This window comes from Dama dama, chromosome 23 (genome assembly GCF_033118175.1).
Source record: "Dama dama isolate Ldn47 chromosome 23, ASM3311817v1, whole genome shotgun sequence".
Classification (NCBI taxonomy): Eukaryota; Metazoa; Chordata; class Mammalia; order Artiodactyla; family Cervidae; genus Dama; species Dama dama.
The window spans coordinates 37368396-37512574 of record NC_083703.1 but is presented as its reverse complement, the minus strand read 5'-3'; the positions used below and the strand labels follow the sequence as shown (position 1 = coordinate 37512574).

At 42.3% G+C, this 144179-nt stretch overlaps 1 protein-coding gene across 2 annotated transcripts; it reads right to left on the bottom strand.

The window, feature by feature from the left end:
- Positions 1-70857: 70857 nt before the first annotated feature.
- Positions 70858-137423, bottom strand: MKX (mohawk homeobox). Of its 2 annotated transcripts, none has more exons than XM_061126386.1 (6): positions 137194-137411; positions 135390-135549; positions 126629-126782; positions 125863-126198; positions 73016-73049; positions 70858-72910 (listed from the first exon to the last, which is right to left on the bottom strand). In XM_061126386.1, exons 1-6 carry the CDS (start codon positions 137379-137381, stop codon positions 72724-72726), a joined length of 1059 nt encoding a protein of 352 aa, XP_060982369.1. In that variant the 5' UTR covers positions 137382-137411; the 3' UTR covers positions 70858-72723. The 2 variants fall into 2 exon arrangements, with proteins under 2 accessions (XP_060982369.1, XP_060982370.1); XM_061126387.1 differs by having other exon boundaries at positions 72812-72905; positions 137194-137423.
- Between the last annotated feature and the right edge of the window lie 6756 nt (positions 137424-144179).

Below are 144179 nucleotides of genomic sequence, written 5' to 3'. Positions count from 1 at the left end.
CTGGTTGGATCTCCTTGCAGTCCAAGGAACTCTCAAGAGTCTTCTCCAACACCACAGTTCAAAAGCATCAATTCAGGAGTTGCTTGTATATTTTTGAGATTAATCCTTTGTCTGTTTCTTCATTTGCTATTATTTTCTCCCAATCTGAGGGCTGTCTTTTCACCTTACTTATAGTTTCCTTTGTAGTGCAAAAGCTTTTAAGTTTCATTAGGTCCCATTTGTTTAGTTTTGCTTTTATTTCCAATATTCTGGGAGGTGGGTCATAGAGGATCTTGCTGTGATTTATGTCGGAGAGGGTTTTGCCTATGTTCTCCTCTAGGAGTTTTATAGTTTCTGGTCTTACATTTAGATCTTTAATCCATTTTGAGTTTATTTTTGTGTATGGTGTTAGAAAGTGTTCTAGTTTCATTCTTTTACAAGTGGTTGACCAGTTTTCCCAGCACCACTTGTTAAAGAGGTTGTCTTTTTTCTATTGTATATCCTTGCCTCCTTTGTCAAAGATAAGGTGTCCATAGGTTTGTGGATTTATCTCTGGGTTTTCTATTCTGAAGCTCAATTCCAGAAAAATAAATGACCCAATCAAAAAATGGGCCAAGGAACTAAACAGACATTTCTCCAAAGAAGACATACAGATGGCTAACAAACACATGAAAAGATGCTCAACATCACTCATTATTAGAGAAATGCAAATCAAAACCACAATGAGGTACCATTACACGCCAGTCAGGATGGCTGCTATCCAAAAGTCTACAAGCAATAAATGCTAGAGAGGGTGTGGAGAAAAGGGAACACTCTTACACTGTTGGTGGGAATGCAAACTAGTACAGCCGCTATGGAGAACAGTGTGGAGATTTCTTAAAAAACTGGAAATAGAACTGCCATATGACCCAGCAATCCCACTTCTGGGCATACACACTGAGGAAACCAGATCTGAAAGAGACACATGCACCCCAATGTTCATCGCAGCACTGTTTATAATAGCCAGGACATGGAAGCAACCTAGATGCCCATCAGCAGATGAATGGATAAGGAAGCTGTGGTACATATACACCATGGAATATTACTCAGCCATTAAAAAGAATTCATTTGAATCAGTCCTAATGAGATGGATGAAACTGGAGCCCATTATACAGAGTGAAGTAAGCCAGAAAGATAAAGAACATTACAGCATACTAACACATATATATGGAATTTAGAAAGATGGTAACGATAACCCTATATGCAAAATAGAAAAAGAGACACAGAAATACAGAACAGACTTTTGAACTCTGTGGGAGAAGGTGAGGGTGGGATGTTTCAAAAGAACAGCATGTATACTATCTATGGTGAAACAGATCGCCAGCCCAGGTGGGATGCATGAGACAAGTGCTCGGACCTGGTGCACTGGGAAGACCCAGAGGAATCGGGTGGAGAGGGAGGTGGGAGGGGGGATCGGGATGGGGAATACGTGTAAATCTATGGCTGATTCTTATCAATGTATGACAAAACCCACTGAAATGTTGTGAAGTAATTAGCCTCCAACTAATAAAAAAATTAAAAAAATAAAATAAAAACAAAAGCATCAATTCTTCGGCACTCAGCTTTCTTCACAGTCCAACTCTCACATCCATACATGACCACTGGAAAAACCATAGCCTTGACTAGACAGACCTTTGTTGGCAAAGTAATGTCTCTGCTTTTTAATATGCTGTCTAGATTGGTCATAACTTTCCTTCCAAGGAGTAAGCATCTTTTAATTTCATGGCTGCAATCACCATCTGCAGTGATTTTGGAGCCCAAAAATATACAGCACAAATGTATTCTTTTATTGTTCTGGTGCTAGAAGTCTGAAATGGATTCATTTCCTAATCTCCATTTGTGGTGTCAGAGCTTAACGAAACAATCTCAGACATACAAGGCTTCAAAAAGGTCATTACACAAAGATCCACAAACAATCTTCAAGAAAGTCTTCAAATATGAAGAGGAATGAATCTAGGAGATGCTACAAATAATATGGAAAGTTAGAAGGATCGAATAACTATGCAGATAACACAATATGTTAAAACAGAATAAAAGTGGACATAAATGAAATGAGGGAGAAATTTTGTATATCACAACTGAGAATTTAAATTTAAGGAAATATCACAAGACCCAAATGACAGGGCATGTAGGGAAAGGAAGGAACTTGAAAATGTGTGTATTTATTATTCTTTTAGTTTCTAAACTTTGTGTTTTATATTGGGGTATAGTCAATTAACAATGCTGAGATCATTTGAGGTGAACAGTGAAGGGATTCAGCCATACATCTACAAAGTTCTAACCTTGAAAGGAGAATGTCGTGGGCTGAGTTTGTCCCCAGAAATGTGGTTCAAGTCCTCACTCACAGTACCTGTGAATGTGATCTTATTCAGAAATAGGGTCTTTGCAGGTGTACCCCAGTTAAGATGAGAATCACACTAGATTAGGATGGGCCCCAGACAGTATCTGGTGTCCTTATTATGAAGAAAACATTTGGGGAATTTCCTGGTGGTCCAGTGGTTAGGATGCTGCACTTTCTTGGCCAAAGGCCCACGTTCAATGCCTGGTCCAGGAAGTAACATCCCCCAAGCCCCTCAGTATGGCCAAATCAGAAAACAACAACAAAAGTAAAATAAACAGAGAGAAAGGAGACATTTGGATGCAGAGAGACGCAAACATGCAGTGGGGAAGGCCAGGTGAAAACGAGGCGCAGATTGGGGCGTTGTAGCTGCAAACAGGAACTTCAAGGCTTATTGGCAACCGCCAGTGGCAGGAGAGAGGCAACTGGTTTTCTCCCACAGAGTCCCAGGAGAGAGCAGGGCCCTGCCAGCACCTTGCTTTCAGACTTCTAGCCTCTGGAGGGGCTTCCCTGGTGGCTCAAATGGTAAGGAATCACAAAGAGTTGGACATGACTGAAGTGGCTGAGAGTGCACACACGTACGTCATATATCCCATTTTGCTGGTTCATTCCCACCAGTGGACACTTGGACTGCTTTCACCTCTTGGCTCACAACTCTCAAGTTGTACATCTTTTTTTAGTCGACAGTTATGGTGACCAACGAAGCGACCCAGAGTGGACTTCCTTCCTTCAACTGGACTCCACAAGGAACTGGAGCTTTGGTACCAGCAGTGGCCCCTTGAGCCCATCTGCCTCCTCGGGGAGTACAGACAAATTTGGGTAAGTCTCTCCTGGTTCTTGGGCTTCCTTGGTGGCTCAGCTGGTTAAGAATCTGCCTGCAGTGTGGGAGACCTGGGTTTGATCACTGGATTGGGAAGATCTCCTGGAGAAGGGAAAGGTTGCCCACTCCAGTATTCTGGCCTGGAGAATTCCATGGACTGTATAGTCCATGGGGTCACAAAGAGTTGAACATGACTGAATGACTTTCTCTTCACTTCACTTCACCTCTTGGCTATTGTGAATAGTACTGCTATAAACATAATATTCTTTCTTTTTTGAAGTTCAAAACACACTTAGAATAAACATCTTTTTTTTAAAGTCATGTTGGATAAAATTATCCTAAGATATGAAGAGGATGCTAAGTAGAAAGTTCAGAGTGGTTGGTAATTTGAGGCAGGGTTGAAAGGCCAGGGGAAGAAATGGGTAGAAAGATGATGAGAGTTATAGTCCTGCAGCTGACCAGACACTTGTGACTCCTCATAACATTCTGATAAATGCATAAGCAAATATATAAAAGACAATGCATGGATCTTTTTATTTATTCAATTGTATTCACCTGAGTTTCACTAGCAAAACAATTGAGACAACTCCCCTCTGTGGCGTGCATCCATTTGCAGGTGCTGAGGCAGCTGGTAAATAATTTGATATGTTTTAATTCATAAAATTCAGAGTAAATTGCTTTCTATTATTTTTTGAATCACTTTAATAAGGTATAATTGTTATACAATATTTGGAAGCAATGCACTAAGGTATAGTGGTTATACAATTAACTGCACATGTATAAAATAAACAATTTGATGTGTTTTAATATGTTTATACACCCATGAAACCATCACCACAATCAAGCTAACTAATACAGCTGTAATCTGTAAAAGTTTTCTCCTGCTTCATTGTGACCCTTCCCTTCTGATTCTAACCATCGCCTTAAGCAACCATTCTGCTTCCTATTCCAAGAGATTTGTTTCTGTTTTCTAGAGTTCTCTATGCATGGAATCATACCACAGACTTTTGTTGGCTGGCTTCTTTCATTTAGAATCATTGTTTAGAGAATCATGCATGATTTCTTTTTATTGGCAGATAGCATTCAACTGTATAGTTCTACCACAGTTTCTTTACCCATTCATCGTTTTAATTTTAGTCATTTTTGTAGGTGAATAACGTTGTATTGTAGTTTTAATTGGCATTTCCCTAATAACTAATGAGAGTGAGCATCTTTTCATGTATCTTTGCCATCTATATATTGTCTTTGTTGAAGGGTCTGTTGAAATCTTATGTCATGTTTTTCAGTCAAGGTTTTTTTAATTATTGAGTTTTGATAGTTCTTTAAGTATTCTAGGTACAAGTCTTTCATCAGATATATAATCTGCAAATATTTTCTCCCAGTCTGTAGTATGTGTTTTTTTGCTAAGGGTATATTTTGAAGAGCAGATATTTTCAATTTTTATGAAGTCCCATTTATCATTTTGTACATATGCAGACTGTGTTTTGGGTATCATATTTAAGAAATGTCTGTCTATCCTAAGGCCACATGCATTTCCTCATGTAGTTTTTCTAAAAGTTTGATCATTTTAGGCCTTAAATTTAGATCTTTGATCCACTTTGAGTTAACTTTTGTATATTGTTCAAGGTATAGGTGAAAGTTGATTTTATTTTTTGCATTTATTTTATTTTTGCATTGTATCCAATTGTTGTAGCACCATTTGTTGAAAACTGTCTTTTACCACTTAATTGCATCTGTATCTTTTTTTTTTTTTTTGGCCATACTGCATGGCATATGGGATCTTAGCTCCTTAGTGAGGGATTGAACCCAGATCCCTTGCAGCGGAAGCACAGAGTCTCAATGTCTGGACTACCAGGGAAGTCTCTGTGTCTGCATCTTGATTGAAAATTGGTTGTTGGTATTTCTGTGGATTTATTTCTGGACACTTTAATCTGTTCTAGTGATTTGTTTATTTTATTCCAGTACCACTGTCTTGGACAATATAAACAGACAGAAATAACATACTAAACACCAATAAATGCAACTTAACTGCCAGTTGACTTCCTACTTCCTAATAGTTACATTGAAAGCCAAAGGTAGTGGTAAGATATATTTAATGCAATAAGGAAAAAAACAAACTAAGAGTTGTATACCTACAAAAATTATCTTTGAAGAAAAAGGGTCAAAAAAGCATTTTCAATCAAACCAACATAAAACTGTTGGGTAACAGTAGAGGGGCCCCCACTAGAGGAAATTCTAATGCCTGTTTTTCAGGAAAAAGGAAAATGATCCAAGGTGGGTGACCTAAAATATAAGAATAAATAAAGAGAAAAAACAGTGGTAAAGAAGCAAACATTAGTCAATGTGAACATTAATAATGTCTAATTTGAGTATTAAAAATAAAGTAATATCAAAATTGAAAGAAAAAGATGATCAAAGTAATGTTTCAGTGTTCTTATATTACTCAGGAAGAGAGGAAAGATATTAATTAGTTGTTAAATATGCTTATTAAAATATCTAGAGAAACCTATAAAGATTGATTAAAAAAAGAGACATTAACTGGAGTGGAGAGGAGAACTGTTTCATTCCAAAAGACAAGACTAGAGGTAGCAAATCATTGAAAAGGCTGGAGAAGAGAATGTATAAAATAATACAGGAGGAATAACTATAAATGCTATATATTTAAAAAATAAATATAAAGATACTATATACTATCTAGAAAAAGGAAAGATTAGACTTTTTAAAAAAATTCAGCTGTATTCAGTTTTTAAAGATACACCTAAAGCATAAGAACTCAGAAAAACTAGAAGTTCAAGATAAAAAGTGGTATACTCACTAAGATAAAGCTGGTGTTGCTATATTTATACCAGCTACAAAATATTTTAATGCAAAACTCATTACTGATAATAAAGAGGGTTCCTGCATAACATTAAAAGATTCAGTTAACTAAGAAATAGAACACTCTCTATGCTTCTAGGAACTTAATACCATAGCCTCAAAATAAGTGAAGAATATATTGAGAAGTATGAAGAAAAATTAACAACCTAGCATGATAGTGGGAGATTATAACACTCATTTCTCAATATTTCACAATAAATGTCTTTATTCCTTCAGCAAATATTTATTGAGCACCTACTACGTTCCAGCCCTGGAGGAAGAAATGGCAACCCACTCCAGTATTCTGGCCTGAAAAATCCCACGGGCAGAGGAGCCTGGCAGGCTGCAGTCCATGGGGTTGCAGAGCGTCGGACACAACTGAGCGACTGAACACGCACTGTGTTCTAGCACTGAGAATACAACAGTGGATAAAATAGGCAAAAATCCTCACCTTCAAGAAACTTTGATTCTAAGGTTAGTTAGAGCAACAAAAAAATCAGTACGGCCAAAGAACATGTGAACAGCACAATAAAAAATCTTTATCTGATGGACCTGTGTGGAACATGCAAAACACTTAATGAATACTGATTGTTTGCCAGGTTATAAACTCAACACACACACAAAATCTAAGAATATTTACAGACCATGTTTTCTGACCACTATATATTAAGCTAGAAATCAAAACTAAAACTTGCAGTAAAGATTTTTCTGTCATTCTGTAAAGCTAAAGATATGCATATTCATTGACCCCATAATTACACTCTTAGGTTTCTACCTTTGAGAAAATCTGACACGTGAGCCAGGACGTATGCACAAAAATGCCCAAGAAGCTTTTATTGTTGCTGTTTAGTCACTAAGTCATGTCTGACTCTTTTGTGACCCCATGGACAGTAACCTGCCACGGGATGTCCCAAGCAAGAATTTGGAGTGGGTTGCATTTCTTTCTCCAGGGGATCTTCCCAACCCAGGGACTGAACCTGCATCTCCTGCATTGACAGGCAGATTCTTTTTACCTCTGAGCCACCAGAGAAGCCCCCCATAGATACTATACCTGTTTTTAAACTAGACATTGGCAATAGTTTGTCCAGAAACAAATGTTTACCTGCAAAAGATAGATTAAAAATAACTGTGGTCTATTCTTATAATCAGTAATAGACATTTATGAATGACAGCTGCTTGAATCCATATAGATGCAAAACTCAAAAGGTTATTTTCATGTTATTTCAGCTAGACTAGTTTGAAGTTATGTACTTACTATAGAATGGCATGACTTCATGCTGTGTGCAAATGTGATGAGGGGGAAAGAAAAGTAAGGGCAGGTAAAACCCAGAATTCAAGATTGTAGGAAGGGGTAAGATCAAGGAGGTACTCACAGATGATGAGCATCTTTCCATCTTTCTACCTAGGTACTGGCTACAAAGTGTGGCATGAATGATGGCCTCAATGATCTCTGTCCCCTGGTGTTACACCTGTGATTATGTCACTTAATATTGCAAAAGGATTTTATAGTTGTAATTAAGGTGACTAGTCAGTTGATTCTGAGTTAATCAAAAGGGAGATTGTCTGGGTGGTCTAACCTGATCACTTAAACTCTTTACAAGCAAAGCATTTTCCCCAGCTAGTTGCGGGGAACAGGAAGTCAGAGATTCAACACATGAGAAGAGTTTGATTGACATGTCATTGCTTTTTTGATGACAGAGGGGGCCACATGTCAAAGAAGTGAGGACTTAAATCCTACAGTTGCAAGGAACTGAATTCTGCCAAGAATAAGCTTGGAAAACGACTCTTCCCCAGAGCCTCCAATGAGAATTAAGCTTGGCCATAACCCTGATTGCATCCTTGTGGCAACTTCAGCAGAGAGCCCTGTCCAGCCATGCTGGACCTCCATACAGAACTGTGAGCTGATAAAAGGGTGCTGCTTGTGATAATGAGCAGTAGGAGACCAATATACATAGGCATTTATATTGTTGGACTTGTACCTTTTACTTATGCTATAAATTATCTTTTATTTATAGCATAAAAGTGTGATTTCATTCTTTAATAATGTTTTTAATTTACAGAATTAAAATTTTTTATTTTTATAGAGATAATTGAAAGATAGCACTGTGTGAGTGTAAGGTGTTCAAAGTGTTGATCTGATACATTTATATATTAAAGAGAAAGCTAACAATTGACTTCATATATTATACAATATTTTATACATTATTTGTATATAATTATTTTAAATATAAGATAATACATATTATATCATATATATTATATAATAATTTATATATTAAACAGAAAACTGCCTCTTGACTTTACAGGACCTTCTGAACAATGCAGGTGATGGGGCTAGTTGTGTGTGAAAAGAATTTAAAGTTTTGACCTACCCAATAATGACAAAGTGTCTTCAAGACAAATCATGAATCATGAGCCATGCCCAAGACCATTTTTATGATAAGTCTTTTATTAGATTTCATAGTTACAATACAAAGATTATAACACTAAGCTGAAAATGCAGACTGCTATTTATGGAGGCCCAGAATTTGGGAAATGGTTCAGTCCTGTTTATTCTATGTAATGATGTTATTGTTGCACTAAACATAGGGGTTGTAAAGCGATTCTGTATGTTAGTTCAAGTGTGTAAATATTTCTGTTATGGCATCCTTATGTACACTGACCATGAATATTTTATTTTATAGTGTGCTTGAATTAAATCCGTTTTAACCAAAGAAGGCATTTGAACATGGAGTAAAATTGGCATGACTGACTGTATCCTGACCCTATCAAGCATGGAATCACAACTAACAACATACATGAAACATGATCAAAAACCCTGGAGGCTTAAGACAGCAACTCCTTTGACTCCAACAGGCACTTCAACAGATTTTAACAGATGTGAGATGAATGACACAAAATAAATAAAACTTAATGTGAATAATCAGCCACAAGATGGCATTTGAATACTAATATATTTAAAGTTTGGGGCAGTAACTTAAACACATGGTTATTTTAATCTTTTCCTTTCCCTGGTCACTGTTTCTCAAATTGCCATGTAAGAAGATCACAACTTTATTTTCTCTATAGCCTAAGTCATAAACATTTATTTATCAGCTTACTTTTTATCTCTTGTGATGGTTGATTTTATGTGTCAATTTCACTGGGTCATGAGGTGCTCAAATGTTTGGTCATTTTCTGTGTGTTTCTGTGGGGGTATTTTTAGATGAGATTAACATTAAATTGGTAGACTTAATAAAGCAGATTGCTCTTTATAACATGGGTGGGCCTCATCCAATCAGTTGAAGACCCTAACAAGGTTGATCCTTCATTACTTTTTTTTTTCCCCCTTCATTACTTAAGAGAGAATTCTCCTCTTTGATGACCTCAAAACTGGAACAGAAGTTCTTCCTGGTTCTAGAGCTGCCTATTGGTCTTCAGACTCAAACCAGGACATTGGCTCTGCAGATTTTGGACTTGCAGTCTCCATAATTCCATAGGCCAATACTTAATTATCTATCTATCAGCTACCATATTGGTTCTGCTTTTCTGAAGAGTACTACTATATCTCTCAATTTATTGTTAATTAACTGCCCACTAGAGTAGAAGTTCCATAAAGGCAATAACTTTGTCTTGTGCTATTATATTTCTAACGTCCAGACCAGGTCATAAAAATTATGCAGACAACCATTTGTTGAGTGAAAGCATCGTGGCAGGGGAGCAATGATGCATGTAGATGCTTTGAGGGTGGCACTGAAGGGGTACAAATACGTCAGCTTTAGAAAATGGTATCTTTGGGTGGATGCTGAAATCATGCCACAGTGATATGAAACATAAAATGGAGGAAAATTTTAAGAGAGTCAAGGCATGTTGCTATTAAATGGGGAAGTTTATGTAAACACTGCTCAAAGGAAGGGATAATCTATTTCTGAGTTTTAAACATTGTTTATAGGCATCTGGAAATTATATACGTTGGTAACAAAATTTGAGACTGTTCTACTGAAATTTTGGCCAGCACCAAAGTCTGCAATCACACGTTTCTGTTGCCCTAGAGACCCTCCGTCTCACCCACGTAATTCAACTGAAAGCAAATCATAGAGAAATCAGTGTCAATTATGATTACAAATTTTGGTTGCCGTTCTTCAGAAAAGATGGAGGGGATGGGAATCAAGGGAGTGAATGAAAGGGAACTTTGTAAATGTTTTGTTCATGGTGATCAAGACCACGAATGTGAGTTGAGGGGATCACGTGTCATGCTTGGGAGTTGCAAATTCTATTGCAAACCACCATGCCTTAGTGCAGTGTTACCATGATAATGTAGGTAAATTCTCCATCATCACCAGTCTTACAAAGATATTTTTTTAATTGAATGAGAACTCTATCCTGTGTAACTGACTGCCTTAGTGGGCTGAACAAAGTGAGGGTACAGTCAGGCAACAGCACTATTTCTTTTCCCACCACTGCCTTTTAACCAAGTCTCCATCACCTCCCTTTTCTCTGCTCATTGATGACAACTCAGTCCCATGCTTTTCAGTTCACTTGCAGCTGTGAGAACTGCCACATTTCCAGACACTAGAAGTCCAGTCCAGTATAACACAAAACTCAACCTCGCCTCCAGGTCCGGCCCCCTCTCTCCTTGATCTCCAGCCCCCCAGGCCTGGTTCAGGAATGCACAGCAGGGAGGGGGTGGAGGGCTGTGCTTTCACTAACACTCCACCTTGATCTGGCACTCTCCTCCCCTCACTAACGTTTTCCTAAGTGGAGGTGGGGCAAGGGAGGAGGAGAAGGAGTTAGAGGAAAAGGGGCAGAGTTCTCTTCACATAGAGGGTACTCTTTATAGCTACAGTTCTCTGCAGTGTCCAGTTGCCCTCTGTCACATGCTTAGTTGTGTCTGACTCTTTGTGACCCCGCGGACTGTAGCCCACCAGGCTCCTCTGTCCATGGGATTCTCCAGGCAAGAACACTGGAGTGGGTTGCATGCTGTCCTCAGGGGATCTGCCCAACCCAGGGATCAAATCTGTGTCTCCTGCGTTGGCAGGTGAATTCTTTACCACTGAGCCACCCAGGAAGGCCATAAATCTTTTAATTTTTGCCAAGTATATAGGCCTCAAACTGTATCTCCTTCCTCTAGTTTGAAAAAATTATAAATGAAATTGAGCATTTTTTATGGCTAGCTCAGTCAGTAGAGCATAAGACTCTTAATCTCAGCTTCGTGGGTTTTAGCCTCACACTGGGTGATGTTTTTGGCCTCCCTCGTGGCTCAGATGGTAAAGAATCTGCATGCAATGCAGGAAACCTGGGTTTGATCCCTGTGTTGGGAAGATCCCCCAGAGAAGGGCATGGCTACCCACTCCAGTATTCTTGCCTGGAGAATTCCATGGAGAGAGGAGCCTGGCGGGCTACAGTCCATGGGGTTGCAAAAAGTTGGACACAAGTGAGCAAATTTCACTTTCTCTATTGCATTCGAACTTCTATTTCTTCTAGACTGAAGGGGTACTTTTTCCTTTCTTACCTTTCTGTTCTGACTCTGGAAGTCCCGTTAGGTCAGGGTTAGTACAGACTGACTGAGATGTTTAACACTCAAGTTTTTCAAGAGCCTGTCAAGTGGCATTACCTCGTGGCAAGTTACTGCACTTAGCGTGGTTTTATCCACACACAGGGGACGCTTTTTGTGCAGACAAGCAGTTGTACACTGTCAGTCAGGCTAAGATTACCTAGTGCAGTTGGTGTGTGGGCTGGTGGGCCTGAGCCAGGCAGAGGTGTGGAGGCTGCTGTGTGGGGAGGGGTTTCAGGCTGAGGCTGGTGCAGCATATCCTTGGTTCTCACTGGAAGAGTCTTCAGGAAAGACTGAGGTGAGGTTAGACCTCCTCAAGCATTGGCAATGAAAACAATGTTTGCATGGATGCCTACTGTTGCTTGTTATGTCTGACTCTTTTGCGACCCTGTGGAGAGTTGCCTGCCAGGCTCCTCTGTCCATGGGATTCTCCAGGCAAGAAAACTGGAGTGCGTTGTCATGCCTTCCTCCAGGGGATCTTCTCAATCCAGGGATCAAACCTGCATCTCATTGTGTTTCCTGCATTGGCAGGCGGATTTTTTACCATTAGCACCACCTGGGAACAATGTTCAGTGCTATTAAACTGCAAAGGAGCTGCATTCTACCTGTGCCACAGGGCACTAGGCAGACTCCAGGCTGACGTGGTTACTGGGCCCAGGTGAGCAGCACCGGACCAGTTTGCTCCAAAAGGCACTTCCCATTAAGGCCAAGGGAGGGAGTGTCTGTCCTCAGACTGAAGAGTCACCCCCACCACGTGGTGTCCATTTAGCTCTAGATTGGAGTTGCCAGATTGAGCAAATGGAGATACAGAATGCCCAATTAAATCTGAATTTCAAATAAACAAAAACAAAAATTGAGTTTCTAAGTATATCCCACACAGCATTTGGCATATGCTAGAAAGTATCTCTTGTTTATCTGAAATTCATATTTAACTGAGGATACTATCGTATTCGGTTACTCTATACTAGATCTATCAATTATACATGCTTTTAACATAGCTGTAGATGCCCAGGACTGAAACTGTACAGCTTATTGTATGAAGGAGCGGACTAAATAGAAGCATGATTTTCACCAGGGCTCTAGGAATCCAAACACAGTTAGCAACAGCAATCTTGATCTTCTAGCTGAAACAGAAATGGGGAATGAAACCCATTTCATTCCAACCAATGGAGAAACCACCCCTGGAGGTGAGTTTCAAGGGCGTCCACACAAGAGTCCCTGTAACACAGCATTGAAGATGCCCCTTCGTGCCGACAGAGAGACAAATGAAATGTTTCTTGTACTTATTCTCCAACGCATTCTTCTTTTCTCAGAGCAAATTCTAGGAAATGGGTTTATGTAAATGTTGTACAAGTCTTCCTAGCAAAATTCTTGTTAGCTTACCTTCCAGTTACCTTCCAGAAAGAATAAATTATGGAGCCTGGATAAGAGAAAGAAAGGAAGGAAGGACGAGAGGAAGAAAGGAGAAAGAAAAGATGCTCAATATCAGTAGTTATTAGAGGAATGCAAATCAAAACTACAATAAGGCATTATCTCAAGTCAGTCAGAATGACCATCAACAAAATATCTACAAACAATAAATGCTAAAGAAGTTGTGGAGAAAAGGAAACCCTCTTTACACTGTTGGTGGGAATGCAAATTGGCACAGCCACTATGGAGAACAGTATGGAGGTTTCTCAAAAACATAAAAATAGAGCTACCATATGATCCAGAAATCCCACTCCTAGGCATATATCCAGAGAAAACCAGAATTCAAAAGGAGGCATGCACCCTATGTTCACTGCAGCACTATTAACAATATCCAGGGCATGGAAGCAACCTAAATGTCCATCGACAGAGGAATAGATAAAGAAGATGTGATACATGTATACAACTACTCCTCAGCCATGAAAAGGAATGAAACAGTGCCATTCACAGAGACGTGGATGGACCTAGATATTGTTATACAGAGTGAAGTATGTCAGAAAGAGAAAAACAAACATTGTATAAAATCTCTTATATATGGAATATAGAAAAATGGTCCAAATGAACTTATTTGCAAGGCAAAAATAGAGTTACAGATATAAAGAACAAACTTATGATTACCAAGGCTGGAAGGGTGGGGTAGGGTCAGTTGGGAGGTGGGGGTTGACATATATACATTACTATGTATAAAGTAGATAACTAACGAGAACCTACTATATAGCTCAAAGAATTCTGCTCAGTGCTCTGTGGTGATCTAAATGGGAAGGAAATCTGAAGAAGAGGGGATACATGTGTAGGCACAGCTGATTCACTTCGCTGTGCAGTAGAAATTAACACAACATTGTAAAGCAACTATACTGGAATAAAAATTAATTAAGAAAATAAAACCAATGTTGAGATAGTTTTACCTTTCTTTGAACACACTGGACTTTTTAAAGAGAGGTTAGTTCAACCTGTGGTTCAAGGTGAACCACATCTTTCAGAGGACCCCCAGGCTGCAGGTGCTGACCAATGCTCACTCTACGCAAGCACTGAGGACCGTCTAGTGATGGCAAAACCAGACATTAGGGAGAAAGAAGAATTTGTTTGGATATTTAATACAAAAGGACAAATGCTTTTGGATATTATCTTTTTGGACTGTAACTTAAGAATTTTGGATTTTGATCTCTTTAGGATTTAATCTTCAAATTTTAACTTCTCAGGATGAAATTCATAATGGGATAAGGTTCCTAGTCAAACTTGAAGTAGCACTATATTATTGGGAATTTACCATTTAACTTAAATAATAAGGGATTTAATACAAACACATAATGGATTATCTCCATTTCATTGAAGAACCTCTAACAGCATGGGTGGATATAATTGGGTTGGAAAATATAGAAGAGGAAGTGAGTATTCATTTTTGAATACAGATTGCCATAAAGAAAATAATTTATATATTTAAACTATTCTAGACTGTATTAAGGGCTTCCATGGTGGCTCAGTAGTAAAGAATCCGCCTGCAATGCAGGAACCTCAGGAGAAGCAGATTCAATCCCTGGGTCAGAAAGATCCCCTGGAGGAGGACATGGTAATCCGCACCAGGATTCTTGCCTGGAGAATCCCATGGACAGAGGAGCCTGGCGGGTTACAGTCCACAGGGTCGCAAAGAGTCAAACATGGCTGAAGCAACCGAGCACACACACAGACCACATTAAAGGTGCAAAGCTTGCTAATTAATTTTATGATGCTGGCATAATCTTAATGTCAAACTCTGATATAAAAATAACAGATAAAGGTATACAGCCAGTTCTTGTTATTTGCAGTAATTATGTTCTATAAAGTTGTCATTAACACAGGGAGAAATATCTGGTTAGGCTCCTGCGAGCCTCTGGTCATAAAATTTTCTCAACTTATAGGTGCATAACCTTGTTTTATGTATGTTTATGTTTAGAGAAACCTTGTTTAATATATACTGTTGGCTCACTGGGCTCCCCAGGTGGTTCAATGGTAAAGAAACTGCCTGCAATGCAAGAATTGTAGGAGACTTGGGTTCGGTCCCTGGGTCAGGAAGATCCGCTGGAAGAGGAAATGGCAACCCACTCCCGTATTCTTGCCTGGGAAATCTCATAGACAGAGGAACCTGGCAGGTTACCATCCCCGGGATCGCAAAGAGTCAGACACAACTGAGCAACTGAGCATGCACACACGTTAGTTCATTAACACTGAACTCACAGCCAACTCAGACCTATAACTCATGCCTGCAGAAAGCTTTTTTAATATACAAATTTTCTCTTCAAGGCACGTCACAGCTTTTTTGCACCTTGGCACATTGGATGACACTTCAACACTATGCTCAGGTACCATTTTAAATAGCAAAATCACCAACAAAAAGAACAAAAATGCAAAAGTAATGCACTAAATACACCATGAGAAGGATACGTTTATGAATAAGCTGACATAGAAAGGCTGAATGTTGCCTTGTTCAGCCTCAGCTGGTTGAACAAGTTCCCAGTTCTCAGCTGGGAACTTGCATATCAAGTGATTCAAATTTTTTGCCACTTTGCACATGACTATGAATGACGGAAAAGCACAGCCATACTGATTTGAGATTACAAATATATTCTAGTAAGTAGGTGAGTTTACAAATATGAGATTTGTGAATAATGAAGATTGTTATTAACTACATGGCAAAGTTTCATTCATATTAGCAACAAAGTTCTCTTTGTGGACTAATAACCCAAGTGAAGATAACCATAAAATAATATTCAGTTCAGTTCAGTTCAGTCGCTCAGTCGTGTCCGACTCTTTGCAACCCCATGAATCGCAGCACGCCAGGCCTCCCTGTCCATCACATATTAGAGGGCATTAGACAAGATCTGGATACATGGAAAGGTCTTAATCTCAGATATTTCTTGATGGGAAGACTTAATCACACAAGATGTAATTCCAACCAGAATTTCAGTGGGCAGTTTTTTAGTGCACAAAGTATTTTAAAGTTTTTATGTAAAAATCCATATGTTAGAGTTGCCCCCAAATATTTAGAAAAAAATAGACTATTAAATTTTACTATGAAAGTATTGTAAACAAAACAGTGTAGCATAGGCACAGGAATTTAATAAAAGTTTAGAAACAGATCCTTGGGACTTAATATATGACCCCATGGTATCCCAGCTCACTGGAGACCAATGTGTCATGTTGTAGATGGCATTGTCCTGATGGACTTCACAGATAAGAAGAAATAAACAAGACCCGAACCTCACATAATACACACAACAATAGATTTAAGATGGATGGGTTAAAGTTCTTGATCTTTTTAACTAAGTATTTTTAAAGAAAATTTAAGATACATACTTTATAAACTTGAGTGGCGAAAGCCAGAATGCATTAAGAATTGACTCCCTAAAAATTAAAAAAATCTCTCTGTGTCAAAGGACAAGATTAAGAGCAAAAGTAAAAGACAAACAAGTCTGTGGGGAAGAAAAATTATTAACACATGTGAGAGACCAAGTGCTAATGTTATTCAGCTTTTGCAGATTCGTAAGAAAAAGAACGTAATATGGGTGAGAATAGGCATTCACGAAACCAGAAGACACATGAAGATATGGTCAACCTGACATACAAAAGTACAGATAAAAAGAATAAGATCATTTTATAAAGGGCACATGTATATGCATGGCTGAGTTCTTTCTCTGTCTACCTGAAACTATCACAACGTTGTTAACCGGCTGCACCCTGATACAAAATAAAAAGGCTTTTTTTTTTTTAAATAAATAAAATTTTTAAAAAGATCATTTCATGCTCATCAGAGTGGGGAAGGGGAGGAGAACTAACCTGTGCTCACAGAAATGTGGGAAGACAGATACTTGTATCTACTCCTGGTGGAAGGAAGACTTGTTATTGTAAGTTTTGAAAATAACATGACAATATTTACTGAAATATCAAATGTCCATGCTTGTTAACACTCTTAACCCATTCTCAGTGACTGGAGGAATCCACCCCCTGGAAATTGAAGCAGCATTTTAATTTATATTAACAGGTATTTACTTATCCCTTGCTACATTGTTTATAACAGGAAAAGACTGGAAACACTGCCCACGGTAAACAGTGTAGTGGAACCATGGAATAGTCTGCATCTGTGAAAAAGAATGTCTGTAGGCTTTTTCTGTTAATGGAGGGGCTCTTTCCCAAGATTATGCCTTTAAGACCTTGTGAGATCTTGCTCTAAATTTCTCTAGAAATTCCCTTTGCTTTGCACTGCTGGCTGAGCCCCAGACAGGATAGTATTATGGAAAAATTGTGTTTGTGATCCTGCATTTAGTAGCAAAACAGGTGTCCCTCTCTGGGGCCACCCACACGATCCTGCTTATGTACTTAATGGGTTCACGGCTTCCCCCCCAGACCCCAGGAGGCAGAGGAAATAGCGTCATCCTTCTACCAAACCATTTGGGTCTCACTGGCCCTGGTGTACGCTGTTCCATATCCTTAGCAACATGACCACTTGGGTGGAACCATGTTAAAAAGTTTTTCTCTTTTTCTCAAATGATTTAAGAAAACTCTGGGGGAGAGAGTAGGTGGGGATAAAAAAACACAATATGGGTTTTTCAATAACATCTTGAACTTATAACTCTGTGAAATGTTGTCTTTGAGCCAGTAATGAAACCCACATTGCACCAGTGGCCTTGATGTTGAACAAAGAGGGGAGGACCACGCATTACTGTCCCTCGGAGCTCTGGGCTCCTCGTTGTGCTCTTTGAACCTGAAGATGCTTTCTGGAGCTCCCATTGCTTTTGTGACATTTCTCCTGCAAAGACCTGGTTTAGAAGTTCAAATAGTGCTTGACTCTATGTCCCATGCCTGCCATCCATGCCGCGTGAATAACTTTTGGGGACGCATGTCCCTGGCCTGCACTCCCCAGTTTGGGTTGATGAGAATTCTCCCAGAGCCTAAACCTTTACGATCAGCCCAGTACAATAGCAGTCTTAAAAATAGTAGGGGTCACAGGCCCTAAAGGAAATTGGAAATCTTAGAAATCACAGATTTTTAGGCTGATAGAGACTTTAGAGGTTTTGTTGTTTTTTTTTAATCTGTCCCCATTTACAGACTGAAAATTCAAGAAAGGAAGACCTACTTTAAACGTCAGATGGTTACTCTGGACCTGGCTGCCCATTATGCTGTGCCTCTCCGGTGTGGTCTGTGGACCAGTTGCTACAAATCGCGCGAGCTTGTTAAAAATGCAGATTTCACAGGGACTCCAATTTGGTAGGTCTGGAATGGGACCCAGAAATCTGGATTTTAAAGTCTGCCAGGTGATTTGTACATTCTCCAGACTGCAAGGACCACTGCACTAGTGGTACCTAGAGATGCTTCTTTTCCACTCAGCTGCATCTGAGATTGTTAGACAGCTGAGATTTAGAAGTTGAGCCCATAAGCCACCCAAGATACGTTCACTGAAAGGCAGAGCTGTTCTTCTTGATAATTGAAAAGATTGTGACTTCTGGTATAACTAAAATGAAAGCTGACACTTCGTCTTAGTTCTGTGCCTGTACAAGCAAATCAGTGATGCTGCCCATTTAGGGAGGTTGCCGTTATCCTTGGGCTGAGGTGATTTGATGCCTTGTCCACCTGGGTTTCCTTCTGCCTGTAGAGGGTGCGCGAGATGCTGGCATCTGGCAAGGGTGGATGAAAACAGGCAAGAATGGCTGATGCTTTTTCTTGCAGAAACATAGATCTTTTGAATCTGATGGAAACCAGGGACATCCTCCCGGAAACATGTATATACACAAACTTGTGCATAAATTTCTGAAGGCCCCTGAATTCAAATTTAAGGCCCTAAGAGGTCCTAAGAAAGGATCTTTCCTACTTTAACTGAGTCTAGGGACTCACCCAAGGTATACTGTAGCGGATTTGGAATTTAAAAGAGATAATTTTCAAGAAAACAATGAGTTGGGGAACAGCAACAAACCTTGTAAAATGCTGATCATTGTTGAAGCTGGGTGATGGATATATGACGGCTTATTGCTCTCTTTGGGATATGGTCATTTTTTTGTAGCAAAAATGGGGGAAAATGAAATAACTAATCTTCTTCTATCCAATTTATCTATTTGAAATCTCAGCTGCCGAGGGAATCTTGGGTGTCAACTGAATGTCTGTGAGGACCAATCACCCACATTGATAAGATACAATTCCCAACTTTTGTTGCTGTAAATATCCTATATTACACACCAAATGTCAGGCTTCCACTTGTAATTTATAACGTGTTCTACTTTCCATGAGGAGTGATATCAGTCAGCTATTGCCAAATACTGCTACATAGTACACCATTCCAAAATGTGGTTGCCTAAAAAAATAAACTAGTATTCTAGATTATGTATCTGCTGGTCAGTTGGTGCAGGTTGGCTTCAAATTTAGGCCAACTGGAGCAGCTTGGATTTCAGTAGCTCGAGCATCTTCTAGGTGTTCTTGTTTTTCTGGGATTCTTCAGTTACCCAAGGCATGTTCTTCTCATGATGGAGGCTGCCCCTGCTTGCATCATGTTGCTAATATTCTGTGGACAACACAAGTCATGTGGCAGAGCCCAAAGTCAAGGGAAGAAGAACATTTCACCTAGAAGGAAGAGTGAAAATCATATGGCAAAGGGACTAGGTACAGAGGTACCAATAATTTCTTTACTGTAGGGCCAGACTATTGCAATAAAAGGAAATGGGAAGTGACCTCAACCTCTTTTTCAGGAAAGAGGGACCACAGGAAACTCTCTCCCCAGACCAGATTTCCCTAGACTTTGGCAAGACCATTTTCAATCCTGACTCTCCGATCTCCTAAAATTATTAAATCGCTGAGTAGATGGTTATACTAAGCAAAATCCAAAGGCTTTCGAATTGGATCTAGCCACCTAAGGGATGGGGGTTTCCCGGCTAGCTCAATGGTAAAGAATCTGCCTGCAATGTGAGAGACCTGAGTTCAATTCCTGGGTCAGGAAGATCCCCTGGAGGAGGGCATGGCAACTCTCTCCACTATTCTTACTTGGAGAATCCCATGGATAGAGGAGCCTGATGGGCTACAGTACATGGGGTCGCAAAGAGTTGGATATGACTGAGCAACTAACACTTTCATTTTCACCTAAGGGATAAATAAGCACATTAACAGAGTGGGTACATATATGAACCCACCAGGGTGCCAAAGTGATGTCTCTGCTTTGTAATACACTGTCTGGGTTTGCAGTAGCTTTTCTTCCAAGAAGCAAGCATCTTTTAATTTTGCTGCTTAATTCGCTGTCCTCAGTGATTCTGGAGCCCAAGAAAATAAAAGCTGCCACTGTTTCCATTTCTTTCCCCAGGCGAAATCAGCCATTCCTGCCCAGATCAGCAAAGCTGCCCGGTGGACCCAGAGAACTTGAGCAAAAGATAAATGTCTATTGTTCAATGCCCCCTAAGGTTTAGTGGTAAGCAATAAAGGGTATGGGAGGAGTGAGGGAGGCCAGTAAGAAAGGAACCTGTTGAACAGAGGGGAATGGAAGTAAAAGACTGTGGGGACCAGCCCAAAGGGGAGGATATCAGCAGAAAGAAGTGAATTTATTGAAGAAGTTAATGTTATTATGCCCCTGGATTGGTTAATGATTGCCGGAATAGCAGATTTTTATTCCACAATATCTTCCAAACATTGAAGAGTTGGATTCTCAAATGAAATAAGACTTTTAAGCAGAAGGATGCTTAACTGCTAGTTTAGGGAGAGACTGAATGTAGGGGAAGGGTGGTGAAACAGGGAAGACCGGCAAAACCTCAGCCCATATTGCTTGCAGATGCCCACTTCCTTCGCCACGAGATGTGTCAGGAGAGTTCAAGAGAGTCCTTTCAACTGACTTTTGGTTCTTGAGAGACTCTTCATGAGAGCCACGACTTAGCATGGCCAAGGAATGTTACAAGTGCCCTGTTCTCTATGGCACTGGCACTCTCTAGGTAGATCTTAGATAAACTGGTGGGCTTTGTCTCCTGAAATGATGAAATCTAGTGTAAGATCAGGTATTTTCCTCCCCAAAGAATAATTCCCAAAGCTGGTTAACTCCTTAGTTCTTCTTGACGATGGAAGACAGATGCATCAAAAAAGTGAGGCTGTGATTTTAGCAAGTCAGGCTTCCTCTGTGTCTCCTACATGGAAGAGGCAGGGTCTCTCAAGCAAGCCCACGGCTGCCCGAGAGCTCCCATCGTTCCAACCCAGCTGCCTGCATGCAAGTCTAGTGCAGAGTCACCATGGAACTACCTTCCACCCCACGCTGGCCACCATGAGAGACTAGAGACGCCTTCTCACCCACATGGTACTATACGGTACTCTGCCCTGTACTTTCAATCTGGGAGCAATACATTTCTTGTATATTTAAGGCACTTCGTACTTTAAAAGTGCTTTCAGTCTCTTAACTCATTTTATCATAAACATTAAAATGATTCACTAGGACAGAAGGGTCTCCTTATTTCATAGATAAGTGAGGACTGAGACACAAAAACTCAGGGGTGACCCAGGAGCCTGGCAGCTTCCTGTGTAGTATTGACTCAGCTCATACACTTGTTAGCATAGCTCTCATTTCGGAAGGACGCTGCAGGAGACCTCTTCCCAGAGAACTTCTAGAATCTTCTGGAATGGCTCTTTTACTTTGCTCACCTGAAGTTTTCTGTTTTGATGCCTTCAAGTGAGTGACAGCAGAAGGGAGGGAATGAGTGTGTTTTCATGCTGCTGAGTCTGATGACAAGTAATTAGTTCCACAGGTACTGTTTTCCTAGACCTTTCTTCACGTGGAGTCTCGGGAAATTCCATTACTATCGATCCCTTCCAATTTTAATGCTGTAATGACATCGTTTCCCCTCACAAGGGAAATGATTATATGCACTCTGCATTGTGTAAATACATATGTACATATTTATGTACAGATCTCTGTTGTCTTGGCAGAGCTCTCAATGCTGTTAAAATGGTCTGTGAATGTCTTTCCAAAGCCCCCTCCAGGTACGTCCAACAGCATACTTTAAATCAGACTTTCCTTTTTTTGTTTGTTGGTTGGTATCTGGTTTTAACGTGCCGAGCATTTTAAATTATACAAAAGAGATTCCTAGAAAAAAGGTTTCTTCTCTTTTTCAATTTCTCTCCTCCAACCCCCCACCTCCCAAAGAGCTCTTTTTCAATGTAAGAAGTCAAAAGCTTCCTGTGTTATTCTTTGCATGTCTCCCCACAACATTCAAACCTTTGTCTGGGCCAGAAGAAGAGTTTGAGGAGGCTCCGTTCAGACTGGCAGCCAGCTTTCAAAGTCTCCCCTTTCCAAGTAGAGAAATAAATTAAAGCTGACACTGGGAGTGTGTGGACGCCCGCTGCCTTTCGATCTGTGCTCTCGCGTGCTTATTTATTTTTGTTCCATTGCAAAAAGATTTATGACCCCTAATTATGAATTCTGACACTCCTGTGCTACATGGATGCACTTAGATTAATTTTCACTTTCTGATGGCTTTGAAAAGCTTTCCTTTTCAGTTCTAAACCCTCAAGGGCAACAAGGGTCCCTTTTGAAAGAGGGTCTGGCTGGTGCCACTGCTTCAAATGCTGTGTTTTTCTGGCTTGGGCTTAATCTGGGCTCAGGGATTGACGGACGGGTAGTAACCTCAGCCTCTGCTTTATTTACTCTCCTGGCCTTTTTCTCTTTCAGAGAATCGAATATATTAAAAATGTGCTTCTAAATAAAAGCTGGTGAGCAGAGTGTCAGCATGGAAATAACTTCTTCAAGACATTTCAGGAAAACAAGAATACTTAATTTGAAATTTTAAAAAGACAACCACTGATGGCTGGTTTGGCTGGGAGTGTGATGGTTTTGCAAAACAGAAAGACGCGTGCAGACTTCATGAACAATGCTTCTAAGCCAACATAGGATGAGGCAGGCCTGTTTGTTTTTCTTCTCTGAATGCACAGCTCATGGCATTTCTTCAAAAGTTAGCAAGAAGAGAGGTTGGTCTGAAGGCTGGAGCAATAGCTATAGGACTTGGAGTCAGCCCAGGTCTCAAGGATTGCAGGAAAAATAGGGGTTCACCCTGGAGGAGAGAGTGCAGTGAAGCCGCAGTGCCCAACCAGGCACCTCACAAGAGGTGAGTGGCGGGCAAGCGAGTGAAGCTTCGTCTGTATTTACAGCCGCTCCCCGTCACTCGCATTACCACCTGAGCTCTGGCTCCTGTCAGATCAGCGCTGGCATGAGATTCTCACAGGGTCTGGAACCCTACTGTGTTTGACTCATCCTGAAACCATCCCTACCCCATCCACGGAAAAATTGTTTTCCACAAAATCAGTTCCTGGTGCCAAAAATGTTGGGGACTGCTGCAGTAAAGGACTTGCGTGCAAGCATGCTAAGTCGCTTCTGTCGTGTCTCTCTGAGACCACAGGGACTGCAGCCAGCCCGGCTCCTCTGTCCATGGGATTCTTTCTCTAGGCAAGAACACTGGAGTGGGTTGCCATGCCCTCCTCCAGGGGATCTTCCTAACCCAGGGGTTGATCCCGCATCTTTTATGTCTCCTGCTTTGGCAGGTAGGTTCTTTACCATTAGTGTCACCTGGGAAGCCCAAAGGACTTGAGCACCATCTAAAAATCCAGGCATATCGTGGAACCCGGGCAGGGTTCTCAGCCGCTCCTTTCCTACCTTCCTCCCTGAGGCAGTGTGTTGACCTGATTCTTGGGGCATGGGGTGGGGGGAGGGTGGCACTAATGGCCCTAGAATGTCACATCTCACACCCTGCAGCACCCTGCGGGGATATCAGGGGATTGGATTTTTTTTATCAGAACATTTTGAGGGCAAAACCGAATAGCTCAATTGATAAAATATTTCAAAACATTATAATCTTTAAATTTCACTTTAATTAATTAAACAACAGAATTTTATTTCTGGAGACTAGAAGAAATTTCAGTTCTGGAAGCTGGAAGGCTGAGGTCAGGGCACCTGTGCTATTGCAGACTTGTGTCCTCACGTGATGGAACAGGCTGGCGATCTCCCTGGAGCTCCCCTTTATAAAAGCACTGATCCCACTCATAAGGGCTCCACCCTCATGATTTAAGCATCTCGCAAAGCTCCGCCCAGTAATGCCAGTCCCTTAAGGGGTCAGCATTATAACACAGCATTATAACAAGCAGTTCCAACCACAGCACCCACCTGAATTGCACTCATTCTTCAAGCCCTCCTCCATGACGTCCTTGCAAACTGACTCTGGTCACCAAGGGCTCCCTCCACTGAGCTGTAAGCACATGGAATTCCATCAGAAGAGCAGGATGTTAGTGGGAGCTGTGAAGACGTTTCTTTTCAAATATTCCATATTTCTCCTCTTAAAAGCTCCATAGGCAGCCAATCCTGAGAACCTTCCAGGCAGCACCCCTCCCACCAGGAGGGACAGAGGGCATGGCCCAAGGATGTGGGACATCTACCTCTGGTTGGCTCCACTGTTCCCACAAACCAAAGGGTTATGGCAGACGGCACGGCACATAACACAGTCTCAGCCTCCAGTGAACAGGCTGCTTTCCTGGGGCCACCCTCCCTCACTCCTAGGTGTTTGAGTGCTTTTATTTTCTGAAAAGTGATCATCTGTGACTCTTGCTATGGCTGCCCCCAACCCTACAGGGTTGAAATAAATTTCCTTGCTGAAGAAGATAGCTAAATTTCATGGGTAAATCCAGCCTTATGGGAACGAGAGAAGCCACCCTGGCCTCCTCTTTCTCCCCCACATCCTCTGTCCGAAGTTTTACTGTTAAGCCTCAGAGGAGATGGCGTGTGCCAGAGCCACCAAGTTTGGGTGTCTGGGTTCCTAAAAGGTTGCTCTAACCACAGGGAACAACATAAAAATCACTGCAGATGGTGACTGTAGCCATGAAATTAAAAGACACTTGCTCCTTGGAAGAAAAGCTATGACAAACCCAGACAGCATATTAAAAAACAGAGACATTACTTTGCCAACAAAGGTCTGTCTAGTCAAAGCTACGACTTTTGCAGTAGTCATGTATGGATGTGAGAGTTGGACTATAAAGAAAGCTGAGCACTGAAGAACTGATGCTTTTGAACTGCGGTATTGGAGAAGACTCTTGAGAGTCCCTTGGGCTGCAAGGAGATCAAACAAGCCAATCCTAAAGGAAATCAGTCCTGAATATTCATTGGAAGGACTGATGCTGAAGCTGAAGCTCCAATAGTTTGGCCACCTAATACGAAGAGCCAACTAATTAGGAAAGACCCTGATGTTGGGAAAGACTGAAGTGAGGAGGAGAAGGGGATGACAGAGGATGAGATGGTTGGATGGCATCACTGACTGGACATGAGTTTGAGCCTGTTCCAGGAGATGGTGAATGACAGGGAAGCCTGGTGTGCTACAGTCCATAGGGTCACATAGAGTCAGACACAAATGAGTGACTGAGCAACAACAACACTGGCCTCGCTTCTGCCACCTGCATCCCTAGTGCCTGCCCATGTCCTGTAAGGAGAAGGAGCACAGGAAACATCTGTTGACGAATGACTGAGCATGCACGAATGAGTGGATGTGTCAGGTACTTGCTGGTGGCTGAGGATCAACAGCAAGAACCAACACCTACCAACCTCCACGGAGAGGAGACAAACCATCAGAGGCTCACGCCCCCACCTTGGTTCTGTGGCCGGGCTGTGAAGGGAAATATCGGGGTGCAGGATGGATTGTGACAGGAGGCTGTTCTCATGGAGGGGCCCAGGGAGTGCTTCCCTGGAAGAGCGATATGATCTGAAGCACCAGGGGATTTTTCCGCTTGATAACCTGGTGTTAACTTGGTCATTCGCTTGACTGTAAGCAGATTACACGTGAGAGAAGGAAATCATGTGTGTGTGTGTGTGTGTGTGTGTGTGTGTGTGTGTGTGGTGGGGGGCAGTGGCCACTCTGCAGAGACCAGTGGAGCTCAACTGCACAAGGCTTTTTACACTTGAATTCACTGACTTTCCCCCTTTCCTTTCCTTCTTTTCTGTTTTTGATTTTTTGAAAAGCGTTAAGAAATTCTCCTCACCAAATACACAGATTTTTTTCAACCCACATTTACATTCCCCTAGTTGTTTATATTTCCAACACAGGTATTTCAAACGTCTATTCCTACATGTTTTTATCTTTTCTACTTGTCAGATGGTGACGATTTCATGTGTGTGTGATTGGAGCGAAGCTGCTCCTCCTTCTTCCAAAGTCAGCTCAGCACTGCATGGTGGCTTTCCCATGCGTGTCACACACACACACACACACACACGCATGCACACACACACACACACACACAAAGTCACAATGCTGCAGCACAGGGGCCCCGGCATCTGTCATGGGCAGGTAGACTGTGTGCCTGAGTCACTCGCTCTTCAAAAGGATGATATAAGCAAATAAGACATCAGCTGGGCTCTGCCAAGTATGTTTTTGTTTCTCCTTAAACTCTGTGCAGGTCAAAGGAGATTTCTTCTGTGCATTTCCTACTTCATTTAAACCAGCTTCTGAAGACGGTGGCGGGAAGAGCCATCAGGAGTGTGATAAGTTTCTCTGTCCCTTTTCACCTTTCCCAAAGCACTGAAAGCCAAATTAAGTACAGGCTAGGGACTTAAGAGCTGCCTGAGGTTTTAGATGCTCTCAGCTGGGAAAATCAGTTGTTCCACTGCTCGTGGTTAGGGCTCTGCTTTTGTAGGGTGGTTCTTCTTTTCAGCTGTCTCAAGCTCAAGGTGAATGAAGCACTAAAGTGACCCAATCCTGCCCTCTGCAGAAAAACAGAACTCAGCAGAGTAAATTTTCAAGATCTCCTTGCCTTTGTTCAATGATTCAGTGAATCAGGCAGTATCCATCTAGCAGATGATATGAGAGACTTTTTTTAAAAAAAACTGAAGTATAGTTGATTTTCAGGGCTTTCCAGGTAGCTCAGTGGTAAAGAACCTGCTTGCCAATTGCCAACGCAGGAGACGTAAGAGATGTGGGTTCAATCTCTGGGTTGGGAAGATCCCTTGGAGGAGGACATAGAAACCCACTCCAGTATTCATGCCTAGAGAATCCCATGGACAGAGGAGCCTGGCGGGCTACAGTCCATAGGGTCACAAAGAGTCGGACATGACTGAAGCAACTTAGCACACATGCATACAGTTGATTTTCAATATTGTGTTAGTTTTAGGTACACAGCATCGTGATTCAATATTTTTGCAGATTATATTCCGTGGTAGGTTACTACAAGATAACGGGTATGCTTCCATATAGATCCAGTACGTATTCTAGTTGCTTATCTATTTTATACCTAGCAGTTTGTGTCTCTTAATCCCATACCACTAATTTGTCCCTCCCCACTTCCCTTTCTCCTTTGGCAACCACGAGTTCATTTTCTATGTCTGTCTGTTTCTGTTTTGCATGTGCATTCAAAGTGAAAGACTCTTATAGGCAGAAGGGAGTGGGAACAGAGAGGCAAAACAGCCGGTTGATTTTGAAAAGGTCACATTCCTTTAGGGGAAGGCTGGGGGCTACCAGGCCTTGTGCTGATCAGGTGATTCCTGATTGGACTAGTTTAAGATTCCATTTCTTGGGGAGGTCAAAATTGTAAACAAGTCTGAGTGCAGTGATGTGGAGTTTAGCATAAAGGGCTCCATTTGGGGCTGCTGTCTTTAACACCTCCATGCCTTGACTACTTGTACACTTTGAGAAAAGGACTTCCTGTCCCAAATCAGAGAAAGACTTCAGTTATGCCCAGTTAGAAAACACTATTTTTCTGGACCAAGAATTCAAGTTCCAGCCACTAGACCGATGCATGAGTTCCTCCTTAGCCAACTGCCACCCTGCAGTTGGACAGAGGAAAGTGTGTTGGAGTCCAGCATCTGGAATGTGCTGTATGCCATGAACAGATGGTTCTAAACTCTCAGGACACTAAGTTCTCCACGTGCCTCCTAAATACAAGGAGCACATGTCCCTATTAGGCGACCTGAGGTCTCCTGTTGTGTGCATACACCTCTGTGGCTACAATGGAAAGATGAAGACGACTGTTGAAAGCCTGTGAACTTTGAACAACTGATTGAATGCAAAGTTGATGTTAATTCAAAAAACACATTTTCACATAAAAGGATCAGATCTTTTCAGGCAGTAGTGATCACAAACAACAACAAAAAAAGAGGTCCTTCTTTGAGGTAGGGATGCTTAGAAATCAAGAAGAGAAGTATTCTCATGAAAAAATTTTCTGAGATATTCCTATAAGTCAATCTTGGTTCTCGCTTTAGGTAAAAGTTAAGATGGGAAGAAAAACATATTCAGGGGAACAAAAAAGCTTACAACAGGGTTTTGGAAACGGTCTTTTTAGACAGATGGATGTAGTTTCAGAATTGTTTTTTGGAAATTGTTTCTTAACTCTTTGACCTGAAACTGTGCTTAACATTTTGCAGAATAAAGAATGCTTTCGGTGTTGGTTGTATAATGTCATGTTAAGAATTCAGCATTTATTTTTATCAGGAGACATTTTTATCTAATAAGATATGAATATATTTTTTCTCTGCCAGTTTCTTCAGACTGAGGGAATGAATGAAAACTATGGAGTTCATCTTTTAGGGGCTGGCTGGCTAGTTAACAATGGGATCTCAATTCAAGAACCTAGGAAGCAGGAAGATAGGAGGAAAGGAATGGCCCAAGCTCTCTACACTTCTGGCTCATTCAAGGTGAAGTCATAGTCATTGAATTGCATGTCTTCCAGAATGTACTGTTGTTGTTCTTTAGTTGCTAAGCCATGTCCAACTCTTAGGGACCCCACAGACTACAGCCCACCAGGCTCCTCTATCCATGGGATTTCCCAGGCAAGAATACTGGAGTGGGTTGCCATATCCTTCTCCAGGAGATCTTCCCAACCCAGAGATAGAACCCACATCTCCTGCATTGGCAGGCAGATTCTTTACTGCTGAAGCACCAAGGAAATCCATCCAGAACATACAAGACACTGGTAATCAGGTACTTCTGAGTGTTCAGTTCCCATTTTTGCTGACTTTTCAAAATTCTGCTGAAGTTCTCCCACATGCTAGATTTCTCAATATATGTTTCTTGTTAGATGGACTCATGGTTTAGCTTTTGCTTGTTAAAGTTATTTACATGGCCTGAGGTCAGATGGTATTTTTTTCACATTTTACTTGATGGAAACCTTACTGGACCCCATTGTTTTTATAGCAAAAGATCGGTTTCAATGAAGTGGTAGAGAACTTCAGTTCTAATGTGTCTGTTTAGCAATACATTTACCAGGCACTCAAATCTCCTGGAGAAGATATAAAATCTTGAGGTCTGTATCTGGAGTTTTGATGTGGTGGTTCCTGATCTGAGCCGGGTGGATTCGCACATTGTCAGCCTCGCACACCAGCAAGGGAGAAGGTCAAGCATCACATTCTTTCCAACAGAGGCAATGGCGAGGTGGCTTTGCTTTCTGGAGGATTATGTAAGAAATTGAGATGTCTGGAGGTCATCGGTGGTAACTGGAGGAGAAAATTGAACTGAACAGGCTGCTTCCACTTAGCCAGGCTTCTCTAGAAGATTATTTACAAGTCTGGGTCCAGTTCTGGTGGAGCTAAGTTTCATGGAGTCAGAGAAAGACTGTAAAATAATCCTAAATCAGGCCATCCAATATTCTGAAAAAAAAAGCAAGAAGGGAGGGGGGACAGTGAGGAAGGGAAGCAAGAGGACTCATTCCCAAATCCACCCAAATTTATTCCTTTCCTCTTTGTCTTCGTCTCCTTGGCTCTCATCTCTTTCAAGAAGTCTGCAAGCAGAGCAAACAGAGGTGAATAGCCAAAATGGTAGCCCACTCTGCTGCTCTGGTAGGAAAGCCTCCGGACTTAGGCAGCCATTTTCCCTTGGATCATGGATGTCCAAAGTCACATTCTATTAGCTCAGCAGCACATGCAAAATAATAACCATAAACCCAGAAATGTGCTGTGGAATTTTCTCCAGCTCTCTTAACGAGCTCTGCAAAGCTCCTCTGTCAAGGAGAGTGGGGAATGTGTAATTTCAAACACATTTTTAATAGTTTCTCTTGGCTCCCTCCGAAGAAGAGGGAGGCATGCTGACGCGGCTCTAGGAGAGGCAGCAACTTTACAAGAGTAATGTGAAACAAATCACCCAGGTGCTAGTAGCACTTGGAAAGCATGGGGAGCTGCCTGGGGAGCGGGGGCTCATCAGGCAAAGAGCGATGCTGGAGTCGAATGTGTGGCTCTGGAAGTCAAACCAGTGTGGCATATGGTGAGTGCAGAGGAAGCAAGGCACCCTCAAAGCTCTGACCAAATCAAGACCCTTTCCCTTTATAACCAAGCAGGATTTTGTAAAAACAGAGAAGAGAGGTAACTAGAGTGGAAATGGTAGCAGGTGCCAGACCACCAAGGAGCATCCGTTAGGATGCCCGGAGCTCTTGGCTGTAGCAACGGATGGACACCTCGTGTAGCTCAGTGTCTTAGACACATTGAAGAGGACTCACAGCTCGAGACCAGGAAGGAGGAGGAGGAGGTGTGCCACTCCTTGGCTTCTCTGGCTCAAGAATCCAAAAAACAATGTATTGGAAAGGATATGGGGTCTTCCCTGGTGGCTCAGTGGTAAAGAGTCTGCCTGCCAATACAGGAGACCCGGGTTCGACCACTGGTCCTGGAAGATCCCACATGCCACGGAGCAACTGAGCCTGTGTCCCACAGCTGTTAAGCCTGTGCTCTAGAGCCCAGGAACCATAACTCCCGAGCCTGTGGCCCCCAGCTATTGAAGTCCAGGCATCCTAGAACCTGTGTTCTGAACAGGAGAAGCCACTGCAATGAGAAGGCCGCACATGGCAACTAGTTTCACTTGCCAAAACTAGAAAAAAAGCCCTCACAGCAATGAAGACCAAGACCCAGCATAGTCAAAAATAAATAAATCAGTAGATTATTTAAAACAGTCACATGAAACATGAACTCTAGGCTCTTCTGTCTTTCTCCATTTTTCCCACCAATATTGTTAAGTACCTGACCATGGTTCCTTAACTGAAAATCAGAACCCATGGTGAGAGAGCAGGTCAGAATATTTGAAATCCTGACAATTTTGAAAAACCTATGACTGTATGGTGTGGTCACCATACTATAGGCTTGATTCATGAATGTACTGAAGTGATTTGCTCTTCAAATTAGGAAACGCAGCTTTTGTTGAAATAAAAGCTTTTCTTTTATCTGATAACTAGTCATGGAGAAGTTATTTCCTCATGATCAATTTCAACGTATCACTTGTTGTGAAGGAAGAGAGGAAATGGACATTTTCTGAATTAAGGGAGCAGAAAGTTATCTGTTCCCAGCCCCTCCTTGTTTCATAGAAAACGAACCTGGGGCTCCAGGGAACAACCAAAACAGTGGCTGACTACCCAGACCCCTGCTTTTAAGTTCAGTGTTATTTCTCTGCATTCTGCAGCCCACTGTGTATCTGACTCATGTGGGCTGATTCTGCCTTGAGAGGTCTGCTCCCAGCCACCTCCCCGCCCACTCTCCATGTCTGCAGTGGAAGATGGTGGGCTGAGTCTTCAGCTCCTAACCTCAAGCTGGGCAGCTCTGCAGCCCCAGTGGGAAGGGAAATGCTGAGTGGGGTCTGGCTTTGGTACAAGTAGGCTAATCATGGTGAGTGGCTGGTAGGAGCTGTGAGAAAGACATGAGCTCCCTGCGGTCCCATTTTCTTCCCCGAGCCCCGAGTTTATCCTCCTGGCCTCCTTTAGGTCATCTATTTCTTTCCTGACAAAAACATCTGGTTGTTTCAAAACTGAAATTTTCATGCATCTCAGCTCATGTAGGAATGTTGAAAAGCTGTTCTGAAAAACATAGCTCCTCCGGGTGCCAAACCAGTTGGGCTGGATTGAACAACTGTTGTGATAAATCTCCACTCTGCCACTTCAACAGCCCCAGAAGGTACAAAACAGAATGTTTCATGAGACCAGCCAGTCGAATTGAATAAGACCTGCCTGCAGGAGCCCTGTGCCTTAAGAGTGTGGAGTCACCCCTTTCTCTCCTCCCTCCTCAGGCTCTCTTCTTCTTTCAGACAATTTCTGGGACTGCTGGAAAGAGGACAGCGTGTCAGGATTCTCTGTGTTCACAACAAATTCTTTTGTGTCCTTAAGTGGAAAAATATTTTATGACATGGCAGAGTGACTGCTTGTTCTATGAGTGATTCACAAGGAAAACTCAGCGACCTAATGATGTATGTCCTTGCCAAGACCGAGGCAAGGAAAAGGATTAAAAAAAAAAAAAGTGACCCAGAATCAAAAGTCTGAGAGGAACTTCTAGGATGCTAGACCACCTTTCCACTAAGCGGTTCCCACTGTGGGCTATGGAACTTCCACTTTTGCTGCCCTTTATTTCAAACCCACCCTTGTCCACAAGGTAAAACATCCACCCCGACAAAGTCCATGCCACTGACCACTCGGTCTTTGTTTTAGTGTTTTGTTCTCTGTTCCCTATTTCTGAGGATGTGCATTCTTATCAAGATGGTCTGTTGTAATGCTTGGAGCGTGCATGCATGCTAAGTCTCTTCAGTCATGTCTGACTCTGTGTGACCCCATGGACTGTAGCCCACCAGGCTCCTCTGTCCATGGGATTCTCCAGGCAAGAATACTGGGGTGGGTTGCCATTTCTTACTGCAGAGGCTCTTCCCAACCCAGGGACAGAACCTGTGTCTCCTGTGTCTCCTGCATTGGCAGGCGGGTTCTTTACCACTAGCACCAGCTAGGAAGCCCATACTTCTGTATAATTCAGTACTGTAAATAAAAGCTTCCTTGGTGCTCCTGGAATCAGAAGACATACAGCTCGTATTTCACCACATTTTCTATAAAAATATTGTTGGATGTTTTGTCACATATTTTGCTGAAATCATTGCACAGTGTGTCCACTCAGTTTCCTCATCTATCAACCTGGAGATGCTATAAAACTGGAACTAAATCTAGAATAGAAACCTGTGTTGGTCATGTGGGCAGAAAATTTCTCTTCTAAGTAACCTCATGAACTTATCTGCTTCACTGCCTTTGCTGCTGGCATCATTCTTGGTTTCCCTTTTGGATCCCCTTGCTTCCTTGTTCCAAGGACCAAGATACCTTTCGTGGACCATGAAAGAATTTACCTAATTTGTTCCCTGAGTTCCTGTTAGCTTGTCCTCTGAGATAACACCTGCATTTTAACAGCAACCCTCTGTGCCTCAACCCAAAAGTATGGGGCTGGAGAATTTGTGGCAACACCAGGGACCAGGGTCATCACATCCAGGATGGGAGCTGCCGTTTATTCCATAAAGGTGACCTCTTCTCAATCTGCTTGTCTCTATGTCTGGCAACTCTTCTGGTGCCATCAACTCCCCAAGCCCACCCCCACCCCCAGCATGGCAGACAGGCACTCTGGTTACACAATGGGACCTCTCCATGGGACCCCAGCCAGGCTTCTTTTAGCCAATATTGGAAATGGCCTCAAGGGATTTTTCCCTTCAAAGCTCTTGCCTAAACCATGCTAAACCAAGTTCGACCAGTCAGTGGTGAAAAATCCCACCTTTTTTCCCCCTCACCTCCCTTCCCAACATGCTCCTTCATTACCAACAAGCAAGAGGGTTCATTCATTCAGCAAAGAGTTGTTAAGCATATTCTGTATGCTAGTCTGAGGTGGTACTGGGGATTCAGAGGTGAGCAACACAGCATAGTTCTGCCCTTGAGAAGTCACCAGCTCAACTAGGAAGACAGTTTTTAAACATATAAATATGACTGTGTGAGAAGAGGGTTATGGGGAGGATAAGCTCTTACCTTGCTCCAGAGGTTCAGGGCAATGATGTGGGAGGTGACATGGACGACAGGAGTGTACCTAAGAGCCTGAGAGAGGCCAGCTGTCCCTGGGGACGGTGCCCAGAGTCCTGTCCACCCACATTCTGTGCCCCTGTGGTTGAGGGCTCCCTCGTTGTCTTGGGAAGATGATCTAATAAGATCTCATTTCACAGTTCATCTCAATTTAAACTCTGGGCTTGTCCCAGACTTTATCTGCAGAATATTTACCAGCCTGCAGGGTGATTTATTTTTGCAGGAGAAATGCCTGAAAGATTTCTAGCTCATTTCTGAAGTGGCCAGCTCTCCCCCTTCCTCTTCGAAACTCCAGCTACGCTCACAAGTGCCTCAAAGTAACCAGTTAGAATCAGAATTCCTGACTGTTCTGTCCCAAGTGAAAGTCGCTCAGCCATTGTGACCCTATGGGCTGTGGCCCTGCCAGCCTCCTCTGTCCATGGGATTTCCCAGACAGGAATACTGGAGTGGGTTGTCATTTCCTTCTCCAGGGGATCTTCCCAATCCTGGGATCGAACCCAGGTCTCCTGCATTGCAGGCAGATTCTTCACCATCTGAGCTACCACGGAGACATTGGATTTCAGAACTAGGGCTGGGACGTGGGTTTCTGACGACTCTAACCATAGCTCCGTGAATGTGGCCCAGTGGGATGCGCGGAGGGCACTGTCAGCTAACACCCTCTTCTGGGGGGCTTCTAGATCTCCTGACACACAGACCCCCTAGGCCTGCAGAGTCTACGCAGCCAGAAGAAAAGCACAAGTTGATGAGAAGCGTTTGCTCAGCCTTGGCCATCTTGGGAAGGGGGCTGCTTCACCCCTGGACCGCCCCCACCCCCACCCCCGACTCACTTGTCTTGTTCCTACCTCGGTCCCCTCCCCGTAACACCCCCACGAGGCTGCGGAGGCCCTCTGTCGCCTTGCTGGGCGACATTCCCGTTCCCGGACCAACCCGGGCTCTTTCGCTACAGAATCTTCTTTGCACAGAGCCTGGGGGTTGGAGCGCCGCGAAAAGCATCTGCAAACGTGGAAAGTTTCCCTTGTGCGTTCTCCTTAAACATTTGACAAGAATTAAAGTTTCCCCCAGGGGAACCAATTTCACATATTAAAACCAAACTTTTTTCCTTCTTACAGTCTCTCTCCCTCGCCCAGTCTCAGACCCGGGAGGAATGATTTCCTGTGAAGTCCGGGCGCTCGCCGCCCCTGCGCAGCGGTGAGCGCGCCGCCGGCGGTCGGACCCAGGGCTGCGCGCGGCGCGACCCGCATCCTCCATACCCACGCCGGGCGGGGCGGGCCCCGCTTTCGCTGGAAAAATAATAAAATGTGGGGTCGGTTTCTTTTAAGCTGGCTTTCTGTTTCACAATTCGAGTTTTCTGTCAGGAAATGAGTGCCGGCTAGCCCTTTAGGGTGGGGGAAGGCGGAGGGGACGGGGCGGGGTGGAGAAGGGGAGGGGGCTGCGCCCTCTGTCCGGAGCGAGGCAGCCTCCGGCTGCAATGGGGGGCGTCAGGCCCTCCGTTTGTCCGTCAAAGCCCGCCGCGTGGACCCTTCCATCTGCGCGGGGTCTTTTGTGCGGCTCCAGGAGGGGCCCCCTTTAGAAGGGACAGAGTCCAGCATAACCAGATAGAATATACATCCGTAATGAAGCCGGGCGGCCACTGGATGTCTGCAGCCAGGGTCATTTTAGGTCCATGGGGACGCGCCAGTGAAAAAATCCCAGGCGTCCCTGGAGAAGTCTTCTTCCAAGAAAGCAAAAATGGGATTGGGGGCACGGGGCTGGGAGAAGATGGTGGGGGCATGGGGGTGAGGAGACGCGAGGAGACTGAAGACAGAGTTCCAGCCATAAATATGCATGTCTGGGCAGCGTGTGTTTCAAATGGAATGTTAACGCGCACACGCAGGGTATCCCGGAGGTTGTTTGTGAACATCCCCCAAAAGGGTGGAGGGGCTCGAACGCACATTTGGAATTTTCATTGGAAACACATGCACAATTAACAAAACTGAAAGCATATCTTAGAAACATTGAACTTGTACCCAAGCAATTAGCAAGCTGGTTCATTTTGATTTGCTGGGTTGTGGGGCTCGGATAGCCAAACCTTTATGCTGTGGTGGTGGCCGCGGTGGTGGGAGTCAGATACCTTTTAAGTCCAGGGAAGATTTTCCAGAGCCCTGCTAAGGCTAAGGGGGCAGGATGGAGGCTGGGTTTGTTACAGTTAACATCCTATGATTCCCAAGAGGTTCGGTTTGGAAACAGGATTTAGAGAGAAACTATTCATCCTGCTTTAAAACTTCTTATAATGTGCGTGCAGAGAAGTGTGTCTCAGGTCAAAGCACTTTCTCATGCTGAACACGTCTGTATGATCAGCACCCAGAAGCCTCATTCAGCTCGCTGCCCGGCACTGCTCTCTTCTTCTCATCATTATATTTTAAATTACAATTTTCTTGTCAGTCACTAAAGATGATAACGGTTTATTTTGTGCCAGAACTTCAGGGCAAAGTGAGTCCAGGCCGGCGGTGTGCTATGCACACACCCAGAGCCTCCTCAGGTTCCGCTGGCTGCCTGTGTCTTCCTCAGGCTTCCAGCACCACCCAGAGCACAGCCTGAACACTGTGGCCCCGAAATCTCTCCAGATCACTGGCTCCTCCATTCCAGAGGCCCTTGGAGTTTATAAAGTTACTCATTTCATATGTTGCCTTAATCCGTTCAGGCTGCTGTAACAGAATATCACAGACGAGGTGGCATTTCTCAAGTTTTGGAGGCTGGAAGTCCAAAATCAAGGTGCCAGTAGATTTGGTGTCTAGTGAGGACCTTGATTCTTGGTCTTCTCCCTGTTGCCTCACATGATGGAAGGACTGAGTGTGTTAGTGTTAGTGGCTCAGTCATGTCTGACTCTTTGCGACCCCAAGGACTGTAGCATACCAAGCTGCTCTATCCATGGAATTCTCCAGGCAAGAATACTGGAGTGGGGGCCATTCCCTTCTCCAGGGGATCTTCCTGACCCAGGGATCGAACCCAGGTCTCCTGAATTGCAGGCAGATTCTTTATCGTCTTGAGTCACTGAAAGAAGATCCTATTCTACTGGCATTCCTGAGGGATCCATTCTTATGGCCTAATCACTTCCCAAAGTCCCTACCTCCTAATATCGTCTACTTCAGAATTAGGATTTCAACATAGAAATTTGGGGAGGACATAAACATTCAGTCCAAAACAAAAAAAAAATTCAATCCACGCCATACATACTGACAGCCAACCAATACCAGGATCTCTACTCCTAAGGAGCTGAACAATCTATAAGAGAGAAAAACAAAGAAACCATAGGGTGTGATCTCTGCTAGGGCTGGAATTAGCACAGGGGAAGGGAAGGATCCGAAAGGGCGCATTGGTCTTCAAAGGTGGAGGAAGATTTCCTAGAAGAAGAGCCTCAGCAGAGTCCTGAAGGAACACCAGGTGAAGGCAAGGGTGGTAAGGAGAACAGAATTCCAGTCAGTGAGAATAGCATGTGCGAAAATGGGAAATGAGTGGAGTGAGGGAAGGGAGATTAGCTTGGACCAGCTCAGGAAGACCCCTTGTGCTCCGGGTGACCAGATGGCCCCACTTGCCCCGGGGTGGTATCTACCTACACTTGCTACTCTATATCACAGCCACCTTACCCCGTCCTTCATTCTCAGTAGTAACTGATTTGGACCCTAAAATGATGTAGTCACCTCATCCAAGCCATACCAAAGAATTTGAATTCAATCCTGAAGGTCCAAGGAGCTGGTGAAGGCCTTTGAGGAGGGAAGAAACCACAATCACATTTGCATTGTAGAAACATTACTTTGGCTGCAATGGAAGAATGTTTTGGAAAAAAACAATGATATTTTAGGAGATTATTGCCTTCAACCAAGGTGGAGGTGATGATGGCCAGGATTAAGAGCTCAGTCATGATGATGGATGAATTCAGAATGAATGAGAAATATTGTGTAAGAGGACTTCCAAGGACTTGGTGATTGTATTTACTCTGTGTTCATTGAAAGTGAAAGTGTTAGTCGCTCAGTCCAGTCCAACTCTTTGTGACCCCATGGACTGTAGCTCACCAGGCTCCTCTGTCCATGGGATTTTCCAGGCAAGAATACTATGTTCATTGGTCATTTATATATCACAAGAATACTATGTTCGTTGGTCAATTATATATATTTCAAGGAAATGGCAACCCACTCCAGTATTGGAGAATTCCATGGACAAAGGAGTCTGGCCAGTTACAGTCTATGAAGTCGCAAAGAGTCAGACATGACTGAGCAACTAACACTTCAAGATTTTAAACTGGACTCTGCTGGCAGCCTGGGGCTTGGGTTCCAGGAGCACAGAAGCCTTGGAGGGGCTGGAAGGGACGACAAGAGTGAGCATAGGCCTGGCTTGAGGTTTTCCATCTCTGGAAGGCAGAGCTAACCTGTGCTGAGCCAGGTCCCAGCAGTGGCCTGGGTTGAGGCCAAGGTCAGGGCCAGGGCAGGGTGGCGCTACCTTGGGGTGGTACAGACAGCATGGTGGCATGACTGGTAGGCAGGTTCACATGCTGTAAGTTTGAGGAGTGTTACAGGTTTGTGAATTACATTTAGAAAAAAAATGTATCAATAACTCGAAAGTAGTAGGAACTCCAGTCCCCACCACATATGCTTTCCATGTGTGTTGCGACTGTAGAAAGTAACCAAACAACTCTGTATTGAACTTGTCAGAATATAATCAAAAATTCCGCTAATTACTTCAGCATGAAGCCCATTGAGCTCTCTCCCTTAATCATCAGAAGTTAGGGAGCAGCAGCACTTGGGAACAGCACTTGACTGTGTTTCTTGGACAACTGCAAAAGCTTATCTTTCACTGCAAGGTTTTCTCATTTTTGGAAACTCCGTCCCCATTACAGTCATCATTACTAACTACATCAAGAGTGCACGGCTGAGAAAGGTATATGCAAAGAAATTCTTGAAATGGGAACAGACATTCATGTTGGAGTGGTAGTTTTTGCCAAAAAAAAGTTAAACTCGAGCAAATGAATTGATTATCCTAGGCTGCTGGCTTCACTGCTCAAGAAAGAAGCAAATGCAAAATTCTGCCAGTGAGTCCACGCAGTTTAGCACCTTTGTTTTACTTCTCAAAGCCGGTAATAATGACAGAAGAAAACTGATGGAGTTTTGAGCCCAGGAAGAAAAATTAAAGGCTTTTAATATTTACAAAGAAAAACATTATTTCCCTTTAATCTTTCTTGTCTCTCTTTTCAGTTCCCATTAAGCATCTGCACCGTGGGGGTGGACAGGGGGGAACTGTGGAGAGAAGAAAAAAAGAGAAAGTGAAAGCAGTGAAAAGAAATAGTAACTTCTCAAACAGAGAGAATGTATAATAATTTATACGGATATGAGAGAGCCTTGGTGCAGAGTCTGTAAATGTTTATATTTGGTTTCTAAATGAAATATGGTAAGCCCTATTTACTATTCAGAACTCCAAATTTATAAAACAGATTTTTTGTTATTGTTGTTAGTGGGAAGAGAAGTGGAAATGAGTTGGAATGGGAGTTTATTCACATTGCATAAAAATTCTTTACTTTGCAAAATGATTCACTGAAAGCTTCCTTTAAATAACAGCTCTGCTGGTGCATTTAATTTACCAAAAAAATCAATTTTAAACAGAATTTTAGGAACAACGTCTGTGTTATGCAGTGAAAATGCAGTAGGCATTTTAAAATAAAAACAGATTGGGGTGAATATGAAAATAAATTTGTATTCTTTGAATAAATTCTTACTAGGCAAGTATCAGGATGGTGGCCTAGAAGTGTGATGGGAGGGTCATTGTGTAGGAGAAAGTTGAAGGATTAGGTAAGATTAGGGAAGGGAGTATGGATTTAACTTTAAAAACTGGACATGATATCATCTAAGGAATGAGTTTTAATAGGAGACCTTGAACCAGTAAAAGTAAACAAAGGGATTTCTAATTCAAGTTGCAGATAACCTCCCCTGCATTTAAGCAGGCAGATAATTTTGCTTAGATTCCAAATTCCCATTGAAATAACCAAATACGTAACAGAAAACTCTGCATTAGTGTTTAAGTTGTTTTTGCAAAAGCAAATATGACAGAAAAGAGCAGTAAAGGGAAGGAAAACTGATCCTAATATTTTTAGATGCAGTTCCTGGGCAGATTGATAAAAGTTACTGGGAAGGTAATAAGCATAATGTAAAAAATTAATATTATTAGTAACCTAGATCCAAAAGCTTCGATTATTTCAACAGCAATTTAGATCCAGGGTATATGAAATAAAAGGCTATTAAGTGTCTTATTTTACTAGAGGGAGGGGCAATGCTTGATTGTGATCAAGAATTTTGGCTCAAATATTATTGAAAGGCAACCTTCTAAAGAACAAATGTAGGAATAGAGAGAGTAAAAAATTATAGTGTAAGTTATGTCAAAAGGAAAAAAAAAGTCTTTATATTGGTCCTTTCGACATATATAGACAATTTGAGGCAAAGACTGAAGTTAAAAACACACGTGGGGACTTCCCTGGTGGTCCAGTGGTTAAGACTTTGCCTTCCAACCTTACATCTAGCATAGCAAGTTAGTAAGTTTTGGGATCTACAAAGGTGGGTAGGCTTGACTAGGGGGTTAAGGTTCCAGCCCTCATCAGGGAACTAAGATCCCACATGCCTTGTGGACAAAAAAGCAAAACATGAAACAGAAGCAATATTGTAACAAATTCAACAAAGATTTTTAAAGTGGTCCACTTCAAAAAAATCTTAAAAAAAAACAACAAAACACATGCAAATACTTTGGTGCTGGTAAGCAGAAGATCCATAAAATGCATGCCCCTTTTCTAACATAGCATTTTTTTTTCTAACGTGGACCATTTTTAAAGTCGTTGTTGAATTTGTTACAATATTGTTGCTGTTTTACATCTAGCATAGCAAGTTAGTAAGTTTTGGGATCTACAAAGATGGGTAGGCTTGACTAGGAACGGAGAGCTAAAATATTATCTATGAAATGTGAATGTCCAATGAGAGATGTAAGTCAGATTTACATGGTGAGGGAACAATCACCTGTCGGGGAAGATGGTTCACAAGGAATCTATAATGTCAGGATGACCAAAGAAGTTTTAAGGAGAAATTTGCCTCATTTGATATTACTCATTATTGTGCTTCCCAGGTGGCACTAGTGGGAAAGAACCCGCCTGCCAGTGAAGGAGACATGAGAGACCCAGGTTCAATCCCTGGCTCTGGAAGATCCCCTGGAGAAGGGCATGGCAATCCACTCGAGTATTCTTGCCTGCAGAATCCCATGGACAGAGGAGCCTGGTGGGCTACAGTCCACAGGTTCACAAAGAGCTGGACACAACTGAAGCGACTTAGCATGAGCACATGTGCTGCTATAAGTCATAATCTCTTCATCACCTCAAGTCTTCAGTAAAGGCTTTGCAGAAGGCTTGGAAGTAATTAAAAGCTTTAGTATAAGATTTGAAGGGGTGGAGAGGTTGAGGAGGAGTAAAGAGAAAGTGAACAGAGAAACATCTGAGCCAGGACAAAGCTGTGGGTACTGTGCAGCCATGGGAAGTGCTCAAGAAATGTTGAGGGTAGAAGACACAGACAATCAGAAGCAAATTTGCCATGAAAATGCAAGTCCTTATAAATTTGCCCAGATCATGTAGAAGATGGTAGATTTCTCATTGAATGTGGTAGCAAGGGTCAGTGGTTTTGTTTTGAAATCTCAAGAAGCCATGTGATATCTGTATACATAGTGTCTACAGTATTAGAGTTGAAAAGATAAATCTATCAAAAAGTAAAATGAAAAATAGCCACAAAGCATTAAATGAAATAAAAGAAGTTAGAGCAAATAAAATAGTTATGTGAGTAGTTAAATGTGTCATTAAATGACAAGGACTCAGAGACTTGCACTTTATGGCAGAATAGAGTAGGTCATAGTCACTCAATGTTCTCACTATATCATCTAGAAAAGTGCTGAAAATTTCCAAAATTATATATCAAAGACATAGGAGAATTGTGGAAACAGAACTAGATGAATTGGAATTTCAGTTCTGAGGTCTTCTGGAAATTACCAGCTATTTTCTTTCTAAAGCCAATTGCCAATTTGGTTTTCTAAAAAGAAATGGACAATATGCTGTTTACAAGAGATACATTTTAAACAGAAGACCATTTACAAGAGACTTACTTTATTTATGAGGACACAGGAAGATGGAAAAAGAGGAAGACAAAAATGATATTCCATACAAACACTAACCAAAAGGTAGCTGATATAGTTGTATTAATTGCAAATGATAAGATTTAAGAAATGTTAAAAGAGACAGAGGAAAATCCATAAAGATAGAAGAATCAATTTATCAAGAAGACATAATAATTTAAAACTTGATTATACCTAATAGTTACAAAAGATATAAAGCAAAAGTTGATGGAACTAAAAGTAGAAATTGATAATCCACAATTAAAGTTAGAGATTTAATACATCTTTCTCAGTAACTGATAATAATTCATAGTAATACGTAGAGAAAAAATAGGTATGATCTGAACCTAATTGACAAATACTGTATAGAACATCACACTCAACTGCAACACAGTCTTTTCAAGTTTACATGGAACATTTACCAAAATAGATCATATGCTGGATCACAAAGTAAGTCAAAAAATTTCAAAGGGCAACCCACTCCAGTACTCTTGCCTGGAAAATCCCATAGACAGAGGAGCCTGGTAGGCTGCAGTCCATGGGGTTGCTAGGAGTCGGACACGATTGAGCGACTTCACTTTCACTTTTCACTCTCATGCATTAGAGAAGGAAATGGCAACCCACTCCAGGGTTCTTGCCTGGAGAATCCCAGGGATGGGGGAGCCTGGTGGGCTGCCATCTATGGGGTTGCACAGAGTCGGACACGACTGAAGTGACTTAGCAGCAGTAGCAGCAAGGGACATACAGGAAATGTTTTTTGACCACAGTAGAATTAAACTTGAAATCAAGAACAGAAAAGTTAGTAGAAAATCTCCAACTTCAGTAACATATGTATCAATAAAGAAATCACTGTAATAGTTATGAGCTATTTTGAACTCAATAATGGTAAAAATTTGACATATCAAAACTTATGGAATGTAATTTCTGACCAAAGAAAGTTTGTAGTTTTAAATGAGTACATAAGAAAAAAGAAAGTTGAAAATCAGTGATTGAAGTCTCTGTCTTAGGAAATTATAAAATAAAAGGCAAATTAAATCTTATTAATAAGTAAATGGAAGGAAAGCTAAAGTTAAAGGGGAAATCAATGACATAGAAAGTAAAGATATAATGGAAATGAAATAAAGTGACAGTACATACCACTTAAGAAAGCTATATAGCAATATCTATTAAAGATAAACATGGGGTTATCCTATGATCCAACAGTTCTGCTCTTTGGGTGCATACCAAGAAAAATTATTTTTTTTGTCCTACATATATATATATATGTATATATACACACATATATATAATAGGATACATATAAAGCATGAACTAGATGTGTATAAGAATGTTAACAGTAACATTTTTATAATAAGTATAAATGGAAGTAACCCACATTTCCATAAATGAAAAAATGGATAAACAAGTTGTATTATGGGTTTAAATGGAATACTATATAGCAATAAAAATAATGACTTTTGCTACATGTAGGAACACGATGAATCTCACAGACATATTGTCGAACAAAATTAACCAGAATGAAAAGACTGCATGCCTTGATATTCAATTTAAATGAAATTCAAAATTAAACAAAACTAATTTGGGCTTCCTGATGGCTCAGCAGGTAAAGTATCTGCCTGCAATGCAGGAGACACAGGAAGACGTGGGTTTGAGCCCTTGGTTGGGAAGATCCCCTGGAGGAGGAAAATGACAACCCACTCCAGTATTCTTCCCTGGAGAATCCCACGGACAGAGGAGCCTGGCCAGTTACAGTCCAAAGGGTAGAAAAGAGTTGGACATGATTAAGCGACTAAGCACAATCCATGGTGATAGAAGTTAGAATGCTATTTTCCCTGGGAGTTTACTGACAAGGAGGATGCGGCAGACACAAGGAGGCACTGCCCAGGTCTTTTTGCTGGGAAGGACTTTTTTGAGGGAAGGACTTTTTGCTCCAGCTTCTGAAAGTGCTCTCAATGAGCAGCCTTCAGCTACTTATGCAAATCATACCTCAGGGAAAAAAAAAAAGAAAGAAAGTAAAGAAAAAAGAACTAACAGACTCAATACATTTTAAAATGCAACTATATGCTGTTTTCAAAAGACATATCTCCGAATAAAGGATAGAAAAAGTTTAAAAAAGAAATAATGGAAACAGTGTATTGGAAATTCGAGTTCTACTCTCTCCAGAGATTCTCCTGAAATGGCTATAAAAGAATATTCAAAAGGTTTAAATCCACAAAGACAAGAAGAGAAGGAGACAGATCAATAGCAAACAATGTCAACATTTTGGAAGCAGGAAAACGGTGACTGACTTAACAAAGTAGAGAGAAAGTTGAAATCTAAGCCTATAGGCAGAGAAACCAACAGGAACTGAGATAGTTTCCACACACAGCTCCAGAAAAGCTCAGGGAAACAAGAGCAGAACAAGCGGCTGAGATCAAGAAGCTTGGTTGAAAAGTCCTCATAGTGAGCAGTTAGACTCCTGGATCCATCCCCTTGAGCCCACACTGTCACTATCTCCCCATTTTCAAGAGAAGTCTGAAAGCTTTCTCTTTGGAGAGGGTCGGTCTGACAGGCTCCAAACTTGGGCACACCCAGCACAGCAGAAAAGTGAGAGTGAGGTGCCATATTGAACACAGAGGATCGGATGAAAGTTGGCGTCCTCCGTGGTGAGACCTTGGTCCTCTTCCTTCACGTAGATCTCAGAAAACTAACAGCCAGCATGAACCATCCAGCAGAGGATGAGTTGATTCTTCTCTGAGGAAGCTGCCCAACCCAAATAAAAAGACTGCTCTCATCCTTCCTTGCAAGAGCCCTGTGTTCTTGAAGCCCAAGCAACTGGGTTTCAGCAGGACCCGAGTGAGTCAGCCAGTCAGCTGAAGAGCCCAGGCTACTAGTTCTGTAGACTCTACACGTCACCTGGAGAACTTTTAACCAATATCCTAACCTATCCCTAGGGCCCACCTACCCTGGGTTTTCTACTCTATCTGGGGGAACGTTTAGTAGTGAAGTCGCTCAGTCGTGTCTGACTCTTTGCAACCCCATGGACTATAGCCTACCAGACTCCTCTCTCCATAGGATTTTCCAGGCAAGAGTACTGGAGTGGGTTGCCATTTCCTTCTCCAGGGGATCTTCCCAACCCAGGGATCAAACCCGGGTTTCCCACATTGTAGGCAGACGCTTTTACCGTCTGAGCCACCAGGGAAGTCAGGGGAATGTTTAAGACAACTCAATTTGAATGTTTAAAAATGTGTGATGAATATTAAAAGAGGAATTTAAAAAAAAACTATAATGATGTTAAGTGCTCCCTAATTTAATACTCAACGGACATGAATTTGAGCAAACTCTGGGAGACAGTGAAGGACAAGGGGAGCCTGGCATGCTGTAGTGCATGGAGTTGAAAAGAGTTGGACACAACTTAGCAAGTGAACAACAACAATTTAATGCATTGGAAGGACCATTGCTGAAGCTGAAGCTCCAATACTTTGGCCACCTGATGAGAAGAGCCAACTCATTGGAAAAGACCCTAATGCTAGGAAAAGACTGAGGGCAGGAGAAGGCGGGGCCGGGGATGAGATGGTTAGATAACATCACCGACTCACTGGACACGAATGTGAGCAAACTCCAGGAGATAGTAGAGGACAGAGGAGCTTGCTGGGCTACAGTCCATGAGGTTGGAAAGAGTCAGACATGACTTAATGACTGAACAACAATAACAATTTAATACATAAATCCTAATCGTCTTTAACAAAATCAGTCAGATGATCCTAAATTTCATCCAGAATAATAAATATAAAAGACAATACCTTACTTATCACGTAAGCTATTAAAATTAATCATAAATTCACAGAAATTAAAAGAGTGAGGCTCTGCTGCCAGAAAGGACAGATCAGTATAACAGAGTAGGATTAAATATGAAAATTCCACAGATAACAAAAGTGGCATTTTACATTAGCAGAGAAGGAGTAGATTGTCCAGTGAATTGTGTTGATAATCATGAGAAAAAGGACAGGAAAATGATTTCATTTCTTCTTCAGTGGTTAATTAATGAAGCTTTCTGGCAAACTGGGTGCTCTGTGTCTAAGCTGGTCCCTGTGACTACTCATGTTACCCAAGCAGTAAGACAAAACACGATCAGATGAGTTGCCCACGAAGATTCCACTCAGCTCAAAAGTTCTGTAGTCATTCTAAACTAAGGTAGTTGCTGCTTTTGTTTGTCTTTCTCAAAGCTCAATTGAGTAGTGGCATTCTGAATGTCAAAATAGAAAGACAAAAGTAAAAATAAACTTGCCTGACTTTCTCCCTTGAAAGAAGAGGAAAGATGACTGGCCGTTCTAGCCTCAAGGGCCTGAGGGACTTTGGCGCTTTTTGACATGCACTGTTTGTTTTCAATGGGAAATTACTCAAAATGTAATAAGGAAATATTTTGCTGAGTAAATAGATTCGTTTACATCTTGTGGCATGGACGGTTAAGAAGAATCCTGGCTTTTAAGCTCACTTGGCTGAAATTCCCAGTCAAAGAAAGGGATTTCTCTTCTCACTAGTATTTCTGTCTTTCCAAGGGACTCTTCCTCCTCCTTCTTTTGAAATCAGATCTTTTAAGATACTTGAAATCCAGGGAGGGAATAGAGACTTTATTCTACTGTGGCAGGGAAGAACATCATTAATGTTTTGTGGTCACAACCTTTCCAGAAGCCCTCCTGCCTCTCCAGAGGTTCTAGCTTTGTCAGCTCAGAGTGTGCGATGTGGAATTGAGGCAACGGGTGAGACAGACACACAACTAGATGAGCCAAGACGTGGGGTTTACGTTGGAAAGGACCAGATTATTCATGAGAAGGACCACTGGAGGTGAAAGGGAGGAGGGACAGGGAAGGAGAGAGAGGAGCAGGACTTGGCCACGGAGAGGTCTGGACCGGGAGCTGAGATGGAGGGACAAGGAGGTTTCTGGGGCCAGCTGCGATTCTGGGGTGAATATTGAGAGTGACAGAGGCAAAGAAAGGACCCAGCATGATTTCCGTGCATTCAACGTGTAGTTCTCTCTACATTTCTTGGCAATTTTTCCCTAAGTAAAAGTTGGAGCTGATTTCATTTATATATTTCAGCAGAGTGTGGTTCTTTGAATCAAAATGTATGTGCTGAGGCTACGCCAAGTGGGTTTCAGTCATATTTGGGTTATGCCACAAAAGCCAAAGGTTGTATCACTCTTGGCCCTGTTCACTCACTTTTCTCTTGGCCTTGCCCCATCTTTTAGCCTCACATAAGGGTTCTCCTGTTTCTTGCTCACGGGCCTTCTCTCCACTGCAGACTTGTTGCTATTTAGTCTTTAAGTCATATCCAACTCTTTGCGACCCCTTCCTCTCATCCCAATAAAGGTAAAAATTTATTCAAAAAAATATCCATCTTGAATACTACCAATATCATCTCGTCTTTGTCCTCACTTGCAGCCTCTGAAGAAAGTTTGAGTTTGGAAATGATTATTCCTTTCAAAACAATTGCAGGATGGTCCCTACCAACAGACTAGCATGATGTTACTTTGAACCACAAACCCAAGCGACAGTGGAAATGTGCCACGGTTGGTCCTTGCTTGCTCACACTCCCGTCCTCTGCCTCCAAACACACAAGCACCCACTGAAATGGCAGTTGCCAAGTATTATATTCACGCATTCATGCAGCACATAGTTTCTGAGGACTGGGTGCCAGGAGCTGCTCAAGTGTTGAGGACATAGTGATACAAAGAGAGAAAGCAAAACAGACACCCCAAATCCTGCTTTCCTGTTGGTTATAGTACCCGACTCTTAGTGGTGCGATGGACTGTAGTCCACCAGGCTCCTCCGTCCATGGAATTCTCCAGGCAAGAATACTGGAGTGGGTTGCCATTTCCTTCTCCAGGGGCTCTCCCTGACCCAGGGATTGAACCTGGATCTCTTGAGTCTCCTGCATTGGCAGGAGAATTCTTTACCACTAGTGCCACCTGGGAAGCCCTAGTGGTGAAAGCTAAGACTTAAAACTGAGGCAGGGATAAGGATGTAAGGATGGATGGAGGTGGTTGATGTTTTAGATGGGGTAGCCAGGGAAGTTCTCACTGAGAAAGTGACACTTGAGGATAGACCTGGAGCACATGAACAGGAGAGTTTCAGCAGATGGAATCCCTAGGGGAAGGCTGTGCGGCAGGAAGGTGCCTGATAGAGCGGCTGGAGCTGCGGATTGAGGCCAAGAGCCGCCCAAGATGTTTTAAGAGAGGTCTCAGAGGCCATGGAGGTTATAATAAAGACTTGAGCTTTTTCCTCATGTGAGATGGGAAGCCATGAGAGGAGTTTGTGGAAAGAAGGGACACGATTTAAATGTTAAAAATTTAACATTTAACAATGCTAAAATTTTAACACAATTTAAATGTTAAATGTGATTTAAATGTTGCCAGGATCTTTTTGACTTCCATTTTGAAAACAGACCAGGAATGAAGCAAGGAGACCAGTTATTGAAGCGTCTGTGGATGAGACAGGATGGAGGTTCACACAGGGATGGTAATGGTGGAAGTGAGAGAAACTTGATTCTGATTTACTTTCAAGCAAAAGCTGATGTGTTGAGTAGTTTCCTTCCATTCCTAGTTTTTGAGTGTTTTTATCAGTAAAGGGTTGCACTTTTTCAATTTTTTTCTGCATGAATGGAGATAATAATGTTCGGTTTCCCCTTCATTCTGTGAATGTGGTGTATCACACTGATTAATTATTGCATGTTTAAGTGCCCTGAGATCCCAGGAATAAATCCCACTTGGTCATAGTGCATAATTTTTTAATATGCTTTTGGGTTTGGTTTGCTAGCATATTTTATTCATCAGGGATATAAGTCTGTAGTTTTGTTTTGTTTGTAGTGTCTTTGTCTGGGTTGGGTATCAGAGTAATTCTGGCCTCATAGAATGAGTGAGGAAGAGTTTCTCCCTCTTCAGTTTTTGGGAAGCATTTGAGTAGGACTATTGTTCTTTTTTTAAATGTTTGGTATAATTCATTAGTGAAGCCATCAGGTACAGGGTTTTTTTTACTTTTGTTGTTGGGAATTTTTGATTACTGATTCTATTTCCATACTGATATGTTATAGGTCTGTGCAGATTTTCTATTTGTTGTGAATTAGTCTTGTCAGGTTTTGTGTTTTTAAGAAATAATTCATTTCATCCAACTTGTTGGCATACAATTATTTTAGTGCTTTTTTATATTTCTTATTATTTCTGTAAATCAGTAGTATTATCCTCACTTTAATATCTGATTTTTTTAGTATTTTTAGCCTTACCCTTTTCGTTCGTGGTGCTCTAGTTAAATTTTGTCTAGTTTTGTCTAAATTTGCTCTGCTGCTGCTGCTGCTAAGTCATGTCAATCGTGTCTGACTCTGTGCGACTCCATAGAGGCCAGCCTACCAGGCTCCCGTCCCTGGGATTCTCCAGGCAAAAATACTGGAGTGGGTTGCCATCTCCTTCTCCAATGCATGAAAGTGAAAAGTGAAAGTGAAGTTGCTCAGTCGTGTCCGACTCTTAGCGACCCCATGGACTGTAGCCTACCAGGCTCCTCCGTCCATGGGATTTCCCAGGCAAGAGTACTGGAGTGGGTTGCCATCGCCTTCTCCAAATTTGCTCTCAGTTCAGTTCAGTTCAGTTCAGTTCAGTCTCTCAGTCGTGTCCGACTCTTTGCGACCCCATGAATTGCAGCATGCCAGGCCTCCCTGTTCATCACCAACTCCCGGAGTTTACTCAAACTCATGCCCATTGAGTCGGTAATGCCATCCAGCCATCTTATCCTCTGTCCTCCCCTTCTCCTCCTGCCCCTAATCCCTCCCAGCATCAGGGTCTTTGCCAATGAGTTAACTCTTCGCATGAGGTGGCCAAAGGATTGGAGTTTCAGCTTCAGCATCAGTCCTTCCAATGAACACCCAGGACTGATCTCCTTTAGGATGGACTGGTTGGATCTCCTTGCAGTCCAGGGGACTCTCAAGAGTCTTCTCCAACACCACAGTTCAAAAGCATTAATTTTTCAGTGCTCAGCTTTCTTCACAGTCCAACTCTCACATCCATACATGATCACTGGAAAAACCATAGCTTTGATTAGATGGACCTTTGTTGGCAAAGTAATGTCTCGGCTTTTTAATATGTTATCTAGGTTGGTGATAACTTTCCTTCCAAGGAGTAAGTGTCTTTTAATTCCATGGCTGCAATCACCATATGCAGTGATTTTGGAGCCCCCCAAAATAAAATTTGACACTGTTTCCACTGTTTCCCCATCTATTTCCCATGAAGTGATGAGACCAGATGCCATGATCTTAGTTTTTTGAATGTTGAGCTTTAAGCCAACTTTTTCACTCTCCTCTTTCACTTTCAAGAGGCTTTTTAGTTCCTCTTCACTTTCTGCCATAAGGGTGGTGTCATCTGCATAGTCAATGTCAATTTGTTGACCTTTTCAATAAAAAAAAAATTTGATTCTATTAATTTTCTCTTTCTCCAGTCTCTATTTATCTTTGTTCTATCTCTCCTTTCTTCCACTAGCTTTGGGTTTAGTTTGCTTTTTTCTAGTCACTTTAGATATAAAGTTAGGTTGTTGATTTGGAATCTTCTTTTTAAATGTAAGTTAATAGATATATTTTACTCTTAGCCTTGCTTTTGCTATATCAAAAAGTTTTGATATGTTGTGCTTTTGTTTTCATCCATCTCTAGATATTTTCTATTTTCCCTGGTGATTTGATCTTTGACCCATTAGTTGTTTAAGAGTATGTTGTTTAATTTCCGCATATTTGTAAATTTTCCAGTTTTCCTTTGTTAGTGATTTCTAATTTCATCTACTTGTGGTTGGAGAAGAAACTCTGTATATTTATCTTCTTAAATCTATTGAGACTAACTTATGACCTATCTAACATTGAAGAATGTTCCATGGGCACTTGAGGATAATTTGTGCATACTATTGTTGTTGGATGAATTATTATGCACCTTTGTTTACAGTTTTTTATGTCTTTTGTTGTTAATATATAGTTTCCTTCTTTGTCTCTTACAATATATAGGTTCTTTCTTTGTCTCTTGTAAATTTTTTTGATTTAAATTCTACTTTGTCTGATTTCTATAGTCATCCCAGCTCTCTTTTAGTTACTATTTTCATGGAATACCTTCTTTCATCTTTTCACTTTTTAAGCTATTTGTGTTTTTGGATCTAAAGTGAGTCTTTGTGGGATATAGGATATAGTTGGATCATTTTTTAAAACCAATTCTGCCAATCTGTGCTTTTGATTGGACAGATTAATCCATTTATACATAAAGTTATCACTGATAAGAAGGACTTCTGCCATTTTGTCATTTGTTTTCTATGTATCTTATAGCTTTTTGTTGCTCATATCCTTCATTTCTATCTTCTTTTGTGTTTGATTTTGGGGGGGGCAATAAAATGCTCAAATTCCATCCTCATTTTCTTTAGTATAATATTCTACAGATATTTTCTTTGTGGTTACCCTGGGCATTGCATTTAACACCCTAAAGTTATAGCACTCTAATTTGATGTTAACTTCAACAGCATACAAAAACTCCATCCCAATATAATTCTGTCCCTATCTCCTTTCAGTTACTGACGTCAAAAATTACATCTTTTTGACATTGTGTGTCCAGAAACACAGCCTAGTAAATTTTAAATGAATTATGTAGAAATTAAAAAGTGACGTTACAAACCAAGATCACAATAAAACTAGTTTTTATGATTGCCCATAAACTTCTCTTCACTAGAGAGCTTTATTTCTTCATGTGACTCCTAGATACTGTCTAGTATGCCTTCATTTCAACATGAAGGACTCCCTTTAGTATTTCTTCTAAGGTAAGTCTTGCAGTAATAAATTCCTTCCATTTTTGTTTATCTAGGAATATCTTAAATTCTCCCTCATGTTTTGAAGGACAGTTATACTGGATGTAAGATTCTCAGTCAAAAGTCACTTCTTTCAGCACTTTGAATATATCATCCCACTGCCTTCTGTCCTCCAAGGTTTCTGATAAGATATCTGCTGGTAAGGAGCATGTTAATTGTCTCTTGAATCTTCAAGATTATCTCTTTGTCTTTCAACAGTTTGATTATAATGTGTCTCTTGGAGGGTCTCTTTAAGTTTATCATACCTGCAATTCATCAAGCTTCTTGGGTTTGTAGATTCACATATTGTATCATATTCAGGAAGTTTTTGGCCATTACTTCTTCAATAATCTCTCTGCCCCTTTCTCTCTCATCTACTTATGAGACTTTCACAATGCATATGTTGATCTTCTTGATAAGTCCCATAGGTTCCTTGGGCTCTGTTCACTTTTCTTCATTCTTTTGGTTTTGTGTTTATCAGATTTGATATTTTATGTTGTTTTTTTTTTTTTTCTTTAAATTCACGTTATTTTTGCTGCCTGCTCAAATCCACATTTGAGTCCCTCTAGTGAATTTTTAATTTCAGTTATTGCAATTTTCAATTCTAAAACTTTTCTATATATTTGTATATTTACATTTTGTTCCTACATCAGTTTCTTGAATTTATCTATATCATTCTTTATCTCTTTGATAATCTTTAAGACAGTTGTTTTAAAATCTTTCTGGTAAGTCTGCCATCTGATCTTCCTCAAAGGTATTTTCTTTTGATCTACTTTTTCCTTTGAATGGGCCATATTTTCCTATTTCCTTACATGCCTTGTAATTTTTTTATTTAAAACTGAATATATAAATCTTACAATGTGGTAACTCTGGAAATCATATTCATCCCCTTCCCCAGGGTTTGCTTCAAAAATTCTCATAGGGCATCTCTGCCTGGGAATAGCATGAGGCATAACCTTAAGATCTCAGATTTTTTTTTTTCCTGAGTCTGTGTCTTTCCCTTGGGCATGTGTAATGACTTTATAAATTGCCTGGGGTATGTGCCTGCTTATAAATGTCCCAATCCTTAAATGTTAGGCTCCCAGAAGGAAAAAAAGAGAAAATGAAGAGTAGAGACTGTTTTCTTTAAATTCACTGGAACGCACTGCAGTCAATGGATGCGTCTTGCAACAGTGGTGGCCCACTTCTGCCTCTGCAACTTTATGATCAGAAACAGCAATCAGAGATCAAAACACAGATCCCCAATATTTGCAAGGTCTTTCTTGGCTTCTTGGCTACTCTGGTTTCCAGGAATTACTTTTGTTGGCATGGTTGCTCCCATGGGGCTGGGGCTGGGACCTTGGTAGCCATTACCCTACTAATAGCTGTTATCCACTAAAATTAACCTCAGTTTACAGACCAAGACTTCCCCTGGAAGCTGCAAGCTTTTGAATAGACTCAAGCATTGCAAAATAGATACATCAGACAGATCCTCACAGGACAATCATTGTGAAGGTAGAGAAATGGATTTCTGGAGATTCTTACCCTACTATCTTCCCTGATGTCAGTCCTCCACTCTCTATTTTTATACTATTTCCAGAAATAGTGTCAATAAAATCAGGCTAGGAATAATGCTTGGTTACTGTCTGACAGAGGATGAGATGGCTGGGTGGCATCACCGACTCGATGGGCATGAGTTTGAGTAAACTCCAGGAGTTGGTGATGGACAGGGAGGCCTGGCGTGCTGAGATTCATGGGGTCGCAAAGAGTTGGACACAACTGAGCGACTGAACTGAATGAACTGAACTGTCTGACTCAGCAAAGGAATCACTCACATCATGAATGTCAGTTGACAATTTTGTTTATTTTGATTAAGAAAAAAGTGAAGCAACATGGAAGCATGCCAGATCTTTACTTGTTTGGTAAGGATATGAGAAATTTCTTTGTTCAACTATACAATAGTTTTCGAATACTGGGAGAATATTTTCCCAATTTTTCTGCTAATGCTCACACTAAAAGTCACAACACTCTCAATTTTAATAATTAAGTATCTTCATTCTTTGGGCATCAATAACCTCAGATATGCAGATGACACCACCCTTTTGGCAGAAAGCGAGGAAGAACTAAAGAGCCTCTTGATGAAAGTAAAAGAGGAGAGTCAAAAGTTGGCTTAAAACTCAACATTCAGAAAACTAAGATCACGGCATCTGGTCCCATCATTTCATGGCAAATAGATGGGAAACAATGGAAACAGTGATGGACTTTATTTTCTTGGGCTCCAAACTCACTGCAGATGTTGACTACAACCATGAAGTTAAAAGACGCTTGCTCCTTGGAAGAAAAGCTATGACCAACCTAGAGAGCATATTAAAAAGCAGAGACATTACTTTGCCAACAAAGGTCTGTCCAGTCAAAGCTATGGTTTTTCCACTAGTCATGGATGGATGTGAGAGCTGAACTATAAAGAAAGCTGAGTGCCGAAGAATTGATGCTTTTGAACTGTGGTGTTGGAGAAGACTCTTGGGAGTCCCTTGTGCTGCAGTCCATTGAGTCACAAAGAGTCGGACATGACTGAGCAACTGAACTGAACTGATTCATTGGGCTTTGCACGTGGTGCTAGTGGTAAAGAATCTGCTTGCCAATGTAGGAGATGCAAGAGATGCAGGTTTGCTCACTGGGTTGGGAAGATCCCCTGGAGCAGGAAATGGCTACCCACTCCAGTATTCTTGCCTGGAAAATTCCATGGACACAAGAACCTGGAGGGCCACAACCCATGGGGCCACAAAGAATCAAACATGACTGAGCACATCTGCATTCCTTACATTTCCATTTTATTTCCTTAAATCTAGGCCACATTAGAAAACTATTTTTGTAAAGAAGCACAAAGTAAATGTAAAAATGTAAAAATAAAATAAAGTGAAATTGGCATTACAGGCTATACTGACTCTATTGTAATGATTCAACTTTGGTGTTATAGCACAAGTTGTTGTTTAGTCAAGAGGTCGTGTCTGACTCTTGTGACCCCCATGGACTGTAGCCCACCAGATTCCTCTGTCCACGGGATTGGCCAGGCAAGAATACTGGAGTGGGTTGCCATTTCTTTCTCCAGGAAATCTTCCAGACCCAGGGATTGAAGCCACATCTCCTGCATTGGCAGGTGGATTCTTTACTACCGAGACACCAGGGAAGCCCCAGAGCACAAGTTAGCAATAGACAATACATAAACATGGTTATGTGCCAATAAAACTTTGTGGATGCTAAATTCTGAATTTTATTTAATTTTCACATCATTAAATACTCTACTCAGTGAAATGCTTGAACTAAACATTCCTGACTGCTTTTGTTAAGTGTAGTCCCACCCCAACTCCTCATGCTCTTCTATACCTGACGCAGTCCTTCACATAATCCAGCAGAAGCTGGAATTATTTTGTTCGTGTGTATGTTTTCTTGTTTACTATCTTTCTCTCCACATTAGAATGTGAGCGTCATGAGAATAGATTTCATGGGAAATCTTAACCTTCGTGTTGCCAGCACCTATAACAGTGCATGGATCTAGTAAATGCTCATAATTATGTTTTTGAAGGAAGACTGGAATTTCAATAGTAAACCCATATTCGTCTTACCATTGCTTTCATTCTGGTACACATTTCTATGAAACAGAGCCAAAGAATATTACAAATGGTGTGAAGAATTCCCAGTCAGCGTTGCTCCTAAAACAGCTGCAAAGGGCCATGCCCTGCGAGTCTGCAGGAGGCCTTACAGCTCCTCACAGAACGAAAGCAGTGTTTCAGCCAGGGCGGCTGCATAAGGCGACGCTCTGTTGGAGGTTGGTTAAAAACATTTGGGAGAAATGTTTTCCTTAGTGTTCACAGCTAATGCAACGTTGTTATTTTAAAGGTGCCGTCCGGGGCCAGTCGTGTTCCTCGAACGTGTTCTCCCTGAAAGAGCTCGAAATGAGTTTCAGGCTCTCTGGGGACTTTTGTGATAGAGACCAAGTTTGGCAGTTGCTGACTTGGCTGTGTTTGCTCAGGGAGACAGACTTGCCTGTCCAGCTCGGCCACTGTGAGCCAGAGCTTCTGAAGAGCCCAGCAGTTCCATGAAGGACGCCTGTGCGAGCAGCTGATGCTTCTGCCGGTCCTTCCAGCAGGCTTCAGGTCGCTCTTCAGACTCTAGACACATCTCCTGACCTGCAGAACTTTGACTAGGTCACCACAAGGCACAGTCTAATGAAAACGGGCACAGTCTAATAAAAACGGTCACAGTCACAGTACGGAATCATATGCAAGCAGAGACAGAGAATCTTCAGTTATGATTTGCCACTTGTGTCAGACATTGCAGTTTATAAAGGAATGGTATATTGTCAGTTGGAACCTCAAATTTACCTACACCAACAAGCATTCTTATGATTTGTGTGCAATGACTGTGCTCCAAAAACATATAGTTTAAGCAGATTTTCCACAAGGGTCTTGCAGGAAGTACACAGAGAGGATCACAAAGTCCACGAATATCCTCTGAGTCCAAGGAGGAGGAGAGATGACCCAAACAGAGAAGGGGAGCCCTGGCGGGAGTCGTTTTTGGCCCCCCAGCTCAGGGCCTGTGTCTGGAAAGACCGCGGGGGGAGGGGGATGTCTCTGCATCGGGGATGAGGGTCTCTGTCATCGTGCTCTCTTCGGGAGGAGCCAGGCCAGGGCAGGGTGGACGGTCTGGGGGCCCGTGCATCCTCAGGTTTCTCTGACCGCAGCATCAGGCAGAGGCTGAGCAGGAAGACATTGTCCAGGTCCAGGGCTGCGGCCCCAGGCGGGCTGAGCCAGAGGAGAAAAAGCTGCAGACCTCGGAGAGGGGGGAGACTGCGGACCAGGCCCTGGGAATGGGGGTGAGGGGTTGCGTGGGGTGGGCGGGCTTCACAGAGGCCCCCAGAGCCTCTCCTGGAGGGTCAGTCCTCTCCTCATCCCCCCCCCAGGTGAGCTGCCAGTAGGAAGCACGGCGCCTTCCGAGAGGAATCCTTTTGGCACAAATACTGGCTCCATATAGAACCCTCATTGTTCAGAAGAGGAGAAAGGAAACCGGGAGGCAGGGACCATGAGGCCGAGCTCCTGGATCCACTGCTCTGCCTCCGGGGCTATCTTGGTCCCTGGAGATGCTGATGAGAGGCGGCGGGTGGGAGAAGGGAGGAGGCAGGCTGAGGCCCCTGATAGGGGCTCAGGCTCCCACCACACTGGCTCCTCTCCCCTGCCTGTGCCAGCACTGCCCCCAACCAGCCCCCCACACCTCCCCAAACGTCAGGTGGCCGAGGCTCCGGCTTCCCCAGGCAGCCCGTTCCATCCTCCACCAGCACCTCCGCTCTTACCCTCCGCCCTGGGTGGCACCTCAGCGTTCCTGTCTGACCTCTGTCACCACCTGCAGATTCTCCCTCGGTAACTTGCCTGTTTGAAATATCCAGGAGGTTTATGTTTTCCTGATTGAATTCTTACTCACACAGGCCTTAGGAAGAAATTCTCTAGGAAGAAGAACACAGTAGTCCAAAGGGTAGAGGGAACCTAATTTTATAAAAAGATTTATTGCAGAAAAAAGTAGCCAAGACTCAAAATTTAAGAAAATGTGGAATCTATGAAATAGGACCGAAATCGGTCATCAAGCTGAGATTTTCTGAAAAAGCGAAATGGGATAAGGAAGAACGCTATGAGATACAAAACGAATGCAAAGATCCAAATTCCTCTCTTGAAATATCAAGTTGGTGATGTGGAAGATGGGGCTTCCTAAGTGGTGCTAGTGGTAAAGAATCCACTTGCCAATGCAGGAGAAGTAAGAGATGTGGGTTCCATCCCTGGGTTTGGAAGATCCCCTGGAAGAGCGCATGACAACCCACTCCAGTATTCTTGCGTGGAGAATCCCCTAGACAGAGTAGCCTGACAGGCTATGGTCCATCGGGTCACAAAGAGTCGGACACGGCTGAAGCAACTTAACACACCCTCGCAGCTTAAAATATTTGTCAAAATGAAGAGAAAAGGAAGAAAAATTATTCTGAGAAAATAGTTTTAGAAGCTCTTTGTAGACTTAGCAACAAGTTCTATTAATATATTTTGGTAAATGCAAAATGTAAATGTGTTATAAATCGGAGGGACCTTTGGTGAAATTTAAAAAAAAAAAGTTGGATTATAAAAAAATGTTTCCATTTGTACCAGGAATTTTAAAAAGCAGTTGTGAATCTGATTTCACCTGAGAACAGTTAAACAGAAAGTCATGAATCCTGTTCTCAGAGATTTTATTGAGCGTATCTGGGACAGGGCCTAAGAATCTGTAAATTTTTTTTTTTTTTTTTTAATAAAAAGATCCCAGTCCATTTTGACATAGCTGGTCAGGACCAGGGTTTTAAAGCTACCGGTTTCCAGGAAAAGTTACAGCACTACTCCACCTAGTGGCGGAATACCCTAATTGCAGATTCTGTGGGGCGTGGTTGCTGGCTAGAATAAGACATCGTTTCTTCAGAGTTTACTCTATTGAGCAAAAGTTAGTAGCTGGCTGAAAATATTTGGGGAAGGAAGGAGATCATTAAATGAACTGGAAGGAGAAGGCAAAAGAAATCCTAACTTCTGTAATAAATTTAATATCAGCAGAGGACTCCGATTTTGACGAGGTACCCTGAGTCTGTCCCTGCCACAGAGCATCATCCACAGTCATGCAACCTCAGGGATTCACTAAATCCTTAAGACACTCATACCTAAACATCTGCAATGAGATTCTTTCCTTGACTGCCTAAGAATCCTCTGATCATGGATGGGATTACCAAAGGGAAATAAACGTAGAAAACACTGAAAGGGGAGGCAGTCTGCTTGCTTTGTGAAGTAGAGTTGTGGCCCAAGGTCACAGCCACGTGGGGGACCCAGAATGTCACATCCAGCCTTGCTTTTCAACTTCCTTTCCTAGGAGTCAGTTTGAAAACACCACATTTAACAACCACCATTTAGGAGCGTCCCCTGGATCTCAGACCCTGTGATGTCCAGACCAAGAAAAGCCAAACCCTCTTTTACACCTAACTGGGTTCGTGCCCTCGGTTCCAATTTCCTTTCTGAGGATCAAGCTTCTTTCCCAAAGAAGTTGGCCCAGGAATCTCTCCATCTTTCCAGTGAGACTCCACCCACCAACGGGGGGGTGCAATCCAACCCTTGTGGATTCAACAGTAAAACTGTATTAAAACACAACAGCAATCCTGTCATTTTCATTCTACAAGGTCCTCAAAGATAGTAAGGTGGAGTTTTCAGAAAGAAGGTCTCACACTTGAGGGGCTGGAGTTTTGTGTATTGTGAGTGTTGTGTTTGCTTTGATCACCAGAGCCCTGACTTCAACTCTGAGACAGAAACACCAAGGAAAAAGGAGGGAAAGGCGGAGGGGGATGGGCAAACAACTAAGGAGAAATGAGACGGTGAAACAGAAGCACGCAGTCCAGGCAGAGAAGCAGCGAGCCTGTGTAGGCTGTTTGGGGACAACAGTGGCGGAAAAGGGAGTGAAATGTAATCCCAGGTTCTTTAGTGCCGTTTGTTGGGCTTTGATCTGAGCGAACAGCACAGGAAGCAGTCAGCTCCACTCTGGTTTAACGTGATCAGGAACCTTCCCTCTGGGGTGAAATGCTAAAATCCACTGGCTCCTTTCTGAAAGGTCTTAATGAGCCAGCTTGAAGCTGAGGCTGTTTCTCCATTGGCCAATGGCAAAAAGTATGGAAAATTCCAGACAGTGGATAAACAAAACTTTCCAATGTATTTGGCTTTGGGGGTGCATGATATACGACGGTGGAGCTCTCAGTAGCAGATTTCCTTCCTAATGATGTTTTTCTTAGGCTAACAGGCAGCCCCCTTTATGCTCCTGCACATTTGTGGCTCTGGCAGCCATGCTGCCTCAGAAGCTCTGCCACTTCTTACCACCTCCACCTGCTCATGCGAAAGTTCCTCTGATGATTCTTACCTAATTCAAGCAGATATATGCAATAAAACTCCACTTCCTGCGTTCCCTGGAACCTCTTTGTCACAACTGAGTACAAGAACTTTACTATTTAATCAATGCTTTTGGCACACTACTTCTCTCCTGCTGTGGTTATGTGACGCATTTGACCTTTTTGAGAAATCTGAAAATCCACTTATAAGAACCAGTGTTGGTTCTAAGGGGGAATTGCTGGGCTAGACACTCCCATTATCCGAAAGCAAATTCGCTAAACCTCCGTCCACTCGATGACTCATTTCTTGAATTAATAAGGATTCCCTCCCCCCGCACCCCTAGTTCTGTGCCATGGCTTCTGCACAGATCTCCCACCCGGCCGACCTCTGTCCTGTCACTGCTGTGGTGAGACGGTTTCCTGTTTTTCCTGCTCTGGCAGAGCTGACCCCTGGCCTGGGCTTCTGCTGCAGCAGTTGCCCCTGCCTCAATTGTGGTTTAGGAAGAAGAGAGGTCTTCTTCTGCGAGCACTGTTTAGGGCTTTCTCCGTCTTGGCTGGTCTGTGCCCCACTGCTGCTCTTGAGGCCCTGCCTGTCCATGGCCTGGACCTGCCTCTTGCTTCTAGCAGTAAAACCACAGCAAACTGGCCCCTTCCGAGGGGCTGCAGGGGGACGGGAGCCACGGTGGTCTCTGCCCAGAGGTCTCAGAGCCAGCGCGGAACTGGGGAAGTGTGTTTTATTAAATCTCAGCTGGTGGGAATTGTCACAGCCACTTTCCCGTGGCTGGGGGTGGGTTGGGGGGTGGTGGATACTCCTGCAGGGAGTGCCACTCAGCTCCAGAAGTGAGCAGAGGGACTTCGCGGTGGGCAAGGGTGGGAACGAGGAGTCAAGTGGGGCCCCTCCAGGAGGGAGAACCAGGAATGGGGAGGGTGGGGAGGGTGATGGTGAGAGAGCCACTAAGACATAGTCCAAGGGCCTTTCTTTCTGAGTGAGGAGAAGGGGTCCCGGGCAGGACACTCATGGCTCCCTCAGAAGGGGTGGAGGAAGTGGAAGTCCTGAAATGACATCCTGCCATTTCAGTTTTAGGTAAGTCTTTTTACGAACCGTGTTTTAAAATGCACAGTTAAGTGACATCAACTCGATTCACAACATTGCACAACTATCACAACTATCTATTTCCAAAACTTCATTGCCCCCCAGAGAAGCAGTAAATCCCCATTGCCCCCTCCCTCTGCAGCCCCTCAGTTCAGTTCAGTTCAGTCGCTCAGTCGTGTCAGACTTTTCAGTCCCGTGGACTGCAGCATGCCAGTCTTCCCTGTCCATCATCAACTCCTGGAGCTTGCTGGTTAACCTATAAAATTCACTTTCTGTCCCTATGAATTCACTTATTCTAGGAACCTCAAGGGCAGTCATACAACATTTGTCCTTTAGTGTTTGGCTTATGTTACTCATTGTCTTCAAAGTTCATCCATGTTGTAGCATGTGTCAGAAATTTCACTCCTTTTTGTGACTAAATAATGTTCAAAGTCTCTCTTTTCTTTTTTTACCATTGCATTTCCCCCACTTTGGATACCTTTGCAAAAACACAAGTTCCTCGATAAGATGTGTGAAGTCATGTACGTCATCAAAGGCTTTGCTTTAAGAAAAGACACCAAGGCTGGTGGAGTAGCAGCTGCTTACAGATGAGGCTAAGGAAGAAAAGAGTTCTGCCTTAGGAACCCAGAGAGGTCTCCATCAAGACTGACCACATATGACCTTTTAGAACTGATCAGACTTGGAAGAGTGACCCGGCAAGGATTTAATAAACATGGAGAGAAGACAATTCAGTATCCATTTTAATCTTTACCTACACCTTAAATAAATGTTCCTAATTTGTGGTTATTTACAACACAGTAAATCAAGCAAACGCCATGAGGTGCCAATAAAAATTTTTAAAAATCAGCCTTAAATAGCTAAACTCTCAACAGCAGCTCATAAAGTGAGGCTTGGCAGTTGTTAGGTAGTTATGGTTAAATTGACAGTCCTTTGGGGAGTTAAGATATCCAAAAAAGCAGAGGTAGTTAAGACTATAGTGATAAATGGTTGGGCTTGTTGGTTGAAGAGATTTTACAGCACACATTTAAAGCTTAACCGCCTGTGAGCAAGTGAACAGGAAATAGAGGTTATCACTTCTTCGTGGCCACTCCACTCATTATTGACCTCAGGGGGTCGGTGACACACAAGGCAAGACTCAGGCTGTTTGAAGGAAGAAGTCATTTCTAGGTAACATGATACTATCAGGCAGAAAGGGGGGTTAGTGCCGGAGAGTCCCACAAATCTAGCAAAGGTAGAAAAAAGAAAGCAAAAACAAAATATCAGAACCAGGTTATTTTTAAGACTACAATAAAGAAAAATACTAAGACTGCAATTCCTCCTGAGACCTCTGTTAGAAGATGACAGAACAAAGTTATATTTACTTGACTCCCTTTGCCAGGGTTTCCCACAAGTTCCAACAAGAAGAAAAACAGAGAGCAAAGCTTCATCTTTGATGAAACTTGGCTTCGACACGACCAGGGAACATGAAGACTGTGTGATGTGTACAGAGACACGGGGATCATTCTGAGGGGTGATGTGAGAACTAATGCATAGACATCTCAAGCAGGATATAGATTGCCTAAAAGTGAGTGAAACAAAATCCTAAAACAGCCAGTGAATAATCTCTTACTTTAGAAGACCAGGGCTTGGGTCTTAAGCAGGTCAAAGGAAAAGAGGGAAATCCCATGGAGCATTTAGTTTCATGACTTCAAGACTTATTGTCTCCTATGAAGAAATGGACTAGACTGGAAAAGGAAATGGCAACCCACTCCAGTGCTCTTACTTGAGAAATCCCATGGACAGAGGAGCCTGGTGGGCTACAGTCCATGGGCCCGCAGAGTCGGACACAACTGAGCACAGCACAGCAGCACCTTGCAGAGTATATTCACTGCCCTAAAACTTCATCTGTGCCTTGCCTGTTCATTCTTCCTTGTCTCCCAACCCATGGCAACCTCTAATCTTTTTTCCTGTCTCCATAGTTTTGCCTTTTGCAGAACGTCATACAGTAGGAATAATACAGTATATTGCCTTTTCAGATTGACTTCTTTCACTTAGTGATATGCATTTAAATTTACTCCCGGGTCTTTTCATAGCTTGATAGTTCATTTCTTTTCAGTGCTGAACCATATTCCATTGTCGGTACCACATGATATTTATCTGTGTGCTTAGTCGCTCAGTCGTGTCTGACTCTTTGTGACCCCATGGACTGTAGCCCACCAGGCTCCTCTGTCCATGGGGATTCCCCAGTGGATTCCAACCCCACTGGAGTGGGTATCACGCCCTCCTCCAAGGCCCAACCCGGGGATCAAACCCACGTCTCCCACATTGCAGGTGGATTCTTTACCGTCTGAGCCATCAAGAGTGCCCAAGAATACTGGAGTGAGTAGCCTATCCTTTCTCCAGGGGAACTTCCCAACCCTGGAATTGAACCAGGGTCTCCTGCATTGCAGGCAGATTCTTTACCAACTGAGCTACCAGGAAGCCTGATATTTATCTATCCAATTACTAAAAAACCTCTTGGTTGCTTCCAAGTTTGGGTGATTGTGAATAATACTGCTATAACCATCCATGTGCAGGTTTCTGTGTGGACAAGGTTTCAGCCTCTTTGGATATACATCAAGGAGCACAATAACTGATTCATATGGTAAGAATATGTTTCGTTTTATAAGGAACCACCAAATTGTCTTCCAGAGTGACTGCACCATTTTGCATTCCCACCAGCTATGGATGAGAGTTCCTGTTGCTTCACATACACACCAGCATTTGGTGATGTCACTGTTCTGGTTTTGACCATTCTGATAGGTGTGTAGTGGTATCTCATTATGGTTTTAATTGCATATGATGTGAAGCATCTTTTCATATGCTCATTTGCCATCTGTATATCTTCTTTGGTGAGGTGTCTGTTAAGATCTTTAGCCTATTTTTAAATCAGGTTGTTTTCTTATTGAACTTAAGAGTTCTTTCTCTGTGTTCTTTGGACAAGAGTCTTTTATCACATTTGTTTGCAAATATTTTCTCCCAGTCTGAGGCTTGTCTTCTCATTCTCTTGGCACTGTCTTTCAGAAGTTTTAAATTTTAATGAAGTACAGTTTAGCATTTTTTTAAATGTATCATGTCTTTGTTGATGTATCTAAAAAGTCATCACCATACCCAAGGTCATCAAGGTTTTCTCTTATGTTATCTTCTAGGAGTTTTATAGTTTTACATTTCACATTTAGATCAGTGATCCATTTAGAATTAATTTTGGTGAATGCATAAAAGTTCTGTCTAGATTCTTTTTCTTTCCTTTGCATGTGGATGTCCAGTTTTTCCAGCACAAATTGTTGAAAAGACTGTTTTTTTCTCCACTGCATTGGTTAGTTTTCATTCCAATCCCAAAGAAAGGCAATGCCAAAGAATGCTCAAACTACCACACAATTGCACTCATCTCACATGCTAGTAAAGTAATGCTCAAAATTCTCCAAACCAGGCTTCAGCAATTCGTGAACCATGAACTTCCAGATGTTCAAGATGGTTTTAGAAAAGGCAGAGGAACAAGAGATCAAATTGCCAACATCTGCTGGATCATCAAAAAAGCAAGAGAGTTCCAGAAAAACATCTATTTCTGCTTTATTGACTATGCCAAAGCCTTTGACTGTATGGATCACAATAAACTGTGGAAAATTCTGAAAGAGATGGGAATACCAGACCACCTGACCTGCCTCTTAAGAAACCTGTATGCAGGTCAGGAAGCAACAGTCAGAACTTGACATGCAACAACAGACTGGTTCCAAAGAGGAAAAGGAGTACGTCAAGGCTGTATATTGTCACCCTGCTTATTTAACTTATATGCAGAGTACATCGTGAGAAACACTGGGCTGGAAGAAGCACAAGCTGGAATCAAGATTGCCAGGAGAAATATCAATAACCTCAGATATGCAGATGACACCACCCTTACGGCAGAAAGTGAAGAACTAAAGAGCCTCTTGACAAAAGTGAAAAAGGAGAGTGAAAATTTGGCTTAAAGCTCAACATTCAGAAAACTAAGATCATGGCATCCGGTCCCATCACTTCATGGCAAATAGACGGGGAAACAGTGGAAACAGTGTCAGACTTTATTTTGGGGGGCTCCAAAATCACTGCAGATGGTGATTGCAGCCATGAAATTAAAAGACGCTTACTCTTTGGAAAGAAAGTTATGACCAACCTAGACAGCATATTAAAAAGCAGAGACATTACTTTGCCAACAAAGGTCCATCTAATCAAGTCTATGGTTTTTCCAGTGGTCATGTGTGGATGTGAGAGTTGGAATGTGAAGAAAGCTGAGCGCCGAAGAATTGATGCTTTTGAACTGTGGTGTTGGAGAAGACTCTTGAGAGTCCCTTGGTCTGCAAGGAGATCCAACCAGTCCATCCTGAAGGAGATCAGTCCTGGGTGTTCATTGAAAGGACTGATGCTGAAGCTGAAACTCCAATACTTTGGCCACCTCATGCAAAGAGTTGACTCATTGGAAAAGACCCTGATGCTGGGAAAGATTGAGGGCAGGAGGAGAAGGGGATGACAGAGGATGAGATGGTTGGATGGTATCACCGACTCGATGGGCATGAGTTTGAGTAAACTCCGAGAGTTGGTGATGGACAGGGAGGCCTGGTGTGCTGCGTTTCATGGGGTCACAAAGAGTCGGACACGACTGAGTGACTGAACTGAACTGAACATTGCCTTTGCTCCTTTGTCAAATATCTGTTGACTGTATTTGTGTGAGTCTATTTCCGGGTTCTTTATTCTGTTGCTCTGTTGAATTTGTCTACTTTCAGCAACATTACACTGCCTTGATGACTGGAGCTGGATAGCAAGTCTTGAGGTCAGGTAGTGTCTATCCTCCCACTAAATTCTTCTTCAATGCTGTGTTGGCTGTTCTGAGTCTTTTTGCTTCCATATATAAACTTTAGAATCAATTTGTCAATATCCACAACAGAACTTCGTGGGATTTTCCTGGGGATTGTATTTAAGCTATAGATCAAATTGGGAAGAACTGACATCTTGACAATATTGAGTCTTTTCGATCATTAACATGGAACAAATTTTTTTACTTCTTCTTTGATCTTTGATTATGTTCATCAGAGTTTTGTGGTCTTCCTCATATAGATTTTATACATAGTTCATTAGATATACACGTTTAAGTATTTAATTTTTAGAAGTGCCTAGCTCATTTTGAGTGCCAAAATATATTGCCAAAGAAGTAAGAGTCAACATACAAAAATAAACCAGAAAGCTAATAGCAGAAAAGTTAGATGAATCTTTTTATAATCTAGGCACTAACTATGTATCAGGTATAAGTGCTCTTGTATATATAATGAATTTAACCCAATGCTAGGAAGTAGGTATCACTATGATTCATATTTTACAGATGAGGAAGCTGAGGTTAAGTGTCTTGTCTAAGATTGTAGAGTTACTAAGCAGAAGAGATAGAACTTGAACCTCAACAGTCTGGCTCTAGAGCCTAATTGCATCTATGATGACCAAATACATGTAGTTCCTGCTTACACACTGTAGGTGTATGCACATGTGATGTTTAAGGTTCTAAATTTTTTTTAATATTATAAAGTGAAAGTGAAGTTGCTCAGTTGTGTCTGACTCTTTGCAACCCCATGGACTATAGCCTACCAGGCTCCTCCGTCCATGGGATTTTCCAGACAGGAGTACTGGAGTGGGTTGCCATTTCCTTCTCCAGGGGATCTTCCTGACCCAGGGATCGAACGCAGGTCTCCCGCATTGTAGGCAGACACTTTACCATTTAAGCCACCAGGGGAGTCCTTTCAATATTATAAGGGAAGTAAAAATATATTAAAAACTGGGGAAATATTTGCAACCTATATTGTAGACAAGGTTGTTGCTGTTGTTCAGTTGCCCAGTCATGTCCAATTCTTTGCAACCCCATGGAGAGCAGCACCTCAGGCCTCCCTGTCCATCCCATCTCCCAGAGTTTGCCCAAGTTCATGTTCCTTGCATTGATGATGCTGTCCAGCCATCTCTTCCTGTTATGGTAATGAAGTTTTAAATACACAAAGACAAAAGAAAGAAAGGGAAAACAGACAGACAGGTAGTCAGTTCACTGAATAGAAATACTAATAGCCAATAAGCTTATGCATAATGTCTCTCATCATTAAAACAATGATTTAATTTTTACTTGTGACATTCTCAAGTATTGAAAAGCATAGTAATATTCAATGTTTTGATCAAGAGGAGGAAAACAGACACTCATGCCCTATTGTTAGAAGTGTACAATGGTAAAACTTTAAAATGGTAATTTGGCAACGAACATCAAAAATTTAATGTACCTATTGTTTGACATTAATTCCACATCTAGTTATCTATTCAACAGATGTATAAGTGGCTGAGGGCTTCCTAGGTGGCTCAGTGTTAAAGAATCCACTTACCAATGCAGGAGACACAGGACACGTAGGTTCAGTCCTTCAGTCAGGAAGATCTACTGGAGGAGGAAATGGCAACCCACTCCAGTATTCTTGCCTGGAAAATCCCATGGACAGAGGAGCCTGGTGGGCTACGGGCTACAGGGTCTCAAAGAGTCAGACACGACTAAGCAACTGAGCATGCTTAAGTGGCTGAAAACATATATACACAAATACAGAGCTATTCAAATACAGTCTGCATAATGATGGTAATCTATAGATGGCTTGTTATTTGTCTGCCAGGAGATCAGAGGCCAGAATGCAGATCAATCTCACTTTTAAGAGCACTATGAGTTCAGGTGACAATTTTTTTTTCATAGAAAGACTTTCTTAAGAAAACAGTATATTGATTTGTATTTTGGTAAAAGCTTACTGTGAAACAGCACTTTGAATATCACTAGTTTATAATAACTAAAACTAGTTTATAATAACTCAAAAGTCCTTAGGGGTATTTGTTGGATAAACTTAATAACCCCAAACCCAAATTCTAGGCATTCATTTAAAATAAGGAAATCTACACATAGTATATACATATATACACTGTATATATATGGGCTTCCCCAGTGGATCAGCGGGTGAAGAATCCACCTGGAGTTGCAGCAGATGTGGGTTCGATCCTCAGGTCAAGAAGATCCCTTGGAGGAGGGCATGGCAACCCATTCTAGTATTCCTGCCTGGAGAATCCCACGGACAGAAGAGCCTGGAGGGCTACAGTCCACGGGGTCACAAAGAGTTGGACACAGCTGAAGCGACTGAGCATGTTCCCATGCACTGTTTATGTATACACACAGGATAGAATGGAAAAAATTTTGCAAAGCAGTAGGAATACATTAATAGTAAGAAGTACAAGATGAAGAAGTACAAGTACAAAACATACAAGATGAAAAAGTACAGGTACATAGAGTTTCTGGAAGCATACACAAGACGATTTTGAACCACGGTTATCTTTGGGACATGGGATCGGGTGTGGGGCTTTTATGCTTATGTCCCTCTGTACAGCTTAAATGTCTCTACAACTAGCACAAGTTACATCTATGATGTTTTAAAATATGAATTAAAAATTTTATTTAAGTCATCAATCAGGCTCACTGCAGACTGAATTTCCAGAAACTGGAAATTTGAGCTGAAATTTGTTTCAGAATACTTATTGAAATAATCTTTATATGGGATGAATTTCCATGGAGGCATTTGTGTGAAGATGTAAGAACACATCAGCTTGTCTTTCCTAACTCAGAAATCCATTTTTCTCACCTTATTATGGCCAATGCACATACCTCCCAAACCAAATCTTCAGTCCATCTCTAGGATGGGTCTCAAAGCTAGGAATTGGTGAAGTCAGGACTCTGTCCCTGCAGTGTGACAATCAGTGACCTAATTCAGATCATGACTGTCACAAAGAAATACAGGACCAAAAGACACTTTGTGCTCAAAAAGGCCCAAAGATAGTGGATCATAACAAGTCTTTTCAAAATCTAGGGTTCCTATATGCTTCATGGAAACCACAATTTATTCTGCCAAAAATTATGGGATATTAGGCCTTTCAGAGTCATCTGGAACACATTAATAATCATTAACGTTTGTACAGTACCATGCAGTTTGCAAAGCACTTTTTTATCCACTGTCTTACTCAATCCTCATAACAGACCTTTGGGGTAGGTAAATTTCATAGGTCAGATTTTATAGATGTAAACACTGGGTACTGAAGGCTTATGCTTATTCCCAAAAGACACTGAGGAGCGAAAAGGCGCAGCCAGGCTGTGGCAGCCGATTCTTACCACCACCCCACACTGCCTTCCAAGGCATCCGACCCAAGTGGTGCAGACAGAAGCGTCTGGGCAGCTTGCTTTTATTCTCTGTGTTTATTTGCCTGATGTTATGCCTTTGAGTTGGATGAATTTAAAAGCAGACCATGGCTGCTGCCACTGTTTGTTAAACATCGCTACTTGGAGTGAGCAGAGAGTGCAGAGAGCAGTTTGAGTTCTTGGTCGTCTTGAACAGGATCAAGCAGGACAGACAGAGGGGAAAGCAATTCTTGTTGACGGAATGAAGGAAGCCATAGCACACGCTGCGTTTCCTATGGGCACATCTGTTCTTCCTACCTTGGTTCTACTTTAAGCTTTTCTCCAGGAAGTTCAAAGTGACGATAATAAAATGATCTTTCTTGAAGGCCTAATTTTGATACCTATTTTATTTCTTGCAATCTTCCATGTCAGAGAGCTTTCCTTTCCCAAGGTTCTTTATTAAACTATCCACATCTCACATTCCATTTATATTTCTATTTCCTTGCACATAAGTTCTATAGAGAGGAATTAAAATTATGTGATAATACCTTCCATTTATTGAGCACCTATTAACTGCCAAACAATGTGGTAGGTGGCTTCCCAGGTGGTGGTGGTTGTGAAGAACTCGCCTGCCAGTGAAGGAGGCATGAGACCTGGGTTCAGTCTCTGGGTTGGGAAGATCCCATGGAGGAGGGCATGGCAACCCACTCCAGTATTCTTGCCTAGAGAATCCCATGGACAGAGGAGCCTGGTGGGCTGGAGACCTGTCAGGTCGCCAAGAGTCAGACACGACTGAAGCGACTCAGCACACAGGCATCCACTGTGGCAGGCACTTGGTATATCATGTATTACCTTTAAACCTTGCGGCACACTCTACAGGGTATATATAACTCATCGCTCTCCACTTTGCAGATGAAGAAACTGAAGCAGAGAGCAACTGGGTCTGGACCTGTCAGTAGTGAGTGGCAGAGCTGGGATATAGGCACAGATCCGTGTAGCCTCAAAGCCAAGGTTCTCTCTAACTCACAGCTCGCAGTAATAATGCATATTGTATTAGCTACTGGAGGAAGGTATTTAGTGAAAACATTCATTTTAAAGTTCTGTATTTTAACAGTGAGCATCATACATTCTTTTCCTCAGGTCTTAAAAGGTGGGTTGGTGGTGATCTCAGGTGGTCTCAGGTGATGAAATTCAACCCTGATCCAAATGTGAAGCTCCCACATCACATCCCTGACCACCCTTAGGAGAATTCTGGCACATAATGGACCCTTCTGTTCTGCTTCTGTCTCCACCTGGTCAGCTCTCAAAGGAAAACAACATTCTTATGATCATTGTGAGGTCTAGAAATTAACTTTTATTTTAAATCTGTCAAGAACTCCTGGCAGTTATTAATTTTATTAAAATGATTACATATGGCAAAACAAAGAATAGAGGTAATTCTATTTCTCTACAACATAAATTATGAGTTAGGGTCTCAGCTGCTGACTCAGCATTGTTGAAGATTTTTTTTTTTTTTTAAGGATTGGGGGGGAGGACTTTCATTTCCAGAAAATATTAAAGCAGCAAAAGAAAAAAAAAAGTAAAAGTAATTGCAACTGGAGATACTGCCTAGGATGTGCTAATTATAAAACTGTCTTGATGTATTTATAGACCAGACTCCAAGCTTTGGTGTTTAAAAACAAAAAATCATGTGAAGAGCTGTCCTTATTGACTTGTCATCCATAGTTTATAATATAGAACAAATTTGCTGATTCTTTTTGAAAAGGTGGTAAAAATCAATTATGGCTAATTTAAATAAAAGAGCAACCAGCATCCATTTATCTAACTGAAATATGTAAAAACAAAAACAATTTTATTAAAATATTTAATACCAGAATAACTTATAATAGTATGAAAAAGAGTGAAGTACTTGTCCTTAGTTTTCACTGACATGATTACATTTTGGCAAAATTGTTCTATAAAGATTCCAAAGTTTTTATCATGGATCAATAGCTATTTAAAGATCTTATAAACCAAAAGAACTCATACTTCATCTGATCATACAGTCATAACTTACATATCTTGCTTTGCACTTACTCTTACTGCAAACAGCAACTTAGAAAACAAAGTAAAAATATATATATATACAAAATATTTTTATATCAAATTATTTTCATTACACTAAATAAACCCAACCCCCAAATGTTATGTTACATGAAAAAGTGTCCTACAATTTATATCAAGACTGATACTGTCCATATATCAACTAGAGCAGCCTTTGGTTTTAAATGCATTTTGCAAAATAAAGAAAAATGTCACCAAGCGGCTGCACTGTTGGCTGTCATTCACACTGACAAAAACGCTTTCCAGTTTTTTAAAAAAAAATTATAAAATAGATTACATACCCAGAAAAAACATCCCACCATAAAAGAGTCAAAGCCCTTTTACTTCTCTGAGCACAAATACTCTGTTATATTTGGCGTCTCTTCTGTTTATTCAAACTTCAAGCCTCCCCAAGCTGATGAGAATACTAACGTTTGACTGAAAAAGATCTTCTTTCTTGATATTGATTATTCTCACTCAATGATACCCTAATTTAGAAACAAAATGTACTTTATTTTAATGCATGATTTCATCTTAATGTCCTACTTGGCAAAATTCAGAGACTGTTCAATGTTTGTTTTCCATATGTTTTAAATTTAAAAATCAATGTTGTGTGTATATGCAAAAGCACAGAGATCCATTTCTTTTATTGCCTTGTTCTCAATGCAGTGTAAGTTGCCCATCAGCAATTGTGATTTGAAATGAACCAAATAAGAGGTTTTTTCCATATGAAAAAGAGTTATTCCATATGAAAAACAGTTTCCATCACAAAAAACACTGAACTCTAATGCAAATGGGATCATGTTTTAAAACTAAATTATAAATTGAGTTTTACACAGGAAAATTTTGAGTTACTTAGATAATGAAGTTTTTGAAAACTTCGGCAAAACTTGAGAAAAAAATCCAAATCAATTCTAAAGAGCATCATGGTGTTTTCCAGCAGTGCTTAAAGACTTATTTTTCTGATCGCATACATTGCCATTTTCCGTGAACGTATACATTATGTCATTCCCAAGCCTTTCCTTTCGGAAGTTTGTAACCCACCAGATATCCAGGCAGGATACATGCATAAAATTCTCACTGTCACTCTGCAAAGCACATTGAACAATTTTAAATATTGCAGATTTTTTTTTTTTTTAAGGAACATTTCATTTGGGCTGAAGAGATTTCCAAGCTTTAACATGTGAACTAGTGAACACATTTCAAGGTGTTCAGCAGTTTTGGTTTCAGTCCTGACACCGGAGGCAGGTCCATCCAGAAGGAAGCTCACAGTTTAGTAAGCATTGTGGTGCTATTATTTTGAGGCACTGCTGCTCTGCTGTGCCCACGTTGTAACTTATTTTCAAGAAGCAAGGCACTTACTGTAACGGCAACACAGACATTTTACGCATACTTGGAGTAACATAAAATAAGTTAATATTTTCGATTAAAGTGGAGTTTTATAATTTATATGTCTTTTATAGAAGCAACTAAATGATACATTTAGGATAATTAAAAATAAGAAGAGGTTTGAGAGGGAGTCATTGTCACTCCTGCTCCAGCTCTTAGGATGAGGGTTTATGAAAAAAAAACACTGATGGGAAGAACAGCCATCCATCTGAAAAGTGACAAACTCTTAAAACTGCGGAACCAGGGGCACTTTGACTGTCTTCACTTCCGCAATGTGGGACGACTTCTGGATGATGCAGCTGGTGGTCCCCTGCGGCTTGTCCTTTCCCTGCGCGAGATTGGTTAAGGCCATGGCTGCATTGATCTCCTTCCAGTACGTGTCATCCTTGCTCGGTCCCTTTCTAGTAGCTGCACTGGATTTAAGCAGAACAGAAACAAAATGATCAAACTCACAGCGGCGTACGTAGAAAAGATCATCACTGAAAAGCACAGACGGCAAATAAAAACATACCACTCACCTGTCACCCTTACTAGATCCATTTTCCAGAGTGTCTGTAAAGAAAAGCAAAAATTGGATTACTTCTTTTTATTTTTTGCTTTCTTTTTTCCAAAAAAAAAAAAAAAACAACACCAGTATTTACTTATTTTTGTCTGTGTTGGAGCTTTGTGGCTGCTTGGGCTTTTTCTCTTGTTGCGGTGCACAGGCTTCTTACGGGGTGGCCTCTTTGGTTGCAGAGCACAGGCTCTAACACACTCAGGCTTCAGTAGCTGTAGTGCATAGGCTCGGGAGTTGTAGCTCCCAGACTCTAGAGTGCAGGCTCAGTAGTTGTGGCACATAGACTTAGTTGCTCCACAGCATGTGGGATCTTCCCGGATCAGGCATCAGACTCCCTTCTCCTGCACTGACAGGAGGATTCTTTACCACTGAGCCACCAGGAGAGCCTGAACTATAAAATAGGGGTTCCTGGATGATCTTTGGGGTGCCTGTAGCTCAAAAGTCTATGGTTGCCTGGAAATCAAACCTCATCTCAGGAAAAAGACTGGCAAACAGTCCCCTCTGGCGAGTCAGCAGATGAACAAATGACCCAATGCTGACAACAACCTGGAACTCCTGGTGCATTAGAACAAGCAGCTCTGGTGTGTAAGGTCCGCATGAGCCCTGCATCCTCCACTGCAGGGAATGAAGGTTAGGGAATTGCCTCTGCTCATGCATTTTCACCTTCAGTTTAGACTGGCTCCTTCACTCAGAACATGCATGTCTATCAAAACCACATTATTACAAAGGAGGATGAAATGGGTTCCTGGTCTGGATTAAGCCTCTCTAGGGGAACTCCTTTGGCCAAAAGAATGAGATATTGGGAACATAAAAACAGACATGCTGGAGGGAAAGATTCCAGAGGGTAAAGAAGCGGGGGAAGAACAAAGAATAGGGTTGGAACTCCCCATCAGCCTTCAGTTCAATTCAGTTCAGTCGTTTAGTCGTGTCCGACTCTTTGCGACCCCATGAATCACAGCACACCAGGCCTCCCCGCCCATCACCAACTCCCAGAGTTTACTCAAACTCATGCCCATCGAGTCGGTGATACCATCCAACCATCTCATCCTCTGTCGTCCCCTTCTCCTCCTGCCCTCAATCCCTCCCAGCATCAAGGTCTTTTCCAATGAGTCAACTCTTCGCATGAGGTGGCCAAAGTATTGGAGTTTCAGCTTCAGCATCAGTCCTTCCAATGGACACCCAGGACTGATCTCCTTCAGGATGGACTGGTTGGATCTCCTTGCAGTCCAAGGGACTCTCAAGAGTCTTCTCCAACACCACAGTTCAAAAGCATCAATTCTTCGGCACTCAGCTTTCTTCACAGTCCAACTCTCACATCCACACATGACCACTGGAAAAACCATAGCCTTGACTAGACGGACATTTGTTGGCAAAGTATGTCTCTGCTTTTTAATATGCTATCTAGATTGGTCATAACTTTCCTTCCAAGGAGTAAGCGTCTTTTAATTTCATGGCTGCAATCACCATCTGCAGTGATTTTGGAGCCCCCCAAAATAAAGTCTGACACTGTTTCCACTGTTTCCCCATCTCTTTCCCATGAAGTGATGAGACCAGATGCCATGATCTTAGTTTTCTGAATGTTGAGCTTTAAGCCAACTTTTTCACTCTCCTTTTTCACTTTCATCAAGAGGCTTTTTAGTTCCTCTTCACTTTCTGACATAAGGGTGGTGTCATCTGCATATCTGAGGTTATTGATATTTCTCCTGGCAATCTTGATTCCAGCTTGTGCTTCTTCCAGCCCAGCATTTCTCATGATGTACTCTGCATATAAGTTAAATAGGCAGGGTGACAATATACAGCCTTGACGTACTCCTTTTCCTCTTTGGAACCAGTCTGTTGTTGCATGTCAAGTTCTGACTGTTGCTTCCTGACCTGCATACAGGTTTCTTAAGAGGCAGGTCAGCTGATCTGGTATGCCCATCTCTTTCAGAATTTTCCATAGTTGATTGTGATCCACACGGTCAAAGGCTTTGGCATAGTCAATAAAGCAGAAATAGATGTTTTTCTGGAACTCTCTTGCTTTTTCGATGATCCAGTGGATGTTGGCAATTTGATTTCTGGTTCTTCTGTCTTTTCTAAAACCAACTTGAACATCTGGAAGTTCACGGTTCACATATTGCTGAAGCCTGGTTTGGAGAATTTTGAGCATTACTTTACTAGCGTATGAGACGAGTGCAATTGTGCGGCAGGTTGAGCATTCTTTGGCATGGCCTTTCTTTGGGATTGGAATGAAAACTGACCTTTTCCAGTCCTGTGACCACTGCTGAGTTTTCCAAATTTGCTGGCATATTGAGTGCAACACTTTCATAGCATCATCTTTCCGGATTTGAAATAGCTCAACTGGAATTCCATCACATCCACTAGCTTTAGAGACCCCAAAATACAGTAAAGTCACTGCCATCAACAACCACCACTACCACTAAGAAGCTGCAGGAGGCGCTGCACGCGAGAAGCACAAGAAACATTTGCTCACAGTGGTCTCTGAGCTCCATGGTTTCTGGAAAGCTTTTTCCTACTCCCAGTCCTCTCCTTTTCTTCTTCTCTCCTAACCCAGTATTTCTGAAGGCCATTTTTTTCTCTGCAATGCTCAAGGCTATTTAGGCCATGCACCCTAATGTCCAGCCCTGGGCTCCCAGAGAGTGGTGGAACCAAGAGAAACCTGGGAGGAAAAGTATGAACATGATCATGATTTAGCCCAGCCATGGCAGCACTTCCAGGGATGAGAAGGAAGAGAAAATAGCAACATGGCCACATCAACATAGTAGCTAAACTTTGATGCCTTCAGAAAAGAGTCAATGAAATGTGTTCACACATCCTGAGTCAGGCTGTGCAGTGAAGACCTGAGACAATAATGGTCACCGTGAGCTCTTTGCACAACCTCTTCCTCAAGGCCCACCTTACCCCCACACCGAAAAAAAGAAAATGGAAGACATCAAGCGAAACAAAAGCACTTAGCGAATAAATGACAAGGTCGTTAAAATAAATGAAACTAATAAATAAATAAACGAGACTGTGTGTGCTGCTGTGCTGTGCTTAATCCCTAAGTCCTGTCTGACTCTTTGTGACCCCGTGGGCTGTAGCCCGCTGAGCTCCTCTGTCCATGGGATTCTCCAAGCAAGAATACTGGAGTAGGTTGCCATGCCCTCCTCCACAGGTTCTTCCCAACCCAGGGATATTACCCAGGTGGTTCTTTACTATCTGAGCCACTAGGGAAGCCTGAGACTACATGTGTCTGGACCCAAATGGAACAATAAATGTTAGACCCTTTGGTTTCCTTTTGTTTTAAGGCATGTTTGGAAAAGTAAGTGGATCCATGAGCATTTGATCACCTTCTGGACCTTCTGGCCCCTGCAAGGTCGGCTTGGATGGTTAGCTCCACCTCTGTTGCTTGATAATTTTGGAATTAGAATATTACTCATACAAACAGCAGAAAAACAATGACAACTTTGAATTCATAGAACTGTGATAATCCTAGCTTACTGACTGTGTCCTATGTTCCTTGTGGGATTCTAGGCACTTTGTGTCTACTTATTCGGCATTAGTAACTTTGGCCACCTGATGCGAAGAGCTGACTCACTGGAAAAGGAGGAGAAGGGGGCAACAGAAGATGAGATGGTTGGATGACATCACCAACTCCATGGACATGAGTTTGAGGAAGCTCTGGGAGATGGTGAAGGACAGGGAAGCCTGGCATGCTGCAGTCCATGGGGTCGCTAAGAGTCGGATATGACTTAGCAACTGAACAACTCTGTGTGTGGACAGCAAGTCTGCTATCTGTTAAGTCTTTCCTTGTTTGGTACTATTATCTGCAAATCTGCTCAATGAGGACAGAGACAAGGCACAACCAGAACAGAGAATAAGGCAATGCCTTTGTTTAGGACAAGAAAAGCTAACAACGTTGGACATTTTACAGAGAGAGAGAATAAAGAAGGGGGTTAGCCTTTGCTCACTTTTGTCCACAAATTGCAACCATTCTGTTGCCAAAGAGAAACAATAGGTTTTGGAGATATTTATTCAATGGAAAGTCTTGGCAAACGCAGAGTAAGGTCCATGATTCCCTAAATAACGTTAGGGAGATAACACAACCTAATCTAGAGAAGACCATGTGACTTGTCTTCTGGCTCAGGGATGGAGCTCTCTCGAATGTACAGAATCAGATTCCCCACTTGGACTGTCAACAGAGAGTGGTTACAGAGCAGAGGACAGGAAGGAAGCAGGTGGCTGCCGACTGCATATGCAAGGAAGACACAGACGTCCCTGTGAAGGTCCACGGAGAACCTCCTCGGCCCCCTTGCCAGCTAGACACGGCAAGCACTCCCTAACTTCGTGACTGCTTGCTGGAACCATTCCACCAAGAAACACCTTGACCACGGCCAACAGTGAAACCATAAAACTCTGCTTACTCTTGGGGTGTTTTACAGTTTGGTGCTTATGCAAATACACTTCAAAGTGTAAGCACAGAGACCCCATCCCCATTTGGGAGTTCTTTATTAGTTTCAGGAATTTTCACAATGTCCTTGCAACAAAGAGGATTCCTGTGCTTTATTTCCAGGGCAGATGGGCACTCACTGGCATTAGGTATGGGTTCAGGTTCCTTTCCCAACCACAGAAGAAAAAGCTTCATAAAAATGGAATGAAAAGAAACAGTTTGTTTCTGTATCAGCCCAGTGTTAAAACAGCGTGTAACAAAGTTCAATGTCGAAGATTTCAAACCAAGAAGGAAAAGTTGACTATGACAGCTTTGGGGGGCAGGCGGGGGGTGGTCTCTGTGCCCAGGTTTTAGTACAGAACATACACTGGTGTTAGAAGGGTGTGCTTTTCTTAGTACTGGTTATTATGCATCTGAGAGACACTCCCCCAACCCCCCACTCCCGCCCCCTCCGAGGCGCAGTTCCCAGAGGAAGCAGCCAGGGGAAGACAGCAAACAGGGGCCCTTTTACTCTGAAACATTCGAGCTTTTGTAGGAAAGCAAAGGACTATAAAGATCTGGCAGTTTGGGGAGACTTTTCTTTCCCCCCTATTCCTTGTGCTGAGGCAAAATCTGGGGAAATGCCCTAGATCATCTGAGGGGAGTTCAAAAAATGCACGACCCGCTCATTCTATGAAATAATTGTGTTAAATGTGAATTTTTATTTTCACATGCTCTTTTCCTTTGAAGTATAAACCAGCCGGCAGTTATCTGGTTCAATGGCTTTGTGTCTTTTCAGCCGATCATCAGGACTTAAGGAAGGGTGGGTTTCTAAACATCCCCCCGCCCCCGCCCACTCAACGCCACTGCAGCAGATGGGCGGTCTCCCCGGCTCTCTTCCAGGAGTGGCACCCAGTAGCTCAAGGAAGGATCTGACAGGAGAAGGAAGGGCTCTGAACACTGCTGAAAAGAGGGCAGTCTGAGCCAGAGCAGGCGTTTCCCTGCCACTAATTACCATGCACAGGCCCGAAGTCTATCCATGTCCTACATTCAGTTCAGCCTATCTCCTACTCTGCAAGTAGCTTGGCTCAGCCTCTCCCACGTCTGAGCTAAAATGCCTTTTTAGATCCTCAGGTTCCAAAAATCAGCTACGCTGTCAATTACCATAAAAGCAACTGGTTGGCAGGAACAACTTACTGAACCAGCCAAAAGAGCGTGTTTTAAGACCAAAAAAGAAAAGGAATGAAAAAGAAAAAAAAAAAAAAAGACTTGCGTAGTTAGGAAAATCTTGGATGCTGTAAAACCCAAACCATGTTGAAACTTAAAATGGGGCTATCCTCAGTTTGGACATGTGTTTCCTTATAAAGTTAAGCAGAGAAACAATTAGAAAGGAAATTCAGCCCTACTGCAACTCCGAGTCATGCAAGCGCAAAGCCCTGTGGGCAGAGTGTCCATTCAAGTTTGAGAAACATGGTTCAGAAATATTAACTCTGAAATATATATTCCTGAGGTAATATTTCTGGTCATAAAAAGAGACAAAAATAGGGCCAAAGCTTTTGCGCTGAGATGGTTTTCAAATTTAATCAGTTAAGTCCTAAAGTTAGGAATGTCTTAAAATGTTTCCCCAAAGACTACTCACACCAAGGAAAGGTAAATAAAATTACGTCTAAGAACCTGAGTATTTTTAATTAAGTGATCTGAGTCATCCATCCATTGTATGTTTTCCTAAATTAAGGTGGAGAGAGAGCTCCAGATGCTTGACATCTGTACCCTCTTACCCTTGGTTGGTTTGGGGGCCACTGCTGGAGAGAGCAGGGGTGGATAGCTAGGCCTAGTGCTTCTCACCTCAGAGTCCAGAGGGCCCCTGGCACACCACCCGGATCCATCTCTGGAGTTATTTACATACTTGGCACAGTGGAGATAAAGAATGAGACTCTTGGGGAATTGGCCAGATATGAAGCCTCACTAAGATTCCAAAATACTGATTGCTCCAGATTTGCAGGATCTCATAATCGATCCCCATTCCCCTTGTCCTGTCTGTCTCTACTTCCCTAGGCACTAGGTCTGGGCTGGGTTCACACACCCGGCAGACTGGTTCCACTGTAACTCTACATTTATTTACTTTTAAAAACAGAATTTGGGGACTTCCCTGGAGGTCCAATGGTTAAGACTTCGCTTTCCAAGGCAGGGGGTATGAGTCCGATACTGGGTAGATGAGCTAAGATCCCACATGCCTCCGGCCAAAAAAGAAAAACAAAACATAAAACAGAAGCAATATTGTAACAAGTTCAATAAAGACTTTAAAAATGGTGCCCATCAAAAAAAATCTTAAAAAATAAACATTAAAAAAAAATAAAAGTAGCATTTGTTGTTGTTCTCTAATAAGAAAGTCGTGTAGGTTTGATGCAGAAAATCCAGGAAAAAGTGGAAAAGAGAAAATCGAGGGCAGTTTAGGGATAACGCGAATTAATATCTGGATGAATAGCCTCCCCAAATAAGTTCATATACATTTTTTAAAAAAGAGAGTCATTTTGTACATGTTTTAGAACTTGCTTTTTCACTAACTTCTACCTTTTCCTTACCCTTTTGCTAACAAATAAGATAATAATCTATCACCTGGCCTACCCTGATGTGGCAATATTTGTTTTTTATATTTGAACCTGTGAAAAAGAAACAGCTTTAAAAAATTCAAAATCTAGCTCCACTTAGTTTAAACTTGGATAGTGAGAATCTTGAATGTTATAAGAAGGGGCTACTGTTACTATAACAATGACTAGCATTTCATTGGAGAAGGAAATGGTAACCCACTCCAGTATTCTTGCCTGGAGAATCCTGTGGACAGAGGAGTCTGGTGGGCTGCCGTCTATGGGGTCGCACAGAGTCGGACACGACTGAAGCGACTTAGCAGCAGCAGCAGCAGCAGCATTTCATCATTTAAGCAATCTTGGTTGATAAAGCCACCTTCAAAGACTATGGCAAGGTCAAAAGTGTTGTTTACATAGAAAGCCTATTAAAAACCTATTCAACATCTTTTCTGTACATTTTGCTAGTATTTTAAACCATAGAGATACCCCTCACCAAAAAAAAAAGACTTGGTGTAGCGTTAGTTGTTCAGTCACGTCCGACTCGTTGCGACCCCATGGACTGTAGCCCACCAGTCTCCTCTGTCCGTGGGATTCTCTAGGCAAGACTACTGGAGTGGGTTGACATTTCCTTCTCCAGAGGATCTTCCTGACTCAGGGTTCAAAGCCGGGTCTCCTGAATTGCAGGCAAACTCTTTACCATTTGAGCTACAGGGAAGACCTCAAAAAGGCTTATCCCCTTCCTTATTATTTAATCTGTAATATTAAAAAAACATTGGTCCAAATCACAGAATAGGAAACCTAAATCTCTGTTGAGCTTATCCTTGCACTTTAATAATTTTATTTATTGGCTGGGCTGGGTCTTCATTGCTGCATAGGCTTTTCTCCAGTTGCAATAAGTGGGGACTACTCTCCAGCAGAAGTGCTCACGCTTCTCACTGTGGTGGCTTCTCTAGTTGCGAAACATGGGTTCTAGGACATGTGGCCTCAGGAGTGGCAAAGGGGTTCAGTTGCCCCAAAGCATGTGGGATCTCCTGTCATGTTTCCTGCATTGGCAGGAAGATTCTTTACCATTGAGCTACCAGGAAGCCCCATCCTTGCACTTTAAATTATATTGACACTCCCCAGCAACAGTGGTCCCCAACCTTTTTGGCTCCAGGGAATGGTTTCATGGTTAACAATTTTTTTCCACGGACTGGTGTGTGACAGGGATGGTTTCAGGATGATTCTCATAAGGAACATGCAATCACTTTGCCGACAAAGGTCCGTCTAGTCAAAGCTATGATTTTTCAGTAGTTATGTATGGATGTGAGAGTTGGACCATCAAGAAGGCTGATCACCAAAGAACTGATGCTTTTGAACTGCAATGTTGGAGAAGACTCTTGAGAGTCCCTTGGACAGCAAGGAGATCAAACCAGTTAATCCTAAAAGAAATCAATGCTGACTATTCAACTGGAAGGTCTGATGCTGAAGCTCCAATACTTTGGCCACCTGATTTCGTAAAGACCCTAATACTAGCGAAGACTGAGGACAGAAAGAGAAGAGGGCCACAGAGGACAAGATGGTTGGATAGCATCACCAACTCAATGGATATGAGTTTGAGCAAACTCCAGGAGATAGTGAAGGACAGGGAAACCTGGGAAGGACTGTGCTGCAGTCCATGGGGTCGCAAAGAATCAGACACGACTAAGCGACTGAATAGCAACAACCTAGCTCCCTCGCATGTGTAGTTCACAGTAGGGTTTGTGTTCCTATGAGACTCTAATGCCACCTCTGATCTAACTGGAGGCAGAGCTCAGGTAATGCCAAGCCATGGGGAGTGGCTGTAAATACAGAAGCAGCTTTGCTCACTTGCCCTGTCCTTCACCTCCACAGGCCAGGGACTGGACCAGCCTTTGGCCCCAGGGGCCTCTGTTCTATGATCCCCCTTGCATCACCAGGAGGGAATAACTGCTAAGTAACTGCCAGACAGCTGTTACTGCATCACTTTCAGAGGAAATGTTTGTGGTTATTCTCTCTTTAGGCGTAGTGAGAGCTTTTGAATGAGTAAAGATAAATCATCCTGAGTGATTCTGCCCAAAAAGGAAGGGAAAAAAACCTATCCAACAACCTGTAACATTTATCTGTTGATGATTCAGCTGCTTTTTTTCCAGCACCACGGACCAAAAGTGAATTGCACTTTAAAAGTTCAGCATTACAGGAGAAGACTGCCATGAAAACTCCGTGACTATCAAGGCTATTGCTCATGGAAAGATTATGAAGCTTTTTGGAATAGTGAAGTGAAGTGAAGTGAAAGTCGCTCAGTCGTGTCTGACTCTTTGCGACCTCATGGACTATACAGTCCATGGAATTCTCCAGGTCAGAATACTGGAGTGGGTAGCTTTTCCCTTCTCCAAGGGATCTTCCCAACCCAGGGATCGAACCCAGGTCTCCCACATTGCAGGCAGATTCTTTACCAGCTGAGCCACAAGGGAAGCCTTTTGGAATAGTGAAAATTATAAAATGAAACCCACCTCAGCTTCATGGATGGAAGTGGTATTTTTTTTCCCTTTTGCAATATACTAGCTACATTATTTATCCTGGGGCCTTAAAGAATGAGTGGCTTCCAAAATTATTTGAGTTTAGAGAAAAATCTTTTCCAAAAATTAAGCCAGTGTTTCCTCCAGCCATGACTTCCACCATCTGGCTGAGGATTCTTCTCCTTCCTGTTACCTCTCATGTGGGCTGGCCCCGCGCTACAGCTAACGGTGCCCAGATGGCCTGCATCCACAGGGTCCCCACCTTCAGCTGCCTTTCTGTCAATCCAGCCTGCTCTCTATCTCCTCCTAGAAACTAAAACATTAGAAACCACACCCCTCTAGTCCAGACCAATAGTGAAGAGGGGGAAGCTTTCAGGATAGGTTAGAGTTGCATGAACAAGAGCAGAACACCTTCCTTGTTCCGGGAGCACACGCGCCTATGGATAAACCTGTAGATGTTGTGGGCTCCTTATCAGTTAGGGGGCTACAGAGCCTTCCTTTTTTGACTATGCAGAGGGCCTCCTTGTTAATTATGAGCTGAACCTTTGTTCTGATAAAACACACAGTTATTTTGACCTCATCAGTCTGGACTAGAGGACTAAAGGCATAGGAAGTGGGATTTGCAACTTGAAAGTAACTTTTCAAATATGCACAGTACCACCCAATTAGAATGTCTCAACTCCACTTCCCATCTTTCCCACTAAAGATATTAAATGTCCTCAATCCTAAATTACTCTGCGTGGTCCCATTACCAAGATGGCTCCTCTGTGATCTCAAAGGCTCCACCTTCCCAAAGTTGAAAACCTTCAGTCTGAAATTTCACTCTGAAGATCAGAATGTAGTCTCTGGGGAGGAAACTGTTGGTAAGTAACCAGAAAGGGGTTCTGGAAATGTTAAGTATTCTCATTTCTATTCTTAGCACCTCCTTACTAACTCTGAGGGTGGTCTGTTGTGAAGTACAGAGGCAGTGGGGCAGTGGGTGGAGCCCAGACCCTAGAGCCAGAGGCTGGAGTTGAATCTCTGCTCCACCCCTGATTCCCTGTGTGACAGTCTGCCATCCGCTTGACCACTCTGTGCTCTTTCTCACCTAGAAAGTGGGGCTAACCACATTAGATTCGGGGTTGTTATGAGGACCGTGCGATTTCATATTTTCTAAAACTACTTACAAGAAAGCTTAAGCATATATACCAAGAACTATTGATACATAAATCCTTGTAAAAATTAACCTCTCGGAGAGGTTGAATGTAGTCACCAGAAAAATTAGTATTGTTCAGAGATTTGATATGAAAATCATTATGTAAGCTGACATATTTTAACTCTGGGCAAAGCCCATCAGCCTAGATTAATGGATTAAGTGTGCAGAATCTATCATCTTCAAAGACAAAATGGCTTTTCCGATGCTATTTTGTGCCAAAGTACGGTAACATGCCAAGACAGAGAACACTGGAGCCACATTAAAGAATATCCACTGACTTTAAGTGTCTAATGGATTTTGTTACTTCATTTTCTCAAGGGGAATACTGGAGATGTCACCCAAATGTTTTATCCATGAAAGTGAAGTTTTCAGCCAAAATCTCAGAAAATGACTTCCTAATTACACATGAATAACTTCTGTGTGTGCCTGTGTGTTACAAGGAGCATTAATTGTTTATAAAAGTGCTCTCTTTTACATGCAAGTTGGGCTACTAGTTCTAAAAACAGGGTAGACTTACTCTGATTCCTGGCTAAATTTTAGTTATCCCAAGGTGATGACATTCATTCACCAAGTTTTGCAACAATGCAAAACAGCCATGGGTGTGGCTGCCACACCATAGTTCTAGAAGGTTGATGGTTAGTAAATATATAGCTGAATAGTGTTAGATTAGAAAGTACTAATACAATTTCCTTTAGCGGAAAAAAAAAGGGCTTTTAAATGGAAAAATGTGTATTTGTTATAATCTAGAAACTGGCTGGAAAATCTGGCTCCATCTATGTATTTTTAAGCTCGTCAGTATCTCTGAAAAATCATCAAAAAGTACTTCTGCTTTGATAGATGAAGCGTAGTGTATCCTTGACTTGGCTCACATTATGGCCATGCTTTTCAAATTCCTTAATACCATCTCCAAAAATGACACTTCAGACTAGGCGATCTTGCTGTAAAACCTGTCTGAATGCATTAACACCAGAAATGACACAATAAGAGAGAGGATGTTTGCCAACTTCTTGGCTCTTTCAGAAGAGGAGCAAATGACAGTTTCTCTACTCACAGTTCATCTGTTGTATTTATTAATAGAAAAGAAGCATATTTCAGACATAGATGAACTGTACTACCAGTCCTTCTCCTACATTTCAAGTACCATTTGGATGTTGCTAATACACTTGAAATGTTAAAACTATACTTGGCATGTCAGGGTTCTATGTTCACACATTTCTACACTTAAAGGTTCTGTGATTTTCTGCTTTTAATTCCAGGAACAGTCATTTAAAGTCTAAACTAGGGTGGGGAAGGACTTTCAAATGAAAATTGGGAAGGATTTTGTTGATGGTGTGGAAGGCAGGAGGCATAAAGATGAGGTAGAGGACTTTGCCGGCCGTGGGTGTGGCAGTAGGTCCAAGCATTCCCCTAGTCTAGAAGTCTTCTGATGACCCGCTCTGACCAAGACATCACACGATCACCAGGAATCTATTTGTTAAATGGCATAGGGGCTTCTTAGGGGGCACAGTGGTAAAGAATTCACCTGCCAATGCAGGAGATGCAAGAGATATGGGTTGGTTCCTGGGATCAGGAAGATCTCCTAGAGGAAGAAAAGGCAACCCACTCCAGTATTCTTGCCTGGAGAATCCCATGGACAGAGGACCCTGGTGGGTTACAGTCCATGGGGTCACAGAGAGTTGGACACGACTGAGTGCGCACACAATGGCGTATATAGGTCCTATTCCACTGCTTTCACCCAAAGGTAGGATACAAAAATTTTCTTTAAAAAAGAACGGGCTAAGTTGCTTACCTCTAACAAGTTGATCGGTTTGGGGAGAAATCAAAAACATTTTATAGGTCAAGCCCACCATTTTGTACAGTGATTTCTCTAAGTCGGAGGATGTGTCTTAAGATCACAGGAAAATAGGCGTGGTCTCACTAGGAACAGGACTTGGCGCGAGCCACTTATGTGAACTGCATCTGAAGGCCTCACCTAAAAATGGGGAAACAGTAACTGTCCCTCCCGGGCTTGCAGTGAGGATTCAACATGGTGTCCAGGGCCCAGCTCTTGAAACAGAACCTGACCTATAGGAAGGGCTATGACGCTACAATTCCCCAAGTGAAGTGATGCTGATGCTGTCAGCCGACCTTCACCAACCAAGGGGTCCACTCCAGGCTCCGTGGTGTTGCCAAGCGCCCTAGGCCTCAGTAGGGACAGTCAAGGCTGCAATTAATGCTCCAAGTCCCCGACTCTATCTTTGCATCGGTAGCAGATGTAACACTTGTATTAGGAAAATGTCGTTCAGAAACGGGTGACTCCAGGTTCAAAATGCTTTTGTCTATTTTTGCTTAATACCACTAAAAAAGAAAAAAGAAAAAAAACCCTGCCTTTTTATTAATAGGAGGAGTAATAAAACTTTGGGCTTCCTTGGTGGCTCAGCAGTAAAGAAGAATCCACTTGCCAAGGTAGGAGATGCAGGTTCAATTCCTGGGTCAGGAAGATCCCCTGGAGAAGGAAATGGCAACCCACTCTGGTATTCTTCCCTGGGAAATCCCATGGACAGGTGGGGTCACAAAGGAGTTGGACACAACTTAGTGACTAAACAACATATAAAACTTGACTTGCATTATCTTCCCCAGGTGTTACAGTTTTTGCTATGGAGTGATGTATAGCTCAGGGGGAGTCATTACAAATACAACTGAAGAATAAAGGAACCCACGATTTCCACTGTAAAACATGGCACAATTCTTCAAAATAATCAAATCATCCTTCTTCTTCTAACAGGAACAGCTATGGTAATGACAGACTGTTACAAGATCTGTGTTTTCTATTTTGAAAATAAACATGTAGACCCACTTCTATATTGCTGTGATGGTAGGGCCTTTTATTTTCGAGAGTCTTATATTTTTCTAAATTTTCCTTTGGGAAAATAGAGTGACAAATAGTAATCCAGATGGGGGTCATCAAAAAGTAATTATTCAATGTAATGCAGATTTTTTTTTCTTTCTAGGGTAGGATAAAAAGCCTTTATAAAGTAAAGTAAACTTAGTTTCTGTTGCCCTTAGTAGAATATTTTGTTCAGGCCTGCTTCAAAAAGAACAGACCTTGGTTTTATCACACACGGTGATGAGGTTTACAAACAGTTTTTGGTTATTTTTAATCTGTTATTTTTACAGCAGTCCCGAGAGGTAACTGAAGCTATGTGATCTCTAAAGAGGACCGGGGACAAGGGGAACAGAACCACCATGCAAAGAATGTGGTCACCCCCAGGACCAAAATCACTAAAATAGAGCTCAGTGGTCAGGATGCTGAGCTGAGCCGTGAAGGAGGTCGGAGGGGCTCCTGTCTCAGCCTGCTGATGGCTTTGCTTCTGAACAAGAGCAGAAATGGCAGAGAATCTGACTCAAAGGGCTGAAAAGGATCTAAGTACTAATGGTTGTCACCTCGAAGCCCCCCAGAGGTCCAGGGGTAGGCTGAAAACTGAAAACAGCCCTCGGCCAGTTTCTGCTGGAGAACGAGCTGGGTTCCTTCTTTCTGCAGAAGCACATGGGTTCTTCCTGTGCTGGGACCACCGCCTGCCAATGCTGACCCAAATTAGACATACAGGCTCCACACCACAGCCTGAAGAAGTTCAGTCTCCAGGGCGGTGTTTCTCTCACAAGATAGTAAAAATGTAGTAGTTAAACATGAAGCAAAGAAATTGTAAAGAGAGAACACTCTTAGGATCTTAGATTGAAAAGAAAAAATCCAAGTGCTTGATGACCATCAGAAAGAAGAGTGAGCTTAACATACAGAAAAGTTTGTGCACAGCCATTTCATGGAAATTTAAACACAGAACACTGGCATGTTCGCATGATTTAATTTTAACATTTAACAGCATTTAAATTTGCTGTTCACAAAGTTCTATAAATGAGTTCCCTTCTCCAGGGGGTCTTCCCAACCCAGGGACTGAACTGAGGACTCCCTCATTGCAGGGGTTTCCTTACCAGCTGAGCCCCTAAGGAAGCTCAAGAATACTAGAGTGGGTAGCCTATCCCTTCTCCAGCAGATCTTCCCAACCCAGGAATTGAACTGGTGTCTCCTGCATTGCCCGCAGATTCTCTACCAGCTGAGCTACCAGGGAAGTCCTGTGTTATAGGTAAATAAAACACCTCAAAAATAAAAGAGAAAGCATTTGTTTTAATCATTAAACGTAACTGATTTAGAGAAAAGGACAATGAATCCAATATTATCTCTGGACTAGAAACAATCCTCTGCTATTATATTTTCTACCCTTTCACATACTTTTTGATGACTTTAGAGATAAATATGTTTCAACAATCAGTTGTGTAAACTAATTTTAAAATAAAAGAGAGAGGGGGAAAGGCAGAAAGCTGTGCAAAAAAAGAGAAGAGAAACAAAAGTTACCTTTCCAGGACCAATCAGATCCACTTAGTCACACTTCAGCATTTGGTGATGAGATATATCATACATACCCAGAAGTGACCTAAGTATTAAATTCTCTCTAGACAGCCAGAAATAGGTGATGAGTGAGCAGAGTGAAGAAGACAGAAGTCATTGTTTTGAATCAAAGAACTAAATAAACAGCTTGGCTCTCATAGTCAAGAGTAAACAAACTATATATTGTCATCATGAAAGGACAAAAATTTGCTCCTTCTTTAGGTACTAACAGCAGGAAAATTGTAATTCCTTGCAAGATCCCCAAGTTCCTGCAGACATGTGGCCTCTCCCCTCCCTTGTGGTGCTTCTAGTCACTTTTCCACACTTCTAGACAGGGAAACAGAAGGGACCAGTCTTGGATCTGAGGGCAGAACACTTGCAGAAACAGCAGAGCTGTGAAGGCTCCTGAAACTACAAACGTGCCATAGCCCTGCTCTCTTCATCCTCCACTATGTTAGCAGTCTGTCCTGCTAGACACACCCCAGTTAAAGCCAGCAGGAGTGAGCCATGCTCTGCTACACATACGGTTTGCATGTGGGTCCCAAGCCAGGGAAGCTGAAGGCATCTACTGAACACAAGAAGAGAACCCACCCTTCCCAGGCCACCCACAATGGGAGCTGAAGAGGGGACATTACAGACATGCAGGAAGAAGTGAGCCACTGGTCCTTGGGCTCTGGGGCAGCATTTAATTACACAGCTCTCAGCACAAGAGGGAAACAGGAGTCCGTCCATAGGACATTTCTCTTATGTTTCATACTCCACATAACTGGATATATTATCTAGCTGATTTTCAGTCTACTTTAGGAGGTTTATAAAAATTGCCTTATAGAGAAAGACAAATACTGAATGGTATCACTTAAGAAGTGAAGTGAAAGTCGCTCAGTCGTGTCTGACTCTTTGCAACTCCATGGCCTATACAGTCCATGGAATTCTCAATGCCAGAACACTGGAGTGGCTAGCCATTCCCTTCTCAGGGGATCTTCCCAACCTAGGGATCGAACCTAGGGCTCCCGCATTGCAGGTGGATTCTTTACCAGCTGAGCCACAAGAGAAGCCCAAGAATACTAGAGTGGGTAGCCCATCCCTTCTCCAGCAGATCTTCCCAACCCAGGAATTGAACCGGGGTCTCCTGCATTACAGGCAGATTCTTTACCAACTGAGCTATCAGTGAAGCCTGATATCACTTATATATGGAATCTAAAAAATAAAACAAGCAAATGTGTACAGCAAGACAGAAGCAAGCTCACAGATACAGAAAACGAACTCATGGTTAGCAGTGGGGACAGGGAGGGGAGAGGGGCAACCTGGGGTTGGGGAAGGAAAAGTGCAAACTACTGTGTATAAAACACAGGGATTATACAGCATATATATAATCCCTGTAGACACAGGGAATATAGCCATTATCTTGTAATAACTGTTAATGTAATAGAGGATAACCTGTAAAAATACGAATCACTATGCTGTGACCTGAAACTAATATAAATATTGTAAATCAGCTATACTTCAACTTAAAAAATGGAATGATCTGCTTAGAAAATAATAAAATCATGAGATTAATTTTTTAAATGAAAAATATTAAAGTTATAAGATAGTTTATTAGACAACATATAGATTCTTATTTGAACAAAAGGATGCCCCAAAATACTTTCAGGAACATGTATTTGTGCTGACTTACAGGAGCTCATGGGTTTCCCTTGTGGCTGAGACAGTAAACAATCTGCCTGCAATGCAGGAGACCTAGATTCGATCCCTGATCAGGAAGATCCCCTGGAGAAGGGAATGGCTACCCACTCCAGTATTCTTACCTGGAGAATTCCATGGATAGAGGAGCCTGGCAGGCTACAGTCCATGGGTCACAAAGAGTCAGACATGACTGAGAGAATAACACTAATAAAAGCCCATAGGAGAAGCATAAAGAAATGAAGAATGTGTAATGACGGAAATGCACTGAATTATTCACATGAATAGTCATCATCATAATAATAGTTAGCACGGCTAGGAAAAGCAGAAAGCAGGCCCAGAAATGGAAAGAAAAAAAAATGATTATTTTTACACTGGAGTAAAAAAGGAGGTAACAGGAGTTGTGTGGGGCAAGCGTTGAAAGCATCCGTCAAAAGGTGGCTTTAGAAATGGGAGTCCCAGTTCATGATTAATTGAAAAATTATTCAAATGGAAATTCCATGCTAACATTAGCCGTCTTTAAGACAGAGAATAACCAATTAGTTACCCAAATTCCTACAGCTGTTTGTAATGGGATTCGTGCCCTTTTTGGGTTTATCTTGCATTGAGAGATTGAGTGCACCTGTTGGCTGCTGATCAGTGTGACCTGTGAAGGGTGGAATTCACTTAACCACATGTTACTCCTCCAACAGTAGGTGTGCTGGGAAGGGAGGAGATTTGGAACCAGAGAGCTGGGGGTCCTAATGCCAGTTCTGCTGCTTATTAGCATGTGGTTTGGGGCAAGTCAGTTAGTATCTCTGCGTGTCATTTTTTTTTCTCATCTGTAAAATAGATACAAAACAGGGAACAATGAAGGCTGTTGTAGAAATTAGTAATAGTTTCACTACAAAACATCAGGCAGCCAGGAGTTCTCAATAAAATTACAGCAGCTACAATTATTTCACATTGGCAAATACGCTTCTTGTAGTGGCAGCCATCAAGGATGCACGTGGAAGATTTACCCTGACATGGAAAAGATAACGAATAACACAACAGTCCAGCGTAGGCTTTGTATTAGAATCCTCTCTGCCAGGTCAAGGGCAGGCATGTTATGTCTATGACACTCTAGTGTGGAAAATTCCCTGAAGGGCAAGAATGCATGTCATGGAGACTTCAGTTTTGCAGCCCGCTTGGAGAAGGTCACTTCCATTGCTTAGTAGCCATAATATGAAAAACATTAGGAGAGTGAGAATAAGCATGCCCCGTGGCAAATTCCAGGATTATGTCAGCAACTGGTCTTTGCTGTTCATTTCTGGGGTTGGTGCGTGTGGCTGTTATCGGACTGGCAGTTCACACATGTTACCCATGCCATCGTATAGGTATGCTGGAGTAGTTTGCTCTTAATGGCTTGGAAAAAGTTTTAGATGTGAAGGTCTTTATTCAAGATAGAATACAACATTTGGATGTGGGGGAACAGCTTTGGGAATGCCCAGTTCTTAAAAGATAGGTCTTTAATCTCTGCTATTAAAATTTTTTTATGAAGAGCTAACCGATGTACTTCCACAAGGGAAAAATAACAACTTAAAACTTACATTACCTAAAAGACCTTCATTGCTTCATCCCAAACAGCTATACACAGTATCCTTAAATTCTTAGGTTGGAGCAAGAATTTATCAATTATTTCAATACTCCTGATATCTTACAAAGAGACCAACATTCATTAAAAAGTTCTTCCCACTGCAAAGAAGAATGCGAAATACTCAATTTCATAGAGAGTGTATAACAACACTTCAGTGAAGCTGAACTTATCCAAGTAAAATCCAAATTTTTTTTTTGAGTGTCAAATGGAAAATTACAGTTTGTACACATTTTACCCCCATCCCTTTTGGGATCATAATTAAGGTCTAGATCAACTTAACACCATTCACAGTGGTGACAACAAGACTTATCAAGCATTTTGCAAGTCATGAATGTGCAATTAATCTCATTTCCCTTCTGTGCACACATATCATTTCCCCCATTTTGTAACTGAGAAGCAGAAAAGCTGACTGACATGTCCAAGGCTAAGCAGTTTGTACACAATAGGGCTGGTGTGTGCCTGCATGTGTGTTCAGTTGCTTCAGACACGTCCATCTCTTTGCGATCCTATGGACCATAGCCCACCAGGCTCCTCTGTCCATGGGACTCTCCAGGCAAGAATACTGGAGTGGGTTGCCGTGCCCTCCTCCAGGGGATCTTCCTGACCTAGGGATCGAACCCATGTCTCCTGAATCATAGGCAGATTCTTTATTGTCTAAGCCTTGGGGGAAGTCCAATAAGGCTGATACTAGAAGCTGCATCTTTCATTTTAAGTTCAGCAGACTGGGCTGTTCTCATGGTGTCTTCATTCACTACTTCAGGGGTTTACTGGTTGGTTCAGCAAACATTTACTGAATGCACCCTGACCATCAGGCACCATGACAGGCCCTAGAAATACCACAAATTACAAATGGGTCTCATCCCCACGCAGCTCACTGTTTACCAAGAAAAGGACAAGAGCTCAGTATGGGAAGTGCTGAGGGAGCGATGGTGGGGGAAGGGGCACGGTGGTCCTGAAAGCAGCTCTGAATGAGACAATGCCCTTTGGGCAGCAGAGGTGCTGGGCAGGTGTGTCCAGCAAGCCTCTTCCTCTGTTCATGCCAGGCCCAGCCAATGTTACCATCACCTGGGCACCAGGGCCCAGGAAAGATGGGAAAGCACAGGCTGGGGCAAAGATGGGCAGGAGAGGCCAAGGTGAAGATGGGGGACGGCGTTCCAGGTAAAGGGGCATTTGTGAAAGCACAGGTGACTATTCCCTCACGGGGCCCTTTGGGGAGCTCTATCTTTGGTGCAGCTGAAAAAAATGGGGTGTGTGCAGGGCCAGGTGGGAAACGATCCAAGAGAGACTCTAAAGGCCAGGCACTGAGGGTTTCTGGGTTTGCATGCCAAGAGCGGGAATATGAACCTGATCCTGAAAGGTATCAAAGTGAAAGTGTTAGTCACTCAGTCATGTCCAACTCTTTGTGACCCCATGGACTGTAACCTGCCAGGCTCCTCTGTCCGCGGGATTCTCCAGGCAAGAATACAGGAGTGGGTCGCCATTCCCTTCTCCAGGGGAATCTTCCTGAACAGGGATCGACTCTAGGTCTCCTGCATTGCAGGCAGATTCTTTACCAACTGAGCCACCGGGGAAAGGTATGGGGAATGACCAAAGGATGTGTTAACAGTGACAGGATCAGATCTGGATTTCAGTATGCTCCCTCTTACCTTAGAGGAGGACGAGGTCAGAGGAGTCAGGCAGGATCTCGGTGGGAACATCAAGACAGAAGAGGAGCCCTGGAGAAGGGACAGGCTACCCACTCCAGTATTTTTGGGCTTCTCTGGTGGCTCAGACAGTATAGAATCTGCCTGCAATGTGGGAGATTCAAGTTCAAATCCTGGGTTGGGAAGATCCCCTGGAGGAGGGTATGGCAGCTCACTCCAGTATTCTTGCCTGCAGAGTCCCATGGACAGAGGAGTCTGGGGAGGGGGGGCTACAGTCTTGGGGGTCACAAAGAGTCAGACATGATTGAGTGACTTAAGAACACACACTGGAACTGCGGTGTTGGAGAAGACTCTTGAGAGTCCCTTGGACTGCAGGGAGATCCAACTAGTCCATCCTAAAGGAAATCAGTCCTGGGTGTTCACTGGAAGAACTGATGCTGAAGCTGAAACTCTGATACTTCGGCCACCTCATGCGAAGAACTGACTGATTTGAAAAGACCCTGATGCTGGGAAAGATTGAAGGCAGGAGGAGAAGGGGATGACAGAAGATGAGATGGTTGGATGGCATCACCGACTCAATGGACATGGGTTTGAGTAAACTCCGAGAATTGGTGATGGACAGGGAGGCCTGGCGTGCTGCAGTCCACGGGGTCGTGAAGAGTCGGACATGACTGAGTGACTGAACTGACGGGGCAAACTTGCTGAATGGCTAGAGGGGGTTTGGGAGCAGGAGGCAGGATCTGCCTTGGATGACTGGGAGGATGGTGGGTCTCTGAACCAGGGATTGAAGGAGGAAGAACGTGTTTCACCCAGGAGAAGACAGGTTGTCATGAATGTGATGTTGACATGCTGAGAACATGAGATGCTTTGAGGACCTTCACGTGTGGATGTGAGGAGCATAGGATGTCACCCTGAACAGTAAAGAAAGCAGCATGGCTATACTGCTTAGCAACATATTTAGGAACACTGTGGTGTTTCCTCCTCGCAATATTCACTTTAACATGGAAACTGAACAGCATCAGGTAAGAGAGGTACGTGTGCGTGCATGCTCAGTCGCTCAGTTGTGTCTGACCCCATGGACTGTAGCCCACCAGGCTCCTCGGTCCAAGCGACTCTCCAGGCAAGAATACTGGAGTGGGTTGCCATGCCCTCCTCCAGGGGATCTTCCCGACCCAGGGACCAAACCCAAGTCTCCTGCCCTGTCAGGAGGGTTCTGTACCACTGGGCCACTTGGGAAGCCCGAGAGAGGTGTACATGTAAATGAATATGGACAGGTCTTACATGAATCTAGATACAGAATGACTTTTAGCACAGGTATCTAAATATTCTCCCAAATGCTGGTTAATATTATTCAACATGTAATTTAAAAAACAATCTCCAACACAGAAGTCTCGAAAGATGAATTATTTTACAGTCTTCATGAGTCATGCCCTCTATCCACACTACATGTACTTTCAGAAGGAAATGTACATCCAGAGGGTGAGAAGGAAAAAAACAGTTTCCTTCAATGAAGGAACAGACAAGAGCAGCCTATGCACCTGGTGACCTGCCAGAGGACTGTGAAAAGCTAGGAGTTTCAAGACAAGTCTACACTAATCCATTTTTTACCAAACTTCTCACTTAAAATCTACCTTTTGGCATGAAATATTTAATGGGAACTTTAACCACGAAGTGCCCTTAAAAAAATGTAACACTGGATTCCATACTAGGCTAAAAGAAGAACATAATAGGTTAAGTGAAAAAAAAAAAAGTATTAAAAAAAAAAAAAACAGAAGAATAAAAGGACTTGTGAAAAGCATAAAGCAGTTAATGAGAATTTCCATTGAGAACCGAAAATTACTGACAAGGCAAAGTTTCTTTGCTATTGAGGACAGATGCTTCTTACAGAATGGATAAGTCAATATAGTCCATTTAGCAGTGGCATTTGGAGCCACAGTTTTAATCTGTTGAAACAGAACAAAGACAAAAACCAAAATACAAATAAACAGCAAAAAAGGTTTTCTTTTCAAAAGGAACACCATTTAATTGGCTTTCACTCTCGCGGTTTAAGCCAAGCTCCTTAAGCAGGGAGTAACTCCCTCAGGAGGATGGCTTTTTGTTGGGTACGTGCGTGATGTTCATTTGTCTTGCATCTAAAAATTAGAACATAACAAGCTTCTAATCATCACTTGTTAATTTGAAACAAAAAGAATTCTTTTTTCCATTGAAAGCAGATTGCAGTAAAAAAAAAAAAAACCAGCAGCATTCTCCAAGGTCATATGCTGCTGGCAAAGCTCAAAAAACTCTTATAGTCCAACTTGCTTACGTTCAGCTGTGTTTACTTAGACTTAACTCGACAAAGTCTGCCTCTGATTACTCTGAATAGTCATCTGCCCACAGATAAATAGATATTACACAAACTTTTAGAGGGAATGACATTTGGCCTCCATAATTTTGGAATAATTTACTATGTACCCTCCACTTAAAACACCAAAATGCTCCACAATATGTTTTGGGATTGGAACATAAATATTTCATTTCACAGAGGGAGCAGTGTCCATGACCTTCACGGATTTCAGGTGATTTACTAACAAAGTGCCGCCTTGCCCCAGGAGGTGTAGAGTTGTTCTGCAACAGGCAATTTCAAGGCAACATCTATTTCAGTCTTTTCAATAACCATCAAGATTTCAAGGAATTTCTGTAAACAAACTGTCACTTAAAGAAAAAAACTTTCCATCAGTATTTTTGCAACAAAGTCTCTAGAACAGAACACGCATATAAAAATAGGAGTTAACTAAATTATTTCCAGAGACTACATGTTAGAGTAATGTTTACACTATTGGTAGAAAGCAAAAGCTCAGTGTTTTACCACTATTTCTTACACTAAATGCGAAATTTTGCTTTGGGGGTAATGTAAACCATTCGCATGGCAGAGAGTCTGTTCCCGATTACCTAAGAATTGATGCTGGCCCATCTTATTTACTTTGCTTGCTGTTATATTTACATAACAAAAGATATACACATGCTCCAAACTAAGATTGTCTCGGAGGTGGAAGTATTCATTAAATTCCCCAGCGATCAATCAATGAAGCATCAGTCAACAGATATTCGCTGCATTTTGCCAACAACCGACAATACAGTAGTGAGCAAGGGAAGATGCTTTTTGTCCTCTCAAGTTTATCTAACGAGAAAAGTGATACACTGAACACATACTGTCATCTTCTACGTCCTTCACTTTATTTTATATGATTATGAAGTGTTTTGGTGAAACTAACACATTTTCTTCCCTGACCCTTGTCTTATTATTGAATTACCCTCGGGATGGGGCCCTTCATTTGGAATTGCTAGGTGTGTTAAGGGAGCCACGGATATTCACTGGGCCAGCTCCCTCTAGCAGTTCAGGCTCTGTCTGTAACAGGGTTAGTTCTTGAGTGATTCATTTAATGCTCTCTATTTTGGCTTTTATACTAATGCACTATTTTGGTTTGATAAGCTCTCTGTGAAGTGAAATAATGTAAACAATGGTATCGCTACTGTTGGAGTGGCTGCCACTCACGCCTAACGAGACAGGATTTCCAGATTTCTCCTGAAAGGACTGAAGCCACTGATGGACCTCAAGGCACATTCTCCATTGTTTTCTCCCATTATGCTTTGGCTTTGAGGTTCACAAAAGGTGCTTTTGCATATAGAAATAAAGAAGGAATATGCTTCCAAACATGCCTGCCTTTCAAGATCAGCTAACAAATCCAGAACACATGCTGGAGACTGGAGTGTCTTCAGACTAATCTTTGTGAGAGAAAACAATTAAGGCCTCCTCATTAGCTTTTAGTGCAAAACTGCACCCACAATCATTCTATGGACAGAAAGGGCAGAGTCTTCAAATTCAACATGTAGTCAGAGAACTGAATCCAGGAAAATGAGGGAGTACGCAGCTGACTTCCGAAGCTCAGCCACATGACAAAACCAGAGCTCTCTCCAGAGCCACAGAGATACCGGCAAGCCAGGTGAGGAAGGCTGCTGATGCTTGAAAAAGGAACTTTCCATCTCAGTATCTAGGTGCCCTGAGAGCCATCTAAAAAAGGAAGGTAAGTGGACTTGGAGGACAAGTGTGCACGCGTGCTAAGTCGCTTCAGTCGTATCCGACTCTGTGTGACCGTACGGACTGTAGCCTCTCAGGCTCCTCTGTCCATGAGATTCTCTGAGAACGTGCAGGACATGCCAACCACCACACATTGTACATTTCAAGCATGGAGGGAAGGAACAGCTGATACCCTTCAAGTGAAGAACGAAGCTACTTGTGGGTGGTTTCTTACAAAGGAAAAGTCAATTGGCAAGTTTTATCAGATTGGACCAAGACATAACTGCACAGAAACCAATACGGAAACTCATCTTGGAAAAGGAATAAAAACCCCCTACACATGCCAGTTACTGTACACGTAGGCAAGGCTACAGAGAGCAGTGTGATGTCTGAACAGCCAATGTATCTCCAGACACTCGGTTCATTATCTAAAACGCAAAAGAATTTCACAGAGAGGTAAAATTTAGTTACGGGTCACTGGCCGGAATTAGCTTGCTGAAGATCTGTCACTGAATCAAATTTATATGGCCCTCTCAATGTTAACCGAAGTAGGAAAAAAAGAGAAAAAAAGGAAAGCTTTCACAACCAAAAATCTTGAAAAATTTCCTATATTTTTTGGTTTCGTTTTTCCCAGAACTGAAACCCCACAAAATAACACCACCTCAGTGCGCTCGCTCACATCCAGCTCAGTCAGGAAGTGCTGAGGTACATAAACATTTTTTATTTCACTTTTTTTACAAGAAGGTGACCAATATTTTCTTAGCCTTCCAAAAAGCTTCAGGTTTGGAAGACATTTTGGTTAAATGTCAGCAAAGGAATTCGCTCATCATTCAAACAGCACTTTTTCTTTCCAGCCTTGGAGTATGTGTAGGAACTGCGCTGTGAATGGAATTACAAAACAGCTCCGAGCCACAGAGGGGAAGGCAGTCCTACAGTAGGGAAACATTCATGCAGGAGAAAAACCAGAGTTACAAGGCTGTTTACACACACAGCTTGTCAAGGGCTTTCACAGTTATCATCGATAGCTTTGAGACACCGGGATCTTTCCTTCCGTCATTTTAAAGATACTGACATAAATCAGAAAGGTTAGATGATTTACCAGATGTTTCTTAGTTATTCATAATTACTGGTAGAGAAGAAAATCTGAACCCAGATCTTTAAAGTCTAAAACCATAATCTGAAAGGGCAGTCACTGAAGCCCAAAAGCCAGCATCACGAGTGACGGGAAAACACCAGCAGTATGGTCAGCAAGGTCAGAAACAAGACAAGAACGTGCCCCATCGTTACTATTACTTAACACGGAGCTGGAGCTACAATCTAGGCAAGAAGCCAGAGAAAACCTTCACGGCAAAAATTTTAGAAAGGCGGTAGAGTCATTACTGTTTGAAAATAATAGAATTATAGTACTGGAAAATGTAAGAAAGTCAACTGAAAAAAAAACTACCAAAAAATAATAAGCAAATTCATGGTGGTGGCAGAGTACAATATTAACATTGCTTATGTAAAAACAACAGTTTAAAAAAGCTATGGAAGAAAGGACCCTGATTACAACAATATGACAACAAAAAGACAACATGTTTAGGACTAAATTTAACAAGAAATGTTCAAGACCTCTTAGGAGGACTCAACTGAAGCGACTTAGAACGTACGCACGCGATGAGGGCAGGTGCTCAGTGGTAAAGAATCCGCCTGCAATTCAGAAGACATGGGTTCGATCCCTGGGTTGGTAAGATCCCCTGGAGAGAAAATGGCAACCCACTCCAGTATTCTTGCCTGGGAAATCCCATGGACAGAGGAGCCTGGCAGGCTATAGTCTTTGGAGTTGCAAAATAGGAGGATATGACTTAGCAACTAAAAAAACAACAATGACCACAAGAGGAGACCTGAACAAACATACCAAGGTTTTGGACAACATGATTCTACATCCTAAAAAAAGTCCATTTTCTATAATTAGTTCATAAATGTAACACAATCCCAATAAAAATAACATTCTTTTTGAGGAGACAAGTTGATCCTAAAGTTAATATTGAAAAATAAACTAGCAACAATAGCTAAAAAAGCTATGAAAAAAGAAGACTAGGGGAGAATGAGCAGAGCCAGGTGTTAAACATATTCTACAGCCTCAGAAGTTAAAACAGTGTGTGATGGGAGCACGAGAGAAAAAAAAAAATACATAGGAGGCAGAAAGATAAGATAGATTCAGCTTAAAATGTAGTATTTCCAAACAGGGAAGGAGGAGAAATTGATCAATAAACAATATTAGAATAACTAGGTAGCTCTATTTTCTATACACTGTATTATACCATTTCTCAATCTAAGATACATTCCAAAGAAATAAAATATTTGAGATACAAATTGAGACTCATAGAAACACCAGAAGAAAATCTGAGACACTCCCTTTAAGGTTGTGAAGTGAGGAAGTTCTATTACATAAAATCTAGCAGCCATACAAAGCAAGATCAATACACGTAATTACATTTTGTTTCAAAGACTACATGGGGAAAACTGAAAGGAAAATCAAAGCATATATAACTAATTGGAACAAAATATCTGTTACTCACAAACATCCCAGGCTTATCTCCCTGCTCCATAAAGTGCTTTTCAAGTTAATAAAACATTATCAATGGAGGGTTGATAGCAAAAAGATTATGAATATATACACAGAATAAACAGACTGTTGCTGAAGCTGAAATGCCAATACTTTGGCCACCTGATGTGAAGAGCCAACTCATTGGAAAAGACCCTGATGCTGGCAAAGATGGAAGGCAGGAGGAAAAGGGGATGACAGAGGATGAGATGGTTGGATGGCATCACCCACTCAGTGGACATGAATTTGAATAAACTCCAGGAGATAGTGGAGGACAGAGGAGCCTGACGTCCATGGGGTCGCAAAAAGTCTGACATGACAGCCATTGAATAACAACTATATATATATATATCCCCTCCCTCTTGAGCCTCTGTCCCGCCACCCCCGCCCCCAGCCCAGGTTATCACAGAATACTGGCTGGCTGGTTGGGCTGCCTGTGTTACACAGCAGCTTCCCACTAGCCATCTATTTTACATATGGTGGGTGTGTATATGTCAATGCCACTCACACCATGCCAGAGGCTGTACTGGGGATCAGGAGACAGGAACCCAACATGTGTATAGAGACGTAAAAGAAGCACAAAAATTCAACCATGCCCATCTCATGGTTGTGGAAGCTCCCCTGCTTCCACACCACTGTTTCTCTACCCTCTCTGACAATTACGGCTGCAACACTTGGCAACCAGTAGCATTAAATATGGGCTATATCTGCAAAAATATCTTAAGTTTTGAATTTCAAAAAAAAAGAGAAAAATAGAACTTTCTTCCTGCCCTATACTAAATATTCCTCTAGTTAATTCACTTGTTTTTCAAGGGAGATTAATTTAAAGAAAACAAACAAACGTGCTTTTCTAATTGGAAGCTTATATCCTATTTTTTTAAAAAATTTTGTTTCAAATCACAGTGATTCATGTCATATGGGTACAGGCTAAATTATACTGGGCTCTGCATTATTCTATCAGAAATGAGCAGGTTAAACCAGGGGCAAATTTTTGCCCTTAAAAAAGTGAGAAAGTTCTATTGTACAGTACATGAAACTCTTATATGACCAACTGGATGGGACGGGAGTTTGGGGGAGCATAGATACATGTTTATGTATGGCTGAGTCCTGTCGCCGTTCACTTGAAACTATCACAACGCTGTTTATTAATCAGATGTACCCCAATACAAAATAAAAAGTTAAAAAAAAAAGGGGAAGTGGATGATGCCAGCCTTTATAAATTTTTTAAATAACGTTTTCTTACATTTTATCCATGAAGAGGGAAACTATTACCTCTCCTCATTGATTTAAAGAAATTTTTTTAAAGCTTAAGAAACACTTCCAACCATAACTATTAAAGAAGTTAACAGCTGGTACAGCATGTACACCAACCAACTCGAAGACATGCTGACTGAAAAGATGGGGACACTGATGCCCACCATTGCATATTTAACATGTATTGTAGAAAACACATGTTTTTTTGCTCCCAGTTTCACATGCTTTTTCCCCAGTTTAGTTCACTGACCATCACAAGGTCTTCGCTAATACACCTGAACCTACAGAACCTATATTATTTTTGGGTACCGTTCAGCTATGTATTTCTATATTTCTTGAGTGCACACAGAAAACCAACCATACACCACATTATGTTGGGAGCTGGAGGTGAATGAGACAGCCTCTAAATTGTAGGGAAGTCAGAATCTAAGGAGGGCAGCAAAGTAGTTCTGTCCTTCACACTGATTTCTGAGATCTGGTGACAATAGTAAAACAAAGGTGAACTAACGGATAGATGGATGTGGTCTGAGGCCACATGCATGAAGGACCCTGAAGACAGCAAGGCTTTCTTAAGATCATCTCCACATCTTTCAGCCACTAGTCTCCCGCCCCCCTGCACCACTAAGGCACTGCTGTCCAAGAGAATCACATGAGATGAGAGTACAATCAGACGACAGCACACATGCAAACCTCAGAAGCAATTTTAAATGGTCGGTAGACACGCTGAAAAAAGGAAAAGGAAAAAGAAAACACAGTTTTAATAAAATATTTTCTTCAACTCAATACAGCCAAAATATTATCATTTCAACATGGAAACAATATACAAATTATCCATGAGCTATTTCCCATGTTTCCCCCCACCCCCTATCCATGCTAACACATATCACTTTGGACTGGTCACATTTCAAGGGCTGTCACCTCACGTGGCCAGTAGCTAGCATACGAACAGCACAGTTCTAAGCGACTATGTAGAATGCAAACGTGAACTTTTCGTTAAATCTCAGAGTGACAGAGTGAATTCTGAGGAATCTTCAAAAGTACAGAAATGTCCACAGTTTCCTATAGACTTCCTATGAAAGCAGAGATTCCCAGAGCTGCCCTGCAATGAAACAGGTGAAGATAAGTTAGGGCTGGCTCGGTCACCATATATTCTGCTTCCTGTTCTGAATCTCTGGCTTAGTCAGTCAGTTCAGTCGCTCAGTCATGACCAACTCTTTTCAACCCCATGGACTGCAACACGCCAAGTTTCCCTGTCCGTCACCAACTTCCGGAGCTTGCTCAAACTCATGTCCATCAAGTCAGTGATGCCATTCAACCATCTCATCCTCTGTCGTCTCCTTCTCCTCCTGCCTTCAATCTTTCCCAGCATCAGGGTCTTTTCCAATGAGTCAGTTCTTCATATCAGATGGCCAAAAAGTATTGGAGTTTCAGCTTCAGCATCAGTTCTTCCAATGAATGTTCAGGACTGATTTCCTTTACGATTGACTGGTTTGATCTCCTTGCAGTCCAAGGGACTCTCAAGAGTCTTCTGCAACACCACAGTTCAAAAGCATCAATTCTTCAGTGTTCAGCTTTCTTTATAGTCCAACTCTTACATCCATACGTGACTACTGGAAAAAAATCTCTGGCTCAGTGGAAAGGATTCACTACTAATTGGCCACAAAGACCAGATTTCTTCTTTCCAGTCTCTCTTGGTCTCGGTATTGGCCTGAGAAGGAGCTGTTTCCTGATGTTGCTGACTCAACACACTTCAGCACATTGTTTTTCCCTTAAAGATGCCTTCCCTTAAAGGCCCACCTTGCTCATGGGCCTCTGGGAGAAGACTGGACAAACTTATAAATACCTAAACTAAATCCCTCAGTACTTGGTAAGAAAAGAACACCAGTGTAAAGACTCAGCAGTGCTCCTCTAGATGAGACCCACAAATCTCTTCGAGGGCCCTTTCAGGCCTAATTTGCCAATTGTTGCTATTGCTGAGTCGCTGAGTCGTGTCTGACTCTTTTGTGACCCCGTGGGCTGCAGCCCACCAGGCTTCTCCATCCATGGGATTTCCCAGGCAAGAAGACTGGAGTGGGTAGCCTTTTCCTTCTCCAGGAGATCTTCCTGACCCAGGGATCCAACCCATGTCTCCTGCATTGGCAGGCAGATTCTTTACCACTGAGCCACCGGGGAAGTCCTAAGTCGCCAGTAACTCCTGGTATTTAAGGATCCTCTGATTCCTAGCAGGCAGAACTTGACCCATCCCCCTGTTTGGTTCTGACTTTCTCTTCTCCCTCCAGCTCTCTCCTTTTTAATCCAATCACCTTTCCAAATGTCCTTTTCTCCACATCACTATGACGTTTTCTCGGATCTTTCTCCTCCAGATTTTCTTTCCTATTACTCATTGTTTCGTTTATCTTTCTATCTCTGACATCATTATTTCTTATACCTGGCATGCAATCATATTTATACTTAATATCGTTGTCCTGGATGGTTCTTTCTCAAAATCAGATTCTCTAAGTCTTTAGCGATATATTTATTTGATACACAGTTAAGATATCCCTTTCTTGCCAGGAAAGAAATTTATAAATAAATTGTCCCAAGTGGTCATTGGTTAAAATAAAGAGGTGAACCCAGTAATTTTCGACCCTGGATGATTCTTTTTGCAAAGGCAGGAAGGACTTGCAGAGGCCAGTAGAATCATAGTAAGCCAGTGAGACAAGACAAAATGTGTCTGAAGTCGCTTCTTTGGTTTAACATCCTGATCCTGCGTCCTCCCAGCCTTCCTCCAGTTGATCAGAGAGTGGTGCCCCCACTGCTGGAAGGAGGAGGCATGGACAGGGCAGTGTCCAGTTTTAGAATTTCTACCTCTGCAATGCAACGCAGGAACAGCAGTAGGTGTAACAACATCTCTGGTCTCACCCCAGCCCTAGACCTCTGTCAGTTTCCTAACACCTGTATTCACCAAGTCATATCATGATCTTGGAGTTTCCTTCAGAAATATGATAAATTCCAGCCCAATCATATCACTGCTTTCAAGTCAAACAAAAACCTTTTGGGACTGCAGAGTCATAGTAAGAACGAAGTTGTACAGGCCGGGACACCCTGACACAGAGGAAGACGGCAGGAAGCAGTCCTCTGAGGTCACAGACCAAGAAGGGGACCTCGTCATCGTGAAAGAGAATTCATCTCTCGGAATAACACAGCTTCAGATTTAAATCAAATGGAAGAAAGAAATGATCTAAAAAGACTCCTTTCCTAACATCACTATGCAGCTTATTATATAATTTATGCCACTTTCTATTCCTATATCATGTTCTTCACTTCTCCTAATAATACATGTATCATTTTCTCTTTAAAGAACACAAGCGTGAATCACAGTGGCTTTTGTTGGATTAACTGATTTGTCTTCTTTTTTCCCCAGAAGTTTTCATACCAATCCTCAGTTTCTAGTCTGGCCAGCTGAGCGGAATGAGGTAGTCCACAACGGATCCGAGTCCAGGGATGGCCTCTACACCAACTCTCCCAATTGGAGAGGACCCTGCCCTGGTCATGAGGGTGCTCTGCATCTGATCACTAAATCTACCCCAAAGAGGAACCCCAGTTAAGTGCTGAACTCACACAACCCCAAGCAGACCAGAAACCCCAGAGCTATATCCAAACGGTATTCCAATCCTAGTGGGGTTTTAGGAAATCTCTGAGACCCCTGAAATAATGAAAAGGTATAACAGAAGAAGGCAAATGGAGAAGGCGGCGGCAGAGAGTGAGATGGTTAGATAGCATCACCAACTCAATGGACATGATCTTGAGCAAACTCTGGGAGATACTGGAGGACAGGGAAGCCTGGCATGCTGCAGTCCATGGGGTCACAGAGTCAGACACAACTTAGCAACTGAAAAATGACTACAGAATAAGAAAATTGCCATTTCATATCACAAATGTCTTAGCAGGAAGGTGACAGGTATGAACTACAAGCCCCTCTGATTTGCTTAGCACCCGGGGAGGGGCTGAGTATGCACAGCAGTCCTGGGACGAAGTTTTGTCGCTGAAGCAAGAAAGGGCTAGATTACACAGTGCTGCGTGGGAAGAACCTGGAGACTTTGGCGCCACTTGGGAGTTAGGCGGTGAGCAGGAAAAGATGGAAGGGGGAGGCCTGGGTCAGGGAGATGCTGTGCTGCCGGGGACCCGCTGGGCCAGAGCAGGCAGGGGTGAGTTCCACTTGCAGTGGCTAAGGAGAGCTTAGAAACAAGGAAAGCAGTGCTCTGTAGGAAGTGGGGTGAACCACCCTAATGTAAGGCCCTCCTGTCCTCTGCTCTGCTCAGTCGCTCAGTCGAGTTCGACTCCTTGCGACCCCTTGGACTGTAGCCTGCCAGGCTCCTCTGTCCATGGAGATTCTCCAGGCAACAGTACTGAGTGGGTTGCCATGCCCTCCTCCAGGGGATCTTCCCAACCCAGGGGTCGAACCCAGGTCTCCTTCATTGCAGGTGGATTCTTTACCATCTGAGCCACCAGGGAAGCCCAAGAATACTGGAGTGGGTAGCTTATTCCTTCTCCAGGGGATCCTTCTGACCCAGGAATGGAACCGGGGTTTCCTGCATTGCAGGCAGATTCTCTATCAGCTGAGCTCTCTCCAAATTCTCCACACAGTCCAGGGCATGCACATGTCTTCTGGGGGTGGGGAGTAGGGCAGTGGGGGCGGGATCTTCTAGCATCTGAGGAAGGGACCCCATCGCACATCAGAATCAATGTGATACAGGGCAGGGACCACAGGTGTGGGAAGGCAGCATGACCACAGACTGAACGCACTGTGGAAAGTAAACGTTTCCGACACGCTTTGAAGATAGAACCCTCAGGCATCGTCAGAAGCCTTCAGAAGGGTCTGCTCTTCCACAGCAGGAACCGTGTTCTTTCTGGATCTAGAGAATCAGAGTCAGCCCTGTTGCCGTCCCTGGTTGCAGAGAAGTGCAGGCTGGGGACACGCTAGTGCTTTTCTTTGGAGAAGGATCCAAAGCTTTTTAACCAGTTTTCAAAGCAGTCCATGTACAAAAGAGGAACAGCTCCAAATAAGTTAAGAGTCACTGTTTTGGAGAGGTCAACTCTATAAATGATTTTTTTAAAAAATCTGAGTACACTTAACCAGGATGGAAAACACCGTAAAATCGAGTGGAAAGAGTCTGAAGGAGAAGTGAAAGACTCAAGTCCTCTTTCTGGCTCTACCATTAGGTAGCTGGGCCCCAACAGGCCCCCTCCCTCCCACCTGGTGAGAAAAGCCAAATAATTATCCTCACTTTTACCTCACAGAGTTGTAATGAGGATCCAATAAAATGACAGATGTCTGTGCACTTTCTACCGAACACAGAGCAACACAATATATTATTAGATCTAATCTGGCATTAGATTTGCTAACCAAATACCAGAATAGTAAGTACAAAAATGACCTTAGTGAAAATATTTTTACAATTCAATCATGGACATTATCCCCCTCTTCTTGCCATAATAAATAAAGGCATTTGACTTTAAAGGATATTTTTATCATTCATCCGACTTTTGGAGTTTCACGGTGTTCTAACCTCGCTGTACAAGTTCTGTTTGTGACTCTTCCTCTCTCCTGCTTTGCTCCTCTGTGGCTGCATGCAAAATTTGTGCAATCACAAAGGAAGCTTCCCTGTTTTTTTCTATGCATGGCAATAAGCATGACATTTGATCTTACATAGGGATTAAGTCATTCATGAGCAGAGCCCAAAGGGAAGAACAGCTCCAAAATAACAACGAGCCTTGCTGGTACTATAACATTCAGAAATTCATAGTCACTTCTGCTACAGTTATAATTTGTAGTCTGTCTGGCACTGAGAAATCTAACTGCAGTCTCTGTGGTTTAAATAAAATGTATCTACAGTAACTTGGAGCCATGTTTTAAAATGTTCCATGTTATTTTAGTTCAAGGACAAGCTTTTAAAATTAAAAGAAAACTTTGGTTTTAATTATAGATTAAAAGTGAAAGGTTTTGTTTTTTTTTTTTTTTTTAAGGAATGTTATGGAGTCCCAGTTTTGGAGAAAGCAATTGAAATTAGTTCTCCTAAAGTAACAATCTTTATTAATATAGGAAGATCAAGAACTGAGAGCACACACTCACACACAAAGACAACATTTTTGTGGTTTTTAAACTATGATAGTCACAGTTCGTCTACTCAGTATTATATTTTCCAGTGATTTCAGTTGTATTTTATGACCAGGATGCAATATTTTAACAAGCACTACTGCTGAAACAATGACAGACCTAATAAAAGGCAGTTGATAGTGTTGTCTCACCTTAAATTTAAGAAAACCCTAGTAGAACCTAAATTTATAAAACACAGAAGTTGAGTTACATTATTCATACGACAGAAGGATTCACTTCCGGATTGTCTTAAAATACCAAGTATCTGTGCTGGCCTTAAAATCTGATTTAATTTAAATCTAATATTTTTAGAATGTATCTATCTAATAATTCAAGGCACGAGTTTATTATATTCTGTGGGTTGATACACAGTGGCCTAAAATAGAAGCTTTCAGTCAAGTGCATCAGCTGGAGCAGTAAGTAAATGCTTAGACCCCAGGTTTCAGGCAAGGGCTTCCCACCTCGTGCCCTCGGCTCTCTGGGGCCACTCGGGATGCTACAGGAAGGAATCTGATTGCAGTCTGCTTATTTTCTCAACTGATGCTCTGCTCCTTCCAAGGTAACATCTCCCTCCACCCCATCAACCTTGTTCTGACTGTTTTTCCAACTCCGTAGCTTCAGGCATGGTGTTTCCAATAGTCATGTAAGGATGTGAGAGTTGGACCATAAAGAAGGCTGAGCACCAAAGAATTGATGCTTTCCAAACTGTGATGTTGGAAAAGACTCTTGAGAGTCCCTTGGACTGCAAGGAGATCCAACCAGTCCATCCTAAAGGGAACCAACCTTGAATACTCATTGGAAGGACTGATGCTGAAGCTAAAGCTCCAATACTTTGGCCACCTGATTCTAAGAGCTGACTCACTGGAAAAGACTCCGATGCTGGGAAGATTGAGGGCAAGAGGAGAAGGGAGCAACAGAGGATGAGATGGTTGGACATTATCACCGACTCAATAGACATGAGTTTGAGCAAGCTACGGGAGATGGTGAAGGACAGGGAAGCCTGGCGTGGGGTCGCAGAGTCAGACACGACTGAATGACTTAACAACAGCAAGTTTCGTGTTCTCTCATCCTCAAAATAAGGATTGTAACACATGTATCACAGAATCACTGCAGGGACTAAAGTAACACGCGCAGGTGGAGCACAGTGCTGGCACAGAGTGAGTGCTGAGTAAACTTCAGCTATCGTGATAAGTGCAGACCACGGGGAACTCTCTAGCCATCAGCCTTAGACACACCCTGTCAGTTGTCTGATGCCTGCCTGCATGTTGTAGATAAGAGCTATGTACCCTTCAGGGAAGCAAGACTAATCGAAGGTATGAAGAGAATACATATGCGTGTTTCTTTGTGCTTATATGTAAATAATTATATAAATTTTAACTAATTTACTTAAGACAAGATTTGATTACTCAGTTTACAGATTATCCATAGCCAAAGCATTTACAGCAGTATCTTTCTTATACTTTATAATTAATGGATCACACTAACGATGACGCTTGTTGTCTAAACATTTGAGGTTGAAGAGGCAAAACCTCATCCAAATCCCCCCCACTATGTGATCTCTGCTGGGATAAGCAGAATTCTGCCCCTCATAACCTTCCCCTCAAGTGTCACATCTGTGAACGTGTTATGGTATTCATTAAAAATGACTTTGCAGACAGAATTAAGCTGATCTTAAATGAAGGGTGGGCTCAATGTAATCACACAAGCCCCTTAAACACACAGCTTTTTCCTGGTTGGGGTCACAGAGGGAGAGCAGAGCAATTCAAGCTTTTAGAGGACTGGACATACTGTTGCTGGTTTGAAAATACAGGAACCGGAGAGAAGGAACGGTGCAGCTTCTAGAGGCTGAGACGTGAGGGGGCAGGATCTCAGTCCTACAGCCATAAGGAAATGAACTCTGCCAGCTGCCTAAATAAGCTTGTGAGTAGGTTCTTCCCCAGAGCCACCAGGTAAAAACCCAGTATGACCAAAACCTTGATGTCAGCCCAGCAAGAATCTGAGCAGAGCATTCAGCCGTGCTGTGCCAGACTGCCCACTGAGATAATATATAATAATATTTATTATAGAATACATTTATAATAATATTTGTTTTAAGTTGCTAGCTTGTTAAGCAGCAATAGAAAACCACAATATAAGCATATGATTTATAACCACAATCATCACTTTTGAACCTGTGATGATTATTTAATTAAAAAACAGTACATTCCATCCCTAACTGTGACATAGAAGCTGCCATTTCTGCCAATGGATGTGCTGTGATCTCAAGTTAGTCTTTTGACATCTCTCTGTCTGTCTTAGTTTCAGGGGCCTCACTTAATACTTTCTGAAAATAATTGCTTGGATCTCTACCTGCTCATGTAGCATCTCTAGCAGAGGGTGTGCAGGGTAATTAAAGAAAAAACCCTTCAAATCCCTATATTCCAGGAAAAACCTTGAGACGGGACATGATGTCCCTTGGATATTTCCTGTTAATGCTGCTGCCCAATGGCAAGATCAAACCGGTGATACCACGTGGTGCTCTCGACCTCATCCTCACTGGGAGGATTCTAGTGCTTCTGTGGATGTACCAAAGCATCAGTACATCATTCAGGGAAAGAACTCCTCCTCCCCCAGGAAAACAGACACCAAACAGATCATGAGCAAGGGACTCTGGGAACGCTACACATTCCAGCAAGAGAGGGTGCTGCTCTCAGAATGATATTGGGAACAGCGGCCCATTTTGAACTGATTAGTGTTTAATCAGCCCAGTGTCCACATGCTGACAGCTGGACAATCAAGCATATCCCTAAGGGAAGAAAGAAACCTCATAGAAAAGTATTCTGTGGTCAGTCTACCACTGCCCAGAGACAGAAATATGGTGAAATATCCATCAACTGAGCCACAGTTGAACAAACCAGGAAAGAATCTGGACAGCAGAGCCCTGAACAAAGACAAGGGACGTCACTGTTAAAACAGAGAGAAAAAGAGAGACAGAAGGGGGGAGACAGGGATAATGGCAGGAAGAAGGAAGGAAAGATGGAAGAAGAAATAAGAGAAAAAAGAAATAATAAAGGAAAGAAAGATATTAGAGAGAAAAAAGAAAGAAGAAAAAAGATATTAGAGGAAAGACAAGGTATTTAGACATTATCCAAATAACTTGAATATTTAAATTTAAATATGTACTTTATTAATATATTTTTAGGGGCTTCCCTTGTAGCTCAGTTGATAAAAAATCTGCCTGCAATGTAGGAGACCTGAGTTCAATTCCTGGGTCAGGAAGATCCCTTGGAGAAGGAAATGGCAACCCACTCTAGTATTCTTGCCTGGAGAATCCCATAGACAGAGGAGCCTAGCAGGCTACAGTCCATGGGGTTGCAAGAGTTGGACATGACTTAGCGACCAGAGCTCTTCCAATATATTTTTGAAACATAATAACCTTTTCCTTCCCATGTCATTACTTTATTTTGATAAATAATTTTAATTAAATACATTTGTACCACTAGCTAAAAATCATATAAAGTAATCCAAGCATGAAAGGGGAAAAATAATATAAAGCAACTTTAATGCTCCATTGATACTTTTGCTAGAAGGAAAGACTGGCAAAAATGAATGGAATTCTTAGCTTCCTGTTTTTACTTAAAAATTCCCAACAGTACTCGCTCAAACAAAGAACTTAAGTTTTCCACTGGAAGGACAAAAAGAAAAGTTAGTTCTAGCATGTCCTGCCACATGCTTCACTTCAGAGACTTCAGAGTAAAATAGTATCGATTTGGATTCTAATCACATTTCAAAAGTGCCTTATTTATTAGGTGCATGACTGTCAAGTACCACTATATCACAGTGCTATAATTAGAGACCTTTTTAAAAAATTACAATGTATTTAGTTCTTTATTTCAAACTATAGTTGATGGAAAGTCTTACCCATCACAGCATGTCATGTTTTTGTACATGAAATCCATCAGGAATTTTCCAGGAGTTCTCACATTCCCCTATGCACACAATTTCCTTTGATTTTCAGAATTGATGCCTAATTCTGAATGTATGAAAATTCCCAGTAAAACAGAAACAAAGGAAACATCTCTTATGATAAAATCATTTGCTGGAAGTCTGTACTACAGAGTTCCCTTTAAGATGGTATACTGACTAAGCTTGATTTACTTCTCTCTCAAATCCCCATTAAAATCACAGACTGTAAATTTAAAACCAAATGAATGCCTAGCAGTCCTCAAAAACAATAAAAGGTACCATCGCCAAATCAGAAGAGCTGAGAAATTCATGGAAGATGAAATGCATGTGGCATCTAGTGTGTGGGGAAATTCAAACAGAACCACAACTCAAACCATGTGGAGGGCAAGACCGTGGCCGAGCATGAGCTGCTGCTCCCAGCAGGGCATAGAACATATTCCAAGTCACGGAGTAAGCAGGTCAGGACTCCTGAGGGTTACCAGTCAAAGGACAGTTAAGGGAAGAGCTAGGCCATGCTGGCTTCCTGAGTCGGGGTTGGGGGGGAGGGGGGTGGGGACGGCGCTTCTGGTTCATCCGACCCAGGACACAGCTTCTGCAAATGGTCTTTACACAAGGTATTTGTTGTTTAGTTACTCAGTCGTGTCGATTCTTTCACGACCCCATGGCCTGTAGCCCGCCAGGTTCCTCTCTCCATGGGATTTCCCAGGCAAGAATACTGGAGTGGGTTGCCATTTCCTTCTCCAGGGGATCTTCCTGACCCAGGCATCAAACCCACGTTTCCTGTGTCTGCTGCATTGCAAGCAGATTCTTTACCTACTGAGGCATCAGGGAAGTCCTTATACAAAGTAGGAAACCTCTGTAAAGAGGGTGCCTGGCATGAAGGCCATAGAGACATGCAGAGCAGAGGCCTTGGCAACTTCTGATCAATGTGGGATCATGGCTGCTGTTAAGAAGGAGCAATAAGAAAAAAAGATGTTCTTGGAAAACAAAAATGAGATACTATAATGAGAACGGCAATAGTTGATTAATAGAATGGAAGTGGCAAAGTTGAAGGTTATGTTGGTCACCGGGAGGAAAAAGTTGAGGAAACTGTTCATAAAATAAAGAAAGATAAAAAATGTGAGAGGAAAAGGAAAGGAATAAGGAACGCCAGGCCAAGATGATTTCACGGGTGAATTCTTTCAAACCTTCAAGGCACCAGAAAGAGCTCATCCATGCTTCATTTTCACTTTTCTGGAGTAGAAAAAGATGAAATACTTTCCAGCTCATTCCACAAGACCAGTGTGACTCTAACCTCAAAACTGTTCAAGGAGAGCATTAGAAAAAGAGAAGATTACAGACAAACCTCATTTGAGAATTTTGATATAAAATTACTAAATAAAATGCTAATAAACTAAATCTAGAAATCTCTTTAAAAGAACAATATATCTTGATGGAACAGAACTTTTCCTAAGAATTCAAGGCCAGTTGAACACTAAGAAATTTAAATAGATTAAAAGAGGACAACTAGATGATTCTCTTTAAAAATGTGGAAAGGCATTTGATAAAAAGGAGCAACCTGTTTAGTTACATATGTGTTTTAGGCAGGGGATTCCTTATCAAATAATCTAGGAATGGAAAGAGAATCCCTTAACATGACGAAGTGATCATATCAGAAGCTTGCTGTGAAAATTATACTTAAAGGTAAAAAATAAGGAAAATTCCCTTTAGTGTCTGTCATCACTGCTATTACTCCACACTGTTTGAGAAAACTTGGTCAGTGCGATGCAATAGCTGGAGGATGGAAGAAAGGGAAAGAGGGGAGGAAATAAATACCTGAAACTGTTACTCTCTGAAGGTTATATGTGTTTGTGTGTCTTAACAATTCAACTGGATATAAGAAAAATATACAAATCCAACAGATTTCTAGTATATCTAGTGATGACTATTATAAAATGTAATAGACAAGTCATTCACAATAGAAACAATAAAAGCAACAAAAGATCCTATAATTAACTTAAGGAGAAATACGCAGACCCTATGTAAAGGAAAAATACAAAAACGTGTTGAACATCATGAAAGATGCTCATAATAAATAGAGAAATAAACCATATGCCTGAGTGGGAAGACCTGACACAATAAAGATATTAAATTCTGTGCTATCCTAATTTCCAATGGGATTTTTTTAAGTAGAACTTGTCAAACTTCTTCCAAAGTCGGACTAGAAAAGTACATTTGATAGTCTAGATGAGAATACTTTGAAAAAAGTGAATATAAAGTAGACACAGCCTGACAGACGTCAACATGTACAACAAAGCCACAGTCGTGAAAGCAGTGTGCTACTGACAGAGGAGCAGCTTTTAGGTCTGACGGTATTCAGTACAGTCTAGAAACAGACACACACATAAGGGAAGCACTGCAAATCAGTAAGGAGCAGTGGATGAACTCAGGATGTCATGCTTGGACAACTGGCTATCAATGTGGAAAAGAAATCAGATCTTCACCTCATTTATAAAAACACTTTAGGTAGATTATGAACATAAAAGTGAAAGTGTTAGTCGCTCAGTCCCGACTCCTTGCGACTCCATGGACTGTGGCCCACCAGGCTCCTCTGTCCAAGAAATTATCCAGGCAAGAATACTGGAGCGGGTTGCCATTCCCCACTCCAGCGGATCTTCGAACCCCGGTCTCCTGCATTACAGGCAGATTCTTTACCGACTGAGCCCCCAGGGAAGCCTGATTATGAGCATGTAAGTGTACAAATAAAATAATACAAGCAGTAGAAGTAACTGTGGAAGCAAACTTTTATAAAATTAGGAGAGTCTTCCTAAAACAACACAGATAGAACCCCTGCAGATTTAACAAGGGTCCCTCTCCCACCTCCCGGCCTAGCACCCAGGCAGATGGTCTACCTGCCACCAGTGCCCTGACCCCTGCTGGGCTCCCTAATACTCCTGGGAGATGTTCCTCCTACCCCTGCTGGGCTCCCTAATACTCCTGGGAGATGTTCCCCCTGTTGCTCAGAGCCCAGGTTCTGCTTCTAACAGAGATAAAACGGTCTGTATTTAATTATGACTTTCAGTAAACTGTGGGCTCCCTTCTCTCCCTAAAAATGTCACAGGATCTCAGATGATCAAGGGTAATAAGGTAATTCCCTGGAGAAGGAAATGGCAACCCACTCCAATATTCTTGCCGGGGAAATCCCATGGAGAGAGGAGCCTGGCAGGCTACAGTCTGTATGGGGCTGCAAAGAGGGAGACACGACTGGGAGACTAAACAACAACAAAAAGTACTGCCCTCATTTTATGGCTAAAAGTACCAGGCCCTTGGAGCACATTATCAGTTGCTAGCAGTTCTGGGTGAATATGGAGATCCTGATGTCTAAGGTGATGCCATAACTTCCTGTGGCTAAATCTACAAGTGGGTGATTTCAGGTCGGGTAAGAAGGGAGGCTGGAGCGAAATTTGGGGCATAGTAAAGTCATTTTCCAAACCACAGATGAAGCAGCAGATATTTAACTATAGTAAAATATACATTGAACTGGTCATGCTTCCACTGGGCCTCGACCCAGAGCTTTATACTATCATTTTAATTTAATTAAAGCACCAGAGAGTGAGGTCAAACACAGATCATTTACCTTTCTGCTTCTTCTCTGAGTTTCCTATTAGTGTTTCACCGAGTGTGTGTAGGGGGTTGGGGATTAGGAATGGTATTTGGGGGTTGGTAATATGTCATGAAATCATAAAGTTGAGCTTTTTTTATATTTTCCTAATGAGAGAAAAGTTATTCTAACTATAAACTAAAAGTTTTACTGCTTCAATCATAGTAACCATGAAATAGAACTCAAACACCTTTCAAGATAGTTGAGAATGACTATTCCAGATGATTTACGTTTATACTTTTTCAAGCACGTTTTAAGAAAAAAATATAAATTAAAAAAAAAAAAAAAAAAGCTCCTGGAAGAAAAAAGTACACACGGTAGATAAACTGGAGGTCCCACGGGTCATGCGTAAATCTGAATTGGTGCCATAATTTCTAAAAAGGTCTAAAGTAAAGGAACCCAGGAGACAGGAAAAACTACAACAAAACCAACTGCACTACTGACAAAGTTGTGAAAAAACTCCTTGATCCAGCTGGAGAGATTTAGCAGCCCGGGAGAGGAGAAAAGAAAGAAAAAATACAGCGAGATGAAATGCAACCAAGACAATTAAGAAAGATGCAAAACAATGATAACATTCGGCCTCGGCTGCAAATCAGGGAAGGCTGGTGGTTCTCAAGCAGCCATTTAGCTCTGTGCTGGGCGAAGACATCACAGCAAAGGCACTTGGCACCAAGCGACTTCTGGTTGGGAGTTTACGTTTAGAAATGTAAGACCCAGTAACATCTAAGGAATTCTTGTTCTTGCCAGCCAGCCACCCTCTTGCCCCGAAGCCATGTGACAAATGATCCCGAATACCACTCTGCCTTTTACGCATCTGCTGTCTAAATCAGTGCAGAAACTGGAAGCAGCGACTCTGAATTTTGGCCTCAGCAAAAGGGTACATTTTAGTGTCATAATGACAGTCTTGGCAGAACAGGGTCTTCTTACTTGCAATGTCTCTGCCATGCTGAGAGCTCTGTCCACCGTAACCTGTATCTGGCTTTAGTGAGGGACCATCAGTTCTCAGTTTCAAATGCAGGGGCGATGGTGTGGAAGCTTGAGAGCAACTGTTTCTTGGAAATTCCACTTTATGAATGGTTGTCTCCAACTTTCAGCACTTTAAAAAGGTTTCCTTTTCATTTGCATTGTGTTTCCATTTTAATTTTATCTCACCAAATGAGTCCTTTCAACATCACTGTTTTAAAATACGTTTTTCTCTTCATTTAAATGAAGCTCAATCAAAGGCAGAACTGCTTTATATAATGGTGCCCAAAAAGGAACACAGTCTTTCTGTCGAAGATGTCCATCATGGTCCCTCTAGCCAAGCACCGAGTCAGTGGGCAAGAGGCTTGTCTAACCCCACTGCAGCCCAGGGGCTGTGGAAGACAACACACAAACTCACAGTGCCATCCAGCCACATAGCAAGGTGCTGCCCAAACCTGGGGCCTGGGGATGTCTACACTGCAATTCAGCTTTTCCCACACTCGCGGAGTGGAGTGTCTGACCTGAGGGAAAGCTACAGGTGAGCCTGACCCCAAAGCACCTTAGTGTTACCTTTGCACTTCCACGTCCTACTGGCCTGAGGGAAAAAAGACTCAGCACTGTGAGAAGCCAATGAGTGATGTCACTGCTAAGCTGAGTCCAATCTAACCTCCCCAAACCACTCTCCAGTCGGACTGTTGGTATCACTCTCATGTTCTTCAGACCACTTTCAGGTCATGAGGCAAGGTCTCCAGGGTAGACCCATGGCAGAGGAAGGATACTGCTGGTCATTTTCAAAAGCTACTTTGTTGTCCAAACTGTGTTTAATTCTACTGCTACGACTGCTACACACACACACACACACACACACACACACAAGAGACTTCTGCCCCACAGCAGGGACCGCTAGAGATCTTCTACAAACCATTTCTCTTCTCTGAGCAACACAGCATAACCCCTAGGTACCAGATGTCTGTTACAGTCTACCATCTACCAACACGTGTGAAGACCTTTCCACTGCAGCCATTAAAACAGACAAGTTTCTGATTGAAGCCCGTGTGCCCGGGGCCTGTGCTCCACAAGAAAACCCACTGCCATGAAAAGCCTGTGCACCGCAACGAAGAACAGCCCCCAGCTGCCACAACTCGAGAAAGCCCTCACAGCAACGAAGACACAATACAGCCAAAAGTAAATTAAAAAAAAAAAAAAAAGAATCAGGGAAGGGAAGGTAGCAATAAGAGACCTAAGCTATCAAATAAGATGAGTTTTTAAAAAATGCACAACCATCTATCCTAAATTCTGAAAAGTTCAACACTAATGACACAATTTGTAAAATAAAATTAAATTAATTGAAATTGCCAAAAACCATAGACTTACAGTACCAATGATGAGGATCACAATTCCATGCAACGCAACCACCTGCAAACAGAACCTCAACCATTTCAGTGCTCATCGTAGAACCCAAAGCAATGTCCTAATCTGCAAATTAAGGGATTGAACTGGAAGACCCTTTAAAGTTCACTGCTGAATTTATAAAAATCCTTGACCATTTTCCTCTTTAGTAAGTTGAAAATAAGACAAATTGGGTAACGAAGAAAAGAAAGGTTCATTACACAGCTGCCATTTAAACATGCCATCCTTCATTTAAACTGAAAACCATGAACAATTCAAATGTGAAAAAACTGAACAAAGTAAATAAAATTATTATTAGTTTTATTCCTCAAAAACCACAATTATAGATGATACAATGTCTAATAGAAAACAAGAACAAAATTTTAAAGTACCCAAATTCTGGGCTAGAAGAAAACATGTATTTATTCTGAGTAAAACTTCTGTTATATCAACAAGACAAATTTTGACATAGAAAAATACCTGTTTAATTTTAGAAACAAAGTCGGGAGGCAGAAGGGAAAAACTAACTGTGACTCACCAAAAAAGAAAGAAAGAAAAAAAAGAAACCACTTCCATGTTCATTAAACAGAATGTCTTGTTATTTTCACAGACAGTAAAAACTTTTTGACATCCTTCTCAGTCCCAGGCTGGAGAGGTGTCAACGGATCTTATTTGGTCTTGTCAGTGTGTAAAGAGTTTACAAACCTGACTAAATTTAGAATTAGCAGGAGTTAGGCACTTATATTCCTTATACACAGAAGAAGGGGGAAAAAGGTCCTTTTATGCCAGCTTTGAGTTTGGCTTGAGTTTTTATGACTTATTTAGAAGCCCTAGGGAATGAAAAGAGTCTCTTAATGGAAACACTGACACAGTCTTAAATGCAGTGACATGAACCAGCACTTCTATGAAACTACACCAGGTGTGACTGAACACTGCAGCAAGTCTGAAATGCACAGTGTCAGGAAATCAATTACCATGGATGGAATGCCAGGAGACAGTCCTGCCAAAATGCAGGGGATACCCCCACAGAATCAAAAGGTGACATTGATAAACTTGTTTTTAATAGGAAAATAGGTAAAAAATGTATGAGATCTATATTCTTACATGTGGAAGGCAGAGAAAACGTAAAATTTCTGCATAGACTTTCTCCAATTTCACCTTAGGATTAAAAACAGTCATTCTTAAAAAGCCAAAGTAGTCATGTCAACCCTGACAGTTAATGGGACAGAAGAGTTTAAATCATTGGATCTAAATCTGCACTGTGTTTCTTAAACCTCACCCACAAAGTGACGACCTAGATAAGTGGACAATAGATATCATTACTTAATGAAGTCAAATCCATAAAAGTTCCTTTTCTATTTGCCTGTCTGCTACCCTTTTTTATTCTTCAGTGGATTTTGTTTTAAACTGCGTAAGTTTTCCACTTATCATCCTTGCATTTTCCTGAAAGTCACTCTTTTAACCTGAAAATTGGTTTCGTTTCATTTTATACTTTCTAAGTTTTTATTTCAACTCTCTTAAACATCTCGTAGTTCTAAGCTTCATTCTGTTTAGTTTTTTCCACCAGTTTTAACTTTCTCTGCGTTTGCCTTTTTTAAAAACCCATTTAAACGTATTTAGGACCATTTTCTTTCCCTTGTCATGTTCACAGACACAGATTGACATGTACACACGTACATTACAATGTCTTTGGCGATTTAAGAGGCAGACAGACGAAATCATGAAAACACTAACTCATTCACTTAAGAGTTCCGGAGCAAATACGTGAGACACACTGTGTTAAGTGCTAGGGGGACAATAAAAAGGAATAAAATTCTATTTCAGGGCATTTGAGGGCTTTTAATGCACACAAATCGGTGAGTACAGCACAAAAGGAGAGAGACCATACAGCGGCACTCCAGGAAGCCGGCTCTCTACAGACACACAAATTTGAAAACAACGTTGCCATCATTCTAAGCCTCCACTTGGAGAAAACAATATAAAAGGACAAAAAAAAAAAAAAATAGTCAGGATCCAACACAGCCCTAAAAAAGGTGTACATTTTCTAAACGAAGCTGCTGTGTATTTTCCCTTTGTTTGTAAACCAGGTTGTTGAATGGGGTTGCTAAGTCTTAACATCTGCATATAGACTTTTTCAGGCTCTCACATGATAACTCTGAAATGAAAATATCTCCTGCCATATCAATAAATGAGAAATGTCACAGACATCAGTAATTTCTGGCCTTCAAATGTGAATGAGGGCTCCCAAAACTGCAATCCAGCAGATGCTGCCACCCACCACAGTGATTGCTGAGGGGCTAGGGAAATGCAAGAAGCAAGGTGAACAAGGAAACAGGATTGATCCAGATACATGAGGTGCACATATGAAAGGAATGAATTCAGTGAGCCCAGACGCTTGCATCTTCGCATACATAGAAGGCTAAACTCCGTAACTTGATACCTGATCTTTGATGTTCAGATGGCCTGTTCCCTTTGTTGCAAACTTGTATATAGTCTGAGGTCCCCTCCTGCCTCCTTGGAGCAGTCTTCTCAGGGCTACTGAAATGCGCTAGAGTCCTAAACATTTCCATCAAATAAAACAACTCTCTACATTCAGGTTGTGACCATGTATTTTTTTAGTCGACAATACCAAATAACAAACAAAGAAAAGTGAATGAAAAACTAACCCCCAAAGGAGCTTATGCCAAACTGCTTATGCCAAAGCTTGTTCTCTTTTTCTATTTTTGTTTGCCATGACTCTCTCAGCCTTTTAACATTACGTGGAACATTTAAGCAGCTTCATTTAAAATCTGCAAGAAGAAAATTTACTTTCAAAAGTCAAGCTAATGTGCTACTTCAGAAATAATCCTAGTGAATGTGTTTTGCCATTATCATCACTGATAAATATTTAAACATCTACAGTGTTCAATAATATCATGCTTAAATTTTTATAATTCTATCCCAAGCCTCCCCAAAGGTCAGAATTTCTGTAAGTCTCATTTCAAAGGTTACTGCTCTGAAATAAGTAATTAGGAAAGACCCCTTTTTAAAAAGGTTATCAGAAAGATGCTGTTCTTTATTCAAAGGTGTCAGGAGCAAGTTTAGTCTGGAAGCATATAAAAAGCAACAGGAGGAGGAGTTTAGGGAAGATGTGGGGATGCTGAGACAACAACCCACAGGCTGTGTTTCATCCTGTATGTCCAGAGGAACAGAAAATTCTATCTTTTTAAAAATCAGTCCTGAAATTTCTATCTGGAAATTTCACTTCAGAGGAAAACCTCATTTCCAGATGGTATCTGATAGGTGAGGTATTATTGTAGTAAAAGACATAAGACAGAAAAAAAAAAAAAAATTGGATAACCTTTCACGTATCCTTTAAATGTCACTAACTGGGCTGGTGACAGAGGGTTTTATTATTCCCTGCTGGAGCACATCAACAGTCATTTGCATGCCAGGAAAAGAATGTCTGGAATCATCCAACAGGGCTGAGCTTAATCTTTCACTAAAAACAAGGAAGTGACAAGCATAAAAAGGGAAATAAAAGAAGATGAAAGTATCCAAAGTCGACTTACTGGTCAACAAAATTCCAAAGAGAAAATAGCGTGGACACAGAAACCCACACCATCCTTAAGAGTAACGCCTTCTCTCAGCTACCACGAGGCTTTAAGCTACCCCCCCAAACACCTGAAATTGATGAAACAAATCAAGAGTCCTCATTCAGTGTTCAAAAAGATCTGGCAAGGCAGTTCTTTAAATCTTTCCCTCTGCTTCATTTAATCTATGATTTTTTTCGACAAGCAGCCCAGCATAAAACCCAGGGCTCTGGTGAGCCTGGAGTGTTTTCGATATGTGATGTGAATGCCTGAAGGACACCTCGTACCGTGTCCCAGAAGTGCACTGTGAAATCAGTGGTTGAGAACGGAGACTGCATTTCTCCAAAGAAACTAGGCTATATAGATTACAGTTAAATCCAAGGTTAATCCAATGGTTTATTCAACTCATGAGCATCCCTATGTTTTACTATGGAAAATACCAGTTTAATTTCTAAAGTACACGAGTGTGCAGGAAGACAGCGAAAAAAGAACATCACCACAACCCCCCACTCCCCACCTCCTGGGGTCATCGTTAGCCAAGAACAAAATTTGGAAATGGCATTTAGCCTTGTGTCCTCCCAGATTTACTTTCTGCTGCTTTGTTTGTCTTTCCCCAGTAACCAAAATCCCTAGTTCCCTCATTTTGCAGGCCATTCAAATGGCCATTTCCTCCCAAAGAGACTGGTTTACGGAATAAATGATTTCTTTCTTCTTTCCATCAAAATCTCCACTGCTTCCGGGATATTCACCTTCATCAAGTGGAGGGAAAGCTAATCTGGTTAATTCACACTAATATAGAAAAGAGTTCTATCCACCATTATGTTTTTGCTATACCAGATGTGTATAATTAAGAAGGATTCCAGGCAATTTAATAAGATGAAGTTGAAACATTCAGGCTTTAGGGAGCAGAGTAAATTTATGAATTATGTACTGGGGAGGCAATGGGGCTCAGAGAGTAACCATTAGCATGTACTAGCCATTTATAAGCTGATCACTTGTGAGCTGTGGAAAGAAACAGCAGGATAGGAACTTGTCCAGCAACAGAGCAGGGAGGTTCACACATTTTATTTCAAGACTTGCCTGTCCTTCCCCTCATCAAGCATACTTCTTAGAAGTGACTCCTCTCTTCTTCACTGAAGAAGATTTAACAGGCTTGGTTTGGAGGGTAAATTAAACTTGAATCCAAGTTAGAAAAGGCTCTATGGAGGACACCCTCTGGAAGATGCTACAGATGTTCACAGATGGTCTCATTTGGAGAAGCTCAACTACTGAGTCAAGAGGAATGGAGGTGGGCATGAAGCTACAGCCCTTATCCTGATATCTCTGAGAGCAGACCCATCCAAGGACTAGAGACCTGGAGGGCAGTTTGCAATGGGAAGTCACTCTATCCAATATCTGAAAATTACCATTGGAATGGCAACCCACTCCAGTATGCTTGCTTGGAGAATTCCATGGACAGAGGAGCCTGGTTACAGTTCATGGGGTTACAAAGAATTGGACATGCCTGAGCGACTAACACTTAACCTAACATGATGAAGAGGGCTGTAATTTTAATTTAGATAACTTCATCGAACAAATGAGACCGAGTGGCTAGATTTTCTTGCATATTACTTAATTCTATTTAGAAGGAATAACGTTAATAATTCTGATCAAGTCTTATGTTATGATTGCTGCTGTCAGAATATTTGTGTATGTGTGTGTGTGTGTGTGTGTGCGTGCGTGTGTGAGAGAGAGAGAGAGAGAGAGCAAGAGAGAGAGAGAGTGCGCTCAGTTATGTCTGATTCTTTGCGACCCCATGAACTGTATGGCCTACCAGGTTCCTCTGTCCATGGAATTTTCCAGGCAAGAATACTGGAGTGGGTTGCCACTTCCTTCTCCAGGGGACGTTTCCAACCCAGGGATCGAACTTGCATGTCTTTTGTCTTCTGCATTGGCAGGCGGGTTCTTTACCAGCAGAGCCACCAGGGAAGCCGTCAGAATACTTATTGATAGCCTGCTATGCCCTTGAAAAAATGTCTTTTCTTCCTACATGATGTGGGCGATTGCAGATTACAGAGAAATATTTAATATCTACATAAAATAAAATAAAAAAAACATGTTTGTATCTACTTGGATGGTATCTAGTAATATCTTCAATTAGGATTACTGCTTTATGATCTCCCAGACTTCTCCCTCCTAGAATTTAACAAGGGAAATGAAATTCAGTGATTACCCTTCCAAAAACCAACTCTTTCTTTCACTTGGCTTTTTGCCTCCATATATTTAATGAAATGCATCATGAGATTGCAGCTGTCTTACAAAAATGGGTGGAAGAAATGGATACAATTTTAAGCACAGATAAAGCAATAAATTGTATTTAAAGGTGATCTCTTCTGAGTAGGTCACCTACTCCTATACAACAAGGGTGGGAGAAGGGGTGTTTAATAGCAGTCTTAGAAGTTTGCTGTTTAGGTGAGGAAAAAAGATATAATCAGAAAGAACTGAAGAAATTCAGAACAAGCCTGTGTGCCAGGGAAAACCAAAGCAGTTTCTCAGAAAGTATTTATTGAAATTCCCTGTTCTACTACTCATGCATGACTGCTAACCCAGCTACAACTGCAGCAATATTGTCAGTTTTCACAGAAGACAGTCATTTGGTGTTTTGGTCTGAAATTTAGTAGACCAGTCTTAGACCAACCGCTCTTGCTTCATTTTCCATCCACAAATTCTACAATTTTATTCTGTTCTTTTAAAGCTTATACACATGCACAAGAAACCAGAAGCTTACGTGTCTAGGCTGTGATCTCACTGCTTGCATAACTAAAAGATAGGTTTTTATTTAAAAATAGAATTTGGCAAATGAATAGTCCATAACCCGAACCAAGTGCATCTGGAATGCTTTAATAAAAATAAATGGCCAGGCTATTTCACTTTGAAAAGCATCGACTGTACAAGATGTTAGTCCCTCTCTGATTTTATATTTTGTCACCTTTGAAAAGAGCTTGCATTTTCAGAAGACCCACACATGCTGGGAAAATTTCACAGGCACATGATCTTGTTTTTACTGGGCAACATAAATTTACAAGAAAAAGAAAAAAAATTTTAAAGAACAGATCTCAATTACCCCCACCTCATTCAACCGTAATTTTTATTGTTTTTATCTTTCTTGTCTTGTCCATACACACTTGTCATATTCAGGGCATCCTCAATTAAAATTTTTCCACTTAACATTAGATGATTGTCAATATTTCCTACGTTGTTTCATAGTCAGTATCAGTACCACAAATAAAAATTTTGACCTTATGCTGTCTTAATCTGGTTGGAGGTTAGGAAAACATTTACATTTTTAAAAATTGAGATACTTCCCATGTTTTTATATGTTCCAGAAACATATACAAAGCACAGGAATTAATTATTTCTTTAAAGTTTGAAAAAGAAATCCAATGGCTTTATCAAGCATTTGGGAACCGAGTTTACTAAAAACCTTAATTTTTCCTGCATTAGCAGTCATTTAAAACTTTTCTTACTATGAATTAACAATTCGTGTAGATATTACACTTTATCCATACATCTGCATATGGTATACTGTCAAACGATTGTGTGTAGTACTTTATAATAATTTTTTAAAATACTATTTTAATCAAAAATATGTTGACTGCTATATCCTCTTTCTCCAACTTTGAGTTAATTTTTGCTTATTTCTTTTACTACTGACTTCAAAGAGCCAACTCTTGATTTATTTATCTGTTTTTCAGTATTTATTTTACCATTTTTTGTTTTCTGTTTATTCCTTTTTCAATTATCTGTACTTGAATGACTTGATTTTTTTTTTTCCTTTTTCTGAAAATAAACATTCCGAATTACAAGTTCTGGTCTGGCCACATCAGTTAGGTATTAACAGATAGTTTGAACTTTTTTGTTTTTGGCTAAATTATCTTTTATTGTATGTTTTACTTCTTCCTAGACACAATTATTACTTACAAGCCTGTGTATTTCTGAGTGTCTGGAAATGTTTTCATTGTCGGAGTTGGAGATACAAACAGAAAATGAGATTAAGTCATTAAAAATGTACTGAGACATCTTCTGAATCCTCATAGATAGTGTATCTTGTACATATTTGTAGACACTTGAAAATCAGATTTATGACTAGCCTTAAGGATATATTCAGCAGACCAACTTTAAATGTCTTTATAAAGCTCTGTTGTTTATATATCAAGCTTCTTGATATTATAAGGACTCAAGGTAGTAGTACATGCATAGTATTTAGCATAGAACCTAGTATATCACAAATATTCAATTAGTGACTGGTGACAACATGTGTAATAATAACAGTAACAGCAGTCTAGCAGTAATTACATTCCTCGGACCTCTGGTGCAGGCTCAGCTGCACTGCTGATCTGTACGAGAGTCACTAGCTATCTGTTTTTTGTCTGGGCTTTCTTATCTGTGACATAATACGGCTGGACTCCACACTTCCTGAAGCTAATTCCCGGGGTAACATTTCTAAATCTCACTGCCTGGCATTTTCAGGACGTGGACTCTACCTATACCAGATGTAGGACACACACAATCCTTTGTCCTAAAGCAAACTTGCTCAAACACTCTTTACATGCAAAGCTCTGGGGGAATTGAAGTCAAGATAGAAAATTTTACCAAGCTTGCCACTCCATCTGAAAGCTGACGACAGGTGGAAATTGATTCATTTTTTCTGAACTAAAAGTAAAGATTTCAAAGCTATTTATCAGCCCTACTTGTGTTTTTTCAGAAATAGAAGTAAGATTTCCAAAACAATTTAAGCCACTTTTCCTTCACAAACATCTCGCCACCCATGCTAGTTTATATTCATTTTCCATCAATATAAGCAATCAAAGAATTTAAGAGAAAAGATGGAATACAAAATATTTGCATGGCTGGTTATGATCTGGGACATTCCTCCATTATAATTTATTCTTAAAGCCAACATTTATCTCCTCTAAGTATGTTTATTGCTAAGATTGAAGATCTTCATTGAGTATGAAAACTTCCCAGTAGACCATCATCTGCTAACAAGCATTATCTGCTAATGAAGAACAAAATGAAAGCTTTCAAATTGAACTGTGGGCCATATGTGCAAATCTGACGTGCTGGCTATAAAAATTATGTCTTGACACCTGTAGAAAAAAGCCCTCTGCTGCAGCCTTCATTCTGTTTAAACAAGGTTATCACGAAAAGCACAGACTTACCTGTGCGATAGACAAAGTTGCCTTCCGTTTCTGACGACGAGGGAGATACCAACTCCTCCTCAAACTCATTGGAACTAAAAGATCCCGAATGGTTTCTTTGCCTTGTCTTTCCCATCATGGCCGCATTTGTGACCATGACGTGTCTCAAAGAGTCGTTAAGGTAACGATTCAACAAGCTGCTCTTGTATTTGGGGGGTGATACGTAGTCCTCACTGGCTCGTGACTCTGGCCGGACTCCAGCCTTTATGACTGAGCTCTCACTTTTAATCACGGGATGGTGAACTGGATTATTATAGCCTCCATCATTCATGTGGTTTCGTGGAGGGTTTTCTCCATCTAAGAAGGAAAATACCACTAGGAAGTTCTTACACGTACTTTTCCCCAGACACCCAATTGTTATATTAATGATTTAAAATATACATATAGGAAGAATATTTAAAGTGTGTAAAGTTATCTTTGATATTTAAAATTAATTTTTAGGCAAAGAAAAACAGGAATCTAAGTAATTTCTCCCTTTGGCATTTTAATGTTAATAAACTTCACAGAAAATGTTATTCTGACACATGATAAATCTATGAACAAGAGGAAACAGCCATAATCTGGCTGGTCATTTATAGTATTATAAAAGTCAAGTTACCTTGTACAATAAAAAAGAACCATTATGACAGCATTATGTTTTGTGGGATCGACCTTAGAAATAGGAATTGAGGTGAATGTCTCCTTACAGAGGCAGAGTAAAGAAAGCAAGATAAAAATGTTAACAAACCTTCAGAACAGGAGTCATCACTGCTCACACTGAGCCGCTCAGCATTCCCTTGAACATACTTGTTGTATAACTTTATTCTTAAGGCCCAGCTTAAATCTGGCTGTCGAACAGTATTCTTAAGCCGACGTCTTGCATTAGCAAACCAATTTGACACCTAAAAAGGTTTTATTTCTCAGTTAACACAACATAAAAAATTATCCATCATACAGTTACTTTCCCAGAAAGGACCTAAGCCTCTCTCATAATCTCTGATCATTACATATTCTCAGACATGACAGTACTAGAATTCATATCTGTTCATTCATTCATTCAACAAATGTGCTGAGCCCTTACTGTACAGACTGAGCACTAGCTATATCCTGGGAATAAAAAAATATTAAAGGACTTTGTCCTAAAATTTTGAGGCTAGTAAGAGAGGTAGGAGAATACACAAATAACTCTAAAATCTATTCACCATTGCCAAGACATGGAAGCAACTTAAATGTCCATCAACAGAGAAATGGATAAGGAAGATATGGTACATACAACCAATGGAATATTACTCAGCCATAAGAAAGAAAAATGCAATTTGCAACCACATGGATGGACCCAGAGATAATCAAACTAAGTGAAGTAAGTCAGAAAAAGAAAGACAAATACCATATGATATCAGTTCTATGTGGAACCCAAAAAGTGACACAAGTGAACCAAACAATGAAACAAAAAAAGAATCAAGGAATACATATATATATATGTCTATAACGGAATACATATATGTCTATAACATATAAACATAATACATATATACATGTCTGTAATATATAAACAGAATACATACATATATGTCTATAACGGAATCATCTTGGTAATTAACAAATTGTAAATCAACTATAACTCAAAAAAATAATTCTAATATAGGAAAGAAGGTGATAAATGGCTTAAGATGCATTAAAATAAAATGTTACAGCAGTGAAACAGAAAGAGAGGTTACTTTCATGTGACTCAAGAGTTCGTGAAGCTAGACTTTGAAGGAATATGTCAGGGATAATGGCGGGGAAGTGTGTTTCCAGTACAGACTTGGAACAATAGAAATCAAATTACAGAGACATTATGGGAGATAAATAAGAGGGAAGAATTAGAGATGCCCTTGAGTTATCAAACTTATATAAGAAGAGAAGACAGTGCCATTCTGAGGAAGAAAGAATTGTTTGAGGGTGAAATGATGGGTTTGGTCTGGGAACGTTTATAGTTTGAGGTACCAGAAAAGCATACAGGTGAAATATGCAGTGAGAAAATAAAAAGGCCATCTGAGATTCAAGGGCAAGGAAGATCAGATTTGGGTCAAATGCACAGAAGTGAGAGCTGAGGTTGTGACAGTAGTTAGAATGAAAAGAGAGTCAAGGAACAAACCCTGGAAACCTCTAGCAATTAAGGAGGTAGCAACTGGCAAAGCAGAGATAAAGCAATCAGACAAGTAGAGAGAGAAAAGGCCAAATAACACCCAGCTTTAAGCTAAAAATTAAGTGCTTCTAAATAGGTGATGGCAAAGAAGTGAATACTGCAAAATAAAGTTAGTCCCATTGTTTTTGTTTAAGGTGCTGCTGGATTTCTGGAGGGCTTCCCTGGTGGCTCAGATGGTAAAGAATCTGCCTGCAATGCAGAGGACCTGGGTTCAATCCCTGGGTCGGGAAGATCCCCTGAGAAGGGAATAGTTACCCTCTCCGGTATTCTTGCCTGGAAAATCCCATGGATAGAGGAGCCTGGCAGACAACAGTCCATGGGGTCGCAAAGAGCTGGACACAGTTTCGCAAAAGGCTAGACACAATTTCTAGAGGCTAAAATGACACTTGACATTTCTTTTTAAATATCATGTTCTCATCCAAATATATAGATATTAAACACCTGAAAGGCCAATATTTGCCTTTAAAAGGATGAAATGTGGAAAGAAGATTATGTCTTTCTGTCAATTTTTTCTATAACATGATCCCACAGTATATTAATGGTTTGTGTGGTGGTACTTGCTCTGGAATTTCTTTTCTTTTTTTTTTTTAACATTTAGTCTATAAATACACCTTTTTTTTTTTTTTGCACATTACTCAAGCCTTAATTATTTAATGAACCTGTGGTGAATCCTACTTAAAAAAAAATCTATAACTTATTTTTCTTTTTTCCCCTGTGGGTAAAACAAGGTAGTCTACCCAGTTTATATACACACAAACAATATCATACATAACATATATATTCAATTCATATATAATATACATATGTTCAATGTTAACCTACCTTTCTGTCTTAAGTAATGACGACTGTCCTCAAATTTATGAGCAGTGGTGTAATATCTCACCATGGCATTTCAGAAGCCTTAGACACTACCAACCACTCTTCCTGCCAAACTGTGCTATTATTACTATGGTTTTAGCCTGACTTCAAATTCTCCATCTCCTCCAACCTCTACAAACAGAAATCTTCTGGGGCTATTCATTCAACAAACACACACTGAGAAGGTCTTGTATGCCATGGTGTTAAGTGCTAGGAATGAATAAACTTTGTCCCCTACACACACAGAAGGACTCGCAGTGAAGAGATTAACTATGACACACGGGTGAACCTGCACTATGGAGGCATGAAATGCCTGCTCAATTTTTTCTCAAACCTCTCTCTATTCTCCAAGTCATGGCCAAAATGTTCGTCCATGTCCTCATCAGTACTAACTGGAACACTTAGAACATTATTTTTTGAACTTTCTTATCTTTCTTTCTGCCCATGTGAATGGATCTTAACAACCGCCATCAAATTCAAGTGATGATGCGCTGTTGTGATTTAATTACTTAACATCTTCAAATCCTCATTCATGTCCTGTTATCCTCCAACTGTGGTGTAACAGAAAGAGACTCGGTTTCCTCTTTTGACTTTGCCAAAAACAGGCTATGTGAGTTTAGGTAAGTCATTCAATTTTTCAGAATTTCATGGTTCCTGACATCCTTGCCAGCTCTGAAAATTAAAATCTGCAAATTATTGTCCACACTTTCCTACACAAGTATTAATCTATCTCCTTTATGGTTGGTACCAACCTACCTTCTGCCCTTGACCACCACTTCCTTCAGCAATCACAGAGGGGTGTTTAATGTCCTTCTCTGCTCCTCTCACACAGGACAGCCTGCAACTTCCCCTTTGCCATGTCACTTAGAAGAATCCAACTCCAGAAATTTTTTGTTACTTTCTCTACTAAACGCCATATAATTCAGAGGCTAATCTTAAATCTTAACTGATCTTAACTCTTAATACAACCAACAAATTGTACCACATAGTGTAAAATCCAATTCTTATGAAACTCTTCATGTTTTTATTAAAATGCAATGGACTTCTTATTTAAAAAAATCAATACACTTACAATTCTAACATACAAAAATAGGAACCTTTAAATGTCATGGTGGGACTGACTAGATTTTCATATACAGTAATCACATTTTTTTTTATGTTTTACCTATTCATAGTTCTTACCAGAGTATATTAATCATACACCAGAAGATTTTCCATAATGGTTTGCTGGTGTCTAATAGGTTCTTTCTAAACTGATTTCAGAAGTCTGACTGGCACCCAATCTACTAACACATTTACTCTGCCAATGTTTTATTATCAGAAATTTACAGTACAGCCTTAATGACTGTATATAGTTGGGGGTGTTTAATATCCTCCTGTGTTAAGTCATACGAACAGCAGACGATAGGTGGCGAACAAATCTGCATAAGTATCATTTCTCAAGTTTTTTCCCGATTAATTGATGCAAAGGCCCTCTGTTTCACTGAAGGTAAAAACACCAGTTCAAATTTGCCACACTTAATTTTCTATGGATTCCTTCAGGTTACCATTCAAATTCTCTTGAAATTCTATTTTACATGCAACAAGCCTCCTTACCAAGGCTAGGTGCTGCAACAGCATTTTAACGTCAAACTCAGAGCTTTAAAAAACACTGTATTTTATAGGGAAAGCTTAGAGAACCAAATATCTAGAAGCTGGAAGAAAAACTAAGTCATTTTCATCCTACTCTAACTGAAGTGTTTACATTCATATTGGCAGAGCAATCATTATGGTAAACCCAAGGGGATATTCTGGTATCTGTCTACCTTTGAACGCACAGAATTAACTTATACTCAGTCACTTTACTGAAATATTGAACACCTCCTTTCTACATCATGTAGTTTAACACTTAAACTAATACAGAAGAGGACTTCCCTGATGGTCCAGTGGTTAAGAAATCTGCCTGCCAATACAGGGGACGTGGGTTCGATCCCTGGTCCAGGAAGATCCCACTTGCCTCAAGGCAACTGAGACCATACTTGGCAACTACTGAAGCCAGAGTACCCTAGAGCCTGTGCTCTGAAACAAGAAACCACTGTAAAGAGAAGCCTGTGCACCACAAATAGAGAGTAGCTCCTGCTCACTGCAACTAGAGAAAGCCTAGGCATAGCAACAAAGACCCAGAATGTCCAAAAAAAAAAAAAAGAATGCAGGACCAATCTGAGATTTTGTTGAAAATTTAACAGTAGCCATAAGCCTTGCAGTTGATAACTGCACACATATCTCAGCAGACACATTCAATACTAAGCAAAAGTTATGTCAACATGGAGACAATATCTTGCAATATAGCAGATTTCACCAAATGATACATGGCTATATGATAGGAATTTGGAACATCTACTATAAGTGTATGGCTTCCCTGATAGCTCAGTTGGTAAGAATCTCCCTGCAATGCAGGAGACCCTGGTTCAATTCCTGGGTCAGGAAGATCCGCTGGAGAAGGGATAGGCTACCCACTTCAGTATTGTTGGGCTTCCCTTGTGGCTCAGCTGGTAAAGAATCCACCTGCAATGTGGCAGACCTGGGTTCTCTCTCGCTGGGTTGGGAAGATCCCTTGGAGAAGGGAAAGGCTACCCACTCCAGTATTCTGGCCTGGAGAATTCCATGGACTGTATAGGCCATGGGGTCGCAAAGAGCTGGACATGACTGAGCAACTTTCAATTCACTTCACTTCACTTCAGTTAAGTGAAGGGAGCATTAACATCCAATCACTAAATACAGTCTCAAACTCTACTTGCATTGCACTCTGTATTGTTATCTGAAAAAAAACAATCATTTCACTCTTATAATCCAGAAAAAAATATTTTTTAAATATACATGCATAAGCAATGGGAAATCCTGACACCAGGTACAGCCCTCATCTGCCTTTCTTTGAAAAACTTCTTCAGAGTCAGTTATTGCCTGGGTAAGCTCCATATCCTACAATAAAACAAAACCCCAATCACACACTTGTTATTCCGCAATAAAGTTGTTTATATTTTGAGAGTAGAGAGTGTATTTTCACAATATTTGAACAATGGTCAGTCATAGGAAATAAGCACTATGGAATTGTTTTAGTTGGTAAAAGTCAAAACACGCACACAAATTATCTTCCTGTTAATTTTTTATAAAAATCCTTATATCTTATTAGGAAGATGGCAGATTAATAACACAAAGAGTTATAACTAATTAAGACAAGTTGCCAAGTCTAGTGGGTGGAAAAAGATGAAGTTTGCGTAAATATCTCTCTCTGCTTCATCTTCCAGGGATGAACAAAATGTAGTCTTGTTTAATGCCCTTTAGAGCTTCTATTTATCGGAAAAAGTAACTTATGTGATCCTAAAACATTCCCTCCATTAAAGTTTCAGCTTTTTGTTTCTAGGCTTAATGGAGATGACCAACCAGGTTTTACACTCTTCAGAGTAGCAAAATAAGGCAAAAGCACTTCTTATGAAAAGTTTGAGAGTTTGACCACACAACCAAAAGGGAAATATTAAGTGCAAAAGAAATTTTCAAAATTATGACACTCTTGTAGTTAATGAATAAATAACTACGCTGACAACTTAATATAAATTATGAGAAGCAGAGATAAGAAGTATTATAGTAAACAAAAAATACAGTCTGGAGCCAGAAATAAAGGAAATATTCTATATTTGTCTATAGACATAAAATATGACATATTTCTAGATAAACTAAAAATAATAAGGTCAGTTACATGCTTGTTCTGTAGAACTAACATGTGTCATTAAAGATAATTCATTCATTTTCTGCTGCTCTCCATGTATTTCCTACAATGAGATAAATTTTCAAACCAAAATACCTTCCTCTGATTTCAAGACATTCTCCAGTTTTCAGAAATATGTCTGGATAAGTCACTTGGTGATTCCAGCAGTATTCCCCAATTAAAACCTATTCAAACACGTATGAAGAGTTTGCCACATGGGAAGTACTGGACTGGGGTGAAGTGGGAAGATGAAGATGGATAAGACATGATCACTCTTGTCAAGAAGGCTGAGTGAATAGGAGAAATTGATTCAATGGGAGAACCTGACTCCTGAAACAGAAGTCTAATTTCCAGGGCTCAAGAAGCTTTATTCAGATCACAGCTTGACATTTTTCCCCCAGAAGTAAAAGGCATTGACATAATTTATTTGGTTTCCACAGAGTCAAAATTTGTTTTGGATGTTTAATACATGTCTGACTTATACAGACTCCTTATATTCATAAATATATATATTTTCTTCAATAGACATTCCATTGTGCCTAATTGAGAATAACTAGATCCAAACTGAATGCTATATAAGGGTCCCTTGGTCATTCTATACATTTTGAATTTTTCCATTTATTACTTTAATGTTCTAGAAACCAACTTCATTTACTATAAAATTTGGAAATCATTAAATGGGTATCAATTATAATTATAAACAAGTACCTCTGCCCCATTCAAAAATTACATATTTGTGGGCATTTTATTTTCTGAAGACTATAGTGAAATAGAAAAAATGGCAAAATTTTTCATACATGCAAAAAACTTCAGGTAAATTAGAAAAACGCAATAGTTTTACCAAGATCTTAACACAAAAAGAATTGTTAACTGCATTTGAATGACCATTTCAGGTAGAAAACAATTTGACTTTGTATTAAAAAATAACTATTTCTATTGCAGCTCAAAAAACTATTGCACATAAAAATTTAAATGTCTCTGCTAATGACAAATACATTTCATGTTTAAAAATGTCCTAAATATGTCATAAATATTTTTTGCTTTGTGTCTGAAAGAATGGCAAGTATTAAATATGGAACTATATAATCAATAATCTAATGCTTTACTGTTGACATCAGAGTGAAATATTCATACAGCTCTATAAAGTAGTGTATTTTCAAAATAAATAGCATACCAGTTTAAACTGAAATCTGAACACATGCATTTGTTTTAAGTCAAGTTTTTCTGATTGGAATAATTTATTTAAAAACTAATTTTGAACATCACTAGTTTATGTTAAAATAAAAAATCATAGTTTTATGTTAAACAGATATTAAGCCAAGAACACTAAATTAATTTTCCCCTCCAGTGCTGCAGCAAATCACTATTAATACTATTGCCTGTTAATATAAAGCAAAACAGATGTTTTTCTCTACAATCATACTCTGAAAATAAGCAGAAAATGCATATTACAGTTTTAATAAGGCTGAATACAAGTCAATTTTCATGCTTTGTCAAACTTTCTAGTAATTCCTAAAAGGACAATCTTACACTCTGGAAAGAAATCTTTGTTATCTAATGGTTAAATATTCCCTGCTATTTGGGGGTTTTCACTGTAACTTTCACAGAATGACCAAAATTTCACGATGCAGTGATGCAGCGCTACATTATGCATGAGATTTATTGGCTCATTTAGCTCCTCCTCCTCCTCTTTTTCTCAGTTAAATGCTTTGTTTGATGCATAAAAGTTTATCTTAACTACATTTATGAAAGAAAACTTGTGTGATGGAAAGAGCATTTGATATAGAATTACATTATTTCCAGGCCTTCCCTACCCCTTGGAACACAACTTCTTCCTGCCTTGATTACATCATCTACAAAAGGCTGATAAGGGCTCTACCCATGTCACCCAAGCTTGTGATACAGTTATGGAGGGGAAAAACTTGTAATGTAATTCACTATATTGGCAACAAACTCACACCATTTCTCTACACTTGAACAAGTAACCCTGACATTTGAAGTCTGCCTCATTTTAGCCTGAGTAGAAAGATAAACAGCGGCAAAACTGTGTGGATTCTAGTTAATGCCCTGGGTGTCATTTATTAAAAAAGAAGAAAAAGAAAAGAAAATCCCAAATCCACTTCTTGCCTTTCCAATCCACCTCCTAGCTCTGTCAAGAATGGTTAAAAGTTATCCTGTACTTGACCTTTAACATGGGGCCCTGATGTGGGGTGTCTTTCTGCCTGGTTTTCAAAGTGTGGTTTCAGCATCACCCCCAATAACTTGTTAGAATGCAAATTATCGTTCTCGCCCAAGGACTACTAGAAACTCCCGGTGGGGCGCAGCAATGCGTGTTTTAACAAGTTCTCCTGGTGAGTCTGATGCGTACACAAGTTTGAAAATCACCGCTGGGGTAGTCCATCCGTAGCCATCTATACTTGCATAGAATCTGGACACCTTCTCATAAGTCCGCACTTGACTTTTCACTGCTCTCCTTAACGAACACCACACAATCCCTCCCGGACCAAACTGAGATAAGATGGGAGGAAACCCGGAGGCTCTTCACTCATCAGAGCTCTGCCCTGTGCCCGCCTTGCATCACCCACAGGCCGGAGGACCCAGAGGAGCATCCGGACCGGCGGGTCTCAGCCCGTCCTTTCCCAGCAGCGGGGAACAGAAGGGCGGCCTGCGCGCCGGCCTCGCCTCACCAAGAGAGGGGCAGGGGCTCGTGGCCCCGATTACCTGCACGAGCGTCATCTGCGAGCCGAGCGCCAGGAGAATCTTCTCGGTCTTGGTGGGATACGGGTTGTCGCGGTGCTTGTACAACCACTGCTTCAGGGGTCGCGCCATGTCCTGCAGGGCCTGCCGCTTGTGCCGCACCTTCCCGCCGTTCTGCCGGGCCCTGGGACAGCCAGAGAGGCGGGGCCGTGAGCCGCGCCCTCCTCCGCGACCCCGAGGGTCGCGTCTGCACGCGTCTCACTGTGGACCCCTGTCCCGCGCGCGCGGACGTGGAGGAGGCTTTGCAGGTGCCAGGGCGCAGATGGCCTGGGAGTCACAGGACAAGGCCACCAGCTTTATACTGAAGGGGGGGGGGGGGGGGGCGGGGAGAGATCCTGAAGCGAAAGGCTGGAGGGTTAAGTGGTCAGATCTGCGCAGCAGGGCTGTCCCTCCAGGGGCCCTGGCCTCGCGCGCGGGTCGTGTACACACGCCAAGAACATTCTTTCAGGGACTCAAGCCCCGCCGCTGGTCAAAGGTCGCCAATGGACGGTGGGAATAAAGCGAGGGGGTGATGGCCGCCCCCTGCCCTGGTTCCTCTGCGAACTCTCCCTATATCCTTGGGTCCTCTGGGTAAAGAGGACACTGTCCAAGAAAGGGTTTGTGGAGGAAAGATGCTGAACTGGAAAAAACAAGTAACAAACAAGTAACCCAAAACACTGTCGGGGACTTTCCACGACATAAGGAAGAGCTTAAAAGTACGGACAGGACTGTCCCACCGGCTAAAGTGTAAAGACCTCAGGAAGAGTTTTTTTTTCCAAGGAGGGAGAGCGGGCCGGGGCGCTGGGCGCTGCGCTCCTCGGCGGCTCCGGGAGGGGTCGCCGCGCCGCCGCCCGGGCGTCCTGGCCGCTCCGCGAGCTCGCGCGCCTGCGCCGCAGCCTCCAGGGCTTTTGCCTCTTTAAACTCTTTGAAATCCAATTCCATCCGTGAGGACTGGTAGTAACATTTTGACGAAACCTGATCTCTACTTCACTAACAGGCAACGCCGCAGAACAAGCAGCTGATGCAATCTCTCAGATGGACCGGCCAGCACGGCCGCCCGCCGCCCCCCTCGCCCCACCCCGCGGGGCGCTCCCGGAGTTGCCCGGACGTGGCGGGGCCGCAGACGGCCTCTGCACCGGAGCAACTGGCGGCCTGCGAGCTCTTGCGCGCCTCCCACCCCACCCACAGCCCTCGGCCCGCTAAACCGAAACCCAGGCCCCGCGGCACCCACCCTCCGGGCTCGCGGCGGACCCCGCCGAGCCGCGCGCGCATCCTGGGCGTCCTGCGCAGAGCCGACCTTCCCAAACACCTTGGCCGATGCAAGGCCCTGTCGTGACACAAGATGGGGAAGCCCACGGGGCTGGCCTGACCGGGGGGAGCCCCGACTGCCTGACCCTGCCCCGTGCTCGTGCACCCCAAGCAGGCCTTTCTGCCTCATCCTCAGCCGCGCAACTGCATCGCGGTCCGGAGAGGGACAAGTCACCCCCACCCCCATCCCTGAGGTCCAGGATTCGGAGCACTCAAGGGCACTTTCAGGAGTCCTCCGCTTCCAGCGAGCCTCTTGAGCTGGTCTAACGAATCGATCCCCTCCCCTCCCCCCGCCCCCCTTACTTAGAAAAACTAGTATCTTAAACTGAGAATGTACGAAACTGGGTGCCGGAGAACTGTCCTCCCAGGAAACTCTGGGCCCCTGACCCGCACGCCCGGGTTGGCACCAGCGCGCCCGCGTCTCTCTGTCCCCACCTCTCCCGGCAGCCGGCGGGCAGGGGACCCGGGAGGGTGATCTTACCCGGTCCTCCGGTGTCTCAGGCCCAGGTTGTCCTTGAGGGGCGGGCCGTCCGTAATGCCCACCTCGGGGCGAGCGTGGGGACTGTCCAGGACGCCGCTGTAGGGCCGGCCGCCCCGATCCCGCTCCGGAGCCCCGCGGTCCTCAAAAAGCACAGCGCCGCTGAGCTTGTTGAAGACGATCGTGTTCATGGCGCGGGCAGGCAAGGGCGCGCGGCGCGGCCGCAGCGCCTTGGGACCGGGCCGCCAGGAGCTCCGCAGGGCTCGGGTTCTAGGAGATAAAGATGAATCACATTACTCGCTGACAGTGCTCACACTCGGGAGCGTCCCAAGTCCGAAGCTGGCCTCGGCGCGGGGCTGCGGAGCCCAGGGAGCAGCGACGCCGCGGCACCTGAACCCGGGGACTCCCGCCTTCCCCTACCTGGTTACACCAATCCCAGGTAACCCGGGTCACCGCCCCCCGAGCACTCCCGGGACTGGTACCCACCCTCCTCTCTGCCCTGCCTTCCCAGCCCGCAAGGAATGTCAGTCAGAAACAGTTTACCCGCCTGACAAAGGAAAGTGATTCCTAAACAAGCCTTACAGAGTTGCCTTTAATCTGGATGATGCACACTCCGGAAAGCGGGGGAGGACAACGCGGGGCCGTGCGTGATTCTTCAATCACAACCGGAGACTAAAGCCTCCCAGAGCTCCCACTCGGGCTCGTCAGGAAGGGTTGGAAGAAAGGAAAAATTGGGGGTACCACGAACGACCGCATCCGCCAGCCCCAGTTAATGAGTCCCAGCGCATAACAGGATTTCAGGGATTTGCTTGTTTGCTAGATCCTGGGTGGTTTGGCTGAAACCTCTGCGTCCTTTTTTTTTTTTTTTTTCCAGCTACAGCTCTTGGGGTGGGGGGCGGGGTGAGGGCAGGAAAAGTTAGCAGATTCCACAGATAGAAAGTTAAGTGGCCTCAGGGAGTTAAGCGGCCCTCCCTCGAGGCTCCTGCCACCCCTCCCGCCGCCCCGGATGCGCAGGGTCCGGGCAGGTCAAAGGCGCCCGAGTCCCGGCCCTCCAGAGCTGGTTGTCAGCGCTGTCCTCTTCCGCAGCGCGGGCGCGAGCCGCGAGCTCGGAGTCCTTTCCCTCCCACCCGTTTCTGGGGTCTCAGGGAACCAGTGCAGAAGTTGCAAACGGTGTTAAAAGAGCGGGGGAAAGGCGTCGCGGTCCGCGCTCCACAGAGCTTGCGGGTAAGAGTCCGCAGCTCACCTCCCGGGTCGCGACCGCCGGGAGCCTCTGCCCGCCGCGCTTGAGCCTCGCGGACGGGTCCGCTTCGCCCGGGAGCAGCCGGGTGGCCGCCCGGAGGCGCGCAGCCGCCGCACCTCCTCGCCTCGCGCCTGGGGAGGAGGGGGGTACAGCTCGCGTGGCTTCCGAGCCGCCCCCGCTTCGCGATCCGCGTCCCCTCACCCCGTCCGGCCCCACCGAGGGCAACCACCCCCAGGCACACACGCCGGGTGCCCACGCTCGCCAACGCCCCCGCCCCGCCCTCGGGCCACCGCAGCAGCGGCCACGCGCGATGTTTAGGGTCGTGACCGCAGCGGTTAACTTCAGCTCCCTGCAGTGTTCGTGGAGAGGTGGAGTCAGACCTCTGCCGGCTGCCCGCTGTACCGCAGGGCCAAGCCCTCCGACTCACACAGGTACGTCTGAGGTTCAGACAGCCTCAGCCAGCAGCGGGGAAAGCGGACATACGCGCTCCCGGCCCATGTTCCCCTGTCCGGACGCGCCTTGTTTTTCTTTTACAATCTGTGTACTTAGTGATTTGCGTCCAGGCTGCTCTGTTTGGGAAGCACACCCGTTCCCGGCCCGCGTCTGTCCCCACCTCAGCCCTGTCCTCCTGTGTGCGACGGCGTGTTTTCCCTGGCCATTGCGCCGCGAGTTTCGCCTTGCCGACCCTCCCCGCTGCCCCAAGCCCGTACGGAGGTCCTCACTACAGATCCCAGCGCGGCAAAGGGCCGAGAGCTGGGTCCCCGACGTCCGGGGGCGTGTAAATTGCAGCTCCTAACCCTCCCCGGGGGGCCCTGCGCGGTCCCCGTCGCCGCCTTTCGGATCCCGCGCTCCCCCACTTACCCAGATTCCCTCCACTGTGGCTTGGGGAGAGCCCTCCCTTCGGATCCGCCCCGCCCAACCCCCGCGAACAATTTTAAGCAAAGGGGGCACAGCCAGGTGGGCTCTCCGACTCCTCGAAGCCCATCCGGCCAGCCTCGGCCGCCACCACCACCGCCCGCCACCCCCCTCCCCGGCGCGTCCCCGAAGGACCTCGGAGGGAGGTGGGGGAAGGGCCGGGAGCTCCAAGCGCCGGGCGCAGAAGGAAGGGGCTGCTGGAGAGGGGAGGGAGCCTGCCTTCCCGCGACTCCGCGCGGGGACGGCGCGGCCGGGGCTGTACCTGTCGCGGTGGGGCCCGCGGCCGGCGGCAGAGCGGCTGGCTCTCCCGCGTCGAGGCTAGGCGCGCTCCCATCCCCGCCGCATGTTCTCCGCGCGGGCTCCGGCGCGCTCACCGCCGCCACTGCCAGCGTCGCGGCTTTATTTACCCGGACGGGCGCGCGCGGCCCGGGAACAGGAATAGCGAGGCCTTCTCATGTTTCCTGACTGCCCAGCCCAGCCGGCGAACATCCTGCGGGCGCGGTATACACGTTCCCGGGCCAGGGAGAGGAAGCCACCGCAGGGACCTCTGTTAACCCTCGCCGCCGAGGAGCTGCCGCAGCCGGCGCCGCCGGGGATTCCCCGGCCCGCGATTCCTACCCAGTCGGGCCCGGCTCCCAGATCCCTCGGCCTCGTGGGCAGGGAACAAAAGGGGCGATTTCCTTCTCCCTTCGGGGTGCGATTGGAGAAGATGCAGTAGCTCCCGGCTCAGGCTCTGGAGCTGAGCGGCTGCGGTGCGCATCTTGTGCTCTCGCTGGCCCGAGCGCCGGAAATTTCGCCACGCGTGGCTAGGCAGGAAGAGGGCCCTGCGACGCCCCTCTCCCTCCACTTTTTTCCCCTCGCGATGAGCTGGAGTGAGGTTAGTTAGAGCTCGATTTGTGCCTCTAACGCGTGAGAGCGGATCGCAGAAGATGTTTGCGCCCTTTTCTCGTGTCCTTGGGCTTCTGCGGTCCTGGCTGCCTCCAAGTCAGGCACGAGTCACCTTCCAGGGCCAGCGCTGGAGAGGAGGGAGGCTAGGCGGGGTCAAGGCGGACCCAGGTGCGCAACCCACGGCGACCCAGGTGTGGAAGAGGCGGCGAGTGCGGGGCCAGGACCTGCGTGGAGCAAAGGGGATGGAACTCGGAAGGACCCCGAGCCTGGACACAATGCAAGGAGAGAGAGACTCCTATCAGATTCTCTTACAGGTGAAACTTGCCTTCCCACCATCGCCTCAAATAGAGGAACGAAAGCTGTGGTTTAGGTACTATGGAAGTTCGAGGCTTCTGGCAACCCGTATGGCCCCACGGCGCGGAGCGCGCCACGTCGCGCGCCTTCTCGCCTCGGGCCCCACTGTGGCAGCGACACTTTTCATCTTTTTTTTTTTTTTTTTTTAAAGAGCGAAAGTAGATTTCCCCCAAGCTTGACAGTTATGAGATCATTTGTTCTTTTCTCCCCTAAAGGTGGCTGGCCAGCCTGGCGCGGTGGCCCTACAAGCCTCTTCCTTTTAATGTGGCTGGAAGTGGTTAAAACGTACACTAAAGCCATTGTTTCCAGCACTGATCACCCCCGAATTTTCCATTATGTTATCCCCTGAAATACGCGACTGTGCCCCGGCCACGGTCTAAAGCAGAGAGGGGCGCTGGTTTAAATTTGTGTGCATCCGGCAGACAAATATTACCAGTTGTTCCCGATTCGCGATGCCCTTGGTTCTCTTTTATCGCACAGTTTGCGGTTGTGGCACTCTCGCATCTTGCCCCGGGCGCTGCACTTGACTTCTCTAGGGTGGGTTCAGTGCAGTCGTGGGTCTACAGACCTCGCGGTGGGGACTTGAAGTCAGGGATACACCATAAGATTTCAGCCATTGACTTGCAGCGAATAAGTTTCACAACAAAAGCAGATCCAGTTTATAATTCATAGGAAGAAGAGGCTGGTTCTCTTCAAAGGACTCTGTGACTGATGGTGGTCATCAGCCATATATAATGGAATTGAATCGGCTGTAACACGCCCCTCTGATATATATTTTGGTCAGCTGTGCTGGATAAGGCACCAGGCATGCATGCAGTTGCTTGCAATTTCACAGTATTCTACTGCTTACCTAACTGTTTCTTGTAGTATTTAGTCTAGTAGAGGACAAGTGAATTTCATTGTTTAGTCTTAACTGTATTTACTCAAATGTAAAATGTATTTGGAGGATTTTGACTTTTTGAGGCATTTTTACATGTAAGATCATCATAAATCTAAAATACACAGCAAAAAGTCTGCAAAATGTTTTTGTCATAGGAATAACATACACCTCAGTCTCAAATTAAGTCACTGAAAAATTAATACATGGTAATTCCTTTAGACTGTAGCCTAATAATTAGAATCCATTTTAAAAATGAAAGAACAGTGGAGGATCCATTTTAAAGTGAAATAGTGTGGAGAATTCCTCTGTAATATACAAATGAGTGTGTACTGTGTGATAGACAAGAATTTTATTTTTGCAAGTGTCATCTATGCAAGAGAGAAATTCCTTCTTTTAATCCACAGTACAGATGCATTTATCATCTTTAATTTCACCTTTTTCTAAAGTGAATATTACTCAATTTCTTATGCTATATTCCAATCTCCAGTATATGAAATACTGTTTTATAATCCTCTGAAGTAAAACTTTCAGTTTTAGAAAGAACTATCAGAAGATTTAAGAAAGTGTATGTAGTTTGTGGATATTGGTCACATGTGGGGAAAAAACCCAAAACTTAGGCCACAAGTCACAAAACTTGAACCCTAATCTTAATTATAATTAATCTGATGTTGGTTTAGCCTGAATTTACTAACATGTAAAATACAGATTTTAAGTTTTCCACAAACTTGTCTTATGCTACTAAGATTTTTTTTTAATGTGCAAGTAACAATTGCTATTGCTAAAACTAGAAAAATGTTAAGTAAGAGCATTTGGCAGAAATCTTCATCCATCCTATTGAACTTTGAGTGTAGTTATAAATGTAAGTAATTTGAAATTTCTAATAAAGAAAAAAATAAGAAGTCTTCATTTTAAGCCTTTTGGTATGTTACCAAGGAACCTGACACTTCAGAACAATTATTGGTCAAAGTTTTTGAAACTAATATTGCTTTTAAATTCTCTTTCAATTATTACTTATAAGCAATGTAATGAATTACAAAGCCAGGGAATAACTGTTGCTCCCCAGCCAAATAGTATAACGTAGTAAATTTATAAACAAATAGCCGGTCCTCCTCACACTTGGCCAGTTTGACTTGTAAAGATACACACTGGAGTGGGTAAGTGAAACAACAGAGCAAGCAGCCAGAGAACCAGCTGCAGAGACATCCTGAGCAAACTAGGAGGACGGATGACCCCGAAATATCTCACTTTTGCTTTCTTTATAATATAACTGTAACTGCATACACAGTACAGAATAAACTCCCTCAGAGGGCCTTCTCCATAAATGCACTCTCAAACATCAAAACAGTACAAGTGAAAGTTCCTCTTCAGCCAGCTCCACCCAGTCACATTTCTGAGAGGCAACAGCCAAGAGGTGGCCATTCTTTTCAACTTTTTTTCCATGTAGTGACATACACAAATATAAGCAAATCATTGTTTTATGAGTTTTTGAAATAAATGAGACCATACTTTACATATGTGAACGTACACACACACACAATAGTAAACTAAAACTTGCTTCTTCACTCAGTGATTTCATCAAGAACTTTCATATAGGGTCCATATAAATGGAACTCCACCTTTTTAACTGGTATGACATGCACCATAATCTGCTTATGTGTTCTCCTATGAACTTTTCTGTCTTTTCAGTTTTCACTATTATAAACATTAAATACTCTTGTAGGGGACTCTTTCTGCATGTGTTTCTCAAGGGAAAACCACAGAAGTAGAATTGCTTGATTGGGGGAAACAGGATTTAAAAATTTTTATAGGTCTTAGAAATTTCCCCCCAACTTATACCCCCAATCTTCTCCCAACTTACAACTACAATGTTTCCATTTCCTCACATGTTGCATAGCATTCCATATGTTTGGTTTTCATCATGTTTGCCTGTATGATAAGTAAAATAAGGTCTCATTGTTTCAGAGACTTTTCATTAATTTATAAGTCACTTGTATTTTTTTGTTGAAGAAATGTGCTTATATCCTTGTTAGATGCTTATTCATTTATAAAAAGCTTCTTTAAAGAACATTTCTTCCATGAAATATATACTTTATATATTGACAATGTGAATTAAGAAGACTGCCTTTTACCTAATTTGGTTTTTGCCTTACAGAAGGTTTAAACATGAACACAGGTCAATAGAGGGCTTCCCAGATGGTACTAGTGGTAAAGAACCCGCCCACCAATGCAGGAGACATAAGAGACATAGGTTCAATCCCTGGGTTGGGAAGATCCCCTGGAGGAGGGCATGGCAACCCACTCCAGTATTCTTGCCTGGAGAATCCCATGGACAGAGGAGGCTGGTGGGCTACAGTCCATAGGGTTGCAAAGAGTCAGATACAACTGTAGCAACTTAGCAAGCAGGCAGAAGTCTATATTTTCTTCTAATACTTCAAAAAATGGTTTTCACTCAGCTCCTTAATCCTTTTGGGATGCATTTGCATGTGTTGTAAGGGAGGAGTCAAATTTCATTTTTTTTTCTTCTTCAATTGAATGGTCAATTATTCCTATGGAACTTATGAAAGAGCTTTCCCCCCATCAATTTGAAATAACTTTTCTCGTATATGTGGTGAATTCCTTTCCATATGTAGATTGGTCTAGCAAGGTTTTGAGAGATGTTGTACCCAATAGACTGTAATAAATTTAATCTTCAAATTTTTAAAATCCTCTTGG

Coding starts and splice junctions, on each gene's coding strand:
- MKX (XM_061126386.1), bottom strand. CDS start 137,381: ATGAACACGATCGTCTTCAACAAGCTCAGCGGCGCTGTGCTTTTTGAG. Junction 135,550..137,193: donor CTGAGACACCGGAGGACCGG/GTAAGATCACCC, acceptor TGGCTGTCCCAG/GGCCCGGCAGAACGGCGGGA. Junction 72,911..73,015: donor GGATCTAGTAAGGGTGACAG/GTGAGTGGTATG, acceptor GCTTAAATCCAG/TGCAGCTACTAGAAAGGGAC.